A 106,868-nucleotide genomic window follows, 5' to 3' on the forward strand; every position below is an offset into this window, starting at 1 on the left:
TAATTCTATATATAAAAAAAGTTTTAAGTTTACCAATATTTTCAAAGGATCATGTGGCACTGAAGACTGGAGTAATGGCTTCTGAAAATGTAAAATATATACAATTTTAAATATATTAAAATAGAAAATATTTGTAATAATATTCTAAATACACTCAAAAAAATAACTCTTTGAATGAACATAAAAAAATCATGGAAAGGATTTCCACATGATTAACTTGCTTTATTTCAGCATTATGCAATTCTGTTATTCCAATTTAATGTACTTACGTTGGGTCAACTTAATTTATTAAGGTTGATTCAACTTATTTACTATGGTTGGACACAGCTTAATTTAATAGTGTCAGCCCAACTAATTTACTTAATTTGCAACTTATGTGTTTGTTATTTTCATTCATCCATTAATATTTCATTTATTTTAGTGACACATAATTAAATTGATAGACTATAGCTAGCTATTTGCTAGCAGTAGCACATATTAGCATCTTAAATGCTAAGACTTACATGCTCCTTCAACCAAAGTAGTTAAAAGTAACCAAATCAGTCCACAGCTAAACAAAATGCTCCACACTTCTCCACAATGGTAACCCACTGTAATTTAAATGGTTCTAATGATTCCAATAATTGAACATTAAACACAATTACACACTATCAAGTCTTCCCCTTTTCTCATTTTCTCAAAAAAACATAAAATAACACTTAATTTTAACATTTATTCTCTCTTAATTCAACCATATGCAAAGCATGCTGGGAACTAACAAGCACCACCCAGTTTCAGTTAATGCAACACAAATCATTAATGTCATCCAACACAAACGGATTAAGTAAACTTAAATTTTACATATTAAGCAGATTGAACACAATCAAATTAAGTAAGGGCAAAATGGCAGTTGGCGTCGCACTATACTGCCACCCTCTGGATGTAAGAATTTTTTACTTAACATAAATGGTTTGTGTTTAGACAACACGTTAGGATTTTGTACTGTTAAGTTGAGACATAATTACGTGGACCTTAATAGAAAAAAACATTTCAAGTCAACAAACACAATTATTATAAGTAAACTAAATATAAATATATTATGTAAAGTGCACAACCTTCCTAGTTCATTTTTTTGAGTGTATGTAATAATCGAGGGGTGTATGTGCATGCAGCTTCATCTCTACTTAGAAAATTCGATTCTGTGTATCACGCAGCTTTACGCTTTGTTTCTGGTGCAGAGTCACGGAAGCATCATTGCATTTTATATGATTCTTTAGCTTGGTTATCTTTACATCAAAGGAGAAAGCTACATTTGTACTTATTTAATGCAAAAGCTCTTTTAGGTAAATTACCCTCATATATATCAAATCTTTTAATTTATTACACAAATAGTTATCGCACTAGCACTGGTTCTCATATTCGGCTAAAAGTCCCAAGGGTATTGTCCAGAATCTGGTAAAGGTGCTTTTTCTTTTTATGCTCCTTGGACTTGGAATGAATTGCAAAATGCACTTAATCTAGATGCACTTCCAACCCTGAGCACTTTTAAACGTCTCTTGCACAATGTTTTAAAGACACTTGTAATTGTTTTTCTTGATTTGCTACTATACATTTCGTTTTTGAATGTGTCAATTGTGATATTGTCATTTTGTGATTCTCGTGTGAAACTTTATGTGCTGCCGTCTTGATCAGGTCTCTCTGGAAGAAGAGATAGTAATATCTCAATGTGATTCTCCTGGTTAAAATAAAGGAAATAATAATAAACTTTTGGAATTGGATGACTGGGGGTAAATTGCACTTATTTTGGCTTCAGGGAAATGTAAATATCTCTCAGCTTCTAAAGGGCATCTTTAAACGAATTAAGAAAATGTACAACTTTAAATTTGCATCTTGAGCTTCAAGTGAATATTTTCAGCTTCACCTAATAGTTGTGAATGAGTCCCTCAATGTGAGAAGATGGATCTCAAAATCATACAGTCACTGTTGAAAAGGGTTTAAATACGCAGTAGATGCTAGAAACCCAAAGAATGTGAGGAACCTCCGGAGGATTTTTCTGAAGTGCTCGGTTTAACTACTCAGGACAAACAAGGGACTGTAATTTTAATGTTTCTTGTTTTGAAGGCAGGGTAGGCGATTTGTTCCAGAAACATTTTGTTATGCTGGTTGAAAGTCTCTTTACATCCTGATAGCAATCACTAAGTTAAGCTAAGTGGTCTAAATGTATTTATATGTATATATATCATCTGTGGAAGTCGTAGGACAAATAAAATGTTCGTCCTATCATTGCATTCGGTCCGGTACAATGTCCTACCTGCCTGTCAACCTATGTATTTTCATACCTCTGCGCACCCTGCTCACACAGACATCACACGTCATCAGAGCGCTTCATGCTATGCAGTTAAGCCGTGGTCACACTAGATTCACTAGCTGCATCTTTTTATAAACATGAATTCAAAAGAAGGGAAGGTGGGATCTCATGCTTTCAAAGCTAGCCAAAACCTTCCAAAAATTGCCTACCATACCTTTAAGTTCGGTTTGTAGTTTTTTGTCATTCACAATTACATGTACGCTATTGCATTAATATGAATTGCAGAAGTCTTTTTCCTAACATAGGTAAAAAGCTTTGTTACGTACAGTATGCACTGGAAATGCACCATTACATCCTCATCAACCTAACTGATCTGAGCACGTCTTTACTTTGTCCTGTGACGGCAAAGTCCTTCCCTGTGGGACGATAGTGCAGGAACGATCTGCACAACTGACAGTACTTACAGTAAAGGCTTGGCTGAGGAACATACACTGTACACACGTCCCTACAGACCCAATTAACATTGTATTGTTACTCTGGTTACAGTTGCTGGGATCTCATCATCACAGCCTGGACAGTGTCAGGATCTCAAGAGGCTGCTTATACACAAGTGTCTGACTAACACACGCCATCTTCAACACTCATACTCTCCACCAAAGATATAGACGCACACGGAAAGACTACATCTGACTCGCTCGTTATATCACAGCCCCATTTAAACCCTGAAACATTGTCAATAAACAACGCCAGCAAACGTGCACCCAGGTTAGTTTGGTTAATGAGTCACGGAGACTAGCTCATCTCCTGCTGGTGACTGTTGTGCCTCACTGCTTTCGTGATTGCTCTGTCATTTCTGATTTTCGTAGTCAGTGTTTCTTGTTACTAATGGTGACAATGGACAGATTTAGCTAGAAGCTGCATTAAATGAACCATCTGTGCAACCAATGTAATCCAGCACAGCATCATGTTCAAAGGTTCTCCTATTGAGTAGGAACAAGCCTTGTTTTGGAAACATTTCATATAAACCATCCACATTGTAAAAACTATGGTGATAAAGGGGGGAAATAATGTAATAAACTAGAGGATATAGGTCACCACCTATTTAATCGATGGGTTCATTATCAATGTAACATCTGTATCCATAAACACCAAAGAACAAATAAAACAAATGATTAAAAACCAATACAAATGATTACATTTAGGATAAATTAATTGTGGAAACTGGATGTTCTCAGTCAGGGTTATACTGGACACAGGACTTGTGAAGCTTAAAAAAACAACCTACCCCCAGTTTTACAGACAAGGCTTAAGCCTAGTCCCAGACTAAAATGCATGTTTAAGATGTTTTAACTGATCATATCTTAAAATGTCAGTGCCATTGTTTTGTCTCAAGATGCACACCAGTAATGTTTTTTCTAAGGCATGTTTATAAAAGCTACTTAAATGTCCTTATTATTAAACTAAGGCTTAATCCTGGCTTAATCTAAGCCCTGTCTGTGAAACCAGAACCTAATGTGACAATATATTTGTCTGACAGATGCCCTGATGCCATTTCTGTTTATGTTATTAATCTATCAGCAGGTTCCCTAAATGGACACAAACACACTTGCTTGTGCAGACAATCGAAAAACAAGAACAATGTAGAAAGATTTATTAAAAGGAAAATTTTTATTGTTCAAACATACAGGAGTATTTACACAGCGTGAGGAAGCTTCTACGGGTTAGCTCCCTACGGGTTTGTATATAATTGTCTTTGGGAAGAGGAAGAGTTTAGACTGTTTGGGATTTAGAAGTGGTGCTTTGAAAGGCATATGTGATGTGGTTACGGGCATGATTTAGGTAAACATCATTATATGATTGAACAGCTCCAGAAAAATGCCTCCATTGCATGAGCTCGGACATGCTGACTCGTTGCGGTAATGACACTGTGCTGTCGGCATGGCGACCCAGCTGACATGCCCTTCCAGTCTCCTCGTTTATCTCCTTCACAAAACCTGGCACAAATATATGCAAATTAATTATATATATATATATATATATATATATGATATATGTGACTGATTGCGCATTAATTAGTATATCAGAATTAATGCTAATTTTTTTTTATTGATTGACAGCCCTAATGGAGAATCATCTAGTTCCTACTTTATTTAATTCTGTTTAATTTAATTGATTTGTTTATTCATTTACCTGCTGTATTTCCATCTCCAGAGCACTGGCAGTCCAGTAGGTCATGTGTGAGGCAGGTTGTATTAGGGTCAAAACTGAAAAGGTCTCGTAGCTCCTCAGAAGAAAAGCTAATATGATCCGCTTTTTTGGTCAGGTCCACCACTGTCCCAGAAAGCCCCTGTTTACTCACCTGCCTCTGATAGATCTTCTCTTCTATGGAACCTACAAGAGACACATGCACACTACTGAGGCCAAAATCATGTGCAAACCCATATACAAATACAATCATTTTTTTGTGTGCGTTATGATTGATGAAAGCCTGTGAGATGTTTCAGGTCAAGTACTTCTTGATATTGCACAGTCATAACAAACAGCTTAATTTATCAATCAACAGACTCGATACTGAGATGATACTCATTTTCTGGGTAATTTACAAATGTTTTGGTTACCTGTTGTCAGAAATCTGTAGATGTGAACTGTTTTCTTCTGTCCATCACGCCACACACGTGCCATGGCCTGACAGATGAATATCAATAATAATTAGATGATTGAGTCTTATAAAACGAGAGTTATCACTCAAAGCTCACAGAAAGCATTCGTCATGGCAGTAAAACAAAATAATCGTGACACGCATTTACACATAAATACTTGAGAGAGAATGTGATGATTTACAAAATAGGCTGAAAGGATTTTTGTTGTATTCACTGCCACCTTGTGGTCTTCATTAAAGGTGTAACTAAGACAAGCATGTGGATTTACAACAAAAGTTTCTAACTGCTTTCAAAACAATGAATTGCATTATATCTGCTTTTGTGTAATACTGTATTATATATAGTGATTCATTGTTGCTTTGCAGTGTTGCATGGTGTTGCAAGTGTAATGTGGAAGTCCACTGACCTGTATATCATTGGCAGGGTTCCAGTCCATATCATATAAAACAAGATGAGAGGCACCAATGAGATTTAGTCCCACTCCTCCAGCCTTGGAGCTGAGTAGCATCAGGAAGTTGGGGGAGTGCGGGCTGTTGAAGGAATCAACAATTCGTTGTCTCTGGGCAACAGGCGTCTGTCCATCGAGCCGACACCATTTATAGCCTATTTGATCACAGACATCCTGCAGCAAGTCAAGAGTCTGTGTGTAGTTGGACACCAAAACAGCCCTAAGTAGAGAAAGACAGCATGACAAAAATGCACATGAGCCTCACACTACTACACACATCAATATAATGGGCACTTTTTTGGACTTAGTCACAACAAAGATCGCACGTTTTGGTGGTCAAACTGGGTTTTCTTACATAATATATTATAAAATAATAAATTATAATATAATATTTGTAATTAATAATAATTGTTTTGATTTGCTTTAATGTTTTTTATAAAGTGCTTAAGCACTCAAAACTATAATATAATATATTTGTTTAGATGTACTCTTATGTTTTTTTAATTTGTAAAGTGCTTGAGCACTCAAAATACATTATACTATATTTCATGGTTATCGTATTCAATTCTATCTTTTCCACACGTTTTTTTTCCTGACTATATTGTATGTTCTTGAGTGTATATTGCTACTGTGACATGGAAAAGATTAAAAAGTATTTTATCTTCAAAACTGTTAAATAAAGTAAACTTTTAATGTAATGTTAATGTAACCTGAAATTGGTGGTGCCAAAATATAATTCTTACAAAGCCACTGATATGACTGATAAGAAGTTTATGTTGAGTGTACATAATTTAAACATAAACATCAGATTTGTTGTTTTAGTCATTTCTTGATATGAAAACCTAGGAGTAAACCTTTAAAATGAAATGATGTTTAATGAAGAACTCTATGTGGTACCTGTCTGTTCGATTGACATTCTGTATCGCCGACAGTAGGTCTGTTAACACTAGAAGTTTCCCAGAGTCTGCAGTGCTGAAGGCACCAGTGGAATATCCCTCAGGAAAGAGTTCCATAATTCCGTCCTCATTCATATCATCTGATTTTGCCTGAAGCAAATACCACACAACATAATTAAAAAGCAGCAATATTTAGATAAAGAACATGACAGAAAAATATCAGCACCTATTGTACCTGTAGAGTGTTGTAGAGCAGCCCGGGGTGGTTGCAGAGTTTCTTGAGGGCGTTGATGCATGCGAGGTGTGGGCTGTGTGTGTAAGTGTGTGTGCTGGCACCAGAGAGACAGGCTCTGATGGGCCGTGTGGCCAGAAGGACTCCATACAGACGCAGCTGGAGCTCAGTGGGTTTGCAGAATACGGTCCACTCAATCCGTTCGGATAAATACTGATTAATGATCTCCTGAGTGCGCCGTAACGTAAACACACCTATTAGACGAAAGAGCTCAGCGGCACGTTCCTCTCCAATACATCGCTCTTCCTAAAACACAGTTCAATGCACAACATACCACGCCAGCTGATGAATACAGACACACAGTTGGGGGTACATTTTAAGGAGATTTGCTTAATGTTGAAGAGTCTTTTTTATCTATTAGTAACAGATAGTCAGTATTAGATATTTAATTGTAAATGCTCATTTTCTTTATTTTTACGTTAACATTATCACCTTGTAACACGTTAAAGTAAATCTTTAAAAATACTAATCATTTAATAACACTGTTAAATGTAATATTTAGCAAATATTCCAAACGAATATACATTTTCATACTGTATATTATAATGTTGTGATGCCTTAATTCCAAATCATTCTTTTTTGTTTAATTACTGAAATTCCGTCAGCCGAAAGTTATTGGCCAAAAATATGCTGCCCCGCCCCTTCATATTCAGCGCTCAGGTAAGTCTGAACAGGTGTTGTGCCAAATTTTGACTGCCTGCCAAATTATTACCCCCCTTGTTGAAGTTGCTAACTGATTGCCTAATACTAAAGCCACCTCTAATCCTAACCCCTCCCCCACAACTCATATGTATCATAAACTCAATCATAAACCTATCAATACTAGGGGGGGTAATAATTTGGCAGGGGTCAGAATTCGGCATAACACTAGCACTCAGTGTGCTCTGCTCAATGGCTGCGTTTCAACTCAATTTTCCACTGTTGCCACAATACCTTGGTCCAAATCGGGCCAGCTCGGGCTTGAGGAGAGGTTACGAACAAAGGCGGATTATTGTAGATGATAACATCAGCATTACAGACTTTTAAAATCATTTTAGCTCAAAACTCACTTTCAGACAGCAATGAGTGTTTGCAATAACTTGTTTGTGATCCAATGTGGATTCTGATCACCATATAAGGCAGAAATATTTATATGCGATGCAAAAGATTATGCACACTAACCATTACCATAGTAAACATGGTAAATACGACCGCTTAAAGAAATTAGACAATTCATATAGGCACAATCATCATAATCGTATATTTATTTTATCTGTCAGTCTCTTTATACCGGTCTGTCTGATATTTATATTTAGGTTGTTATAAAATAAAGCAACTCCGGTTTTTCGGGTGCTTCCTCGGTTCCTCTGACTGAATATATAACTGTATTGGGACTGTCACTGGATATCGCTAGTTTACAGTGACTTCTTTCTGATTAGTTTTCTGATAAAACTTCCATTTGTTGGTGACATTATGGGTTTTGTGTGATGCTGTTCCAGACAGGCGTGTTTTAGGCAGGTTTTAGCAGTGTGCTGCGGAGCTTCTGGCCTAACGGTGGAAATGCAGCATGGTTTTGGGCTTGGTGCTACAGGCCCATTTAAAGGCTTGCACTGGCTCGCACTGGCTCGACAGTGGAAAAATTGTGGCTAATGGTCCACTCCGTGAGTGCGCTCTCTGTTCAGTCGCTCACGGCCCAAGCGAACATCCTGCACATGCTCTGATGATAAGAGTTTTGTAGGACTATGCATTATTTGGTTATATGCATTTATTAGTTAAATCTGATTCTGTTGCATAGAATATATTTAATATTTTAATATATTTTGGTGTTACTTTATTTTGTGTTACAAAATAAAAGTGTGGTTATTTAATTTTATTGGCTTTTATTTTTTAAATTCAGATTCAATTCAATTCAATTACTGAATTTAATTAAAAAGTTTACTATGAATACAATAATACTTTAACACATAATTTAAAATAAGAAATTAATAAAAAAGTCATTTTCAGTTTCGGTTTTTGGGCAAGTGCATCCAGAGTTTTCGGTTTGCATCCCTAATAGTACCTGTCAAAAGTTTGCAAACATTAAAACATTTTTATGTTTTATGTATTTTTATGCTCATCAAGGTAGCATTCATCACAGTAGTATTGTGAAATATTATTACAATTTAAAATAATTATTTTTTGTTTTAATAAATGTATTCCTCTGATGAAAACATGAATTTTCAGCATCATTACGCCAGTCTTCAGTGTCACATGATCCTTAAGAAGTAATTCTAATATAATTTCTTAAGGATCTAATTCTAATGATTTGGAGCTCAGGTATCAATGTTGAAAACAGTTGTGCTGCATTATATTTATATGGAAATTGTGATATTTTTGTCAGGATTCTTTGATGAAAAAGTTCAATGAACAGCATTTACCACAAATGCACTGTAGTTAATAGTATATATATATATATATATATATATATATATATATATATATATATATCTTACATAACATGAAAAAAATGATCTTTTAACCTCGGTGCAGGTGGGCTGGCGAGATCTGAGAATGGGCTCTTCATAAATCTTCCTGTAGGCCGCAGATGTTCCCAGAATTCCTGGATTTACAAACTCTACGATGGAATAAAACTCCTGCAGGTCATTCTGCACTGGAGTTCCTGTTAAATAAATAATTACAGCTGTTCTTTTGTACAATTACATAATGTTATACTACTACACTAATAAAAGTTTGTTTGTTTTAAATAGAAAACCTGTTAAGATAAGACGGCGGTCACATGAGAGCGCTGTGAGTGCGCTGGCCGTTTTGATGTTGCTGTTTTTAAGGCGATGACCCTCGTCACAGATGAGCACTCCAAAATCCAGCTCTTTCAATCGGTCCACAGAGCGCAGCAACATCTCATAACTGATCACCATGACGGAGCAAAGAGGAGAAGAGGTAAAGTCCTCCACGCGGTGATCCTACAGAGACAACATACACTGTTAATCCTCTTATAGTCATCCGTCTAAATGACACAAACAGCCACACATACACACCTGGTCCACAGTGTAAACACTAATCCTCTCCCTGCCCAGCCACTTATTGAACTCAGCAGCCCAGTTCTTGACCAAACTTCCTGGACAAACCACAAGTGCCCTCTTCAGTACAGGCCGCCCACCGTAGGGACCTTGTCTCAGTAGTGTCCACAGAACACAAATACACTGCAGTGTTTTCCCCAGTCCCATCTCATCTGCCAGAATAGCCCCACAGCGGCCAGCAAGTCTGCAACACACAAACATACATGTGCAAAAAAGAGCATATGTAAGAACACTGCAACTATAGATAAATTCTTATTTACCTCATTCCCATTAAGCATTCATAAAGGAAGACCACGCCCTCTCTCTGATGTGGCCGAAGATGATTGGTCAAGTGGGGGTCGATGACCACATCCACCAGTGGAGAACCAGATTTATTATACAGCCACTGGTGATCAGTTGTCGGTCGTGGCATCACCAGGGCGCCTATAGGGACAAAGCAGGACAAATATAGATATTTTTTTAATCTAAGACTTTAGATTAAAATGTAATAGTAAAAATGTATATGCAGACAACGCTTAAGCCTAGTCCCAGACTAAAAAGCATATTTGAGCTGTTTTAACTGAAAGCAACTTGCACTGACATATCTTAAAATATGTCAGAGCCATTGTTTTGTCTCAAGATGTACATCAGTAATGTTTTTTTCTAAGGCATGTTTATAAAAGCTACTTAAATGTCCTTATTGAACTAAGGCCTAATCCTAGCTTAATCTAAGCCCTGTCTATGAAACCAGGCCATAATCTTCAAGGGCAAATGTATATGTAACTGGAAGTTTTAAACATTTTTAATCACATTTTTGTCTTCATTAATTTATTTGATTTTAAATGGACTTGCAGTGTCACAGATTTTTTTTTTTTTAAATATTAATATTCAATTTATCAATTACTATAAGGACATAAAAGAATAATTGACATGAATAATTATAAAACAGACAAATGCTGTATTAGTTGAGCATGTGCTGTACCTGGTGTGTTAGGGTTATGTCTGGGTTTACAGATCGGTTTGTCAGGTTCAGAATCTGTAAGTGCACCTCCCTTGAGCGCTGGTTTGGTAAAGGATTTGGACACTGGGTGATATACAGGAGCCTTCAAGACCGTTTCTGTAGAAGTCTCAACAACAGCATCTTGGAAACAGCGGCCTTTGGCATAGTCCTCATTGGATATTACCCCCATGACCTCGATTTGTTTCCCTCCCACCATAAGAGTCTGACCCTCACACAAGCTCTCCAGCTCTGACGCCTTGTAGCCTGAACCTAACAGAAAAACACTGATTCAAAACACATATCTACACAGGCTAAATAATCATTATCATGATATGACCAATATCCAATAAATGGCCAATAGTATATATATTTTTTCATTTACAAAAAAACAACAAAACAAAACAAAAAAACACTTAAATCAATCGTTTTAATGCTTTAAAAGTGAATTTAGGTATCACAAAATTATAATGCACAATGAGACAAATGGATATTAAGAGATTTGCTAAAACATTACATTTAAGAGTGTTATTAAATTAGTATTAAAAAAAACTTAAAAGCATTAAATGACAAAAAAGAAGAGGGGAAATGAGCTTTTGTAAAAAATCAAATCCAAAAGTATTGCTAGAATGTGCTGTGATAGGCTAACCTCGTCCAATGTCCCGCCCCTCCATGTCTTTGAGGACAACAGTCCTCCCTCTGGCAACTAGCACAGCATCGCCTTCCCAGCGCTTATGCTTCCTTGATGACGCCTTGCACCACATTACACTATAGTAGCGTGCTTTAAAATAAACAAATAAAGGATCAGCAATAAAACCACAACATAGAAATAGCCTACATCATTGAGTAGACAATGTTCTACTGATTACAAAGACTCAATAAATAAGAAATGTGCTTTTATACAGCAGCCAGGCATATGCAGAACTGTTGATATTGTGCTTTTGTCTTGTCAGACTATATAATTACAGGTCAGGTGACAAACAGTGGCATAAAAATAATTGACATGTTCATTTGCAAGAATTTCACATCAGCCTAAAGTCAGCATGAAATCAAAATTGACTATTCTCATTTTTGTATGTAATATAACAGGTTTATTATACATGATATCTCTGTGCACATCTTTTTCTTAAAATTCACGTGCCCTCATTATCTACAAAAAACATTAACTTTCTCTACTCCTCACAATGACATCTCTTCTCTGATGATGTGTGCATCTTTCCATTTCACGCTGACTTTAATATAATTGCATTATACTGTAAATAAACACCCAAATGAAGTCCAAACAAACACCTCGACTGAGAAGATTCTCATTCATAGCTGTTGCTATGTAACACTTCCTGTGTGACAAAGGAAATATAAAAGGACAGGCTTAAACAGAGATTAAAGCAATTATGAATTTATTAGCAAATACATACAAAATAAAAACTTATTTTCTTCTTCAATCTGGGCATTCACACATTAAAAACTTTAATTCCTACAACAAACATCAGAAACAATCCTTGTACAAATGTCGATTGAATACAAAAACTGTACAAACAAGAAATAACTACACAATCAAGTCTGCTCATTTCGACTTCATATTAACAAGTTCCCTTTGTGATACACTTTCCGATCCGACACCGTACGCGTCACACCAATGGCAATCCTTGGCGTAGTCTGGCCGCCCTCAATTTCTCCACTTTGACCCTTGACCGGAGAAGCTCCTCCTCCAGCTGTTGCTTTCTCTTAAGCCCCTCCCTCTTCTCCTCTAGATATAGTCCAAGCTTTCTGTGATTAGCCAGTAACAGCTCATGCTCCTCTCTCATCATTTGCAAAGCTTCTGCCTCAAAAATGGGATTTTTGAACGCCGCCCTCCCCCTAAGATACGCGCTCCTCCTGGTGCCGAGGGCCGACGGTGAGGGCGGCAGGTGTACGGAGGAGGGGCACGGAGAGAGAGAGGCCGCGTACACGTGGGAGGCTAATTCCTCCTCGTCTTCCTCCTCTTCCACTACTTCACTGTCCCTCTCGTTCTGTCCGTGGTGGGCCTGACTGCTCGGGGTGGCGATGGTGACAGGTGAACCATGGGATGTAATCAAGTGGATATCAGGAGGCGGTTTCACATCCTCCGTCTCCACCCTCACAACTGAAACATGCGGATAGTCCGACAACGCTGGGAGGGACAGGCTGCTTCCCGGTTGCTCTACTGGAGAATTCCTCTTGAACTGAAGCCTAGCACAGACACATACACATGATTCATAAAAAAAAAATCATAAATTTGAATTTTGATCATGATTCATAAAAATGTGCTGACAAGAGCTTTGATGAATTTCGGGAAAGATTCTCAGTTTTAAACCAATTGCATATCAATCATCTGATTCAGCTAGCGGATTTAAAATAATCAGATCATATTCAACCACAGCTCTCAGCTGGATTGGACTTGTGGTCTCAAAAGAAAGACAGACCTGTTGTTTTGTCAACACAACAGAAAGCCTAAGATAGAGGAGACATGGAGATGCCAGTGCAAAGTAACTGCTCTGCACACTGTGGCAAACCTGGCATTAACACAGCATCGGAAATACGGTTAATGACATCCAAATCCCCTCAGTGCTGCAGCTTACCTCTGGCACAGGACAGAGTGAAAGGACAGCGAGTGTGTGACTGCAATGTGTGCTTTGATCCGTTAAGACAAAATAAAACTAGCAAAGATGTTTACATGTATCAAAATGAGTCTAACAATATTGCTAAACTCTAATTGGCTGAGTGTGACGATTAACAGCAGCCAAAGTAAAAAATCTGAGGAAAATGTGAAGATTTCCAAAGAAGCTGTAATCAACATTTAATAGCCAATTTCATCTTCTCAGAGAAGCCAATTAGAATCCTATAGGTAGGCTATCTTAAGAGTATGCTTTTATGCATTTACTTGCACAAAATTGTAATTGGTTTAAATTTTCCATTGGGTGATAATAATGTTTTTGAAATCTAGATGCACCTGATAATGTGCGAGTTCCATTTTTGTGTGTGCATGTGCATATCTGTATGCTCAATCTTACCTGTGGAGTGCGCTCGGCTCTTTGTCCCCTACGTGAAACAGTTGTGGTATCATTTCCATGATGCGCTTGGTTGGCTCCGAGATGCGGCCCCGGTACTCAGGCTGGGCGTGGCTTCGATGCAGAACTTCCTGCTTGGCACTTTCTTTAAGACGCTTATAGAGGGTCCGAAGACCCTGTGCCGTTCTGGGGGGTCTCTCGCCACCTAAACTATTATAGCGTTCTGCTATGCTGTCCCAGCATCGGTTTTTATCCACAATCACGGCATGTTTGTTAGTGTGCTCCTCCAGAATGCGTATGTGAGGCTGAACCAGCCGCAGAAGATCCAGTTTCTCAGATAGGGTGAAGTTGGAGGAGCGGGCTTTGCCGACCATGCTGTTTGTCATGAATAAGGTAGACATCCTGCTTTTAGGCTGGTCTCAATGCTTTAGGTTTGATCTCCTTCTCCTCTTTTCCCTGTGCAGTGTGTGTCTGTCTTTCTCTACTCACTTGTGTGAGCAGGCTGCTGTACTGCTTGTCTCAGTTAAACAACACACACATGCACAAACTGGCTCGTAAGAAAAAGAATCAGGCTTAACTAGGCCAGCCTCGATTAGGCCCACGCCTACCCGGGGAGGGCTTTGCTGGAATTCCTTTTAGCTTAAGCTGACGCAGGTTCAGTAAAGCTGCTTAAGCCTGGCCTGACCTACATAACACACCCGACTACATTAGACTAGAAACACAGCGGGGCTCTCTTATGCCGCTGAAAACAGCGACATGTGTTTCATTATTAGAGGGAAACAACTGAAGGCGGGTTTTAGAGCGTGTTATTATATTTTAACCGCGTCAAGTCGGTGTTTTGACAGAAGAGCCAGTCCGCGCGACTGTTAAAACGGCAAAGAGAAACATTAAACTGCCGTCTAATGAGCTCGCGCCACAACTCGCGCATTATGTGCAGACTGTTTGTGTGAGAGAGAACTGCTTTTAAGACACCAGTTGCTATATTTCCCAAGCTGACACACAAATGTACTGCAGCTTACAGAGTGCAGGAAAGCTCTGCCTTTAATCTGTGCGCGGCACGATTACTATCACACGCACGCACACGCCTGTCAATCAAGCGGATCGTGTGCACGGATTGGTTAGTTTCACTCAAAGCCTAAGTTAAAGGAGGGGAATAGAGAAGCCGTGCTGTACTAGTTTTGGTTTAAGCTTTAAAAAGTGACCAAGTGCATTTCCTCTTTCTGAATTGGAGTTTTATAGTGTTCGACTACTATGATTCAAGCAACTTGTGTGACATTTTAAAATATCAACGTGATAAAGGTTCGCAAGATAACACGAAACAGACGCATATAAAGTATTTGCTATCATTACGATCGCCCATGAAACGCTGTATTTAAGAGCGCTCATCAAAATATTTTTAATTTTTGTCTATTTAATCTATTTAAAAAAGAGTTTTGTTCTTGGAGTCCAAGTTTAAAATATAATAACAAGTAATGCATTACACGTTGTTATAGTTATATTACCAAACGAAAAAGCCTTTTATTAAACTCTAACTAGACTGAAAAATCTGTTTGACATTTATTGAACAATAGATATTTGTTCATGATAGATATTCAATCCTTTCAATCTCTCTCTCTTTCTCAAACACACACACACACAATATGAATGTGACAGTAATGTATCTTACCAGCAGTTGTGCAGTTTGCAAGAGTGTTTGGCTGTACTGAGCAGCTGTCTTTATCTGCTGCTGATTGTTTAAGTTCAAGACACTCAGGTGAAGACCCGAGGCTGTTTTCCTTACATTCCCCCTGAGGAACAGCATTCAGGACTCTGGCCAAAGCCTTACTGCCCAATGGAGCATTAGACACAGCTGGAGAATCTTTACTACTCAAACACCTCTGGATCTGCAGGGAGAAATAACTTTTAAAACACACTGCAAAGGAAAACAAACCCTAACAATGAAGCAAAATGCACATACTGCACCTTTTCAATCACAATGTTATACATAACTGCATTATTGTCATGATACAGATGAAAAAACTTGTTGCAATAACATACACAATTAACCTGAATTGACAATATGAATAGCAGCACATTAAGATATTATCAATCACATATAAATGATGTACATAATCAGACACATTGCATTAAAAAGTCATCATGACCATTTTTGAATCATTCTCTTGTTTTGACTTATTCATTCAACCTTATTGAGCAGCACATTTCCCAAAGCAGGTGTGGGTGGTGGTGACGGTAGTGATGGTTCTGGTTGGGGACCCGATAAAGGTGGTCCATCGTTCCTCGCTGGCCCCGGTGCCATAAACCTGGGTTTCTTAGCAGCATTGCCACTGATCTGACTCGGAGCTCCAGATCTACGCATTCTATCAATGAAGACATGCATACCACTTTAGCTAAAGCACCACGCAGTAATAAAACCATGAAACCTCAAAGGTCAGATTAAAGGGATAGTTTACTTTCTTCTGTAATTTAATCATAATTCTTTAAGTACTTTTGAGGAAGAAATATTTTTGGGGAAAAAAGACTACCTTCACTACCCCAGCAGTTTATTCTCATTGATTATTAGATCATTTCAGATTTAAACAGAGCAGAGATAACACCAAAAATTATTTAAATACATTTATTCATTGTGCGTTAACACAGACATTTTCGGGGTGGCATAAATGCAATTCAATAACTATAGATGAAATAACACAAAAACAAAAAAAAAGTGTTAACATTTCATCCTTTAATTTTTATAACCATTGCAACTAATCTTATAATGTGTATCTTTATCTACTCTTTGTTGTCATAAACAACCAGACAGTGTCAACACTATTTAAGTCTTGCGAACCTTAAATATAACATACAGTAACGGTTTAGTTCATTCATACAGTCCGTGAGGAAAGTAAATAAATCGCAGTTCAGCGTTTTTGATTCACAAAAAATAACAGGTGTTGTGCTGAAATCGGTGAACTAGCGAAAACTGTGTCCAGGGGGCGCTGTTCAGCAATTGTTCAGAGCCAAGCAGTGCTGTAAAAAATGTTTCATGTCATTAGACAAGCTAGATATTGTCATGACAATTGTCTGCTAATATGTTACTACTATGCGGGGTTTCGTTACGAGTAGATGTTTTACAGTAGTGCTTGTTGTTTTGTATAACCTATTCTGATTGTCTGATACATAGGCTTATCTTTATTCTTATTTCTTTTTACTGTAATTACCCAATAATGTTGCAGATCTTACAGTTTGTTCCTTACAAATGTATTTTACTCTGAGATATGATACAGTAAGCTATAGGGTCAATGAATCTGACAAATCAAAATTCATAGCTATCGAAATATGTTACTCCTCTTTATTTCATAATAACTGACTATAATGTTTAATAAAGTGACTCATGTGATGTGTCAGCTCCTATTCTTTCTATTTTTCTCATTTACACAAAAGTTGTCTGACATGTACCTACCATTAATTGGCTTAATTATTTTCAAAAAGCTATAAGAACTAAACATTTTATATAAGCTTTTTGTTATTCATATCAGAATCTGCACTTCATAAAAAATATAAAATTAGGGATACTAGGTAATCAGTGAAGGTGCTTTATGGCATCAAAAGAAAAAGCAGAACTGAAATTAAAACATACGGGCCCGGTTTCAAAGACAGGGCTCAGATTAAACCAAGATTAGGCTTTAGTTCAATTGAATTAGGGCATTTAACTATTTGTTAATAAACATGCCCTAGAAAAAAACATTCCTAGTGTGCATCTTGAGACAAAACAATGGTACTGACATATTTTAACACAGGACTGTGTTGGGATTGAGAAGGAGTTCCTTTGCCCAACATGCATTTAAATTTAACCTCTTAACTTTAAAATTCTTAGTGAGGTCATTCCATATCAACTCAACCAGAGGTCTCCAGCTACAAAAAATTAACACAGAAAAAATTCTGGTGAAAGAAATACATAAATGAAGAAGAAAGAAAATATAAAATGTCACGGATGTATATTGACTAAGTAATCCACTAGTATTTTGTAGAGGGAGGGTCAAAATGACCATTTTCACGAACATTTGCTGAACAGCGCCCCCTGGAAACAGTTTTATGCACAACACCTGGTCATTAGAGTCATTCGTTCAAGAATCGGACTACGCTGGTCGGGCTGTAACAGTATAATCTAAAATGAACAGTTTTAGAAGGGAAAGAATGTCATAGAGGTTTGTGATGACAGGAATGTAATAAACAATGACAAAATTGAATGAATGAAATAATTTGGTGAACTACCCCTCAGGATATGGAGCGAGCATCTGTTGCTGTCGTTAGCGAAACCAAGTAAACACTAAACAGCGTTGTGTGCCTCAAACCTCCAATAACTTGTCATACGTACTTCGGTTTAGTATACTAATAGTAGACAGTTAGTACAGTCAACGCTTACCTATTGTGTTTCTTCCTCGTCTGTCAACTGTCAACCACTTTTCTTATTTTCAAAAATTCCCTCGAAAACTATCAAGCTCGAGACGATTCTTCCGCGGAAGTGACGTATATTTACCGTGATTGGTCGAAACGTAACGTCACATAAAGAGGGTGGAGTGCAGGAGCTTATGAGGAGCAAAAATCAACAGTAAAGAGAGAGTGTCAAAGAAACCTGACAGTAAATATTGCCTGCAAAAATTTGATCTAATCAAGCAGAGGTAAATGAGGCAAATTAAGGAGACGTCTGAGAAATTTGATCCCTGTCAAGCATCACTTACCAACCAGGCAAGTAGTGCAACCTACACTATATTTACCCTTACTTGTTTTATTTATATTCTTGTGCATTATACTAGCTTGACCATGCAGCTTTTGTACACAGTTATATCTCTGACATTTATTTACTGTTTTGTATTTTAATCAGTCCAATTTTCCAAAATCAGATCCTTACTGTCTTACATTAATGTGTTGTCATTCATGCTTTAGATTCATATTAACTGTAGAGATGGGTTATTGACGAACATATTCTACTTACAAGAAGTACTTCACAGGGGTTTCCACAGTCGAGGATATGTCAGGCAATTATTATTTCCAGTCCTGAAAATGATATGGAATAAAATACTAAATAAAAAAAGTCAAGGATATAGTAGTCTATGTCTATAGTCAAGCATTTAATGAAAAATAAAATATAATAATAATAATAATTATATATATATATATATATATATATATAATTATTATTATTATATTTTATTGTTATGCTCAGTCAGCTCTAGAATAATTAGTTAACGTTAGTTGTTCTTTGTGAGTACAATTGATATAAAGTATTAAAATAAAAACATTTGAAGTTATAAATGAATGGAGAAATCATGGAAAAGTTATGCCAATTCATTGGTCAAAATGTGAAGGAATACTGACTTTTTTATATATGGTGACTGTGATATGGTGACTTTATTTCATTTTTTATTTCAACTGTTTTAACTGATGCATGTGCACGGATGCACATCTGCTTGTGCCAATGTTTTATATACCGCTGCATGTCTGAAAGTGAGGCTACAATGTAGCCATGTAGAAAATAATCCAATCAGAGTGTGGGAAAGCGTAATCCGGTGTAATCCCAGCACAGCCATGAAGAACAGAGTGAGGGTGCCTAGACATAAACACAGCAGCACAGACAAACATCCTCTTCTTCATAAAAGAATTCATGATTATACAGTATTACCTCAACTGTGAATCTGTAATGGATTATTAATTTGACTGGAGCTCCACATTTTACAAAAGCAATCATTTATCATTAAATGCTCGAGCCACAAGCTGACACCCTGGATGTGATCAGTTGTGTTTCCCCTCACGTGGCTAGACAGGTGCAGGAACACTTGCACAGGTCACCTGTTAGTTTTAAGCTGTTGTTTTTGAGGAATGTGTACAGGATGAATTTTTTAAGTGTACTATTAGAAACATCAGAAATTTCCCATTGGATGTGTAGGATATTTGTGTAATCAAATATGTTTTTTTTTTGTTTTTGTTTTTTTTTATGTGGTCCCGGTGTGCCTCTCTCTGTGTATTTGTGTGTGGGGTTGCCAGGTGCTTCAGTCTCATTTGATCACAGCATGAACAAGAGTTTCCCAGAGGGTTTCCCCTCAGGATCTGGAAAGGTGTGTTGTTGTGTTCTTGCACATTAGATGAGCTGTACAGGTGAGAGTTGCTTAGCAAAGGTGCCTCATAAATTGCATTCCACACAATTTTATGCGCATTAAAGGGTCTATTTCCTAGTATTTAGCACAAATAAAGATGTCACACTGACCTCAGATCCCTAGTGAATTTCTGCACTCATAACCCCACCCACTCATGTTTCAGTCCAACAGCTGCCACCTGGCTGTTTCTACGACAACTGACCAGACCACCTTCAACAACCACACCTGAGAGAAGGAGAGAGGGGAACAGAAGATACCACAGACTCTGACAGGTAATGTCGTATAAATATATATATATATATATACATACATATTACAAGATGTTCATTTGCTAAATGTCTGTTTTTTAATATTATGACATTTATTTTAAAATTATAAATGTGCAAAATATGTAATCTTTGTATTTTCTGTATTTAATTGTTGGATCCATCCATCCATCGGTCCATTCTCCAAACTGCTTATCCTCTGTAGGGTCGCGAGTGTTTTGTTAGATTTTAAAATTAGGCATTTTTCCCATTATATCAATGTAACATCTTAACCATGAGGCATCTTTTTAGTTATTATAAGTATTTTACTGTGTGTGTGTCCTCTAGGATGGGCTACGATCTGGAACGTTTTGTAGGCTATGTAAACGAGGGTCTGCTGTGCTGTGTATGTCGGGATGTGTTAGAAGATCCTCTGCAGGCTCCGTGTGAACATGCCTTCTGCAGCTCCTGCATTCATGGATGGCTCATCCACCATAACAGCTGTCCCGAGGACCGCTTGCCTTTAGACATCACACATCTACGCCCACTATTCAGGTACCACAGATGTATTAAGCACCTGTATTTGAACAGAATCACTTCAGATAACTAATGTAAATGGCATTCATTTTATTTAATCATGCCTCTTACCTATTCAAATGACATACATGCGTATTGTGTGTTACAGATACATGAGGAATGACTTAGCAAGGCTGCAGTTGAGGTGTGTGTTCCGGCCACAAGGTTGTGAGGTCATATGTGCTCTGGAGTCTATTCATCGGCATGAGCAACAGTGTGATTACGCTTTGCTGAACTGCAGTAATGCAGGTACACATAAAAAAACATATATATATATATATATATATATATATATATATATATATATATATATACATACATATATATTAATATATAACTATATCTTAGTACCCGTACCCCCACTTTTTTGGCAGGGGGCAGGTGGCTACTGCCTCATTCAGACATACAATACAAAGCGCAGTTGTAACAGCAGATTAATGAATGTTGTACCCTCAAGATAGATCGCCTACTGCTGAGTAATCACGTTTTTAATTATTAATGAGGGACCCCCTCAGGCAGCCAATGAGGTGAAACGTTTATCTCAGGGTTAATACAATTGAGCTGTTCAGTTAATGAGCTAACAATGTCAGATTCTTGCACATAATAGATATGTATTAGTTTCAGTAAACCTAGTGCAGCATTCTCTAATCTTGGAAATATTTGTTTGTGTGTATGTATGTATTTAAATATGCAGGTGACGAGTACTTGTGTTACCGTTGTGGTAGGTGTTCTGTGTTTTATGTGTGTTTTGCAAACTCTGTGTGTCTTTTTCCTTGACAAGGTTTTTTCCACTTTATACATTTCAAAATTGTATTAATTTATCATTTTGTATTCAGATTTATAATTTGAAACAAATAATTTTATTATTTCATATTTTAACTTCAGAAAGAAAATTGGCAATAATAGCTGTACATTATACAGTAATTATTTATTATACAGCAAACTCAAAGACAGACATAAATTCATAAACACTTGCTGGAAACTTCGAGCATATATTACCATTCAAAAGTTTGAGGATAGTAAAATTAAACAACAACAAAAAACCTGTGATGTCGGGTTGGATTTTTTATTCATCAAAGATGCATAAAATTGACTAAAAGTTAAAGTAAAAGCAATGTTGAAAAAGATTTAAATTTCAGAGAAATGCTTTTCATCAAAGAATCCTGAAAAAAAAAAATTATCAAAAATTGATAATAATATAAAATGTTTCTTGAGAACCAAATCAGCATATTAGTATGATCGCATTGGTGTCATAACAGGAATACATTTTTAAATATATTAAAAAGGAAACCATTATATAACGTTTCACAATATTACGGTTTGTGCTGTATTTTTGATTAAATAAATGCAGCTTTGGTGAGCATAAGAGACTTCTTTCAAAAACATTCAAAAAATCTTACAGACCCCCAACTTTTGACCAGTAGTGTATATTTAAAATTATGAATTTATCATTTAGATAAAATAATATTTAGATTTATCATTTTAAGAGTTTTTTAATTTAATATTTAAAAAAATATTACTATACATTTCATTTATATCAAATGTTACGTTTCCTTCACAAAGACAATTGGCAGTAACAGCTGGACATACAGTGAAATTAAACAAAACACACAAAGGCAGTCATAAATTCAAACACTTTTGCTGGAAAATGTTGGCATGCATGGGAAAACATTATTGTTTTGTAGTTTTCAACCCATTCTTACTGATGCTAGCAATACTATCAAGTCATTTTTGCAATTTTGACAAATCCTCATTTGTCATCCAGCTAGATCATTTTAACTAGGGCCATCCTTAAAGATCAGCCCTGCTGGTTAGATGCTTTTTCAACTATTTTTCTCTGTGCATGAACATTTGCCTTGTGCCAGATTTTCTTCTTTCTTTGTTGTTTAATGTTTCTCTGCAATCGTTCAGGCTGCCCAGTCCAGGTGTCGCGGCGCTCTCTGGAAGCTCATCTGTGTGTGTGTGAATACAGCAGTAGAGTTTGCGCAAGCGGCTGTGGATACACAATCCTAAACAACGAGGAGGCCCAACACAACTGTGTATCAGAGCTACGAGCTGAGCTGGACATGCTCAGGTAGAAACATTCTGCTGAAGTCATAAAAATTGTGACCATGTAAATGCTGTAAGGTTAGAAAAATGTGTGTGTGTTTTTATTATAGGGCAGAATTAAACTGCAAAGTCGAAGAGGTGAGGCATGAAATGGAATCTCGCTTGGATTCCCAAAGACGACACATGGTGCAGAAGGAGAGTTTGCTGAGGAGTGAAATGGACGAACTTAAGGTACGATACTTTTCACGTCAACAGACTTTTTGTGTGCAGTAAGTCACTGACAGGTGTGTTTGTGCAAAGGGCCAGCTGTCCCGCGTCATGTCAGATGTCCGCATTTTACTGGGTGCAGAGAGAGCTCGCAGACAAGAGCTAGAGAGGGCAGAGCTTGAGAAGGCGGAGCTTCTTGAACTTTTAAAAAGGGAGGGGCTCAGACCAGCCACACCCTCTGAAGCTGTAGCTCCGCCCCCTGCTGAGGTGCCGAGAAAGCCAAGCCCACGAACCCTAGCTTTGGACTGCATCAAAAGGAAGAATAGAGAGGTGACAGTTATCTGAGGCGGCTGATTTTTACAATAGAACAGTAAAGAAGAAGGAACATATGATGCTAATAGAAAACCACTTCCTGGAACTCATCTTCTGAACAAAGCCCCACTATTGGATCTCTTCTGGGTAAACTGAATGAGTGCTATGTGATGAGCTAGGTGCTAAGATTAAACCAAATTGTGTAGTAATTTTTTTTTTTTTTACAATTTTGTATGTTTTTAGAATTTGAGGTTTGTTTTCCCATTTACAAGAACAACTGAGATGCAACAAATTCTGCTACATTTGTTGATATTAAAACAGTTTTGACAAATTACACTGTGGATTTTTATATAAAAATACACTCAAACATATCCTCACAAGAATTTAATCATATTTAACAGTTTTAAAAATGAGAGAGACACAAAACATGACAATGATATACACAATATCAGTCGGTGGTTGCAACAGATACAGCAGATCCACATCCTGATTGGTCCTTTAGAGCCTGACGGCTGAGTCTGCTTTGCTCAAGGCAGAGTTTAACGAGTGAATGAGCGGACATGTCGGCCCCGTCCGCCTCCGCTCCCTCCACTGCTGAACTTCCCTTGACCACGTCCACCGCCACTAACTCCACCTCCTCCCACACCAACTCCACCACTCAACCAGGACAGGCCTGCCCCTCTCCCTCTGTTGGCTCTGTCCCGAGGAGCCAATCGGTATGCACCTGAAGAGTTAGGAGAGAGGAGTCAGTAACTGTTTGATATAGCAGTAGGGTGAGCTAAAGAGCCATTTAAAACATTTAATTCATTACTGAGGTCTTTTTGCAACTTTAATGATTAGAAAGAAGTCACCGCTGAGGGAAACATCCAGAAGGTGCCACTGATGCCCCTTTTCCACCAAGGCAGTGCTGGTGCCGGTTCGGAGCCGGTGCCTACTCGCGAACCAGTTCTTTGTGTTTCGACAGCCAAAGAACCGGCTCTCAGCCAGGAAAATTGGTTCCAAAGCGGCACCAACTCTTTGCTGGACTAGAACCGTTCTTTTACCACGTCATGCTTACGTCAGGGGCTGGGCAGTGTTGTGCCTGAACGCGTTCATTGAACAATAAGTTCATGAACTCGTTCATATTTTGAGTGAACGTGAACTGAACGTACTGTATTACTGCCTGATGAACGTTATTGTGAACTCGTTCATTCTGGTGTCTGTGAACGCCACGCTCTCTGTTTAACTTAGTTCAATAGAGTGCCAGATTTCTATAGAGCCTTCCAGTCGAAAACCCGGCTAAAACACACCGTAAACCGGCCTTAAAGGGACTGTGTGTAGGAATTTCTCCCATCTAGTGGTGAAATTGTATTTTGCATTCAAACGAATAATGCTCTCCAGTGCCTCATTTTTTTAAATGTGCGCTGCATCTACGGTAGCCGTTATGTACCAAAAAGCTATGACAGGATGTCTTATAATAGCACTTCGAGTTTTCCTTCGGGTGAACAGGTTTGTTATTTAAAACAAACTGAAACTTGAAACAACGAAAAAAAGAATGCTACAATATGAATTACTGACTGTGAAAAACATTAACTATGGTAATTAGTAGTAATGCCTTCTTTACTCGTTATATTTTTTGAAGTACGTCGTGCAGTTAGATATCATCATCATCAGAGCCTTCTCTAACGTTACTTTAACGTTACTCAATAGCTGCTATTCATCAAAGAGCCTGTTTAACTTTTAACTATAAATGTTCTACTGTCTATATAATAAAGTACACAACCAAGCAGTGAAAAAAAGCTTGTAATTAAGACCGTAACATTGACTTACCTGTCGAGAAGAAAGCAGGCAACTTCAGGGTCTCTTTTGAAAGCTTTCTCCTGCATTAGCTATCCCTTGTTTTTGTTATCTCCGGTCACGTTTCCTTTTACGGTCTATTTTGGACTTTTTCGACGACAAGGACTCATCCTATGACTCAGCATATGTATGAATGAACGGTGTATAAATAACCGTGCAGTGCATCCTTTTAAACTTGCCGCGGCAGTGACAAGCGCCTCTCACTGCTCTGCTCCACCGCTTCTGCTGGCTTCAGTCACGTGACGCTGGTTCTGAACGAAAACGCGTTGTGGAAATGCATTGGCCTAGTACTTTTTGTCCCTCTCTGCTATTATAGTTTTTCAAGATGGCGGAACTACATGGAAGCCTCCGTGGACCTATGTATATTAAGATAATAAATTCTTCGTTTACGAGGATTAGTCTGATCATTGGCAGAGGTATTTGTACACCATTGAGGGCATATTTATTAATAAAAATATTGATTTTAGATAATAAAATACCTAAAAAGCTACACACAGTCCCTTTAATATTTAGCGGAAAAAACACCCAATCTGGCAACACCAGCCACCAGTGTCTACCGACTCTCTTGTTCGAACAAATCTTTTTTCGAGTCATTTCGTTCAATTAAGGGGCTTTAAATGTTATACTATTAACTGGCAAATTCCCAGAACACATCGACCTACGCAATCTTGATCATATTCTGAATTAGGAAATCATTATAATGCAGTCAAAAATTGTTTACAGGGAACATAAATAATTACTTTACCTTCCGAGTCTTTCGTTCATTTGTCACGTGACAGACGCAATGAATTGATCGTTCATGAACGACTCATCACTTACGTTACAAATCAAAACAAAAAGCAGCAAGGAGGCGTCGTATGATCATTTAAACAAGTTTTATGACAAGGTCGGCGAGGATGTGAAAAATTCTGACGCATAGCTTCAGTGTTAAAAAAACTGAAAATAATTGTCTGTGGTTCTATATGGGCTGTGGTAATCATTTTGAAAAATAATATCTCGCAGCAACATGGAAAAAAAAGAACTATGAACTAGTTCATTTTTGGAACTGTGAACTTAGTTCAAAATTTTGAGTATGAACTATGAACTGAACTTTGAACTAGTTCATGTAGAAAGTGAACTTTCCCAACACTGGGGCTGGGGGCGGGGTTATTGTCGAACTTCTTCTCGAACGTAACCTCCGTCTATAGTAATCCAGACGAGCAGCACAAATGTGTTCGAAACGTCTTCTTCTGACCCCAATATAGGATCGCAAAGCCAGGAGAAACATTTGCAGAAAGACGATGTAGTCCAACATTGTAATTGTTATGCTTGAAGTTGGGAAAGCTAAGACGTATGGCAACGTACACAGTGACGTAACGACGTTGTTCGCTGGGCTCTCTAGTCAGTGGAAAAACAAACAGGTTCTGAGAAGGTTCGCAAGTTGAACCAGCACCAGTTCCGAACCAGTTCTTTTTTGGTGGAAAAGGGGTATTAAATATCACCTAAGTTTAACCCTTTATGGTGTATCGTCAAAATGAGACAGAGAAAATTGCATTTAAAATACAATAACATTCAACCAAAAAAAAGTATATTTTAGTATTATCATGACATCCCCTTCAGCCAATAAATGTGCAACATGCTTGACATTTTGGACAACAAGGAAATGGAGACATTAGCACATTAGGTCACATGCTGTCAAGGCTCCATTGTGAGTTCATTTTAGACTAGGGAAAAACATATCAATTACATTTTTTTTTAAATGTCATTGTACATCCAAATGTGTTTTCTAAAGTTATAATTAAAGTTTCAAAAACTTAAACTTACAATTAATATTGTATACATTTTTATAATGTATCACTTAAGTTTAAAATAGGGTTTGACCAATGTTTTTTTAACAGCCAGTGGCTTAAAATATATATATAATTAATTTACTAATATAACTTTTATATTGTTAATTATTAATTTGTACTTTATTAAATAAATAATAATTAAATGTAATTATAAATTATGATAAAGTAAAAATATTTCAAAACAGAAAATGTGTGTTATCTATTCATTATCTACACAAGGCCTGTCGGTAGATTTTAGAAGTGATGTTTGATGGTTATTAAATGGCTATTTTATATTGTTTCTACATTATTTTTTAAAAAGGATGAAGGCCTACCTGTAGGTGGCTGTCTGGAGGGCAACGGTCGGGTGAAGTTGCTTTGTCCTCCACGTGGTTCACTGTAAGTCCCTCTGTGAGTGACAGCTGTCACCGGAGTGTTCCAAGTGGAGCCGCGACCACCTTCGCGGCGTTGATAGTTTCCTAAAACAAACAAATGATTTTAAATGATGTTTCACGGGTTTAATCAGCCACATATAAAAAGAGTACAGAGTATATATATGTGCTGAATTAAACATATGCGTGTACCAGCAAGCAGAACACTCTTTGGGGCTGGTGGAGTGAAGAAGCGGGTGTGACTCTGGAAGCCTCTCCCTCTGGTTCCTCCAGTGAACAAGCCTCTAGTCGGTGGCTTGGCTCCTCCTCCCTTTGGTGGTCGTTTGGGCAGGGACAGGCCAGTGGGTGGACCAACATCCTTGAACTCTGCGGCAAGGAAATCATCTACATGCATGGAAGGAGGCCGACTGGTGTTCTGCTTGCGCTGGCGGAAAATGTCATGTGGTCGACAGAGCTGGCCAAATGCACCACGACCCCGACCCCGAGGGGCTGCCATGATATGAGCTCGTTTTGCAGGCTCCACATAATCTGACTTCCCACTGCAAACAAAGAAAATGATTTGTAGCTTTACAGAGTTCATACATTCAAGGTAAATGAGTAATCTCAGACTAGAATGGTGTGTACCTGGATGTGATGAAGGTCTCATGTTTGTGCTTGCCCAGTCTGAAGCCTTTGGTTGGTTTGCTGTGTCCTGGGGAAGTGGGTTCACTGAGGAACGATCGTTCTAACTCTGCCTTCAGGTCTAAGTCTGGACAACACTGCTGGGCCAGAGCAACTAGGTCTACTTTCACCTGCGGCACATACATTTACAATGATCACATGAACCAATAAAAATGAAGAGTAATTTAAGATTCAGATTCACAAAAGTTGACTGAAATAATCTTAATTCTAAAACTTCCTCATTTGTTTTACCTTAAAACCTGCTAGCATCTGTTTATGTAGCTCTATTTTAAAAACATAAATATATATATTTTTGTTCCATCAAACACATGTTCCTCACCATGTCTACTTCTGTCTCCATCTCATCTGACTGGAATGGAGAGAACCACAGGGCCTTCAACTGCTCATCCAGGACATCTGAGAGAACATAAACTGTCCTGAAGTACAAGTGAGGGGAAAAAAAGAGAATGTAACATTGGAGACACATTTTCAGGATGCAATGATATGTCTATATAGTGTCTATATTAAAATTAGAAATACTGCATTAGAAACTAGCTGTAATAAAAATAAATTGTAATATTTTATTTTATGTAACAATTACTCTCTCTGTCCATATTACCTGTGATTGAACTGTGTCTGAAGGGGCTCGGGTGCAGGTAAAGTGGGCTCAGTTTCAGGCTCTACATTTGTTGGGGCATCTCCAGAACTTTCTATAATCTGTCGCAGTCCGGCCACATTCTCCAGCAGAGTTTCCAAAGACTCATCCTCCTTACAGAGCTTCTGCACACATGGGGAAATGAGTAGGAGAACGGAGTGGGAGAAGATTAATATGAGCGTCTCCTTTCATGCAGTCTTATAGGTCACAGTTTAATTATGATGTATAACCTAGGCTGCCACATGTACCATGATATGTTTCTCCAGTTCTGATAACGGATGCTCCCCTGAGTCCTCCTTCCACTGCAGCAGCTGCTTCATGTCGCTCACACTAAGCGCCAAAGATCGACTGTCTATGTCTTCATCCTATAGAGCAAAAAGAATATGTAAAAGCATATACATAGATGCATACACACACAAATAAATGCGAACTGATTCTGTTGTCGGCCTACCATAGCTTCACTGTTCAGAATCTGTCTCAAAAAGTCGAACAGGGCTGAAAGAAGCTCAGATAACTCTTTATTAAAGGACGTGGTTTCCCTGCGGATCAGAGAGGAAACGGCCAAGCTGTGTTTCTTCAGAGAGCTGCAACACAAACAGAAAATAATTAACCACAAATATATCACACACAAAAACATTTGTAATTTTCATATTACTGCAAAGTCATCTAGGGATGCTATGATAATTACTTTAATGTTATGGCTGATAACCGATAAACGGACTTAATAAATAAATAAATGAAAAAAATTATTTAAAATTAAATTCTAATATAAACTTTTTATTATTCTAATAAAAAATGTAGGCATCCCAACATTACAATGTACAGTATGAAAAATGGATATTCATTGTAAGAATTGCTAAAGATTACATCTAACTGTGTATAAAAATTCTATTTTAAAAGTAAAAGTAGTGGAAAATGACCATGCACAGTTAAATATCCAATATTTACCATTGAAAAAAAATAATATTAAGTGATAGATAAAAAATAAATAGACATCAAATGCACTGTGACACCTTTTGAGGTGATAGAGACCGTAATCGTGCTCTGTGAGAAACATCATGGTTCGCAGACATGTGAGCTGGAGCGCGTAGCTGCTGTGTGAATTTCCCAACACTTCCAACATCCCGTCACATATGCATGTCATCATGTCTCTGGTCGGCAGCGAGTTGGCCAGCTGCTCAGCCTCGGACACTGACGCTTCACCCGAGCCACTCACAACCAGTGACACGTCCTGGTCACAGAGTGACTGAAAAATGGAAGCTGTCAATTCAGCGTTCTGCTGTGCTGGCAGGCCGGCATCTGCAGGTAGGACAAGCATGGCCAGCAGGGAGGGAAGAAGTTCTGATAGTTTGTCCTCCACTTTCCCATCACTCCGCACCTCAATGCGTGCAGACCCACTCAGGAGAGCCAACATGGCCGTCTTGCAAGCCCGTTGAGATGCCAGCGAGTCGAGAAGGGCTAGTAACCTTAACAAACGTGAGCCAGCTGCCTCCCTAAATACACAACACACAATCCATTTGAGTATATACACACACACACACACACTAATCCATCCACAACCGATCTTATTCAAACAAATCCTCAAACTATGAACAAACTCCTTAATGTGATGAATGTGATCTTACTGCTGCATTTCCTCCTGCAGTTGCTCCAACAATGTCCTCATCACCAAAGTTGCAGTGGGTGCAGCAAGATCGCAGAGTTGTACACAAACACGGCGGAGCAAGGAGAGGAGAGGCGGACAGCTGCTGACACAAACGCACCTCAGTACTTCCTGTAATACTCGAGCCTGGGCATGTAAATGCACACTCCACAGCTTTCGTGTGTTCATTGCCACCCCAATGTCTTGCACTGACAGTGCCTGAGAGAGGAAGAGGGAGATGGCAAGAGATGAAAACAATTAAACTATTTTCTATAGATACTTTAATTAATAAACAAAAGAGTTACAGAAGCATACATTTCCTGCTTTTTTTTTCTTTCTTTTTTAAGACACTAGGCAGCTAACTAGGGTTTGGAACAGAGCTCCTGTAAGTGGGATAATCAGCAGCAAGCAGTGACAGGTGTTTGAAGCCGTATATGTGTGTTCAGTACCTGTGTGGTCTGCATGGGCAGAGGCAGAGGAAGCAGTTCTGACAGCAGACTGAGGCTGCTGTAGATGTTCTCTGGAGCAGCCAGTATAGAGTTCAACACTTCCTTCAACATCAGAGACCAGCTGTTTCCAGCCACGGTCTCCTCTGAACCCGTCTCCTGTTCACTGACCGCATGTGTGAAAGTTAACATTATCTCTGTCACGTCTCCCTGGATACACAGCTCCTCCGCATCTAGGCGACCTGTTGTCGGGGTGGAGCAGAGGATCTTGTGAAGGGCGACACAGACGGAGGGCACACGCACGTCACGGAACTCACAGGTTCCCCCGCAGAGCAGCTCTGTCAGCATGGCTCGGATGAGTCTCAGCGAGCAGGAGGCCACTGACAGCATCATGAGTCGCTGTGCTATTGGACCCATTGGCCCATGTAGTCGCCATGGCAGCAGCAGCAGTGATGTAAGCTTCTGGAGGACTTTAATAAAAGTATCCATGCCCTCTGCACTGAAGAGGGCTATGATTGCCTGGTTCCACTTCAAGTCTTTTTGCTGACCTGCACACACACAATGAGTCATGCCAGGACACGCAAGTTAATATTTTTATTGGTATTTACTAGTGTTGTCACAATATCATTTCAGTAGTCAATCAATACCAGTACCATCTAAACAATTCTCTATAACAACTTAGATATTGCAGCAAAACAAGCAAAGTTAAAGATTAAGGCATACAGTACCTGGCACTTTAGCTGGAGGGCAAGCAATGTGGCACAACACTCTGAGAGCACTTACAAGACCCACTCCATCTACTGTCATCAAGTTCTCCAGATTCTGGCAACGGAAACAGCAAAACTTAGTTTCTACACCATATTTAATAATACATGATATCTTAATTATTGTATGACCCATTCATATAAAAATAGCATTTGTGTATATGAGTAAAGGAGTTACAGTGTTTTATAATGCCTTGATCAATGCCTAGATAAGATGGGTATACATATCTCTATCTTAAAACCCCTAAAATTCCATAAAAGTTTTTATGTGGTTGATAAGCTCACCTGCTTTATGTACTCAATAAGTGTAGGGATGCCACTGATATCAAAATGTAATTTTTCAAGTGGCTCCAACCACTTAGACAGCTCTGAAAAACATATTTAATCATAGAGGTCAGATGTGAAAGCACTTACATTTGCTAAATTTATAAAAATGGCTTTTAAGGCCTTGGAAAAAAAACTTTCTTCTTAATAAAGCATGGGACTGGTGGTTTGGCTGACATTGAAGTGTTTGGTAGGCTGCAAAAGAGAAACAGGCTAACCTTGAAGCTTGGCATTGTTTTCATCAGCTTTGCAAACATTAAGAAGTGGAGTGGCATACTGCTCCATCATACGGAGATCACTTGACGTCTGAATCACCAGCAGTACAAGCATACAGGCATAGTTATATGTTACAGACTTCCTTGCTTTACCTTCCCTGAGAGAGTGAGAGACAGCCAGCAGGTTAGAGAGAACAAGACGTTTAGGAAGAAATATTAATTTTAAATAAAAATGACTATGGAGTGCCTCAGGGCTCTGTATATGGCCTATTTGAGTGTTAACCTCTGTATATGGTGTCAAAAAACATTTATCACATTCTTATTTGTCAAAATATAGATTGCCAAAATATATGCTTGATAAATCAGACATTATTTCAACCACTGTCATATATTCTCACCCTTGGCCCTCTTTTGCATGGAACTCTACCAGGTTGACCAGACAGCTGAGGTTATTATCCAAGCTAAAAGCGTGTGCAACAGCGTTTCGGCCTGTGCTGCTAAAGCCAATGAGATACAGGCTGTGAAGTGTTGCCAAAACATCTGGATTATCGCCATCTTCAAGCTCTGCCCCGTTTAGCTCAGCAACACCCTGTAATGCATGTAGAGCTTGCATAAGCCAGACCCAAAAACCATCATCGATCGACCCCTCTCCACCTGCAGGAGCATCTTCACCCTCAACCTCTGAAAGGGGCGTTAGCGGAGTCAAGTGAGAGGGTGGGGTCAGGTGAGTAAGGGGTGTGAGGAGACGAAGCAGCAAATTGGTGGTTTCGTGCTGGCTAAGGAGGAACAGGAGACCCTGTTGGGACTGGGACAGGAAACGCATCAGCTCTCTGACAGCCTGCAGGACTCCGATGTGGGCACATGTAGCCGAATACGACAGAACAACTGCCAGGGATTCCAGAAGGTGACATGCATGCATATATCTGTAAAAAAAAAAAAAAAAAACATAATTAAAGAGATGCTATATATTTGAACTTAAATGTACACCATGTAACTTTTGGCACTCTAGTGGTAAATAAACAAAACTTTATGTATATGACGAATTACGTCTGTACTGGTAGGGCTGTCGTGGCTGAATCGTTCTGAGCGGCTCAATATCACGATAAAAAAAAAAAAAATTAAATAAATAATAATAAAAAAAAAATTAAAAATTATATATATATATATATATATATATTATTATTATATATTTTTTTTTTTTGCTATACAAATAAGTGTAACAACGCGATCAGCAGGCACAAAGACAAAGGAGATTCAAAAATAAAACAGGCTTTATTAATAATCCAAATGCTCTGAATGAACACGCAGGAGAATAACGCAAACCACAATGCATAACAGACAACTGACCAAGAACAACAAACACGGCTTTATAAACAGTGGTAGAACGTAAAGGAAAGTAAACTAGACATATGTGAAACTAATACACAACTATAAAAACAAACATGGACAAACAAACCAATGAAACCGACACTAAACAGAGAAGGTAAATAGGAACTAAAGGAAGCAGAACAGAATGTCAAAATAAGGGGCCCCATAACAGAACATAAATCTGACAATAAGCTTGTTAGGCTATTGTTATATATATAACAGTTAGTTCTGATTCTCGAATCTGACTGGACCAGAGGCTTTCTAAAACTACTGATATTTCACCAGTATCAGCACTTGTCTCTGTGCGTTATAGAGAGGCTGTTAGTCAGTGCATTTGCGTAGTTACGGCACTAGGTGGCGCCAAGGGACTGTCTTTGAGTGAGTTATTAAACTGTTCATTCAACAAATACTTTCAAAAACGTTGATTTATTCATTAATGAAACAAGGTTTTGGAATTTTCAACTTTGAGCGCTACTTTACAAGGCTCAACCGACCAGCAATGTATCGCCGGGGTAACACTGAAGCTAATGCTTCACTTCATAGAGACCAATGTCATTGATTCAATGCATTGACCAACGCTGACGTCTTTTGAAATGATGCTACGACAGATATTGCATTCCTCTTCGAACATGGCAGCTTGACTTGACCTGAAGAAAGACAGACGCAGGTAACATGCTCAGTCGATATCTCTCTGATATCAGTGTCAGTTTAGGCTTGTTTAGTGCTAATCGGTCCCACTTTATATTATGTGGCTTTAACTACTATGTACTAACATTGAAATTAATAATTTGATACAATGGAATTATTGTGTACATACATATTTTTACATTGTACTTATATTTTAAAAATACCTGCATGTAATTACAGCTGTAATTACATTTGTAATTACACTGTTGACCCTTCCCTTACACCTTAACCCAACCTTAAACCAACCCATACCACCACACCTGTCCCTAACCTAACCTTACCTAAGTGTTTTACAATAAAACATGAACACAATAAGTACATTGTACTTACATTTCGATGTAAGTACATAGTACTTAAAGCCACTTAAAATAAAGTGGGACCAAATTACATTATTCACTCTTATCATTAAAGGCATAGTTCGCCCAAAAATAAAAATTCTGTCATCATTTACTCACCCTCAAGTTGAATTTTCATTTTTGGGTGAACGATCCCTTTAACTTATTCAATATACATGATTAAAGTGTAAAACATGGGCAAAGCAACGTGAACAACAACGTGAACATCAATGTTTCTTGCGTTTCTCTGCAGATGGCTTGTCAGTACCTCGGTATTACAATATTGCAATTATTGCGATTGTCGCCCCCCCTGATCGAAATAGTCAGAATATAAACACATATAGGCATACCGTAGTGATTCAGGATAAGACAAAAACACAGATTGGAAGATGGATTCATGATGTACTCGTTCATTATATACATTTTGAACATAGTTACTAAATAGCGTAGCTTTAATATTAATTATCACAAAAAATAAGATGTATCAGTTTTGTAGCCACATGATACTGACCTATACAGTGTTGGATAGGGATCATCCCGCTCTGGTGGCCCAGTAATCCGGGCATTGGTGGGAAAAGCTTTCCCAGGTGGCTGTACCATACAGTGCGGTGCTGTCTCCAGCAGGTGGAGCAGTTCCTCCAGGAGACCTTGCAGCTTCTCCAGGTCACCTTCTGACAAAGAGGCAGATTCCAGCAAGGTATCGATGTCCATTGGGCTTTCCCGCTCTACCTCTTGCGTTTCCCCCTCTCTCTCCTCTCCTTCCCTCTCAGTGCTTGCTCGGTCTCTCTCCCCTGCTTCTCTCTCGCTCTCCTCTCGCTCACCCACCTCCCCCGTGGCATGCCGTTCGGCCCAAATGCTGGCTGTCCTCTGCAGGTCAGTCAAAACCTCATAAAAATGTCCCTTATGTAAAATAGCTGCACCTGCCGTTGCGACACGTACGGTCTGGTCCAACAAAAACAGATCCAGCAGACGCTGGTACCCACTTGTTCCATCATTGTCATGGTGGTGGTCTCTGAGCAGGGCCTCAATGGCCTTCGGCTCACTGATGATACTGTCGAGAGAGCGCAGCACGTAGAGTTTCAGAGTGGATGAAACGTGCTCTGCAAAAAGCAACCCCAGGAGGCTGCCAACAATCCCTTTCTCCAGCAGATCCTGCACCACCAGTGCACCACAGTCGGCCAGGGCAGAGGCTAGTTTGGTTCCTGCTTTGAGCTGGCGCAGGTTCAAAGCTATGGGTTGTGCCAGGGCAGAGTCCAAATTAAGAGCTTCACAGCTCCAGTCGACCAACCGCTTCAACTTTTCGCTCAGCACATTAGGGTCCTTTAGAGAGAGGAAGCTCAATCCTTTTACTAGAAAGGCAGGGATTTCCTCTAATGCAGTTACCCAGCCTGCCCCTCGCTCTGCCCCCTGCCCCTCCCCCCAGGCCTCTAACAGCTCTGAGAGTTTAGCTGCAGACTCCGCCCACGAGGAGCTTGAGTCCTGGACATCAACCGTTTTGAGGCGTTTTAGCTCCGCCTCATATCGCGTGATATGCGGAGGGTTGAAGTGCTGGAGGGGTCGGAGGTCACGCTCGTACGGATCGTACTGAACAGTCGGGAGTGAGGCGAGGTCCTCAGGTGTGTAGTCTAGGTCAAAGGCAGGCAGCTTGAAAGCCCCACTCTCCAAATCCTCCTCATCACTGGATATCTGCTCATATCCATCATCACCTGTAGACAAAAAAACAAAACACGTCACACACGAGTTGCCTTTCCAAAGCACAAATGGAAAACCTGTTACACTGTCACTGGCTGAGCAAATCTAGCAAATAACAATTTCAATTAGAGAGGATTATTTGTCCACACACGTGAAATATCTGGGTAATTTTTCCCCTGAACACCTGGTTTACTCACCTTCTGCATCTTCATCTGTCACCTCATCACCCACTTCATCTTCCTCATCTTCATCCCCCTCGCTTCCCTCAGACGGCACATCTTCATCCACCTCATCATCAGCCGGTCCCTCTTCGTCGTCCTGCTCTGCGTCCGAGTAGGTCTCCTCAGCAGGAAGAGAACCTCGCTCAGGTGAGACAGGCTCCAGGTAATCATCACCCTGTTCTGTGTTCTCCACCTTCACTGGACCTAAAGCACAGACAACACAGCCAAGTTCAGTGCTCAGCACTACTTTTTTTCAGTTTAAGGGTCAGAATATAACAAAAATGCAATAATAAAACAATGCTAAATAATATATAGTAAAGTTCACATTGAATTTGTTTTTCCATTTAAACCAGGTTTAAATATTGAGCAAAGAAATATTGATACAAAATGAAGAAATAATAAGATTATATGAAAAATAAAAACTTTTAATTCCAGTTTTCACTCAAATTGTTATGGCTATAACATATTATTTGACATGCATTATCAAAAATGTATGAAATTAGGAAAACTCAAAACAGAAGCACTCTGACTACCACTGTATATATACATCTTTTCCACATGGACATACATTGACCAGGTGCAGGTAGCGCCTCCTCCTCATCGTCGTCTGGAGGAGGTGGTCCCGGTGGGGTCCGCGGCCCTCTGGGTTGTGGTCTGGGTGGGCTGCCGTTAAACTGCTCTTCATTCTCCCACTCTGCTAGAAATTCACAAACACTCACGTTTAATTTTTCACATGAAGCAATGACATTACATATCTGTGTATAAAATGTTTGTGCTGACCAAGTTTAATGTTCCTCTTGGATCCCAGCTGCTGCTGAGGTGGAGGGGGTGGAGGAGGTGGTGGAGAGTCCCGCTCGTGGCTGTGAGGTCGCTCTGCCGTACCATACACTGCCACCGTCAGGCATGTGTACCATCCACGCAGGACCAACCCATCTGTGTTTATCTTTAATAACACAAAGAAAACATTTAAATTTGGGCATGGTGTGAGAATCTAGAGGGGTGGAGCAAAAAGACTCGCTCAGTCTAAAACACAAATGAAGGCTGATTTGCATACAAGCCATGTGAGAGCAGGAGCTGAGAGCTTTAGTCATTACAGAGGCATGTGCAAATATATTGTGGATTCGGGAAAATGCTTTTGAAGTATTTATTGAGCAGAGGAAAGCTGCCGTCAGCAGTTTTGGAGAAACCACAAACATATTGGTCCATGCATGTTTTTACATGGAAATACGATGCTGGGCTGTAATGAGGGGGTCTCTTACCTTTCCATTAGGCCTGAAGATGATTGATTTGTTCTCATCATACTCGAGGCTAGTGTGAAACAAACACCGACATCAATGATTTGAACAATCAAAGAGTACATGCATCTATTCAGCTATAGATTTGTGAGATGGAATACTATATTTCTCACTGAGCTTGTCCTACACAGGTGTGTATGTGTGAGTTTATTTAGTACCTGCCCAGCCTGTCAAACACTGGAGCGTTGGGTTTGGACACATTGTTGAAGAACAGGTCCAACTGGAATGCGTGAGGGGCTGTTTCCCTGAAAATACACAGGAAGGGGGCATTGTAACCGTCAAAAACCAAACCTGAAACCCCTATTTGCCATCAGCAGCCACCTTCTGTCTAATCAAACTTCCTGTAAATCAGTTAGCCAGCAGGAATCATTTTAGAAATCCCTCTTTTTCAGTACAGATTTATTGTTACATATTTAACATGATCATTTAAAAGGAATAGAATAAGAAATCATTTTTTGTTTGTCCTATCAAAACAAACTTTTCTTTTCTCTCATTGTTCTCGAGATCAGGGATGAGATCATGGGAAAAGCTGAGAGTGGTCGGAGAATAAGGGGTGTGGTGGATTTGTTTTTAAAGAAAGAACAATAGCGACCACAGAAACCTTTTCCAATTTCCTCAACTGTCCTCCAGCCATTCCACTTGTGAGGATACCACAGTATAACTCATGTCCTATTGTGCACTACAGAAGCACTGGGACAGTTTGTACACACTGTAAACATGGCAGAAGCGCTGTTAACTGTCATAATATATGTAGTGAAAATTAGGGATGTTAAAAATGGCATATTTACAATATTGTCTAATCGGTGGATTGTCTGAATGTGATTTTTTTTTCAGCAAGGATGCATTAAATTGACATTAAAAACATTTATAATGTTACAAAAAGATTCAAAATACAAAAGATGACTTAAACTTAGTAATTATATTTACATTTTACTGATGTCATTCATTGGTTCTTTAAAGGGAATAAGACATCACATAACTTCTCTGAGATTTATAGCTTTTAGAATGCCAGCATGAAAAAAAATGCTATTTCTTGAAATTCATCATATTGTGTTTGAAAATATGAATAGCTAAAAAATAAAAAGTTGCCCTTATTAACCAACTAGTTGGTGGTTGGACGACCAGTCAACCATCCTAAACCTTCCTTAATGTTAGAACACTTTCATGCAGTGTGGATGGCACATATGATAAAAAATAAGCAGTGAATATGTAGAGAGATTCAATAGTAGTAGCTTGATTCTTTATAGACATGATTGTTTGCTGTCGTTTTAGATAAGACACTCTTTGAGTGTGTGTGAGTTTTTGTTTTCTCACCCAAATGCTCTGCTGTCAGGCAGGTTGCTGTGTGCTTTGATGCCAGGGGGAATGACTCTTACTTCTGTGATCAGGACACCGTAAGGAAACCGCACAACATCCACATTTGTCAACTTGTAAGAGAACAGACACAGAAAAATGTTAAGAAGCTTATCAAGACAAGGATGAATGTAATCACAGATAGACTGATGCAAAGGCTAGATCTCTCATAAACACACCCAGACTGAGCAGCCGAGCAGAAAAACAATCAGGCTTATTCAACCGTTAAAGTCTTGGAATTAAGATTCCTATGGTTCAAGGTATTCAGAAATGCAAAAGCATTCTCCGAAAACAAGTTCTTTTTGAAAATGGCAGAACCTCAACAAACTGTCATGGGGCAACAGGCCTGTCCAACCTGTTTCTAAAGAGCTGTTGGAATACACCGGTTGGGTGGCAGATCACTGCAACAATACTAAAGCACTAACCACAAGCATACATATACACACCCAAACAAGACCAAATTCCAGGACAAGAGACCTGTTTCCAGCCTTTACTAACAGGATACCACGTAAAACACTGGAGCGAGGAGAAATGTAAGCAGCATGTAAAGAAACTTAAGATACAGGATTAAAATCCATCCATGCCATGTAATCAGTTAAGAGGAACTATAATTGATCTTTATAGTTAACCAATTATATTATGCTGAAAGCATATGAGGTCTGTTCTCGTTAGGTGAGGACATTATTTTAGAGAGGTGAATGTAACGAATGCATGTTTTGTCAACATCAAGTCACGTTTTCACTCTTGGGTTAAATTTCTGGATATGATGATTGAAAAAAACAGAAGCGACTGATCATGAAAAACACAATAGAAATAACCAGGCTGACTAAGAAAAGACTACATTGAATGAGAGTCCTTAAAGGGATACTGCACCTCAAACTCCTCCTCATGCTGTGCCAGTTGTGCACGTCTTATTTTCTTCATATACAACCCCAAATCAGAAAAAGTTGGGACACTGTACAAATTATGAGTAAAAAAGGAATGGAATAATTTACAAATCTCATAAACTTATATTTTATTCACATTAGAATATAGATAACATATAAAATGTTGAAAGTGAGAAAATGTATCATTTTAAGGGAAAAATAAGTTGATTTTAAATTTCATGGCATCAACACATCTCAAAAAAGTTGGGACAAGGCCATGTTTACCACTGTGTGGCATCCCCTCTTCTTTTTATAACAGTCTGCAAACGTCTGGGGACTGAGGAGACAAGTTGCTCAAGTTTAGGAATAGGAATGTTGTCCCATTCTTGTCTAATACAGGCTTCTAGTTGCTCAACTGTCTTAGGTCTTCTTTGCCGCATCTTCCTCTTTATGATGCACCAAATGTTTCTATGGGTGAAAGATCTGGACTGTAGGCTGGCCATTTCAGTACCCGGATCCTTCTTCTACGCAGCCATGATATTGTAATTGATGCAGTATGTGGTCTGGCATTGTCATGTTGGAAAATGCAAGGTCTTCTCTGAAAGAAACGACGTCTGGATGGGAGCATATGTTGTTCTAGAACTTGGATATACCTTTCAGCATTGATGGTGCCTTTCCAGATGTGTAAGCTGCCCATGCCACACGCACTCATGCAACCCCATACCATCAGAGATGCAGGCTTCTGAACTGAGCGCTGATAACAACTTGGGTTGTCCTTGTCCTCTTTAGTCCGGATGACATGGTGTCCCAGTTTTCCAAAAAGAACTTCAAATTTTGATTTGTCTGACCACAGAACAGTTTTCCACTTTTAAATGAGCCTTGGCCCAGAGAAAATGCCTGCGCTTCTGATCCTGTTTAGATATGGCTTCTTTTTTGACCCATAGAGTTTTAGCTGGCAACGGCGAATGGCACAGTGGATTGTGTTCACCGACAATGTTTTCTGGAAGTATTCCTGAGCCCATGTTGTGATTTCCATTACAGTAGCATTCCTGTATGTGATGCAGTGCCGTCTAAGGGCCCGAAGATCACGGGCATCCAGTATGGTTTTCCGGCCTTGACCCTTACGCACAGAGATTGTTCCAGATTCTCTGAATCTTTGGATGATATTATGCACTGTAGATGATGATAACTTCAAACTCTTTGCAATTTTTCTCTGAGAAACTCCTTTCTGATATTGCTCCACTATTTTTCGCCGCAGCATTGGGGGAATTGGTGATCCTCTGCCCATCTTGACTTCTGAGAGACACTGCCACTCTGAGAGGCTCTTTTTATACCCAATCATGTTGCCAGTTGACCTAATAAGTTGCAAATTGGTCCTCCAGCTGTTCCTTATATATACATTTAACTTTTCTGGCCTCTTATTGCTACCTGTCCAAACTTTTTTGGAATGTGTAGCTCTCATGAAATCCAAAATGAGCCAATATTTGGCATGACATTTCAAAATGTCTCACTTTCAACATTTGATATGTTATCTATATTCTATTGTGAATAAAATATAAGTTTATGAGATTTGTAAATTATTCCATTCCTTTTTTACTCACAATTTGTACAGTGTCCCAACTTTTTCTGATTTGGGGTTGTAAAATAATCCATCTCTGTGGGTCAATATAACGGAAATGTACGGGACCTCCAGAGCTGACACTTTGAAAACCATGCGAAATGAGCCCCATGGTAATCCACAGAACCTCAGTTAATGAAACAATACATTCTGAAGCAAAACGATAGGTGTGTCTAGGATAAATACTAATATTGAAAACTTTAACTATAAACCATCGCTTCCTGACAACTGTCATATGAGTTCAAGCTTGACATAGGCTAAACATCAGAATGTTATGATGCGTGGGAAGTGAAATCCTCTACTTTTTTGCGCTTACATTGCACTTCCCAATGTGCTGATATTTAATTCAACGTAAACTTGCGTTATATGGACTCTCAGAGATTTTTTTTTTTTTTTTTATCTCTGCTTGTGTTCCACAAAAGAAAGTAATGTACATAAGGGACAGCATGAGGGTGAGTAAATTAAGAGAGGATTATATAACAGTACATTATATACAGTATACAGAATCACAAGATCCACAGAACAAAACATTCAAGCAACCATGGTCAAATCTCAAAGTCGCATGAAACAGAAGTTGCGAAAGGTCTTTTCTTTCCTATTGTGATGTATATCCGGGTGAAACGGCTTCTCAAACAAGAAAAATTTAGGGCAGGACTTGATTTTGTCCATCTGGAATTGATTGGATGGTTGTGGTTCGCTATTGCAGTGATGTCATGTGAGTGACAGGTTGTCCTGCCCTCATGCCAGTAAACACGTCATCAGAGATGTCGTTGCAAGTGGACGTCATTTTGTTTAAAGATTATGAGGGCACATGCATTAAAAAATAATAATGATATGCAAAGATAAATCATTGCTAATAAATACTGCAATATTACATAAAAAAGAAAAGAAAAAAGAATTACCCATTTTGATTACATGGTGACTTGACTTTACAAAAAGGCGGGGACTAAGTTAAATAAATCAAAACTGAAATATTAATCTCAAGCTAAATGATACATTAAATACAGAGGGTCCAAGTCCCTCACACATTTTCACCCCCGGCTACCTCAGTAAAGTTCTAAACATTACAGACAATCTCCTTGTTTACATGCACATGCGGTGCTGTCACATAAACATGTCCGTGCAGAGGCGTTACTGCACAAACAACGGCTTCTACTTAAAACAAAATATGAGCATGTTATTGTCAAATAAATCTAATCGTTGATTTATCACAGTATATGCTACTTGTTAATAGAAACTACACATATTCTGCTGCCAACAACAACAATAGCCACAAGTTTGTTTGCTGCGTGGAAGAACTTACACCTAATACAGGTTTGCTCTGCCATACAACATCTATAGTCTGATAACGTAATTGTTTTAAATTAAGAATAACATGTGTTACTATGAAAATGTGAGTTCTATCTTGAATGAATTGAATATGTATGAATTACTATGCTAATTAGCAAGCTAACTGTTTACAGCGCACAACGCGTTATTACAATGGAAACTTTAAGAACGCGCAAAAGAAATGAATGTCTGTTAGACTTTACAGTCTCTGCAACATGCTGTTAAAAGACACGGGTAAATATGGAAAACTCCGCAAGTTTACCTCTGCACTTTGATGCTTAAACGTGTCTAGAAAGAGCAGCTCCATTGCAGAATCCCCCGCCATCTTTCTTGGTCACATTAGGACTTCCGGTAAAGAAAATACTTCCGGAGTTGAAGGCATACATCACTGTCGGTTGTGTTGTTGCTATCAATAGATTTGAGTGAATGCGCTAAAACATTTCAGTAAAGTCATATATATGAACAAAAATATTGAATAATATAATAATATAGTGGAATAATTGAGTGATTCTCGCAAATAAATGAAAGAAGTCCAGTGCTGTTGGAAATAGGCAGATAATAAATTGGGGTATTTTTAACTCATAAGGAATGAGACCCTTTTTTATGGAAGCATCAGGCAAGTTAAACAAGAAGATAATCCTTTGGTGAATTATATAAAGTCATATGAGTCACTTTCCATCTAAGATTTTGTACATGCTTCATTTTTTCCTCTTTGCAACCCCCTTAAATGTCTGAAGATTATGCTTTTGTTTATTGTACTGAATATGCTTGAATTTTGAATGGTTTATTTTATAAGCATAAACCTGTTTAAGCCGACACAAAATTTAGAAAGGCCTATATGACTAGAGATTTAATTAGGCTACATGTCATTTGTGTATATTTTCATATGCATATTATTGTTCCCTAATTGAGTTTGTAAATTTATATTGTTCAATAAATATTATTAATAATAAATAAAAACAAGTTAAACAAGAGAGTAATTTCACTGTAGCCAATATAGCATTTACAGAAGATTATAACATATAAAAAACATATAATTATGGGTTTCCATACACAAATTTATGTCAAAGACTTTAATCGTTTTGCTTTACCATTTTTACATCTCATAATAACATAAGGAAGCTTCTTTACAAATTATGCATCGTCATTCTCCTAAGGACCTGAAAGAGTCTGATAACAGGTGCTAACAAAGAAAACATTGCTAAAGGGTAGGCTAATAAAAGCACTCAAACTTTGAATTAAGAAAAATGTTGAAATCCTTCAGTGATTTTCACACCTAACACTTGTCGCACACACAGCACTGCTGGAGGCGCAAGAGGTTGGGCAAGAGTTGTGTACATACTCTCTGTTTATGACATAAAGCACTGAGGTTTGTTAAACTATCAACTGAAGTCATTAAATGCAACAGTTTTGCTTCTGTTGCATTTAATGACTAACAAACATGACTTTCACTGTTGAACAATTGTGGCCACTTAATAAAGTGAGGGCAAAACCATGTGTGTTGGTAAAGTTTTGTTGCATGGAGGGGTTTGTGCATGCTTTGTTTCCATCTTTCATTCACTCATTACAAGGACTGCAATGCATAATAAAGGATGTATAGCCTATAGCCTGTTACTTTTCAGACATATTTTAAGCATATGGATTTTGTCAGGCAAATATTTATTTAGTAGAACAATTGTAAAATTGATTGTGCCTTGCTGCATTTTTACACATAGGCTACGCCCTGTTCGTGTTTGATGGCAGGTGAGCAGGTGTTAATGCTGGGTTATTTTATTAGTCAACGTGTAATAAACAGATCCTGAATTCCCTCACATCATGTAGCACTAGCGCTTTTTCTGCGTGCCATGCCACGTCCTTGTTTCTCAGCAGCAGTAGGAGGGCTTTCTCTTGGGCAGGTATCTATTACCTGTGTCACGTGGGCGGTGGCCAGGTAGGGCGCACACAAAACCAGCGCGATCCAAGCAGCCATTGCGGAGCAGAGCCAGGGGTTTCGGACTGGTTTGCATCGATTCTCGAGTAATTAAAAGGCCATCAAGGGCGAGTCCGAACCCGGCACTGATCTGTCCGTAGGTGTGGGGTCACTGGGCTCTTCTCTTCTCTGTCACCTGGAGTTGATCTCTAGGGTTTTGCTTTTGCTATCGGGGTGGTGACAATAGTTTTTTCTTCTTTTTAAAAATGACGGTTAATCCCGATTATCTGGTGGTTTTATTCACCACCACATCTGGCGCAAGTGGGGACCAATTGGGAACAGATGAGAAGGAAATTGTACAGTTGGTATGGCAAGTTGTGGATTTGGCGACTAAAAAGGTAGGCTAATTTCATATTTCCCGTGATGGTGTGTGTGTGTGTGTGCGCGCGCGCGCGTCAATAGTTAGAGAGATAATTATAAATATTTTACATTTAGCCTATATGTCATATTTTATAAATTATGAAATCTAAGGCCAAATAAATGTAGGCCTATTTATTTATTTATTTCCCCCCTTCCCATATCTATCTGTCTGTATGCGTGTGTAGCATGTGCCTTTAGCCCGATTGTGGTGGCGGTGAAAGATCGAGAGTTAAAAACTATTTTATTTTATATATGTCAGATTTATTTAAATTACGGAGACAAAATATTCTATCTATCTATCTATCTATCTATCTATCTATCTATCTATCTATCTATCTATCTATCTATCTATCTATCTATCTACTTTTTACATCTATTTATTTGCCTATGGAAATGTAGGCTATATGTTGGAAGTGAGCATTTCTCTCCTTTCTGCTTTTAGACTGGTCAGGTAAATGAACTGCTAGTCAAACCAGATCACGTTGAGCTTTCTGAGGAGTGTCAGGAGGTGAGTGGACTCAGTGAGGATGCCTTGACAACTGCTGATTCGCTTGAGGAGGCCATCGAACAGGTGATCATTCTCACATTCTCATATAATCTGTCCTGACAGGTTGCCATTTATCTTTAAAAGGGTCAGTTCAAATACATAAGGATGTTTGCATTTGAGAGTGGATCATTTCAAAGGACACTTGAACTTTCTATTCAAACTCCTCTTGAGGGAGGGTCTGCCTATAGACCATTTAAACTCCAATGAATGATTGCATATCTATACACACTATTAAACACATTATTTAACAGCTTGTGGATTGATATTGGCTCAAGCAGCGTCATGGGTATGTATTAAATGCCACACAAAAGTGCCGTTTACTTAAAAGGTGTCTGTGTGTGCAGTTAAATCAGAAGTTATGTGCAGAAGTGGACGCAGGTGCAGGGAATTCCTTCTGCCTCTGTACGGATGGACAGCTGCACGTGCGTCAAGTCCTGCATCCCGAGGCTTCCAGCAAGGTATCAAACTCTAAATACTGCAAGTGTGTGGGTGATATTTGTAAAAAAAAGTTTAGCTAATAATTTATGAGCGCAAATGTGTTTTCTTGACTGCTTTCTTTTGTGCTTTTCAGAATATTTTGTTGCCTGAGTGTTTCTTTTCGTTCTTTGACCTGCGGAAAGAGTTCAAGAAAAAATTCCCATCAGAAGGGGAACTGAAAGACTTGGATCTTCAGGTCATGGCTGAGTGTATCCTTAAAAACATGTTAAATTCTATATTTTTATGTAAGTCTTAAAGGGATGAGAGTATATTAATATACACAATAGTTCATAATTATCTGACAGCTAGGTTGAGGAAGTTGCATTTGAGTGTTTATGTGAGAGAAAGGTAGGCAACAGGGTGTTGGCTGCAGGATCCCAAGGTTTTGAAATGCAAATAGACTCACAATAGTGTGGGTTCAATTGAGCCAGCAAGAGAAAGCCAAGAGTGTTTAGCCAACAAGCTTAACCTGCCACACCTACGCTGTAATGTATTAATGCCTACACGCACACACACACACAAACAGAATCAAACACAATGCAATGGCACAGCCTTCTGCCATAATAATTTTATGGTTAATCGAGAGTCATTCTCTCCTTCTATGTTTCTTTATGGAAGACTGCAGTGTTTCAACGGTCCTTTTGCAGTTATAACCCCTGCTCTAGTTGTTCCTTGCATCTTTACTGTGTCATTAACTGGTAATTAAGGTGTAACACTAAACACAGACGCTGTATTCCTTGACTGCGGTTGCGATCAGACTTGAATGTGGTTGTAGATTCTTCTCTTCATGCTTTCACTGCTTACAAAGTTCAACAGATGGCAGATATTGTTTTAGCACTAATCTCGGATTCTGTCTGTAAGTCCTTACAATTTACATATTATTTGTCTGCACACATAGAGTTAATATTCGTAAGTGTTTCTGTTATGAACCTGCTTTATTCTTCTTCATAGGCCACAAATTCTCCTTACCTGAAAAAGTGAATGACAAGTTTGAGACAGGCACCTGGTAAGAACCGTTTTATTAACACTTTAGATTAGGGTCCAGTTCTCACTAATAACTATTAACTACGACTTTTGCCTCAATAAACTCTTAATTACTGCTTATTAATAGTTAGTAGGGTAGTTGTTAAGTTTAGGTATTGTGTAGGATTGTAGGGATGTAGGGATGTAGAATTCGGTCATGCAGAATAAGACATTAAAATGTGCTTTATAAGTACTGATAAACAGCTAATATCCTAGTAATATGCATGCTAATAAGCAACTAGTTAATAGTGAGAATTGGACCCTAAACTAAAGTGTTACCACAGTTTCTCATTTAAAATAAAATATATTTTTTAACTGTACTGTACAAAACAATAACAAAATATTACAGTAAAGTCTTGGGATTTTCTATAATGAATATCAATTTTTCTTATTAGAACTATAAAATATTAAGATTACTGTTTGTGATTGCAATTTCTATCAAATTAATCAAATGACTATAGAATGGAGATCGGAAATTCATGTTGTGTGTTTGGATAAAAATTTTATATGGCAAAATTGCTGCTGCTGCACTTATAATAGTGATTGATATAGTTCATAGAGGACATTAGTATTATAAAAGATGTTATTATTATGTATATAATGTTTCTGTTTATACTGTATGTATGGTTGTGTATAGCAGTAAGATGGAGAGGGTGGATGATAACACAGTGATCAGAGCTCGGGGTCTTCCATGGCAGTCCTCAGACCAGGACATCGCCCGGTTCTTCAGGGGTCTCAACATCGCCAAGTATGCAAACAACCCGCACGGGCTACTCTGGTTTAATCAATTATCATTATTCAGTGTGTGCACAATACCAATCTGTCTGATGACTGACTGTGTGTGTGTGTGTGTAGAGGAGGTGCTGCATTGTGTCTGAATGCTCAGGGCAGGAGGAATGGAGAAGCACTAGTGCGGTTTGAGAGTGAGGAGCACAGGGATTTGGCCCTGCAGAGACATAAGCATCACATGGGCACCAGATACATTGAGGTACACACTAATTCATAAAGCTATTTGTACTAAAATATATTTTAACTCGTGTTTCTGTAAATGAAGTTACATTAAGTGCCATGATGAACAAAATGCCTGTTACATCCACCTTTTGCATTGCAGGTTTACAAGGCAACAGGTGAAGACTTTCTAAAGATAGCAGGAGGTAAAAAGACTTTTTTTTTTTTTTTTTGGCTTGTCTGTGGATAGGGTTGGGAACTGAGAACCAGTTCTTATTCTTATTCAGAACTGGTTCCATAACTGATTATATTTCATGAGTAATCTATCCTTATTCAGAACCGGTTCCAATAAAAAAGAAAAAACAGAGCAGTGTGACCAGTGTAGTCTGATTCCCAAACGAATGACTTCTATGAGTTGGTTCTTTTTAGTGAATCAAAAACATACAGTGCAAACAGTGTAGTATGGCAGCAGGGTAAATGACAAATGAGGTGAATCATAAACATACAGTGCTCATTAAAAGTGTAAACACAACTTTGGTGAGAACTGATTTACATGTTTTATTATTGATTGATTTTCTCATCAATTGTCAGTGAAATTGCATTTCTTTTTCCAAATATTTCTTCCTTAAAAAGTTAAGGAACTTCACCGGAATTGGAACAGGAACTGGCTTTCCTTTCCCATCCCTTTATGTGGAAAATCTTGGACATTCTAGTTCTACTAGTTAGTCTATGAGTGCAGTTGTAACAAACTGTGTATATCATCTGATTTAATCTGAGTTTGAGATCTCTCTGCGTTATTTGCATTGGTTTCAGTTTGTTTTGTAATTTTAGCTTCACGTTGAGAGGCTGATGAATATGTGTGAATGTGTGATTGACAGGTACCTCTAATGAAGTGGTCAATTTTCTGTCGAGGGAGAATCAGGTTATCATACGCATGCGTGGACTTCCGTTCACTGCCACCGCAGAGCAGGTGCTGCAGTTCTTCTCCCCGGCGTGTCCCGTGACCGACGGCACCGAAGGCATTCTGTTTGTACGTTTTCCCGATGGCAGGCCCACTGGGGATGCGTTCGTCCTGTTCTCCTGCGAGGAGCACGCTCAGAACGCGCTGAAAAAACACAAGGACATCCTGGGCAAGAGATACATAGAGCTGTTCAAGAGCACTGCGGCTGAGGTGCAACAGGTGAGGGCGGCACTTCCTGTTTATTTTAAAGTCATCAGTTGTGTGGAGTATTTTTTTAGTTGGTTTGGATTGTTGGACAGACTCAGAGGGGTAAGTAAAACGTGAGGTCTTTGGGTGTGTGAGTGTGTGAGTGTGTGTACAAGTGTGTACTATATCTGAACGGCCCTGCTCGCTGAACAAACACTCAGCTCAGTAATCTGTAAAAGATTAGCTTTTCAAAGCTGTCATAAAAACTCTCTCTCAGTCCTCCCGTTCTTCAATGTAAAAATTTCATTGTTACTATTTTTGTAGAATTACTTGGAATTCCTTCTTGTTACTTTTTAGCTGTCGTCATCAAACCAAGGCTACTCAACCAATAGCAGGCGGTTTAGCTCAATTTAACCTGTGTTTTAGCAGACACTGTGTGTTTGACTATCTCACCTGTGTCCATCACAAGTAAGGGGTTTTTGATGCTCAAGGGTGTGTCGGTTAGAACACAGGAAAAGAGAATCCCATCATGACTTATATTAATAGTTGGCTGTTGTTAGGTTATTTAATAAGCAGCATATTTACAATTGAATCACCAAATTATACCAAAAGACTGATAAACCTATTCAAATTTAAAAAGCAGATGTGCCTAATCCGTTACACAACAAATGCAAACTGGTCCTGCTCGTGTACCTGCTACAACTGTAAAATATTTTTTTTACAACCAATACTTTTGTTTCTTTTGTCTAAAACCAATATTTTTAATCGTTCAACAGCTACTTTTTGACACAGTAAGTACATAATCATTAGACCACAGCAATGAACATAACATGGATAATAAATATATTTTGTTTTATAAAGATTCTTTTTTATGCCTTTTTTAAAGTTTTTTTTCTATCAAAATGATTGCAGATTTATTTTCTACTTTGTTTTGGGCTATCTAACTTTTACCATGGTACCATGTGATTTTCATCTAAGAATGAATGTATGGAAATTGAAAAAGTATTGAATATTGGTAAAATATATGGGTTTAAATTGATTATAAGTTTATCTACCAAAGTACAGATGGTTTCGACTGGTCAGATGATTGAATTAAAAGCAGAACAGGTAAAACATTAAACGTTTAAATGTAAAGCAAGAAGCCTAAGAAACCAAAGTGATGGTTTGGGTTGCTCAAACAGAAAGTCCTACAAATGTAAAACTGACCAAACATACGGTGGTCAAGTTGTCTTCATATATTATGGCATTTGAGGATATAGACACACCAATCTTGTGTGTGTGCATGGTTTCAAGTTTATTTGTATAGCGCTTTTCACATAACAGCTTAACAGAAAATAATTGTTTCAGTGTTACAATTTAAGAAGAGTTCTATTATCAGCCAGAGATGAGTGTATATATATGTCCATATGGCAGTCATATACAGCTGTAATATAATGCATGTTATGTGGTTAGTTAACGTCATGTATTCAGTTAAGCAGATACAACAAATGTGTTAGGCTACAATCACAAATTGTGCATGCTATTATTGCAAGATAAGGATACTATTACAATAGTAGGAGAATCTTCTTAGGAGAATGGCAAACAGTATCAGTACCTCCAGTTAAAACTCAGTTCATCCATCATCTCCACACCAGGAGCTATAAACAGGCAAAGTCTTCTTGATAATATGCATTACCAGTCATATACTCTAACTCCAGCATTTGTGTGTCAGGTACTGAACAGATACTCATCAGCGCCGTTGATTCCGATAGCCCCATCCCCCATCCTGTCTGTGTTGCCACAGCCCACATTCGTGCCCCAAACGGCAGCAGTGACAGGTGTTCGGGACTGCGTGAGATTGAGGGGTCTGCCGTACGATGCCAGCATCCAGGACATTTTGGTTTTCCTGGGGGAATACACTGCTGACATCAAACCACATGGAGTACATATGGTGCTTAACCAGCAGGTAAGGCGCTCAGACCCATTTATGTCCTTATGAACTGTAGTCTACTACTAACCGTTGTTACTGACTTTGAATTCATGTGGGAATAATCCAATATAATAAACACACCTATGTAGTTCAGAATGTGTTATGTCAGAGAGGTTCCTCCCTTTGGCTCAACCAATCCATAAACATGGGTGGTTAATCAATCAGTGCAGCAGCTTCTGTCAGGACTTGCGTTTCTTCATTCCTTTGTAATGTGTTGCTGTCATGCCTTGGTTCACACAATATATTTTAAAGCACGCTGAAGAGAACTAAACATAAGCACAGGATTTAAGATTCAATATTTACACCCAAACCAGGTTTCAAAGATAGAAACATAAAAAGCTGGCTTGCATATTTTCAGCTAGACACAAAGATTTGAATGATTCCGATTCCTCTATTTCCTTTACAGTTCAATTAACGATTCTTTTACAGTACCTTCCAAACGTCTGGGGTCAGTAAGATTTTTGAAAAAAAATGTTTTTGAAAGATGACGTTTATGCTCACCAAGGCTGCATTTACAGTAGATACAGTAAAAACAGCAATCGTGTGAAATATTATTACAATTTAAAAATAACTGTTTTATATTTTAATAGATTTTAAAATGTAATTTATTCCTGTGATGGCAAAGCTGAATTGTCAGCAGTCATTAATCCAGTCTTGAGTATCACATGATCCTTGAAATCATTCAAATATCCTGATTTGCTTCTCAAGAATCATAATTAATTATTATTAGTAGTAGTAATTGTGAAAATAGTTGAGCTGCTTAATATTTTTGTGGAAACCATGATTACATTTTTCAGTATTCTTTAAAAGAACAGCATTTATTTGATCATTTTTTATAACAATATTTAACTTCACTTTTGGTGGCGTAATGCATCCTTGCTGAATAAAGGTATTAATTTCAAACAAACAAAAATTATATTTTTGAATGGAATATTTCATTGCCACATGATAAGATGATTTAAAACAATAGTTTTTTTGTTTTTGTTTTTTAAATCTTTTTAAAATGCTATCCAATTATATTGGATTAACTTTATATTAAACAACAATAATAAACAAATGAAAATGTGATAATATATTTTATTATTTTATTACTGAAAACTACGTTTAACTACACATTGTCATATTTCTGTTGGTTCATCAAAATAGCCATAAATCATTAGTGTATTGGACTGTAGGACAAATCAAATCAAAGAACCAATTAGAGTAATTTGTTTTCGGGAGATGAAATACTCTGTTTTTTGATTAATTAAAAAGAATTGGCTCAAAAGAGTCTTTAATTGTTTTGTAAATGAACTACACTGTTCACACTGTCTATTTAGTGCTGAAGATTCAGTAGCATTTTGAATAACAAGTGCAGGAATCTAGTACAGTGAATATTCTAGAACAGTGTTTCAGAATATTTTTTCAAAATGAGTTTATAATAAGATTAAGTTTTCTGTTCCCAACCCTACTTTTAACTTGACACGGCACCTTAAAAAACAGCCACTCCTGACAAAAGATGCTGAAAAGCAACAGCATTGAGACATATTTAGTACAGTGACCAACAATTAAAAACAGAAACACTGTTCTGTGCACTTGTTTCATTCTTTTTAAAGGGGTCATATAATGTCATTTTTGTACAAGCTAATATGATTCTTTAGGGTCTAAATTAAAAGTTTGTAATATACTTTAATTAAAAATTCTCATTAGTATTGTAAGAAAACAGCTCTGTTTTCAGCACGCCGTTTCAGTGCATACGTCTTTAAATGATAATGAGCTTTGCTCACCCCGCCCCTCTGTTCTGTGCGTACACCGTTTGTAATACAATAACGCTTCGTTCATTATAAATGTGGGATTATGAATTATATTGAAAACGTCGTACATAGAAAACATGCCATAATGTACCCTGAGTGTAAAAATAGCTGCATTCATCGAGAAGCGTGCAAGCTATTTGCAAAGATTAATATAAAGATTAATATAAAGGTCAATAAAACGTTACACTCACTTGTTCTTCTGGAGGTTCAGCAGGAACACGAATAGTTGGTACTGATCCTTTTTTCAGGAGCAGCTTCTTAGCAAAACCAGCTTTATACTGACCCTCGTTTGTAAAGCAGTCTGGTGAAATGATTCGCGCAGACATGACAGCATTGACGTTGATCGTGGGGAATATTCCCTTTGAAAACAAACTCAGCCACTGCGTCTTCAGCTGTACGGATTTAGAAACATCATCAATATGACTGCTGTGTTCGTTATTACACCCAAGAACAGAACACCACAATCGTTAGACGCCATTCTACTCAGCACTCCAGCTATCAACAATGAACGCGCGTCGGCGCGTGCTATGATTGACAGCTCGCTCACGAGGGCGCGAGGGCGGGTCTGTGTTGAAACGCTGCTGTCAATCAACCATCGTGGGAGGGGCGTCGATATTGTGACGTCACAATATCGAACAGCTTGATTTGAGACAGGAGGAAACATATAAGAAGATTATAAAAAAACACTGGATGGATTTTTATCATTTTATGATGGTTGTGTACAGGCACTGCCAACACACATTTCAGTACAATCAACTTGTAAAAGTGCATGTACCATTATATGACCCCTTTAAAAATAGAGTTTATGCATATGTTTGTGTGTTTGGTCAGGGTCGTCCTTCGGGTGATGCTTTTATCCAGATGCGTTCAGCTGACCGGGCGTTCCTGGCGGCCCAGCGCTGCCACAAGCGCAGCATGAAGGAGCGTTACGTGGAGGTGTTTGCGTGCTCCGCTCAGGAGATGAACATCGTGCTGATGGGGGGGACGCTCAACAGGAGCGGCCTCTCGCCGCCACCATGTAAGTTACGACGTAAGTGCCGCTGGGCTCTGGGTCTGCTTCTCTCAGCTGTGTGTGCGGGTAGGTGGCGCTTCACGCCTTCCTGTTTTTTCCCCTTTCTCTCATTCATTCATTCACTTATTCATGCATTCATTTGGTGGGTGTCCTGTCCATATTTCCTGTCCAGACAGGAATGGGCATCAGGAGCAGTTGGAATCTGGTTGGGTGAATGTTTTTTTTTTTTATTCAATTTAAATCTGAGGAGTTTGTCAGGTGCTTTTCCACAGCGTGGGAATGGAGGGCTTTGATTTTGGGGTGATTAAGTGCAATCTTTCTAAATCTAAATGTGCACAGAGTTTCAATACACATCATAATGCCACCAATTGCACTTTCAAACGCATGGTGTGTCATGGAAAGGCACTTTCTGTTTGATTTAGTTTAGATTTCTTTCTTTCTTCGGTTCTTGTTCTGGATAGATTGTCAGCTCGGTAACTTTCCTACCCTAACAACCAACAGCAGCAAAATCCTCTGCATGCCACAGGTTGAGTCTGGTTAAGGTGCCTGAACGCCTGTGGCTATGTGCTGCTGTGTGTTGAAGGGTGGAGGGAACATACCTGACTTGTAGCTGAATAATAATGGCAGATGTTGACAGTTTTGGGTTAAGGTTTGCTGCATGCTTTGTGTGAGATATTTGAATTAATAGAAATACTTTTCTTGCACTAAACTGGTATTTTTCAGATTCAGTGAGCAAAATATTTTGGCACATTTAATATTACAAAAAAAGAAACATAACCTTCACATGATAGATGGGATTTGTAATTGTACCTGCCGCAGTAACTAAGAGACATGCTTAAATTGGATTGGATTTAGAGGCTGGTTCACAGTGTAACAGGTTGAATTTAGGGTGGGATTTTGAAGTGGCTACTGCTGGTGGCAACACCGTTGATTTGCACTGCTTTGTTCATTGTTCGTATGATGAAATTACTACATGAACCTCTGATGACAAACAATGAACAGGACTGGAAAGCAGTTTAAAGGTGTAAAGCCCTCATTGTAACTGGCTTAGGGGCTTAGGTTCAGTCAGGACCACACCCTTTAATTGGTTGGCAAAAATACCTTAAATAATCACTAGGCAGTTTGCTTTTTTAGTCATAGTCATTGTCTTTTAATTCTTTAATTTTATATTATATTTTATTATTAGTATTATTTAGTAATTAGTTAAATTCATTCATTTTAGTCCTCTTTATTCTCACTAAAATGGCATACAAATTTGCCAACAAAAATAACATTTTGTTTGGCATTTTAGTGTGAAAAAAGACTAAAATAATATAACAAAGTGACAATGTATTTTTAAATATTATTTAAGTTCATTTTATTCTCACTAATATAGCATAAAGCTGTGGTTTTCAAACTTTTTGACTCAAATAAAAATAAAGGCTACAATATTTCCGGTATTTTTCGAGCTTTTTTATTAACAAAAACTGTTAGTATTAATATATTTAATTAAATAACCATGATTTATTTTGTGATCCCTGAAGTTTCAAGATCTGTATGTTCTTCAGTAAAAACAATAGTTATTAGAGAAAAAAAAAAAATTATTTCAGTTTACACCTAGATTTTTGTGTGTTTTTTGCATTTTAAATTTAGATTAGAGTTAGATTATTTTCAATATATTACTACTAATTTATTAATTAACCTACTTTTAAGTCATCCTGTGGGCCCCCTGGTTGAGAACCACTGGCATAAAGGTTGCGTTTGAGTGAGCAAAAGCAAATTAGTTCGGTTATCTGTGTTCAGCTTACTTTTAAGAATTGGATTATTTTAACTATTTTCAATTTCAATTATTTCTAAAATCATTGGAAGCGCATTGTTAACAGAGTGATGCAGGGATGACGTCAAAACCCAGAAGACTAATTTGCCACTGGTGCCTTCGAGATTTTCCTATGGGCTTTTATGATGTTTTTTTTTTTTACATTTATGAGTAAAATAAGGTCTGTGGTAAACATAACATGACGACACTTGAATGTTTTGTACATTCAACAGCGTAAACTGCACACACTCACAACCTAAACGTTCTTATCTAGTTACTTATTAGAAACATTTGTTTTTTAAATGAAAATAATAGCTACAAAATGTACATTTTCGATTATGAGTGTGTGTTATTTACACCGTAGAACAAAAGGCCTCATTATAAATCCCCATAGGAAAATCTCAAGGGAACCAGTGGCAGATTAGTCTTCCGGGTTTTGACGTCATCCCTGCACCAATCTATATCTTGCAGTGTTACCTAGTCTAGTCATATTGTCATCAAGCATATATCTTATTAAAACGTTTAATTATCACTGTGGTGCAATCAAAAAACTTTTTTGTCTTCAATTTCGTTGACCAAATTAACACACTACAATCCGTCTGATGGCCATAACTGGAAGCTTCAAGGTTGTTTTTTTCTCTCAATAATTCCTCAAATATCCCACCCTCCCCCATTTCAGGTTTGTCTCCTCCATCGTACACGTTTCCTCACGGGACGGCTGTCCTTCCTGCCGGAACTGTTCTTCCTTCAGGAGCAGTGCTACCTGTAGAGCAAGCTGCGATCTACCCGTCCCAGTTCCTGCTGAGTCCCCGGCCACTGGCACCAACAACGGCCTTCTACCCTGCCAGTAACCAGCTGTACATGAACTACACCACCTATTATCCCAGGTAAGAGTTATATCTGTTAGTGTGGTTTTTCATTATAAGATAAGCCATGCACATATACATATGCAGTGTATGAGCAATAGTTCACTGCAGTTTCATTCACATAAAATTATTAATGGGGGATTGAATACCAGTTATCTTTAAGTTAATGATGCGTCTAATACTCTAGTCAAAGTGTACCTATTAATCCAAAACTTAGGTACTTTATTGAGGAATAAAGGCATCATAGATGCATAGATATATCCAAGGTTTAAATATTTGCTTAGATATATCTAGAATTCACTTGAATTGCCTTGGAAACCTGTCTGAACCAGTTTTTTTTGGGAGGAATCTTCATACAGAAACGGGACTTCCTTACCTTTTAAACACAGTCAGCATATGTCAGAATACTCACCAGTAGCTGTCTCATGTTTACTGAGTGGTTTCACAAAGTGTGAATATTTACATACAACCATTGTGTAAGTGTGTATGTTTGTGTTTGAGGGTAAAATAATGTGTTTGGGCATGTACCTCAGGATTTTTTTTTGATGAGCTGCTCAAAAGAATCTCTAACAGCTGGACATAATGATGACTTTGTCTTTAAGAAGTGCACAACCAGGACTGGAGAGGCGGTATTAACATTAAGTGACATGATAGATTTATTTCGTGTCTTTCCTAGAATGGGCAGTTTGTGACTTTGCGAGATAAACAACATAAAGTAGCACTGGTATTACAAAACATTCAGTGGCACATACCAATCAAATACAGACGTGACACAAATAACACATTTGAAGAAAAAAATATTACTGACTTTAATGCGTTTAATTGATATTTAAAATATCACAAAATTAGGCTATTTATTGAGGATTTTGTGTCCCAATTACGTCAGTATAGATGCTCGATTAATCTGTCAGTCACTACTGGAGGTGTCGCAACATACGGTGACATGTTCTGCGACTCTGTGTGGTTAGGTGTCATGTCAGTGTCAGTGTGTCGCGATAATGTCAGTGACACATGCCACTATCCACTGGCACATGCCAATGAAGACCGGATGTGCCACCGGATGTGCCAATACGCATAGTGTCATGTGCCATTGGCTTCTGTGATGCCATGTCACTTAATGTTAATACTGCTACTGGAGGACTGGGTGTGTTTACAAGGCTAACATGCTACAAAGTGAGTGTGTCACGCCCAGGTCCATTAACATAGCTATAATGTGCATTTTAGTTCACTCCATAGTGGAATAACTGGTTCAGGAACTGTTTGTGTATGTGAGATTTAAGGAAAGAAATATGTTTATCTAGCTTGAGGAAGGCTACAAAAAAGTAAAGTGGAGATCCACAGAGTTAACTATCAATCTAACACAGCAGCATTGCCTCGACCAATGACGTGTGATTGGGGCGGGACTATTTGATCGACCAATGGAAGAAGGGAATTTTTAAAAATAAAATATATAAATCATATTTAATTTATATGAAAGTTTAATAATATTTTAATATAATATATATATATATATATATATATATATATAGACAAATACATATTTAAAAAAAATATATATATATATATTTTTTTATTTTTATGTTTTGCTTATTTGGCTATCTTTGTCTGTTTTCAACAGCCCACCTGGCTCCCCCCCTAACATCAGCTACTTCCCTACTGGCCACAACCCTTCAGCAGGCTCCGTCATCTCGGCCCCGCACACAGCACTGATACGAATGCAAGGCCACGTCCCTTCCCATGCTTATAATCCTGGGTTTAAAGAGATCCTCAGCATGGTACATGGGTATCAGGTGAGTTTAAAATATTCCCACAACTCTACTATAATACCAATGCGAGTTCAGGAAGAGACAGGAATTTCTTTCATGCCATTTCTCTGATTATTTCAGTTAAATTCCTGCAAAAAAAGCAAGAATCTAAATTATTTACAGTTCACTGATGACGTCTAAAGAATTTAAATGTATTAGCGAGCAGCTTCAAATGGGCTTTCATAATGTTAATGAGCGCCACTGATCCAAATACAAGTCCTAGTTTGTTCCACATCAGAAACTTGTGTGTGTGTTTATAAGAAGGGCAGGGCTGGATTGTAGGGAACATTAAGGTGTGTCCTTTGCCCTGCAGTGCTCAGCATTGAAGATTTAGATGCTTTAGTGGGTTTGAGTAACAGGATCGCATAGTTGCATTGTCACACCCCCTCAATGAGCTAAACAGGTTCCTCTGGTCTAAATTCCCTCAGACACAAACACACACACGCACGCAGTTAAGGTGCGGTGCATTGGCCTGCTCAATCTTGACTCCAACTTGACTGCTGTCTCTCTGTTCTATTGCTTTGGGATGCCAGTGTTATTATTCTGCCATTCGTGATCAGCTAAACGAAAACATATATAAACAATGCACCAAATGAAAACATAATGAACAAATATATATATATATATATATATATATATATATATATATATATATATATATATACACACACACACACACACACACACACACACACACACACATACACATATGACATCTTTAGCAATTATTATTTTAATATAACAATAGTATATACTGAGTAGTACTGTGAATTAAACAGAATATTTATCTGGAAGCGGACACCATATATTTGACACCACAGGAGTGAATCCTTCTGTTAGTTTGCCTAATGGGATAATGAACCCATTCTAAAAACAGCTGTGACTCCTGCCATGCACACCCACAATGTGCGTCTTTCCCATGCAGGCTGTACATTCGCCTCAGGCGGTTTGCTAGTTAGTCAGTAGGAGGGCTGTCACTCATTTGAGGTGGGGCTTATTACAAATAATGAGGCATAAGCATGTGTCTCTCGAGTAAATGTAATTTCTTCCTGTCTCCTTCAGCCCGGCAACACAGACGCTTTGGTAACTCTCCCTTCTATGCTGTCAGCCAAGCATCCTATTGGGGACCAGTCTGTAGGAGGCGGAGCCTATCTTGACTTGCAGTTGCTTTAAGCCAATCTATTGATGAGGCCACACCCCTTTGATGGATTCAACAAACCCCTCAAAACAAAGCAGTTTATGCCATTTATGCTATTTATATGAGAATTTTTAAAATAGTTATATGTATTTTGACATTAATGTATATTGTACATTGTTTTTTATGCATTAGAGCTAATATTCTGCTCATAAGGTTTTTGCTGAAGACGTGTGAGTGTGAGTTTGTATGTTCGTGTACATGCACATGCAGTGATGTTCACTCAGGAAATAGCTTCTTAAACCAGGGTCTAAACATAGATGCCGAATCAAAGGCAGACTTTCACTGAAACCATAAATTTAAGCCAAAGGACCAGAAAAAAAGTGTGTTAGTGCCTCCCTGTTGATGTGACTCTACCGTGAGAATGTGTGAATGTGTAGAGACCTTCTCAAGACTCTTTTTTTTTTTTTCTTTGAAGGTTTAAATTTGCATGAAGTTAATAGAGCTAGCTGTTATAACATGTTTACAAGATTCGCCAAATCCTTACACCACGCACAACGCAGTTCGTGGATGTCTGAAACATGTAGTTCTGCAAGTAATTTCGCCAAAATAGCTCAGAATCAGGAACAACTTACTTTTTTGTGCTTTATACCTGTGTCGTGCATCAGAAAAATATGTATTGTCCGTACCAATCAATGTACAAAATCTATAGATAAATGTGCTTGTTGATGTGTGTATGTGTAGTACATGTAACCCAATTGATGAATGTGTGTGTGTGTTTGTGTGTGTGTGTGTGTGTGGGTGTATGCACCATAACCAAAAGTCAATGCATGTGTGTTTATTTACTGCACTCAGAGAGTGTTTTCGGGCCTGCTGTAAAGCACACTGGTGTATTTTCACCCATTGTCTGTGTATTAAGGAGAGTGTTTGTGTGCATCTGCTGGAATGTGAACAGGTTTATTTTTGACCTGCAGCTGTATCCCATCTGTACCCTCCCGTTTGTTTATGCCAATGTGCCTCATTTATTATACTCTGTGCTTTTTTTAAATACTAAGAGTAATTTGCATGTTTAGGCTTTTATGAGCAGTAGGAGTAAAGCGTATGACAGTGAAATAATCAGTGTGATTTATTTGTACTAGTACCCACACATGCCAACAGGCAGTAGTTAAGCAGAAGCACAACTCACTCATGTTACCGATCTGTTACCATCATATTTGTAATTCTTAACATAGCTAGAAATGAGAAATCAAGAATTTGGCTGTTTGGAGAAAGTATTATTTTATTTTGACATTTTTAATAACTTAAAATAAAGTAAATTTAACAATATTTCTGAGGGATTGAGTGACTTGACTCATTATGTTTGTATTTACATTTCCACACCTAAAAAAGTGATCGAGCTACATTAAATAGATTTTATTTTTATTTTTTTACAGTGTGGTCATATCAAAATATTAACACTGGAGCTCCACTCCCTTATGAGAATCAAGTTGTATACAAGAAAATAAAAAGTTTACATTTCATTTTGTTGCTCCTAAACTACTTCTCAAAGGCAAACCTGAAATGTGTATTTAATGCCCTCTAGTGGGCAATGTGATCATCAAAGCTTGATCTCTCCTCAATGTACTTCCGGAAATATCTTCCTTGTTTTTATATTACAAGAGAGAAAGGAGGTTATTGTATAAAACGGCAGTTTCATATGAAACGTATATTAGGGATAGCAGTACAATTTTTCACAAAATATAAATTAGAAACCTTTAACTTTGCATGACATTAAAGCACATGTTCAGAATAGAATAGCCTACTAACTATATACACTGTCTAAAAATAGTATCTGATGCAGTACAATATATAAGGGCACGTTTTAAACCGTAATATAGTTGCATGACCTCATTATGCTTTCAGGTTAAGTGTCTCTAATTATATCGGAAATAAAATGTTATTTTGATCCAATTGTAATTTCTTTTTTTTATTTTATTAAATTTTCCATGTAAAATGTATTCAAAATTATATGTAAAAAAGTATTTTGGGCTGGTTAATTAAATAATGATTTAAAAAAGATGTTAAAAATTGCAGCTGATATTCAAGTTCACAAGTCACATTTAAATGCATTGAATTGTGGGATATAGTGACCCAGGCACTGTGCTCTGCTGTACACTGTGTGGAAGGTCATCCAGGTATACTGCATACAGTATGCATACTGCATACTATAGAAATAGTATATGTAGTATAGTAGTATACTATTCAGAACATAGCCAAATACAGTAGGCCTATACACAGCTTTAAGCGAAGCCTGCGACATTTAAATAAACTCTGCCCTTCAGGAAACCATTGACAGATTATAAAACATTGAGAAAAACAAGTGATACGAATGATTAAAAGTTAACCAGTCATTGTTGTCAGTTTATACAGCGCCAATGCCATGCTATGAACAGAACAAGCAAACAAATGTTTCTGTTACCGTTTTTAAAAACTGCTGTGTGGTATTAGCAAAATGCTAAAATAGCTCTTATAACATGGAGGTTTGTTTAGGTCCATATACTGTGTAACAGTGAAATAAATTAGTGCATTGGGTTAAGGGCTCCTTTTTCTGTGTAGTATTTGTTGTCTGTAAGCAGAAGTGTTGTGTGCGTTGTCTCAGAGTTCTGTCATTAACAGAGCCCTCAGCAGTTTCTCTCTCTCCATCCGCAGATCTTCAGAGCTTCATGCATACAAAGACAGACGGATAAACAGAAAGAAGGATGGGAACAATCAGTGAAAAAAAACCCCCATTAATACCCACATCAACAGATGGAAGGAAAAATGGAGAAACATGCATAACAAAAGAAAGATATGAATAATCACTGAGAGACAGCAGATATATAGTAGGAAAATATCCATCTTAGTGGAATTATTCAAGATTTTGGAAAGAGCCTGAATGTTGTGTGTTTATGTTACCTTCCTGTATGTGTCGTGTATGGTAGCAGGTGAGGTACTGGACTTGGAAAGAACAGCGGAGAGTTGTCACGCTCCAAATGTGGAGTCTCCTTCTGCTATGGAGAGAAAAAAACAATGTCTTTGTATTGTCAAATACAGTATGTCCAGGGGTTAAATTGGGATGTAGATTGTGATAGAACTCATTTGCACAAACGTTTAAGAAACCAAACAAAACTTTTACTGCATATCACTGGATGTATATCAGAAACAGTGGTTGCATTTTATTTTGTGACTAATAAAATCACATGGTGTGACTAAAACATGCAGTATCCATCTTTTTTTTCAATGCAAAGTAAACTATTTCCTGTCAATGTGCAAGACTTCTAATTCATTAACCGCTATAGGTGAGTGATTTCATTTAAGTAAGTATGAGTAAGTTGATTTTATTAAAGATTACAAGGGAACATGGATTAAACAGATCAATCATTTATAATAAGCACAGCAAAAAACTACTTAAAATAATAAGAATTGTCCATTTTGATTTCATGGTGACTTTTAGTTGAAAATGGCCGTGCCTGCTCTTGTTCTTGGGTAGCTAAGGAGTAGGAGCATGCATCCATTTGAACAGTGCTGGGGCTCGGGGCGAATATGCGTCATCGTAACCAGGGTACATCTGACTAAAGATGGAAGCATACTGCAATACAGTTGTGGTCAGAATTAATGGCACCCCTGGTAAATATAATCAAAAATGGCTGTAAAAAATAAATCTGCATTGTTTATCCTTTTGATCTTTCTTTCAAAAAATTCGCAAAAATCTGAGTTTGGAGAACAACTGACAAGAGATCAGAGACCTTCCTCCATACAGAATCTCTCCAGATCCTTCAGATTCACAAGTTCATGTTGGTGCTTCTCTTCAGTTCACCCCACTCATTTTCTATAGGGTTCAGTTTAGGGGACTGGGATGGTCATGGCAGAAGCTTCATTTTGTGCTCAGTTATCCATTTTTGTGTTGATTTTGATGTGTTTTGGACCGTTGTCCTGATGGAAGATCCAACCACGGTCCACGGCCCATTATAAGATTTCTAGCAGAGGCAGACAGGTTTAGATTTTTTATCTGTTGGTATTTGCTAGAATCCATAATACCATGTATCTGAACAAGATGTCCAGGACCTCCAGCAAAAACATATGCCCACAACATATAAGATCCAGCAGTATATTTAACCGTAGGCATGGGGTACTTCCCTTTTAAAGTTCCAGTCATGTCTGACAACTGAATATGCTGGAGTTTATTTTTGGAGGAGCGAGGAGGATTTTTCTTGAAACCCTCCCAAACAACATGTGGTGATGTAAGGGTTGTTTGATATATTTCTTTAGGCTTTCTGACCCCTAAGACTCAAGTAATCTCCGCAATTCTCCATCTGTGATCCTTGGAGAGTCTTTGGCCACTCAAACTCTCCTCCTCACCGTGCATTAAGACAATATAGACACACGTCCTCTTCCTGGCAGAATCGTAACATCTTTAGTTGATTGGAACTTCTTAATTATTGCCCTGATGGTCAAAATGGGGATTTTCAATTCTTACAGCCACTTTCTATTTTGTGATGCTCAACAATCTTCTGACGCACATCAGAACTATATTCTTTGTTTTTACTCATTGTGATGGATGATTAAGGGAATTTGGCCTTTGTGTTTCCTCATATTTAAACTCCCATGAAACAAGTCATAGCTAGACAATTTCATGTTCTTAGTCACCCTGGTGTGCAAAAAAAAAGGTAAATATTAATGGGAATATACTTCAGAGATATTTTATTCATAAAAAATTCTAGGGGTGCCAACAATTGTGGCCAACGTGTTTTGGAGAAAAACATTTATTTCATAATGTCATAAAGGCATAGGAGCATAAAATGTTGGTTCAATCATTGCATTTGGTCCAAATGAAATGATGTTTGCATACCACTGTGCTGCCTGTTCACTCAAACATCATATGTCATCACCGCGATCACGTATGCTGTGCAGACAGAGTGAGATTGGCAGGCAAACAGTTGTTTATGTTCTTTATTGTAGTACTGTTACTCACTGTACTGTAAAGTTTTCTCACAGGTGAATGACATATTATGTAATCCAATAATGTTGTCTCTGGTAATCTCGCTTCTGGTCTGTGCTTTGGTGGAGGCATGGCTTTGGATGGTGATTTGCAAGAAGGGTGGGATCGTATGCTTTCAATGCTAGCAGGCTAAAGTTAGCATTTCCCAGATCACCTATTGCACCTTTAAGGTAACTGACTTTAATAGTTTTTTTTTTTTTTTTGCTGAATTCACTCGCTAAATAAAGACGGATTGTGTCAACTGAACTGGAACATACATTGATGTATGTGTGACAATATGAAGTGACAATGTTTTCCCATTTTCCAGCATATTTCCTATATATTTCAGAATTTAACAAAACACATACATGTAGGCTATACAAACATGTACAACACTAATCGCGTGTGAAATTAGATCTTTTTTTAAGAATAGTAGGCCTACTGTCATTAACTTAAAGGGACAGTTCACCCAGTTATCTCTCCCAGTGTACACACACACACACACACACACACACAAACACAGGAGAAAGAAAAAGTCTTACCGGTGGGTATATGGGTGGCTGGACCTGTTTGTCCAAGGAGCTGTTTGATGAGGATTTTACCATACTGCACTGGGAGGAGATGGCTGCAAGTGCCTCAGGGAGGTCATCTTCATCACTATGGTTACTATAGGACAAATACAATATTTCAAGAGAGTCCTCATTGTCAAATCTAAAATGCCTCTAATGCCTAGTGACTCACAAGCTGAACTGTCTGACGAGGCGTTTGCGCCGGTCCACTCTTGGCTTCTCTATGTTCAGACTGCTTGATCCTGAATCCTGTGAGGAGCTGGGATACCTGAGATCAGAAGCCGAAGTCAGTGAATATAACACATAGAGACAAAGACGCTTGATGGTCTCAGGTGTTTGAAAATCATCTGTGACATTTACCAGCTTCCAGAGTACCTCACCTGTCAGTTTGGTCTCCACTTGAGGAGTTCCCTTTTGAGGTTCCACTATCACTTTGGGTAGCTCGCTACAGTAGAGAGAGTAGAGCACAGGCTATGCATCATCTCACTGCTACTGTCACAGGCCCTCATTGTGTAACCTCAGTATTTGTGCTTTATAAACTGTTATAGGCACCCTGCGTATAGTTGTAGTTATCCATACTGACATTTATCAAAAATCCAGCTAAAAACAGCATTTAATTCATTGAAGTATGAGTTTCATTTTTATTTTATTTTTTAAGTCATAATGTCATAATTAATTAATGTCATAACTCGATCTTCATGTGGAAACAACGTAATAGTTTAGTTCACTTAAAGTCCGCGTGAACCGGAAGTTGCAAACGACTTTTCTCCAGTGTTGTGACGTATTTCCCAGTGAAAAGGAATATTGAACAGAGGGCAGGGTTTTACTCTAGCGCTCCTCCTCTCCATCTCTCGCTCATAACAGACTAACGGTTTGAGGGGAGTGGTTAAGCGTTTCCCAACCCAAGTCCTCAAACCTACGTCATCAGGGAAGGTCCTCCAATGCAGAGGGGAGGGGCATTTTCAGATTTTGATTAAAGATTACGAAGCCAAAAAATTTTTTTGTGTGGATTGACTTGCATGGATGAATTGTTCACCACAAAACGATCAATTTAGGCAAACAAAGTAAATATGGTCAATTTTGATTTCATGTGGACTTTAAACTCTGCCCCTTTCTTACAATCGTCCACAAGCTCACATTCTGATCTGCCTCCATCCAATCAACAAACGATGGATATAACCAAGTTCCCGCCCTACATTTTTCTTTTTCTACAACCTCATTTCCAGAAAATTTGGGACATTTTGTAAAATGCAGTCAATTCAGGAATCTGTGATTTGTTCATTCTCTTGAACCTTTATTTAACTGACAAAAGATTTACAGTGTTTTCACTGACCGACTTAATTGTACTTTATACATATAAACACATTTTGAGTTTGATGGCACATTCCAAAAAAGTTGGAACAGAGGCATATTTACCACTGCATCACATCACCTTTCATTTTAATTCACTTTTTAATCATTTGGGAATTGAGAATACTAATTGCGGCAGTTTTGCAAGTGGAATTTTTGCCTAATCTCGCCCGATAAGATAGCTACTCAACAGTGCAAGGTTGTCTTTGTTCGATTCTCCTTTTCATGAAGGGCCATACATTTTCAATAGTAGACAGATCTGGACTGCAGGCAGGCCAGTCAAGCATATCCTCTCTATGATGCAGAGTGTCTATGAAACCACTTTGTTGTAGCACATGCAGAAAGAGGCCTGGCATTTGTCTTGATTTCCAAGAAAGATGTCTTTGTACAATCCCAATATATGCCTCCACGTCAATGGTACCTTCACACATATGCAAGTCAAGCTTACTGATGCACCCCCATACCATGACAGATGTTTGCTTTTGCACTTGTCGCAGATGAAATTACCTTTCATCTTTGGGACTGAGAACTCAATGACCATTTTTCCCCAAAATACGCTGAAATGTGCTGAAGCGGCAGACTGTGTTAATAGTCCAGTCATTTTAAGCCAAAATGGGGGTCAACCTTGAACAAATTGCAACAGAAGCAAACTCAACTGATTTTGTATCCTCAATATGTCCTGAGTAAGGAAAAAAAAAGCCCCAAAGAATCCCATTAGGGGAAAGTTTAGAAAAAGACCCAAATATAGCCTATTCATACGCTATCTGTTAAGGTCTGAATGGAACCCATTTAGGCTACCCATGATCATTAATACATAGAGGCAGGAAGAAGTACTTTAGAAACCAGCCTTTATTAATTATTATTGCAGAGATGGGGTTTGGGGCTGGGTCCGTGGGACTGTTTCTGGGGATTCACTTTTTATTTTGCCTACCTTTTGTCTTCTGCATTCTCCTTACCATTGTCTCCTGTTCTTCCCTCAGACTCGTCCCCCTGAAACAGTCCCACGGACCCAGCCCCAAACCCAATCTCTTAAAAATGAATAAAGGCTGGTTTCTAAAGTACTTATTCCTGCCTCTATATTAATGCTCATGGGTAGCCTAAATGGGTTCCATTCAGACCTTAATATTAAGTCTTTTACTGTTATGTGTCAACAAGATTCAACAAGACATTTTCACCTGGCTAGACCCAATGTTTAGATCTGTTGTGGTATTTATGCAAATGAGCACACGTAATTAGATTATGCACCGTTTGACCGTTTAACAAACAATTAAAAAAAACTTGTAATACATTTTTTGTTTGTCTTGATGTTAAGTAATCAACTCAGTAATTTTCATGGTGATATCTAAAGGTTAAAATTTTTACCCTATTCACGTAAGAAAAAGAATGACTAGGCATATGAATAGGCTATATTTGGGTCTTTTTCTAAACTTTCCCCTAATGGGATTCTTCAGGGCTTTTTTTTCCTTACTCAGGACATATTGAGGATACAAAATCAGTTGAGTTTGCTTCTGTTGCAATTTGTTCAACCTTTTTTCACTATAAAGGGTTAGTTCACCCAGAAATGGAAATTCTGTCATCATTTACTCACCCTATTGTCATTCCAAACCTGTAAGACTTTTAATAATCTTCGAAACAAAAATGACAATATTTTTACTAAAATCTGAGCGATTTCAGTCCCTTCATTGACAGCTACGCAACTACCAATTTGATGCTTCAAAAAGTTCATAAAGAGATCGTAACACTAATCCATATGAATGGAGTGGTTTAGTCTAAATTTTCTGAAGAGACATGATCGCTTTATATGCTGAACAGATTTAGGCTTTTATTCGCATATAAGCATTCATCAACGCACAAATCAGTTATGATATATGGAAGCTCATGCATGTTTACTTGATGTTTGAGAACCAATGAGGTTCATTCTTGTGTCACTTTTATTTTGCCTCCAAACTTTTTTGGAGTCTGTTGCTTTTGTTTATATTTACAAAATACAATTAAGTTGGTCAGTGAAAAAATTGGAAATCTTTTCTTTGTACTTTTGTCAGTTAAATTAAGGTTCAAGAGATTGAACAAATCACAGATTCTTGATTTTATTGCATTTTAAAGTAACATTATTTTCTGGAAATAGGGGTTGTATTATCAGTTAGGCTCTGATACGTCACAATACAGAAGAAAAGATAATTGCAACTTCCGTTTCATTGCAACTTTAAACTTGACCACCTTTAGCTTGAATCACCTGTTTTTACAGGTACCTTGCATAAAGATATATAGATAAATCAATTGTCTCTCAGTAGTTACTTTAGAGATGTTGCTCTTTAGCTGTTCCTGTAAAACCGCAGGGGAGGAAGGAAGACTTTTCTCTGAAAGTGTTTTTTCCTCTGCCTATAGTTACAGAGAGAATGAAATACTTATTCATATGACATAAGACAGCGTTAAAAAAATTTCTGTGTTCCAAGAGGCAGAAATCTTCTTACTTACCATGTCTATGTTGATGTGAAGGGCTGGCCATGCTGCAGGTTCTGTTTCTAGCTGGTTCTGCAGAGCTCGATCCAACTCATCAGAGAGCCCAGGAGACATAACCCAAGCTTCTGAAGTAAACAATCACATCTCAGCATAGCCTACATGTTCTGATTTTTTTTTTTTTTTTTTTTCGGGCTAAAGGGATAGTTCACCCAAAAAAGAAAATTCTGTCATTATTTACTCACCCTCAAGTTGTTCCAAGCCTGTATGAATTTCTTTCTTCTGCGAATACCCCGTTGACTTCCATAGTATAGAAAAATATATATATATAAAAAAATACTATGGATGTCAATGGGGCCCATCAACTGTTTGGTTGCAGTTACAGTTCTTCAAAATATCTTCTTTTATGTTCAGCAGAAAAAAATAAATTCATACAGGTTTGGAACTTGAGGGGGAGTAAATGATGAAAGGATTTTCATTTTTGGGTGAACTATCACTTTAAGTCTGTCTCTCACAGCCACTTAAAATTCAATATTCAACTATAAAGATCACTATAACAATTAATTACAATATTATCATCCACACCAACGGACGAAAAGATTCTGTTAAACGTGTAATCTGCCGCTTTAAATGCTCAAACTCAAAGTCGGGTGGATTCTGATTGTTTCCTTCAGTGTCATTATCATAGCTGTGGTGTGGAGTGGTGGACATACCTGGCTATTCCTATAAAATTGGGACAATAAGACCTATTATAAATGTATGGTCATTGTTGTCAGTGTCAGTGCAATAGTGGAATTTTTCATTGACCTCGTCTGCAGGTTAAATCAACTAGGCAACCACCATTAGTCACTGAATCATTTACTTAACAGACTCGTTCAAACACTCATTTATTTAAGAACGAATCACAGTTCGAATCAGTTGTGACCACGCGCAACCATTCTGCGTTGGGGGAGAGAAAACATCTAACGAAATGTCTATAATGTAAGTTACTCAATATAGCTTATTGTTTATTTAACTGTTGTGAACAACAGAACTCTTAGAAAGTTCGAGTAGATTTGGACTCACTTGGTTTAGCTGTCGTGAGGCACAGCGCTTCCTGTTTTTCATATCCATGGCGATGGTTGTAGCGATGGATCTTTCCAGAATGAGGAGCTTCGTTCTCTTCCACACTAAACCTCCGGGTGTCTGCAGTGCTCAAAGGGAAACTATAAAACAACGCACAGCAATGACGCAGAGTACAATGGTATATGACAGCTCCACATTATTTTTGGTCGTATGACGGAGAGAGTCAGAGAACAATAGGGGCCTTCAAGTTCATTCATATATAACGTTATCTATACATCCACCCACACATGCAGCAGAATGGCATATGTCATCTTTATTGATCTATACATTCACAACACAATTAACCAACCAGCTTATAACCAATGCAAACCTGGTACTGGTACTTATTGATTTATTTTCAAGTAACATGTTATGAAGAACCACAGTAAAATGACATGCAGAAACATGCACACGCAGCTTTCTAATGTAATAACAGAGTGCTTATTAAAGTAATTTCAATGGATGGACACACAACAACAACGTGTTTAAGCAAATGGTGTTATTAAACAGAAAATGGAACAGTGCAAATGTTAATACAAAATTGAGAAGCAAATGTCAAGGGTTTACATAATCAATAAAATTGAGTCGATTAGCGTAAACAACACGTTTATTAAGGCAGGTCTCATTGCAGCAGACTGTAATCATTAAAAGCCCCCCCCATCCCTAGCTGATTGAACGTATTTCGATGGCCAAACACAAAGATTTCTAACTTAACACTTCAGCAAATACGTAATGATCATTAGCACATATAGAACAGATGTCACAAGTACTTTCGAGGTGATTTTAAATTAAGTAAATCAGGGTTTGTAAACAGGTAGGTGCTCGTCTTGGAATGATATATAAGCGATCTGCACTTAATAGTAAACTTTCAGACATAATATGCACAAATCTATTAGTTAAAATGCTAAAATATGCTATAATCTAGAAGAAGGGCAATCAGTCTGGCTTCTGGATGTTCTTGCATTCCTCTCTGTAATTTCAAAGCTGTTTTGAGCAACCCTGCTATCGAATAGTAAGCCACAACAGCAGCAGTTTCATATCCTGGCATTGTCTTTCAGGTAATTTGCTAGTTCTAGATTTTATCGTAAATCATGCAAAACTCTAAAAAGCTATTAACATGCAGATTGTCGGACGTCAAGGTCCGCATACGCTGAATATGTTTTTGCCATCTCAGGGTGCATTTGATCGGATGAGACCTGATGGATGATCACAAGCAATGAATGAGACTCCTGCAGGTGAGATGATGAAGAGGGATGACAGGCTGACTGTGGTTGGATGCGAGCGTTCAACAGTCTCTTTTACTAAGGTGAGCGGCTCATCCAAACACCCTTTCACATGCTCAGAGCGCAGTCATAACTTTGTCTCTGTGCACGATAGACACACTCCTGCCACTGCACTCAATCAAACCGCTCTCACCAAACCCACCACTGCTCGCAGGGGGTGTGTCCACATAGGAGGGTCTAAATCAGACACATATGCACATGCAGGTGAAACACAGATGATATCAGCCTACATTTTGTGACAGAAACTGAAAAACTGGCAGAGGTTTTTATCTTGGTAGATCAAATGTATACCTGTGTGGTGGCGGAGCATATCCCAGTTCCATGGGCTGTACGTATAGTGGAGAGGTCAGACTAGGTGGATGTGATCTTTGCCAGGGTTCCTGTGCAATCGGAATGTTGTGCTTATACTGGAGGGAAACAGAAAAACTATGATTCACATGAGTGAAGTCTCTTGCCAATTACTTAAGCATTAAAAACTCAGTCTGCTAAATCTCAGTCAATGTAAAAACCAATATCATCATGCTGAATTATTTGCTCATAATAATTTTTTTGAGTATGTTAGATACTCGAGATTAAAATTAGTCACAAGGCTCAGGGGTTTTCTACAGAATCCCTAAAGGGACATGATTTCTTTTTTTCCAAACAATTATACTTTAATGATTTTGCGTTATTTTACTGAAGTATTGCACTCCCCTGAGAAACTGCATTTGCTTGCTAGATTTGTGTCATGGAAATAATATGAGGTGGGAGGAAAAACTATGCTGCTTTTGTGAGAGAAAACAAAGTTTCTTGGGGGAAGGAAATACTGAAGCGCTGAAATATAATTTTCATCCCATCTCATATTTTTTTCTCCATCACCATGTCCCCGTAGGGGCTCTGTAGCTTTCAAACTTTTTGCAGAGGACCTCCAAATATGATGTTCACTTTGCAAAGGACCCTAAAAACTTCCATAAAATATAATATTATTGAACCTTTTACAATAAATACAAAGAACAGTGCTTTTCAACCCACTTTTCTTACGGTTACAAAAACTAGCACTGTCAATAAAGTAAAACAATCATGATTTCCAGCCTCTTTTAAAAACAGAATGAAACTGTAGATATATAATTTTACAAAAATATATTTAATTAATATGTTGAGTTAATGTTAAATTTGGCAGCCTTAAAACAATTCACATAATAAATAAATACCTTAGGATATCAGTCTAAAAGCCCCTGATGTAGCTAAAAAATGCCCATTTGTATTTCTTCCTAAAATAATCATATAAAGTAAGAAGGATATTGAAAGAGTACCGGTTTTAAGCTTGGCTCAGGGCTGGTCTGTGCACTACAGAACAGAGAGAGGATTTTTCAGTACATAATTACATCCAGTAGAAATAGAAAAACCTTTCATTACACAACTGCAAAATATTTATTTTTAAAAAAAGCATTTTTAAATCTGAGTGCTCATGATTGTGTTTGTGTGGCTTTACCTTAGATGGGGATGTTTTGCTGGAGTCATGGCTGTGGAAGACAAAAGCAGTCAAATATACATGACGTGTGATGTGGTATTTGCATTAAAGCACCATTCACAGGCTTTAGGGCAGATGCAGGGCAGACACAGAGATTAAGCATGTCAGAAATGCATTAGGTTGATTATTGACAGGCGAAACTGCATATGTCACACAGACCTACCTTTGGCCTTGACCATAGATTGGGCTCGTGATGGGTATCTTTTACTTGGTCTTCTCTCAAAAGTGCTTGCTCTCCTGACTTTACCACTATGTGTGGCCTGATATTCGGTCCTTCCACTGTAAGCACAAACAACATCATACTTAAAGGCAAAAGGATTTTTTTGTGCCCCGATGCAATCAGAGTCATGTAATATTGAGTATCTACCAATACCGAGTCTTGTATTTTCCGAGTTATTGGTGCACACTTTAAGTACATTCAAGTTATTAAAATCAATCCAAGCTCAAATGTAAAAAAAATGTACATCTATCACCACGGAGTAATTTCAATATAGCAATTAGTATTGTAATTATATTGGTAGATGTAAACATCTGTTACAATGTTAGACATTGTAAACTAGACTGTGTGGTCACAATTATGAATACTTCTTGTATTTTATATGCACAATAAGCAGAATAATTGCAAAAAGGTTAGAAAGCACCCGCTATCACACACACACATTTGAGCTTCTTTTCCTTTTAGGAAAATAGTTGGATTAGACAGCTGATGTAAAATAAAGGATCGTGCTTAGGACAGCCAATACCGATCAGTTAAAAGAAAATGCTTAATCAGCCCCGATACAGATCTTAGGGATCGGCTCGAGACATCCCTACATGTGTGTGTATGTACCTGAATCTGAACCGTGAGCCGAGGCGTGTGAAGTCACTGCGGTTGCTCGTGTTGTGGGTTGGCTGTCTGAGCCGGAAGAAGGCGTGGCTCTCGACTGCACACTTCCATAAGTGCTTACACTCGTGAGAACTCGACAGCTGAAACACAAACGTGTGCTCCTGCTCTCGGCCCTGCACACACAAAAGCACATAACATTATAGAACAGGGTTTTTTATAATTATTATAAATTAATAATTTAAGATTTTAAGATTATATTTTTAAATTATTTTTTATTTAATTTTAATTTATTATTATTATATCATAATTATTTTTAAAAAAATGTGTGAAAAAAAAGAAAAGTAACTACGAAGTTAGCATGAATAGAGTTGAAATTCTGCTAAATATTTAGTTGGTCCTCTGACATTAAAAATATTAAGCAAAATTAAAATGTAGTTTACAAACATGTGATTCCACAGCAATATTGATTATTTTAACGGCAAATATAAACATCATAGCCACCAAGGTATAGAGGAATTTTTGCATGTATAATTTTGGTATCCTACAGTGTGAGCACAGATAAGTGAGTGCATGTTTTGTAAAACTCACCTGTTCATCATCCTCCACCACTACTAATGTCAATCTGTTCTTCTTGAAGTCAAGACGGGTTATTTTAGGCCTAATTGGAAACATTTATGACCAGCATGTTGAGAAAGAAAGTAATGATCCAGCCACTAGTCAGAACAACAGGAGTGTGCATTTGTGAATCTCACCAAAAAAAGAGGCCAATTTTGCTGGATCCCTCGAAAACAAGGATTCCGGTCGGTGTGAGTCCCAGAGCATATTCTCCTCCATCCCGTCCCTGCACAAAAGTCAGTATACAGTGTTAATTTCAAAAGTGTTATACAAACCACTGATCAAAAGTTTGGGGTCAGTAAGACTTTTTTATTGTTTTTGAAACAAGCCTCTTATGCTCACCAAGACAGTGAATACAGTAATACAGTGAAGACAGTAATATTTGTGATATAATATTAAAATTTAAAATAACTTTTCTATTTTAAAATGTAATTTATTCTTGTGATGGCAAAGCTAAGTTTTCAGCTCATGTCCCATGATCCTTCAGAAATCATTCTAATATGCTGATGAATTTCTATTTGATGAAAGAGTAAAAAAGAACAGCATTTATTTGTAATAGAAATCTTTTCTAACATTATTAATATATTTACTGACACCATTTTTTTAATCAATTTAATGCATCCTTGTTGGGTAGAAATGTTTATTTTTTATTTTTAAAGCTTTTGAACTGCAGTTTTCGTCCTGATATGAGTTCATTTTAAGAGCATATGTGTGGATGAATGGGAGCATGATAGTACTTCTAGAACTGCTATTATAAAGATTAATTCCTCTCCTGTAGTGTCATATTATTGCTGTTGTGAAGGTATAATGCAGCTTTTAATTTGTTTTAATACTGATATAGAAAGATTATTATTGTTATTATTCAGTTAGAAGATTGTTTTTGTAAAATACATCATTATTATAGAGCTATTATAGATAACTCTGCTGTTGTGAAAGTATAAGAGGGTGAAGATAATAAAATATGAAGCCAAGAATTTGAATATGCTCTTAGAACTGTAATCCTTGAAATTCGAGGACTGAAAGCATGTAAATTAACTAAAGTAAAGCCCTATTCGGACGGGACTAGTTTTTTACCACTCGACCTATTTAAGTAAACTTCATGAGTTTATAGAAGTGACTTTATAAACCCACATAAGTGAGCAGCATCTACCTCTTACCTGACACTGATATTAAAATGGGTATTCTTTGCAGTTTTTTTGCGATTTGGCTCTATTTATTAACTGTATAATTACATTTTTTCGTTGGATATTATCCATGTTGAAATTAAATGAAACTGCACATTCAAACGGGACTAAAATCACTGAGAAACTCTGGTAATAATTACTTTACCCCACCTCTCCATGTAAAAATCCTGTACGAATAGGGCTTAAGTGATCTCACCTTCACAAAGTGCATGTCCACTCCATACATCTCCAGCCACTTGCACTTATTCAGGAAATTTAGCTCAGCTTGAGAAGGACTTGTTCCCCTGTGGAGAGATGTAACATTCAAACTCATGAGCCATAATGAATACCATAACTCATCATTGTCCAATACCCCATCAATTTATGGCTAGACTACAGCAACTCCCTCTTGCACAGCCTGACAGCATCTGCCATATGTCCCATTGAGTACATCCAAACATTCTGCTGTACTTGTTTTTAACCTGCGGAAATCCTCTCACATTAAACTTCTGCTCTGCTCAAATCTCTACACTGGCTGACATTATCTGTAAGAATTCAATTCAAGCCATTGTTTCGGTCTTACATTTACGCTCTCTATTTTCAACCCCAAAGTCTGTAGGTCAAGGTCTAGAAATATCTAATTTCCAAGAACAACAAACAATCCAGACACATTTAAACAAATGCAACAACTCATCCTTAGGGACTGATCAGCAGTTGAGCACATACTTGTACAGTAGCACGCGCTGACTGATGATTGATCTTAAAACAGGATCAAATGCAGAGCTGAGGATTTAATTAAAACCACAGGGAGACAGTGTTTGGAGTCTGTGTGAAATGCATGTAAACATTTCAAGTGTGATTATCATGAGCAAATATAACTGACACTTCAATCGGTAATTTAATTCAAAACACACTCAATCTTACACCGTGTTCTAACCAGGTGTGACGTGACAAAGCGTCAAGCGATAAATCTGTTAACCAGACCGGTAACCTCTGTTTGTTGTTTGCTAAACATCAAATGTGTTCTGATTGGCTATTGGCTTAGTCAACTTGCATAGTACTTTCACTTTCAGTCTTTTAACCTGTATGTTAGGACACAGCGTTAGCTGTAGTATGGTGGGGATACGAAATAGTCATTCATACTCATTACCTGCATTCAGCCCATTTGCGGTAGATGTCTGCCTCCATAATCTCCGTCTGTTTGGGTGAAAAGCGAAACTCTGATACCAACACAATAGAGTGTTCTAATGGATCACAATCCCCAAGTTCACCTATTAACACAAAAAAATAGAAAGAAATGGAAATGAAAAGGCAAAAATCTGCTGTAAATATGCAAATACATGAAAAAAAAGAAAGAAAGTCCAAACTGGCCATTAAAAACACAGAACTCACTCTGTAAGCAATAAGCCCCGAGCTCCACGTACACATCATACGGACATTTTAACCTGCTCACAGAAGAAAGAGAGACTTAATGACCCTTAAAACAGCCTGTAAATGTTTTTGCAGCATATAAAAAGTGGCTTCCAAAACATGCAACTGACAGTTTTCAAACAGTGATCAAAATCCACTTCCGTAAAATGTGAGATGACGAGTATTTATGTAATAAAGTATGCGCACCCTGTGTGGGAAAGTGTGTCGGATCGTATCTGTGCTCTTAAATTAGAAGCCGTGTGTTGGTTCTCATTGGAGTTTCTTTTATTAAAAAGGAGCAGAGCAGCACCCAGGAGACCAGACCCAGATTATACACACTGAAAAAGAGCTTTTATTGGACCCCGGTAGAAACCCTGCCTCACTGTATGTGCGCGTGTGACAGAGGGAGGGTCAGAGGCGTGACAGCGGGCAAAAAGGAGAAAATGAAAGGCCCTCTCTTTTTCCACTGAGTGTGCATGTTTGTGTGTATCTCACTGTGAGGTAAGCGTAATTTCTTACTTGCCGGACAGTATGTCTTGTCTAAGCTGCAGTACGAAGAGATACCTGCAAAAGAAGTGGTTACACAGTCAAAAATAGTTGTCAAATATTACAGTTCAGATAGGTTAACCATACATATTAGTGATGAACTGACATTATACCACTTTATAATAAGGTCTCATTTTTTAACATTAGTCAAAGGTAGGGTAGGCAATTTGTTATACTGGTTGAAACTCTCTTCACATTCTGATAGCAATCAATAATAGACGTGGTCTAAATATTAAAGCATGTACATATATTTTCTGTGGAAGTCTCAGGACCAAAAAACGTTCGTCCAATCACGCAATGTCCTTCCTGCCTGTCAACATATTTATTTCCATCTGCAGCAGTCAGGTGGTACAAGTCAGATTTCTGTAAGTTGTTTACATTCATTATTATTGTAATGTTATGTGCTTTGAGACATGAGGTTATTTAACACCGTCTCTCGTGACGCTTTGCAGAATCTGTTGTGTGCGTTCACGTGTTTTGAAGGAGGCGTGGCTTTGGAGACGCTCTGAAGGGAAGGTGGGCTCTCATGCTTTCAAAGCTAACTTGCAGTTGCTAGCCCCTCCACAATGGCCTACCCTACCTGTAATGCACGAACAATGAGCAATATATTCTTACAGCATGTATTAACATTTATTAATATTAGTTAATAAAAATGTTCATGTCAATTCACAGTGCATGAACTAATGTTAACAAATACAACTTTTTTTATAATGTATTAGCAAATGTTGAGATTGACATTAACTAAGATTAATAAATGCTGTAGAAGTATTTTTCATTGTCAGTTCACGTTAACAAAGGAACCTTATTGTCAAGTGTTACCAGTTATTTTCATGTTATGATCGATATCCGATAAATGAGTGATATAAAAATTGTACGCTAATATTTCAAAATAAATTACAAATAAAACCAACCAAAAAATAAATTAAAAAAATATACCCAAATCATTTTAAATGCTACAAGTGAATTATGCAGCATAAAATGATAAATGCACAGTGTGAAAAATTTATATTTATTTTTAAATTTGCTAAAGATTACATTTATAATGTTGTTAAATTATTAGTGTTTTTAAAGATTAACTTTCAGCAAAGGAAATTACCATGCACAATTTAATATTGACAGACACAGATATATTTAAAAATCTCTAATATCAGCTGATAACTGATTTAGTATGCATCGCTAATACATAAAAATATAAAATAAATAATTCACCCAAATTCAAAAATGTTATGTACTCTCTCTCAAGAGTGTTTCAAGTCTTCTGAAGCTATTTGATAAATTTGTGTAACTTTAAGTCACTTCAGAAGACTGGCGCACTAACCCTATATGACCTTTTTATGATATTTGTATAGTGCCTTAGAAGACAGTTAGACACAAGGTAAAATCATATATGCCTGCTGTTGTTTACCTGGTGAACTCTTCGTGAAGGTTATTGGGCTCCGACGAATAGAATTTAACCCTGAAAAACAGTCTGTATGGAGGTCCATCTACGACAAAGAGATTTTATTAGTAAGAGTATGTGTATGCTGGAATGAAACAGACACAATGTCAATTACAATAAAATTTGTACATAAACTTTAAAGGGAACAAAAAAGACAAGAAGCTCTCCCTGAAGGTTATGGAAGATTGTTGTCATAGAGACAGGCATAAGTCAGCTAATGTTGATTCAGTGTGACTCAACGGCTCTTAAAAGTGTTGCAAAGCATATACAATTCTGAAGGGTAGTACTATTGCGGTTATGCTATAATAAAGAGAAGACACTACAGGGACTCAATCAATGGCCTCTTTTCACTGACAACATAGTCTTTTTTGAATTGCACACAGGTTGCATGGCCGGAAAGCTTTTAAATCTGTGTTGAAATCAAATTATACTGATACTGTTTCCATCTCCCACTTTCTCCATGGTGATCTGCGTGGGGTGTGTCTTGCACAGCATACTCTGGGATTGGCTCTAATCACGCCCATTGACTGTATACACTCATAGACATTTGTCACTACTAGTCACTACGGCAACAGTAGATTATGAACCCAAGGTCATCAGGCATCTGCGACCAGCCAACTAAACAACTAGGCAAGAACTAATTGTGTGTGTGTGTGTGTGTGTGTGTGTGTGTGTGTGTGTGTGTGAGATGTCTTATGACTACTCACATCTAATCTGCTTCTTTATGGGTTTGGCTGCATCTAGCCAGTGCTGAAAACATAAGGAAATGTGAAAAACAGCATGGGAGGATTGGGGGTGACAGTGGGAGGGAGGGGGAACAAGACAAAGAGTTTGTTATTACTCTGAGTGCTGAGGAAAAGAAAATCCTGTTGTTCTGATTGATGTTGAGTAGCTGTTTCACACTGACACACTCCATTTCTCATTTCTGGTCTAAGAGCTGCAGCTTATAGAAAAACAGGTCACTGCCGCACGCACGCACACACGCATGCGAACGCTTATTGAGTGCCACTCACCGCAACCTGCTCTGGGTCCATGAACTGCAGACCAAAGTAATCAGCCTCCACCAGATCCAAATGATACATAATCTGATCAAACAGATCCTGTCCCTTGGAATGTTTCTGAAACACACACATTTAACACACAGATAAATCACTAAGTGCGGAAAGCTTGGGGCTTCACACTGATCTTGTGACAGTTTAAGGGGACACCTGTGGAGCATGTCGCCGGCAGGAAGTTGCTCCAGTGCGCCCGCAGGGCTCGATGGCCCTGAAATAGGCACAGCGACGTACATGCTGCATTGATTTTCATATGCACTCATCACGGCGAGTGATATAGCTTAAAATATCTTAGCATTCATCTCAGTGTTAGTCTTGATTTTTGTTGTCAGAAGAACCACAATTTTGTTTCTAATTAAACAAGTTACATACAATAAAAATCTAGTTAAGAATAAATGAATAAAATAAATTCAATTTTCAATTTTTCATTTTAAATGAACACAAAGACGAATATATAGTAAATTTAATTTTAATTTTCTAATGTTAATCTACACAACTGTTCAAACTCTTGGGGTCAGTAAGATTTTTTTTCAATAAATTAAAACTTTTTATTCAGCAAAGGATGCATTAAATTAATCAAGTGACCATAAAGACATTTATAATATAACCATCAATGTCTATTTCTTTTTATTAAAGAATCCTGAAATTTTACCGACCCCACTTTTGAATGGAAGTGTCTTTACTATATCTTTACTAAAATGCTTTAATATATTAAAAATGTAACACGGGGACATCCATGAGAATTTCAGAGTGATGATGGAAAGTAAATCGGTGAATAAGAGCTCTGAATTAATGAAATTGACAGTTTGAAAATTCACAGACGTGAACTGAACTTATCAACAGGATTTATTTTCAGCTGAATTTAAATTAAAATGCTATTAAAAGATCTGTCTTAATGCTCTTATACTCACAAGACAAGAAAATATTTTTCTTAGCCAAATAAAAGTGCATCAGAATTGTCGCAATATTCATATTAAAGTCTCAGTGAACTGGAAGTTGCGTATTTATTGTGACGTATTTCCAAGTGAAATTGAATATTGAATAGAGGCCGGGGTTTAACTTCAGCTCACCTCCTCTCCATCCCTCGCTCATAGCAGACTGACGGTTGGAGGGGAGTGGTTAAGGATATTCTACCAAAGCCACCAAACTGACATCATCGGAGAAAGAACGCCATTCCAGAGCGGAAGAAAATGTTCAGATTTTGATTACGTGGAGCTATTTTGATTCAATTAAGATTACCAAGACAGAATTTTTTTTAACTTTCACAGATTAATTGTTCACCACAAGACTAGTAATGTGTAAATAAGTGAATAAGGTCAATTTTGATTTCATGTCGACTTTAATTTTAAATCGCCAGCAAAATCATGGCAAATATATTGTGAATATTCCAAATCCAAACCTTTCTCCCAAACCTAGTCTTATTACAAAGTAATTTGACAGATGATGACAAACACTTTGAAGAGCCAAAGAGAGATAAAAAAAAAATGGAAAAGGAAAACTCCACAAAGAAGAGATTATCTCCAGAATAGCTCATGATGGTCCGTTTATTTTCAAGGCCAGCATCCACTGAGATCAAAAACTTTCCAACGAATGCAGATAATTTGGAATTTCGCCATTTAACGGAGCATGATTGATTTCTTTTGTTGGTTCGGGGATGTTGTGAGGCGAAGGATTGAGCACATGATCAGAATAGGTCATGGAAATGCTTCCATGTTATCATGAGAATGAGAAGTATTTCCTGAGTGGAACTCATCTTGGAATCCTGAATCAGCATCTCTACAGGGTATAAGAAATTAGTCAATAATGACATTACTTGGAAATGGAACATTCTTTTGGAGTTTGCCAAAGACAAATTTTAGAGAAGCTAATATAAGATGTGGCCCCCAATTTTCTAAGCCATTTTTGCAATTACCATTTAAATGTTTGTGGTCAAAAATGTAAATTGATCAAAAGTGACAGTAAAAACATTTATAATGTGACAAAAGATTTATATTTTCAATAATAAATGCTGTTCTTCTGAACTTTATATTTATCAAACAATCCTGAAAATAATATCATGGTTTTCACAAAAATACTGAGCAACAGCACAACACTTTTCACTCATAAGTAATATTTCTAGAGCACCAAATCAGCATATTAGAACAATTTTTGAAGGATCATCTGACACTGAAAACTGGACTGTGTGGCTTTGCCACTTCTCTTAGTTTGATATTTTCTTATGTAATGCAGTGACATTGCTAAAAGTGTGACTTGAGTGTCCAAATAGTTTTTGGAGCCACTTTATAAGCTTGATATGCTGAGAAACTTCTAAAGCTCACTGAATAATATAACACAATGACCTGAAGGATTAGAGACATTGACATTATTGTTTTTCAATTGAAAGTGCTGGTCTATTGTGATAACATTTAGTCTTGATAAAGGCTCGGAACCTTGATATTTAGACAAGCTCCACAAGGCACACAGACACAATCTAAGACAGAGGAAAATACACACACATACTGTATGTAAGGTGCACACAAACCAAGGCCAGAGCAAAAATAGCTTGAAGTGTCAGAGGAGAGTGGCTGGATTTGGGACACACCCTGAGGGGGGCAGGGGTGGCTATTATTCTCTTTGATACTTGCTGCTGTTCAGGTTGACCTACAACCCTTAACATACATAAATCGACATGCATTTTTAGAGCTGTTCTCTGTTCTCAATACACACAAAGTAGTACAAACTAGTCCTGCATCAAATTAAAATGATTCACTTTTGAAACTAAACAGATTATCAGGTTTGATGTTTTGGTTTCAGATGGTCAAATCAAAAGGAATTTATGATTTGTTAAAGCTAAAGCTGACACACAAAAGGTATTTTATAAATTCTTTGACATGTTCAGACTTGTATGGCTTAACATTGCCTGACTATGACAGTCATGTTTATAAACCAGTGATCAGCAACACTGTCATTGAAATATAAAACGATTATATGATGAGAACTGTGAACTTCAGTATTGAGAAGAATTCAGTATTGAGAAGAAGGAAATAGTTTCAATTAAGTCTAATTATATAATAGTTCTAGTCCTCTAATTTGTTTGGCCCCGTGATGTTCCAAGAGTGCTGTTATTCTTTATGACACACTTATGTATCATTTTCATTTGTCTATGTTCACGTGTTCTAGACTAGAGCATTTGAGTGGTGTGGAAGCAGATTTTGCCTGAAGAATGGGTTTTTGACAGTAGATGTACACTTGCAACGCACTGGTAACATGCTCTATTGTGTTAGTCTGGTGGTTATAAATCTCAAGGGGACTATGGGGAATATTTCTCTTTAAACCAGATGTGTTATGGTCACATGACAATGACAACATGATGGATTTTATTAGGTTCTGATTACATTCAACACACATTTACCATTAATGTCCGCCTTAGTTAGCTTACATAATGGCATAGCATACAGATACCCTACATAATCTTTAATGTAGTTCCATAAGTGTTAAAAGTCCATATTTTAAAATAATGATTTAATAATGTTCAATTATTCTATAAATATTTGTATTATTGTTTATAAACAGTTAATTAGTGAAAAATTCCATTATACACATTGTTTTATTATGCACTATATAGAAAGCAAGTATATTACAAATCGATGTCGTTTGTATGTAGTATAACTAGCCTAACTTGACGGAGATCCTCACGACACCGCTTCCTGTGTCAGGTAAAGCCTAATGTTTTGGTTTCTTTTTGGAGTATTTTCACTGGCTGAGAAGAAATATACAAACAAACTGACACTTTCTCAGAGATACGCAAGTTAATGGATATTACTTGTTTTTTGAGCTGTACTGTAGTACTACCGTGCTGATAACGATCGTTAAAAAGCTACAGTACAAACTCAAATTCACAACAAAATTACACTCAAAGTAGGAGGTACAGTGTTAAAAAAAGAGATATTCAATGGTGAATTGACAAGACACAGTTACAAACAGATAAACTGTCAGTCAGTAATCGACCCATTTCACGGCGCGACTTGCAAAAGAGGGACCAAAGGTTAAGCGCCTAACTGGTTCGTCAACCTCAGTGAACAAATGGGGAAATCATTTCTGGAAAACACTTTGACAGAAGAGGAGGGAGAGAAAATCAGCTGGGGAATTCCGTGTGTGGTTTTTTTCTCTCTTGTTTCATTTTCAGTGAAAGCTCCCAGTGCTCGAGGGAATCTGCAGGTTTGTGTGTGACAGGTTGAGCGGTCGCTATAGGTGGGAAGTAAACAGGAGGACGGGATCACGAGCACCATCTGTTTGCCTTTCAACTACCGGGACAGGACCCAACACCGGGGAAATCCGTCCGGCCACACACACAAACAACATAACTTTGCCATTAAATACTACATTCAAAACAATCAAGGTGACTTTTCTCTCACGAAAAGCTAACGAAGTCCTACACTCACTCACCGGTAACTCCACACTGACATCCGATCCGTCCAGCAGCAGGACTCTGCATGTGATGGCGTCTTTGCTGTTGCCCGCAGCGGGGATGTGGACTACGGCTCCCCCGGTCACTACGGTCGGCGCGTGAATCACCTGCTGCTGGTGAGCCTGCAGCACTGCGTTTCCGCCTCTGCCGGTCCCGTCCAGCTCGTCTGATGTCCGAAAGCGTCGCTTTGACCGACGGCTAAACGTCCTGCGCAGAAAGCCCATCATCTTACCCCCGCGATACAGCGCTTTAATCAACCAGGGAAAACGGCACCGATACCGGACTTCTCAAGAAGAAGGCATCCAGCTGTTTCACAGGCTTTCCACGACGAAGAAAGGCGGCGTCTACCGGACTGAGGCGTGCAATGCAGAAGGGACAAGTCGGGATACGGCGACCTGTCACGAGCTCCGTTCCTCGTGGCGTACGGGCGAGAAAACACGAGCGCACCTGCCAAAAGCCACGGGAAGATACTCCGGTCCTTTCGTTCGTTTGATCTTTCTTTCAATAAAAAGTAATTGCGCTTAAATTAAACTTATCCTCACCGGAGTCCAGGTTCTGCTGAACGATTTCGCGTTAGTTCCTTTCTGTTATTGATCGAAACTGATGTACCTCTCAGGTAAGTCAACCAGAGGAACTGGCCAGGCAACCTGTTCTGCGCAAGCGTTAAATCTCAGAGCAACACTCAAACTTTTTTTCCTCTTCGGTTCGGTGTGCGCGAGGCAGCGCTACCTGCTGGTAAAAGCCAAACCAGTGATCAGGGTGAGGTTTACCTTCACGCGAGCCACCGTCACTGAATTCCCCAGCAACTACAAATCAAGCAGCCTTCTGCTATCAGGAAACATTATGCGCCAATCGTCAGCATTTCACGCACGCTCATTCGAGCTCCCCACAAGCCATCATGAATAAGAGAAGAGGCACAACGTGATAAGAATGAGACATTTTATTTATTTATTAACAGAGGCGAATTTAATCATTCTAGTAGTGGATTTGTTGATGTACTAGTCGATCTCACAAAGTAGTGTCCAGGTTACATTTTACCACCAAAATCAACAGGAAAACGGAAAAATTAAAAGGCCCTTCCAGCTTTAATTATTTTCATATTGTGGTATACACATCATTTCTTATTTTCAGGGCAATTAAGCTCCCCCATTTCTCATAAAGTCTCATTCGTATTACTGTAACATAAAAAAAATTGTAGCCTATATACATTTTAAAGTATTCATTCATCATGGTAGCGTCATGGTAACCTCTAATTAATATGGGTTGATTTTAATTAAATACTTGCAAAAAACACTACTAGTTAGAAAAAATACAATATCAGATTAATTAATGTAGAAATTAGAGGGGGGGGGGGGGGGGGGGGGATTCCTTTGGTTTGGTGTAAAATGTGACCTGAACATTTCTTGACAGATTTCGTGAGATTCACCCAAATAGCAATTGGTGTGTATGTGGGACAGAGAAAGAGAAAGAGAGAGCATGTGCGCTGTGGGGTCCTATAAGCTTATACATGTCAAAGTGCTTTGTGTTCTTCCTTGATCCGCACAGCTGTCAGGAGAGCCACAGCAAGAGAAGAGATTGTCCATCCATCTTTATCCAGACACACCCCCTACTCCCTGCCCTGTTTTCATCCATCTTTATTGACAGTCGGATCACAGCAGCGGAGCTTCTTCCTTCACTTCTCTTTTTAAAAACTCCTCTACTGTCCCTCTCTTCTCATCAACTATTAGGTGTTGAGCTCTGTTTGAATCTCTCTCTGTACACCCTCAGAATGGCCTCACACACAAAGGTGAACTGGCACTGGAAAACAAACATGCACACACAGCATAAGTAATGACAGCATATCCAATAAAATCAGTTTAAGATATTCAAACTTCTGATCCAGTAGACAGATCCAAAAGTTCTTTTAGCCATTCAGGGTATGATGTTACCACTAAACCACCATGAGTGATCACTATTTCCCATAATTCTAAATGACCTTCCTCTTTATATGTCATTGGCTGCATCCAAATATCATGTAGTCTCTAAGTAGGTACTTCTTAGTATAAGAATAAGAACTTTGCGACTGTTAAAGTATGTTGTACATAGTATGAACGTATGTTGAGTGAAAGTAATCCGAACGTACTACATCTGTCACTGTCATCTTGTCATTGTCGTGTGACTTAGAGCGTCAATTGTGTCGCTTCACTGGCATGCACAACTCATCTCCTATCACATCTCCTCCACAAAAATTCACCTATCATATGGTAGGGAAGTATGGATATTATATATTTATTTGGATAATGGATATTATATATATATTTGTACCGATGTCTGAACCAGCATGGCCCTCTGTTCTCTCATGAATGTAATGATCTCTAGGGGATACACTGGCTTTTCCTTCTCCATCAGTGTCATTGCGGTCTCCATGGTGATCAAAACTCCCGTCCGCCCGATTCCAGCACTGCAGAAAAACATTCTCTCAGTAAGATGAGCACCTGATAACATCTGTGTGTCTGTGTGCTGGAAGTCCCCTCACCTGCAGTGGACCATAAGAGGCACCGACTCCCCTCTCATACTTCTCATTGACTGGACAAAATCCAGGAAGTCTGAGGAATCTTCTGGTACCCCATGATCTGGCCAGGCAACATACTGCAAATGAGTGATCGAGCGCTGCTGTCCCGACTGTTAAAAAAAAGAGAGAGAGAGAGAGAGAGAGAGAGAGAGAGGGCGAGGCTGAGTGCAAGAGAATGCTTGAACGAGTTTGCAAAAAAGCAGACAAGTCTAAACATGCCTGTTTTTTGCCTTGTGCAGAAGGATATTTATATGAAATATTCCTAGAATGAGAGCATTAAGGCTTTTTGCAATAAATATAAATCAATCTAATTAAGAAATTTTAGTGAAGTAATTACCATAAAATAGTATTAATGCATATGGTGATTGCCTATTTACTTTACATTTTCATAAGCGATTAATATTAAATACTGTCATAAGCGCAAAAACTTCGTACACATATGGCATATACGATCATTTTCACATCAGTTTCTGCCTTTATAAATCCCATTTTGTTCCTCACTTTTGATGTAGGATGAAATCCATTGAATTTAGGGTCTAATCAGATTGATGATACATTTTATAAATGAGGCCCCAGTATCCTGTCATTCTTTAAAACACCATTTCTGCTCAGAATTACCTAAATACATTTTAATTTCCCCTTCAGCTCTATCATGATCTTACAAGTGGGTGAAAGAGAAGAAGTGATCTTTAAGTTCTTGAATATGAGTCACAGTCTGAAGGCCAAAGTGGAAAAAAATAATTCAGTTGTGGTGACAAATCGGGCAGAAAGGAATAATTGGTTTGCAATCTGTGTGGTACGAAAAATCACTCACTGGCATTTTTCCTGTACCCCCCAATCATCTCTTTCCTCTCTCCTTTTCTTTATTTTTTTCATCTCAGACACACACACATACCCTATATGGACGAAAAATGTGTGATGTAACCTCCGTCTGCTGTCCGTGCTGAGATTAACTCCCACCAACAGAGACAACAGATGGGTCTCCGTTCTCCAGCAATGATAGATTGTTTGTGAAAGTGTGAGCATGTATGTGAATGTACATGTACGCGCACGGTCCCATGCTCTGGAACAGAGCGGTACGTGACCTGCTTGCCATCGCAAATAAACACTCTCACATGTTGACACTCTCTCTCTCACACACATCAAGCTTTCACATAAAGAAGCTTAAAGCCAAATATCTGTTTTAAATGAAACATTAAACAAACTTCAGCGTGATAGGACTGACAGAATTTTGCCAAAAATAAGACTAGGATTAAAAACAGAGAAAACACACACACACACACACAGCAAACCATGGACAAACACACCTGGAGCAGTGGGCAGACATTTTTTTGCTGTGGCGCCCGGGGAGCAATAGGGGGGTTCAAAACCTCAGTCGTTTTCCAGTATTGAGAATCGAACAACAAAACAACTGTGTAATATGTGTAATAACGGTGTAATACCATGAAATTGCTTGACAAGTGAGGTTTTCTCTGTTGAAGCAGGAATTTTGGAAGGGGCATATCACCACTTTGAACTGTGAATGAATGTCATACTACTTTTGCTATTTCTTTCTATAAAGATAAAGATATGGCAGAAACAGTAAGAGTATTATAGTATACTATTCCAAATTCAAACATCCCAAACATTCTAGCCTTACAATTTCTGACATATACAGGATAGAATGGTATGTCCTCTCACTATTTACTCATATACATGTATACAAGTATATACTCTTACTCATACTCCTCCTACTTCTGTCATATATAGTATAAGAATAGTATTGGTATGCTAATATGTTATTCTGAACTCATCCATGTTTTGTGACTAACATACTAGTATACTATTATTTTTCTCTTATAAAGATATAGTATAAGAAAAAGAGCATGCTAGTGTGTTATTTGGAATATTGTCATGGTTTTTGTCTATTGTTCAAGCATGCTACTCTTACTATTTCTGCCATATATTCTATAAGAATATTAAAAGCAGCAAGCTAGTAATATTCAGAATTTTGCCATGGTTTATGGCTAGCTCATACAATGTTTCCCTTATAAAGATAAAGTCTAAGAATAATAGTATGCAAGTAGAAGTAGTTTTAGAAGTGTGCTACTTTGAATTCAGTCTATGATTTACCACCTGCTAGTTGTGGCAGGTGGTATTAGGGGGAGGGACATTCTCAATTTACAGAGCATTTGATTGGATAAATATAATTGGTGTAGGATGATGTTTTCTGAAGGATAAAGATTGTTAAGTTTAAAAGCGTACATATGCTAAAAGTGCTTTTTCTCAACTTTTAAAAGGACACTGGCATATAGATGGCCTAAAATAAGCAACAAACTCTCATTTTGAATGCAAGTGGTCTTTAACAGTGTATATTCAGTGAGCGTTGTATGCTATATGATTTTTCTTACTGCCCCTCACAGGGGTGGTGTCCGTTTAAAACCATGTACGCTGTTGCTGTTACCTGAGTATTTGTGAGTGTTAGTTCTCGGATAACGTATGCCAGGTTACACTCCTCTGAGTGACAGCACACCTGAAGATACTCATAATCCCTCGCTTCAGGGGGATGCGGCCAGTATTGGTGGCACTTGGTCTGTGGAAATGGAAGAGAGATTATTGAGCACAACACAGCATAAAATAAAAAAATAAAAAAAAACACACAATTGTGCTCCCTCTCTCCCTCCTTCACACACAGAGTTTATTAAATCATCCCTTTGGAAAAGAATGCAGAGTGCTTGGTTACCAAGCAACAGTCAAGCCGAGCCGAAGAATACGGAACTCACAATAAGCTGTCCTTGGGGGACTGGAGGTGTGTGATGGGTATCGTCTGATTAGGTGTTATGTGTGTGTGCGCCTGCTATGTTAGTGTCTTTTTGTCGTAAAAGTGAGTGTGTGTGTGAGAAATGTTAATGTTTATTAATATTGCAGTACATTGTAACTCTCATTGTGTAGTATTTAACCATTTTCGTTTCATGTGTATGAGAACACGTGTGTGCAAATGCGTTGAAGTACCCGTCCTCTCTCAGTCAGTGTGGTTAGCATGATGATGACACTGACGTCCTGCTCCCACACACTCCTCCAGAAGTGTGTACAGGTGTGCGGCAGTGGACCCTGAGCTGCTATGTACCTCAAAATACAACCTGCTGGCTCAGTCTGACACACACACACACACACACACACACACACAAGTCTTCAATATGTCATCGAGAGTCAGAACTTTTCTATTCACAACTAAATAAAAAAAAACAATGAAAAATTAAATATTAAATAGAAATAAAATGAGGTAGACCGATAGTGATCCATACCTTCACATGACTGGCATTGATGTAATCATCCCCCTCCTCCTGCAGCACCACCCTGGTGATGTCATCTGAAAGAAAAGAATGAATGAGCAGAGAATGAGGAAGAGGGCTTTGCGGATTATGTGAAAACATCTCCTCCCACTAGTTTTAAAGAGCATTATGCCTCATTCGAAAATCGAAAGCTTATACACAAATGAATAAAATGATACGTTTGACCTTCGCCCTAATCTAATCCAGTGTGGTAGCTTTGTTCAATCTCATCGTGGTCGTCCAGTAGCCACTCTCTTGTTGTAAAATACAACTTTGCTGAAAATTCTTTGAATTTTCAAATGTTCTTTTGAAAGCTCTTTTTGAACTTTCAAATGTTTCTTTGAACTTTAGATTGTTCTTTTGAACGTTCAACCCCCCCAAAAACGTAATTATCAATTATAAATGGAAAGTTACAGTCCTGGATGCTGTTCAATACTGTGTTCAAGCCATGCTAAAATACAAGATAGTGTAACAGCTATGGCGCAAAGCATATGCTCACCTAGCTTACATTACATTCATGCACTTGCTTTTATCTAAAGTGACTTACATTGCGTTTGTAAGTCAGGTTGCATGACTTACTTAGCTTGAAGTTTTAATGTATTTAAAATAACTAGGGTTGGGTATTGAAACAGATTTCACAAATCAATTTTTCAGTATAGATACATTTGGATAATTTTTTCTTAAGGAAAAACTCTCAACCAATGCTGTAAATCATACAGGTTTACATAAACTATTAATTAATTCACTATTTATTTTTAGATGAAATAAATCACCAAAAAAAATTAGTTGTACACAAACATTTAAACTGCACATAAAACAGTTTTTATATAAACTTTCTTTATATTTTAGTTTCTACTCCAATTTGATGTTGAAATATAAACTATGGCTGCTACAGAGATCTGCCATGCCACATTAAAGAGCGTCAAAATGACATTTAATTTTCAGCACAAGATCGATCTTGTGATTTAAGAATCGATATTGGTTCATCAAAATGAAGATCGATTATAATCTAGAAATCAATATTGTTAACTCAGCCATAAAAGTACTCATTTTGTAGAAGAAATAACACTCATTACTTAGCTATATTGTGAACATAGGAGTTACAGGCCGCTATTATTAATTTTAGCATGTGGTAAATGTTCTTGTTTGGCAAAAAAAGCAATACAACTTACATGGTAATACATCTTTGTACCGATTCTTGTCCATATTCTCAGACTGCTTTGCACAAGACATTAACATTCCCTCTTTCTTCCTGTACAACTTCTGAGAGTAGCAAAACACACATACATGCACGGATGACAATTATCAGCAATGCACACACACGCCAACCTGAGACATGCTGTAAAATGTTTCCATGCCCCAACCTCAAAGTGCAGAAGCAGCGTGCCAGTGACCAACCCCCTCTCCAGACGAGTCATGGACTCCTCTAGTGTCTCTCCAGACTGCTGGGTGGACAGTGGGGATATTTCACCCGGAAGAGTGAGACCCTCACCTAACTGTAGGGTGGGTTCGGCTCGCAAAGAGATACCTGTAAACAAACGCTATTTGCCGTTTCTGATTGGATGTCAAAGATAAAAGTTGAAACAATGAATCCCCCTCAAAACGCATTTGTCTTGCCCAGATATAAAGACACACGTGCACACCTTTGCGGCGCACCAGCAATGCAAGTTCCTTGCTGTGTGACTCTCGGCTCGCTTTGATGAACATGACCACCTGCTGATGTGTGTGTTCTGAAATGTCCCGCCCATTTATCAACAACACCTGATCTCCCTCCATCAGTGGAGGCACACAGCGACCAGCCTGCAACATAGCCAATATTTGTACAAATGTAAAAACCAATAACCCACTCATATTCACAAGCAGCCGGGATTTTTATGGCTTACCGGAGATGCGGGGTTAACATGAGAGATGACCAGCGGCATCTTCTGATCCACGCCTCCCTAAATATTAGCCAAACAATATTCTGATGCATGATCTCCCAGACAAAACTCTATTGTAAAACAATTTGAGCAACGATGATAAATACGCAAACTATATCATGTACCACTACCAACTCACTTTGACATTGAAGCCAAACTTCCCATCTTGGTCTGGGCCGATCCTCATTAGCAGCAGATCTCCATCAGCGGTCACACTCTGTACACATAGGACAGGAAAAGGTTCTGAATATGCTAGCTACAAAATAGTGAAATACTAGCATATATTCAGACATTGTTCACAACATTCTAACAGCAAATAATACAAACAACAATCAAGGGTTTTAAACGTGACCTCAGAATATTCTTCTTCTTTTGTTGGTAGACCACCTCATTCTAAGCAGTTTTGCACACAAACTGATAGCCTGACAAAGTTGTCCAAAAGTCTGAGACAACTATTGAAAATGCTTCTATTTAATACAAAATTATACTATCGGCATGTCATTTTGAGTGAAAAGAAATGAACAGAATGTCTTAGTATTTTGTCTGTCCTCAATTTTCTTTCATTTTTTTTTTCAGTTGAGCTGCTTGATCTCTTAAAAAAAAAAATGTCATTGTCTTCTCAGACTTTCATTCACAAAAATTCATAAGATTTTCAGTGACTCATCAACATGACTGTAGTATCAGTGTAGTGTGGGTGCTGTGGTTTAGGTCCTGAGCCTTTTGTTGCATTCAGCAACGTTTTGATTGCTTGTCTGAAATCCAATCAAGCGGTGCTCCTGACCACATCACAGATTATTATAGATTTATATTAGATTTATTTAGATAAATCTGTTCCAGGGTGAATCTCATGACACCTGTCAAGAAAATGTCTGATATTGTTCAGTTTACATATAAAAAATTAAGCCAATTTTTAGGACCAAAATTATTCTCTCTCAAAATTACAAATGTATTTATTTTTGCAATATACACATGCAAAATCACATGCATGGCCATTTTCCATCCTCAATATGACTTAAAATGGTCACATTTTGCTGCCTTGTCCTGAAGAAATGTCTACTGGAATAAATTACAGCACTTTTCTGCATTTCTGTATAACCTGCAGACCTTAAATAGTTTTTAACTGCCCTATCCATCAATCACAACAATCCACACTCCACAGTGAAATGTGCCACAGGGACCTTCTTCATTTCAACCACTTATTTTAATGCAATGATCCTTTGGAAATATACACGGAGAAGCTTTGAAGTTAGACCCTGTTGTGAACCACATTTCCCTTGATCTTGCATCATTGGTTATCATGTACAATAACACTCACCTTATCCCAAACGTGCAACTCATCTTCTTCGGTGATGACGTCATCACTATGAGACCAACTCCCACTCGTCCTCCCCTCCTCCTGAGTTTTCCTTCAGTGTAATCAGTTTTAATAATTTACTATGAGCATAAGTACAATTGAATACATATGTATGGTTGGTTGCAAGACTGTGTGCATTTGCATATGTAAAGTAAATTTGCCTGTAAGTATAGAACACGTCTTCACTCTCAGTCACATAGGTAATTTCATTGGTCAGGTTGTCCACAGATGATGGACGTGGCTTACGGAAGTCATGGCGCAAACGTGGACTCCGCCTAGAATAAAATATATATTCAATAAAGACACTAAACCTCGTATTAACCTTATGAGACCTAGACCTTAATATTGCAAACTACTATCTATACTATCTATCTATCTATCTATCTATCTATCTATAAAAGATCTTTTGGAACATTATAAATGTCTTTACTGTCTCTTCTGTTTAATGTAATGCATCTTGTTGAATAAAAGTATAATTTTTTTTTTTAAAGCATTAATAAAAAATAAAAAAATCTTACTGACTAAAAAATACCTTAAATAGCTTTCATTAATTGCTATAAAGATGAAATACATTTGAGTGTATCTGAGCATTGTTACCAGTTAGGCGTGTTGGGTGGTGACCGTGAGGGTAGACTCTTGGTCTCTAGGTGTTCCATTGAGCTGGACCTCACTGCAGGGTTCAACATTTTCTCACCAATCAGTTTTCGGTACAGTGGGATAGAGCTTGAACAAAAATAAATGCCATTAAACTCACACTCTCATTTGGTGGAGGCAGCAATGAACTCTAATTAACTCCAGCAATAAAGAACACTGTCATTTTTTAGAATGGCTCCGTCGTGACTCTGCCTGTGTACCTAAGTTTTGAAGTCGAGTGAGAGGGTTTCCTATTGTAGAACGTATGGTGGTCCACACAGGATTTCCACACGTTCTTACAGGCACGTGAAGTTGGCATTAAGAGAGAGACCACGTGGTTGCCTAGCTCACCCTGTATAAAATATAAACACACATAAAATGAGGAAAAGCACAAAATAAAACACAACCAAGATGTTGGTTTTGCAGTATTAAACATCTTTGAGGCATTAAGTATCTGGCTTTAATATGGTAATTCCTGTATTTTGCTTTTGTTTCAAAGTATGAGAATGATTAAGCATGGATATCTTACATGTTTCCGGCGTAGGTGGACAAAGAACCTTTTTCTTTTGAATGAAATTTTGATGATGTTAATCCTGAAAAAAGGCAGTCGTTCAAAAAGCATGCTCCTCATTAAAAACAAAGTACACCAGAATCAAAATACGGGGTACAGTTTCCAAGACTCTTAATTACACAAATAACAGTAATTCTACTTTTTCTGCAGTGTTTGTGCCTTATCCATTGTAATGATAATCACAGTACAGATTCAAACAGAGTTGTAGCTCTGTCAAACAATTTATAATAGCTATAAACATCCATTTAAGATGCTTAAAAAGGGCTTCTATAAAGAACATAAATCAAGCATATACGTAATTAAAACATTCGAGAAAGGATCTGATTGGTCAAAACTCACCATGGGAAAAAACTGGAGCAAATTAAGTGGCAAAACAAGGCCACGCCCCCTGATGTAATCCCCACCCAGAGGGCAGGGTTGCTAACATCCTATAGACAGGGATTTAAGAAATTATATTCAATAGCTTATCAACACTGCCCATTATTTCTTGCCATTTTGGAAGTATGAAAAATGCAGGATTTTTAACCCAAATGGTACCTGAGTGTGATGTAGCTCCACTCCATACAGGTCTAATGTTCTCGCTGTATTCAAATAGCACAGCTCAGCTTCACTCTGAGACAGACCTCTGAAACACAGTTAGACATTTATTAACTGTGTGTGTGTGTGTGTGTGTGTGTGTGTGTGTGTGTGTGTGTGTGTGTGTGTGTGTGTGTGTGTTGACATACTTGTGCTGTGGATGCAGCGACTCCACTTTCAGAAGGAACTCCTGGTCTTGGTCAGGGAGAAAATGGGTCTGACTGAGGTATCCGGCAGGGGTTTCAGAAACATAGTCTCCAAGCTCAGCTGTCAATCAGACAAGAGTATTAAAATGCTATGTTTGAGAAACAGTTATTATATGTGCTTTGATCAGTAATCTTATTTTTTGACAGTGCCATTAACCCCAGCTTTTTCCTGTTGAAGACACATGCCTCTTCCAAGCACAGACACATACTCTGCAATATCAATGATGTTTCTATGGCAGAGCTGCCAATCACAAAGTGAGGTGGTGTCATTTTCTCAACTTACACTGAACAGAGTAAGAAGCCAGTACCACAGCTGAGCTTAAAGGACACTTTAATCTGCAATAAAAAAAACACCATGATATTTTGGGATACAAAATATATTGTTGTGACATCAGTGATTTTTTATAAGTATTTGTCAACATTATATATTTATATTGTCAGTCAATATTTGGTATTTAAATGTCCATAGCTGTGTATTATAATTCTTATTTATACACAATACTGTGTGAGCTTAACTCTGTAACCAGAATCACCTGTTTTTCAAGGATGATGCAACCAGCATCCCGCATCTATATAATGATGTGGGTTGCTGGTATTTTTGATCATTCAATTCATTTGATCATTCAATTCATAAAAAAAAAAAAAAAAAAAAAAAAAAAAAATTAGATATATAATTCCTCTGAAAAATATTTGGTATTCTTATAATTTAAACAAAATACTTTTTCCAAAGCAGATTTCAAAAGATTCCATCTTTTATAATGTAAATTATTATGATACCTAAATTCAGTTGTAGCATATCATAATCATATACATTTATAACATCTGCCATTTATGCCGTTTATCAGCCATAACATGAAAACCTTTATAAACTCATCTGCAATTAGAATTTGATATTACTTTCTCATTTCCATTACTCATTCAGTAATAAGGAATGGCACAAAGTGAGTAATTTACAGTAGTATGAAAGTACAAGAACTACAATACACTACTGTTCAAAGTAAAAAAAAGAAAAAAGAAATTAGTACTTTTTTAGCAAATAACAGTAAGCCATTTATAATATTACAAAATATTTCTTTTTAAAATAAATTGTTTTCTATTCATCAAAGAATCCTGAAAAAATTAAGGTATTTTTAACATTGTTAATAAGAAAAAAAAGTTTTTGAGCACCAAATCAGCATATTAGAATGATTTCTAAATAATCATGTGACACTGAAGACTAGAGTAATGATGCTGAAAATTCAGCTTTGCCATCACAGGAATCGATTACATTTTAAAATGTACTAAAATAGAAAGCAGTTATTTTAAGTTGTAATAACATTTCTCAACATTAATGTTCTTACTGTATTTTTGATCCAATAAATGAAGCTTTGATAAGCATTAGAGACTTTGAATCTAAAATTGTACAGTAGTATAGATGCAAAAGCAAATCAACATTTACCTGCCCTCACAAATGTCCTTCTTAATCTGCAAGAAATAAAAATGCCTGGAAAACAAAATAAGGGTCAGACAACCTCTCATTCTATACACATATAAGTAATATATATATACATTTCTGTCTCATTTGCACATAAGCAGGGAGATGTACCTGGTCTGCTCATGCTGGAGGGAGTTTGGATCAGAGATGAAGAACCTCACTCTAAATATTAAAAAGAATGGAGCAGAACCTGAGGGAATAACAGTGGAAGAGAAAAAGCAGAGGACACGGTAAGAGGAAAAGGACCCAAAACAAAAATAGTGAAGACAACAGATATTCACTGATCAAAGTTCAATGTAAGCAAAGTGTCATACTACCTCTAAAAACGTTTAGGCAATCCCCCAGAAATCTAAGCAAATCCATTAAATCATAATTTGGCGTTTAAAAAGCAGGTGGGCACTGAAGCGTGAGCAGCAAACACCGTCTCTGTCTTAATGCATGCACGTCACGTCTGATGACTCAAGCAAGTTGATTAATTAAATCAGCCACCTCCAATTCTCATGAGGAAAACAAACAGGTGTCTCCTGATGCTCTTTTTAGGGGAAACAAAATTCTTTGTGCTCATATGATTTAACTCATGTTACACACTTATCAAACGTGCAATCTTATTATGGTTATGTCTGTAACTGATATCTAAGCCTGTGAGAAATCTGCTCCCTCAGAACTTCTGCAGAAAAGCCCCGCAGATTTCCACAGAATTCTACATCCGCCAACCCTTTGTCTGTATCATAACTGCATTTCTTTGCAAGAGTTTTAAAGAATGTGGATTAAATGGTAAAATCCACAATATATAAAAATATGGTCGAGAGTGAAGCTGATAAAAACTTTTATATTATGGCTGATATCTTACCAATATTACATACTATATTATTTGGTCAAAATAAGTGAAAAAGAAAGCTAAATCATCTTTTTATTAACTTTAAATCAACATTAAATGATGGCAAAGACGAATGTAAATGTAAAAATAGGGGAAATGTGCATGCAAAATTAAATATTCTGATTGTCCAACACAATTGTCACTTGAACAAATCCATTGATTCCAGGTTGCCAACTGTATCTGTGTCTAGTTTCTCTCACCTTTCAGCTGTTTCTTAAAGGGTTTGTTGGGGTCTAGCCACCTCTGAAATATAAACATATAATCAGTTATCACTAAAATGTTTCTTAAGACAGGGCATTACATTTCTCTATTTCTGGATCACAGCAAGAAACACTTCTTGCTCATTTGCAAACAATCACACATTCACTTACCGGAGAGCTGGATGTGTCCTCACTGATCTGCAGGCTAAAGTATTGTTTCTCCACTATGTTTAGGTGTTCACAAACCAAGTTGAACAGCAGATGACCAGCATCATGTTTCTGTGAAGCAATAACACATGCTGTCCCATTAGGAAATGTACCAGTTTACCAAACCAATATTTATAAAATGATCATATTCTACATGGTTTAACATAGGCTACAATGACAAATATCAAATTACTGTATGTGTGTAGTGGTCAACCAATATAGGTTTTTCAATACCTAATGCTGATATTAATATCTAGAAAGCAGGGTGGCCCAAATAAGTCTGATACATACACTACTGCAAAAGTTTGGGCCCAATAAGACTTTTTTTTAGTAAGATGATCCTTCAGAAATCATTATAATATGCTGATTTGTTGCTCAAGAAACACTTATTATTATTATTATCGATGTTAAAAACAGTTGTGCTGCTTTATATTTTTGAAATATAAATGTTTTATGATGCAAGTCACTTTATTATCAGCCAATATCAAAAATATCTCAAAATGGCCAAATATCATTCAAATATAACTGCCCTAATCACAAACCAATTAACATGAATCAACGTCTAAAAATCCTTTTTAATTTTAACTCATTGCTCCACAGTTGTCAAGCAGAGCCCTTATTTCTAACATCCAGTCTAAGAACCTATATTCTGTTGACTCCTATATGACTGACCTATATGTTCCTGTCTGAAAAACATGCATGTGTGCACGTAAGTGTGGGTGGGTGGGTGTCCTTCAGAATATGAAGCCAAGGTTGCAGCAATGCAATATGGAACATGAGAAGAGAAGCACCAGTGTAATATCCATCTCCACCCACTAACTGCCAATAAAGGCAAGCTCATACACACATGCACATTACCCCTCTCTCTCTAGAGCTTTGACAGACATATTCCCTCATCCAATGATCCCAACACATCTGTATACACTCTTATACTCACACTGACAGTAAAATTTTGGGTTGTGCCATCAGGGAAGAGCACTACACACAGTAGGCCAGAGCGTGGCATGTGTGTATGTTTGGACAGATCGGCACGTCCAAGAGCAGTGATCTTGTTTCCAAGCATGCACCATGGGGATGTCATCTCCTAACACTCTCACATATACACACCTGCCAAAACAAGGAGTCAGACAGGTTAAACGCAAGAACTTATTCCAAATGTGAAGGTGATGCTGACTCCCTGTAATAAAATAATGTGACGCATGATAGAATTTCTGTACATACCGTTTCAGTGTTATGAAACAGATTTATACAGCGCGTATTATCATACCGTGTGCAACGGACATGTTTAAAAACATGTTGGTCCGATGACGAGACCTCAGCAAATGCCTTATAACTGTAATTATACATCCTGTCAGCACAGTGCCTATGACACACATGCCGCAATAAGACATAAAAAAAACAACAACAAAAAAAACACACTTCAGGAAAAGAAATAGAACATAGATTTAGTGATTTTAGAAACAGTTGGTCTGTCATGCTAAAGTGTGAGAGGCACCTTAGGCATTGATAACATCAGAATGGAACCGCATGATTTGATGTCATCAACTTTCAGAATTAAAACTGACCCTTTTTAAGCATTTGGGTTTCATTAACTCTCACTTAAAGGGATTGTTCACCCAAAAATGAAAATTCTGTCATTAATTACTCACCCTCATGTTGTTCAAAACAGTCTTTCGTTCATCTTCGGAACACAAATGAAGATTTTTTGAAGAGATCTGAGAGCTTTCGGTCCCTCCATTGACAGCTAAGCAACTACCAATTTGATGCTTCAACAAGTTCATAAAGAGATGGTAAAACTTATCCATATGAATTGAGTGGTTTAGTTCAAATTTTCTGAAGAGACGCGATCGCTTTATATGATGAGCAGATTGAATTAAGGCTTTCATTCACATATAAACATTCATCAGCTCACACATCAGTTGTGGTAGAAACAATGAGGTTCATTCTCGAGTGTTGCGCAGCACGTTTGAGCTTCCACAAGAGGTTTGTTCAAGCAGGTTCGGTTGAGCTTATGTCTATATGTGAATAAAATCCTAAATTCAATCTGTTCAAACAACCGTGTCTCTTCAGAAAATTTGGACTAAACCTCTCAATTCATATGGATTAGTTTTACGATCTCTTTATGAACTTTTTGAAACGTCAAAGTGGTAGTTGTGTAGCTGTCAATGAAGGGACAGAAATCACTCAGATTTCATCAAAAAGATCTTCATTTGTGTTCCGAAGAAGAACGGAAGTCTTATGGGTTTGGGATGACATGAGGGTGAGTAATTAATGACATCATTTTAATTTTTGGGTGAACTAACCCTTTAATCATCCTTTTCTCTTCCTCTCACTCACATACACACACACACACACACACTGAGTCAGACTCTCTAGGTCTAAACATGTTCTTGCATTGTTTTTCACACTCTTCTTTTCTCCCAGCATTGTCCAGGAATGTGGACTATTTTACTGCCTGAAGAGGTGAGAAAGAAGAAGAAAGCTGAGGTTGAGAGTGAGACAGAGAAATAATTTCTCTGCCCACAAATACAATAGTAGTAAAAGAGTGAATTACATTGAAAATCTCATTCCCTATTGTCCTACATTGTAAGAAAGTGATCAAATGCAGATGTTACGGGGAGGACAGTCCTGCATCTGTCACGGCCAAATTGATATTGAAAGTAGCTTTAATCTTCAAACACACCAGTTGATTTCTTGTTAGTAGAACTGACTTAACGTTCATTAATGTCTTGCTAAATGTGTATTTTATTGGATATTATAATATATATTACTTTTTATGTTATTGTTTTGTATGTGTGTATACATACTTCGCAATACTTTGATGATAAATCAGTGTCCCCATTTGTAAAAACAATACATAAAGTAAATAAAGTTTTGGGTTAGCTCAGTATTTTCTCAGAATTGTGTGATATAAACTCACAATTGCGAGTTATACAATCAGAATCGCAAGATATACACTTGCAATTGCGAGTTATAAAGTCAGTTGTAATCTCGCAATCGTGAGAAAAAGTCAGAATTATGAGATAGAAAGACGCAATTACCTTTTACATATTTTTTTATTTTTATTCTGTGGTGGAAACAAGCTTCCATAGTATTTATAATTAGCTGCATGTAAAAACAATACAAGTCTGTCCCCATTTACGGCATTTTACATAGCCAAATTCAGGCTGCTCTGTTCCTGGCCAAATTTAAGAGTACAGACATAATGCTGCATAAAACCCAGACTATGCTCTGACCCACCTCAGCCCTAGCATCAGTGTGTACCGTTGTAAATGTGTTTATGCTACCTCTGAGCATCAATGAAACAGTCTGTGTAACGACAATTATATGCCACTTCAGAAGTGCTTCTTTGCCACCTTTAAAGTGTAAATTTGGCATTAAACAAGTAGTGTGTTGATGCTTTGGCAATACTGTATGCAAAACATTCACATCAATAAAGTACTTTGTAATTTGAAAGGGAAATGGTGGGTGAGAGAGAAGCTAGAGAATTTGATGCAAACATATTATGATGTCCTATGGAAATACTATGTTATTTGATACTATTATGACAATTCATGTTCATGTTTCAACTCATGTTCAAATGAATGAACATAAAATCACTCTTTTATATTCAGACCTTACAGATTCTGTACGCTCTACGGGTCTCTTCAGCAATTGCAGAAGTTATATCTCTGAGACTAGGGAAATTACAGTGACCTAACACTAAACAGGCTTAGAGAGACGTTCACCTGGTTTTGCCAACCTTTCTAACATATCAAACACACTTCAGAGGGCTAAAATATATGTTTTACTTTCACTCACACGTTTGGAAACGGTCTGGGCTGGCGATCATTAAAGGTTAATGTTTAGCAGTAGCTCAGTTGCAAAGCGCTACACGCTCGAGCTCATTTGATAGACGATATTTACGAGGAACGAAGTGTATTTACTTAAGACAATACTTCATAAAACAAAGGGCTTTCCGACCATAAATACCATTATGTTATGTATTTGAAACACGAAAGCAAGACTGGACATTTCAACACGAGAAAACGACTCAAAGTTTCTGTATGAGACACGGGCTTTTCTGGGTGTGACGTCTCGCATTTCTGACTCAAGTTCACGCTGATCTGCGAGGGCTCGGGCATTTCTGAACCGAACTGTCACGAACCCGAAGGAGAGAACAGACAGTCCTGCACCAACATTTTGGCTCGAACGAATAGCCTACATATATCAGATTACGAAACAACAATTATGGGGGCTTTATCGCGATGTTTTTAAAACCCATCCAAGAGTGAACAGATTTGTTGTTGTTTTTTTAAAGCCAAATAATCGTAATTTGGCATTGTCCTACTTCAGCCCACAAGAGTCCAAATAGAGCAGTGCTATAGCACAGAAAAGCGTCAGAAAGTTACCTGTTTGAGGTGTTCCCAATGTCTCTGCGATGCTAGTGGTGCTTAGTCCCCGTGAAGAGAGAAAAGTTTCCATGTTAAGGCGGTCATAGTTGCAGGTGTCGGTAAACTTCCGGAATATGTTATTTTTTCTCCGGGTTCCTTCGGGAGGGCAATCACGTCGTCACTGTGCTGACCACGAGCGCAAGATCTATCTTAAACATGTAGCAAATGTATTGTTATTATGTTTCCCTTCTCACTGATAGTGTGATTACAACACACCTTTCACAAATTTCCTTATGTACATGTGATTGTCAACCCACACATGGAGAGACTTCCGAGTTCACACGAGCCTTGCTTTCTAGGCGTGATTCGTGTTATGCGTGAACTCTCAGGAATGTCCCGGGTGCGCGCAATCTCAGGTGCGTGTGCACTACGTTAGGGCGCTGCCTGCCTCCCGAGTCAATAAAGCACACCTGAGCCCAAAAAAAAAAAAAAAAAACCTGCTCATGCTTTATGATAAAAATAAATAAAAAAATAAGTCGACAGCCCAGCTAAACATTCACAAACAATTTATTAATTGCTCTTTTCTTCTTGCTTTCTTTACTTCTTACGGATGTTATCTTTTTTCTTAAGATTGTTCTTAAGACAAACTTAAGAAGAAATCAAATTCTGATTCTTCTTAAAATCATGGTAAATAACTTATTAAAGTTAAGATAATATCTAGCTTGTCTTAAATCCCCAAAGATATGCACTACAACCTTTTAGCAGGGTTCCTCAAATCTGGCCCTAGAGGGCCACTGCCCTGTTTAGCTCCAACCCAAATCACCTGAACAAGCTAATCAAAGTCTTCAGAGTTACAAGTATAGGCCTATGTGATTTTCATTAGGGTCTGAGCTAAACTGCAGGGCAGGGCCCATCCAGGGCCAGATTTGAGAAACCCTGATATAGCATCACTAGGGATGTGCTTGAGTACTCTGAAGTGACAATGTCATTATTATGCAAGGCTAAATTTGATATTCAGTAACAACCAAAACGGATAAAGAAATGAGCGCAAACATGCAACAGACCACTCTGTTTTGAGACAGACTCTTTACAAATAGCCTATCTATTTAAAATAAAAAATGTGTTAAAAAAGAGTGATAAAGCGCTAAACTCCCAACAAGTCTTATGAATGTCCTAACTTCTTTCAGAAGAAGAATTTGGTGAATCCGGACCCAGCTTGGTTATGCTGGGAGACCAGCTGGACCAGTTTAAGGTCAAACCTCAGGGTTATAATGGTGGTATAGCCAAATGACTTATGGGAATTCATGGAGCTTTTACTCATGATGAGTGAGTTATGTACAAGATAAACCATATAGAAACTTATGGCTACATATAGAAATTTTAAGGAAATTGAACCATCTTGTTTGCACTATAAAGCCATGTTTTGTTTTTGTTTTTTTGCAATTTGTTTCTCTTGTGCCCAAGAGATTTTAAGTAATTAAAGATTAACATTTAGCCACAATGTTTCTGGTCTTACAACAACACAAGCAGCTTAGATAAAAAAAAGTGAGGGTCTTGTGCAAATGTATTAGACTAGCACAAGTTTTTGACATTTGACAACATCTGTTTTAATTGGTTTCCATGTTTAAAACCACTGAAATGAGGCACCTCATGTGATTAGTCTTGTTGTGATCAGGCAGCATTTAGTTAAATTGGGATGCACAACAGCTACAATGTGATATCTTATTGTTCTGAGAAATGTGGGTACATGGCCACCAGATCACTCACACTTTGTTTCTACAGTAGATTGTTAATTGTGTCTCCCAGTGAGAATCCTTGAGGTAATTTGACAAATATACGTGGATCTGTGCATGGGTGGAGAGTATTTGTGTGTCCTGGTGTCATCTCTCTGATTCAGAAACTAATCAGGGCTGACTGTCCCTTAACCTTCTGCTTGCCAAATATAGATTTCTCTATACTCCACACCCCCACCCCTCTATGACATCAGAGAGATCAGTGGATTTCTTGGAAAGTATAGCCTTAATAAATAATTGGGAATTGTATGACAACAGTCTTGTCACTCATCTTTTCTCTGATTTTCACTCCCGCCACCCCTTCTTTGTCAAGCATTAATCTAATATAGGAATCTATCACTTAATCTATGTCTAATTAATCTTCATGTCATATACAGTATAAACCGTTCTTCAACGTATACCTCAGTACAAACACGTGTTTTTCTTCAACTGTTGTTGATCTGCACATATAGGCTATTAAGAGACACTTTACCTGTTCAGAATGTTCCCTAGACTAATTTTTTCAGCATCAATGTCTAATGAATGTGCTTTTATGTCTCTCATGTGTGTTTGCGTATGTGTATATGGCTGTGGTAACAAGTAGGCATCTGTTATGTAACCTGTAAAGTTGGCTGATTGAGAGTTTTAACATGCCAACATGCAATTAGAGAACTCTTAAATTATTAAGAGCCAGACAGGTTGATGAGGGATCCCCCTTATTGGAAGGTAATAGTCAGAGCTATCCAAGAAGAGTTGAAAACCCCTCCAACCACAAGCCCACTGAAATTCTCTAAATATACACATTTAAAGGCACACTGTGAAGGAATTGTGTTTTTGTCAAACAGCGACCCCTAGAGTCGCTATGGAATACTTGCACTGTCGTAAATACCCCTCCACCCCCCCACCTCCCACCCTGTACACCGGTACCTGCATCGGGCATGGAATAGGCACAGATAGACTCCGAAGACATGATTATTGCAATTTATCATAATAGTTTGCAAATTGTACTTGTTTACACTATTTACAACCTCTACGTTAGGCTTATTTATGTCCTGATAATTATGTGAGATATTAAAAACTGTTCTCATGATAATCGCAAGAATCAACGTCAACAGCGTCGTCTGATATCCCTCAGGACTACGTGATAAATACACCTCACAACACCTGAGTTCAGCTGGCAAACTAGTTCGTGAGGCAAGCTATAAAACATAATGCAAAAAACACGTAAGCAGGGCTGCCAACTCTCACGCATTGAGCATGAGACTCACGCAATTGACACTTTTCACACACTCTCACGCCACACATCCATTTTCTCACGCACAGAAAAATTGCGGAGCAAAGAGGTACCTACTTTTAATATTAAACTAATTCTCAGCTCTTAGATTTCGTCAATTTTATTACGAAATTCAGACAAAAATACGTTTGGCGCTTGTAAATGTGACGTGACAGATCGCTGAGCGCCTCAGTTCAAGTGCACGTGAACCGATCATCTGTTACTTTTTTATTTAAAGATGCAGTACAACTTACCGAAAGTATACATAATATCGACCATTTAGTGTTTTTCAACCACGGAAAGAGGTCAATATAACAGCAGGAGAAAAATTATGTCACATAACGTTACATTTACCTCAGGAAAGCCATTTAATGACCATATCATGTTAACTGAATAGAAAAAAATAGCTAGAGGAGATTTTGCTGAGCACTATATTACATATTTATTATATTTTTACTTATGTCATTAAATAATTGTTATTATAACAAAAACTGCATTATATTTAATTTCATTTATTTTTAACCTTTAATAATACCAGCAGATTGGGCCCTCTATGTTTACAGCATTAGGTGAGATTATGTTTCAAAATCAAAGACCGCAATAAGAGAGAGCAGTAACAGCCCTGGTAAAATCATTTCATTTCTTTACTTTTAATGATGATGATTGTGTGTTAAGCGTCTGCGACTTACTTTCACTTTGATTTGCGATAGTTTGCACGTTCTCTTGATGACTATGCTCAGTTGCTCATCTGCGGTGATGTGTGTTCCAGTAGCGTCGTCATATCTGTCTATAACATATAGCCTATAACACGCTCTCACACGTTTTTATTTTTAGCATTTTTGAGAGGAGTACAATTTACATGTGGTTTCAACAACCAGATGCATTTACACTTGTCCAGTTTCGTCTGGAATGCGGCACAGACCTCCTCCTGAAGTGGTTTGAGCGATCGGATTCAAATCCGTCTTGAATGCGTTTCGGAGGGCATTTACACCTGGTCTTTTCACGATCAGATAGCTATCCCATCTGAGAAAACGCATGAAGTGGCCAGGTGTAAACAGCCCCATGACAAAAACATATGCACGAAAGCCGAAAACAAACGCTGGTTGGCCTCTCACGTCCAAATTTGACGAAGTGGTGGGGGAAGTGACGTATGCCGTAAAGCAGTCGAATTTTGTAGTTCTTTTTGTACTTGGGTTACTACCCGAACCCCGAAGTTACATAGTGCCAGTAAAAGCCCCCGTCAGGCTATGGCAGACGTGTCATTCAACCTATTGTAAGTCGATGTA

At 37.9% G+C, this 106,868-nt stretch overlaps 7 protein-coding genes across 13 annotated transcripts; 2 read left to right on the forward strand and 5 right to left on the reverse strand.

Moving 5' to 3' along the window:
* Positions 1-1,579: 1,579 nt before the first annotated feature.
* rad54b (RAD54 homolog B) lies at positions 1,580-18,154 on the reverse strand. Its single transcript, XM_084088420.1, has 15 exons — positions 18,047-18,154; positions 15,827-16,001; positions 15,308-15,524; positions 11,265-11,396; positions 10,601-10,888; positions 9,900-10,062; positions 9,598-9,823; positions 9,315-9,522; positions 9,082-9,221; positions 6,527-6,829; positions 6,293-6,441; positions 5,354-5,615; positions 4,906-4,972; positions 4,478-4,678; positions 1,580-4,281 (listed from the first exon to the last, which is right to left on the reverse strand). The coding sequence occupies exons 2-15, from the start codon at positions 15,998-16,000 to the stop codon at positions 4,058-4,060; spliced, it is 2,754 nt and encodes a 917-aa protein (XP_083944546.1). The 5' UTR covers position 16,001; positions 18,047-18,154; the 3' UTR covers positions 1,580-4,057.
* On the reverse strand, positions 11,615-15,272 carry LOC311066940 (fibrinogen silencer-binding protein-like). Its single transcript, XM_084088425.1, has 2 exons — positions 13,645-15,272; positions 11,615-12,823 (listed from the first exon to the last, which is right to left on the reverse strand). The coding sequence occupies exons 1-2, from the start codon at positions 14,040-14,042 to the stop codon at positions 12,244-12,246; spliced, it is 978 nt and encodes a 325-aa protein (XP_083944551.1). The 5' UTR covers positions 14,043-15,272; the 3' UTR covers positions 11,615-12,243.
* Positions 18,155-18,231: 77 nt separating the features above from the next.
* On the forward strand, positions 18,232-23,498 carry rnf41l (ring finger protein 41, like). 3 transcript variants are annotated; one of them, XM_084088797.1, is made up of 9 exons: positions 18,232-18,369; positions 19,666-19,776; positions 19,939-20,047; positions 20,369-20,575; positions 20,706-20,845; positions 21,291-21,317; positions 22,508-22,670; positions 22,756-22,876; positions 22,946-23,498. In XM_084088797.1, exons 4-9 carry the CDS (start codon positions 20,370-20,372, stop codon positions 23,195-23,197), a joined length of 909 nt encoding a protein of 302 aa, XP_083944923.1. In that variant the 5' UTR covers positions 18,232-18,369; positions 19,666-19,776; positions 19,939-20,047; position 20,369; the 3' UTR covers positions 23,198-23,498. The 3 variants fall into 3 exon arrangements, with proteins under 3 accessions (XP_083944923.1, XP_083944924.1, XP_083944925.1); XM_084088798.1 differs by lacking the exon at positions 21,291-21,317 and having other exon boundaries at positions 18,233-18,369; XM_084088799.1 differs by lacking the exon at positions 21,291-21,317 and having other exon boundaries at positions 18,240-18,369; positions 19,666-19,736.
* Positions 23,499-23,533: 35 nt separating this feature from the next.
* Positions 23,534-43,017, reverse strand: virma (vir like m6A methyltransferase associated). 3 transcript variants are annotated; one of them, XM_084088795.1, is made up of 23 exons: positions 42,933-43,017; positions 38,819-38,931; positions 37,663-37,749; positions 37,469-37,517; positions 36,990-37,152; positions 36,778-36,903; positions 36,186-36,413; positions 34,808-36,002; positions 32,305-32,829; positions 31,910-32,064; positions 31,653-31,735; positions 31,332-31,425; positions 30,607-31,151; positions 30,141-30,376; positions 29,529-30,008; positions 28,967-29,099; positions 28,764-28,880; positions 28,480-28,640; positions 28,201-28,297; positions 27,825-27,991; positions 27,393-27,739; positions 27,144-27,287; positions 23,534-23,888 (listed from the first exon to the last, which is right to left on the reverse strand). In XM_084088795.1, exons 1-23 carry the CDS (start codon positions 42,993-42,995, stop codon positions 23,704-23,706), a joined length of 5,493 nt encoding a protein of 1,830 aa, XP_083944921.1. In that variant the 5' UTR covers positions 42,996-43,017; the 3' UTR covers positions 23,534-23,703. The 3 variants fall into 3 exon arrangements, with proteins under 3 accessions (XP_083944921.1, XP_083944922.1, XP_083944920.1); XM_084088796.1 differs by having other exon boundaries at positions 28,480-28,637; positions 36,778-36,906; XM_084088794.1 differs by having other exon boundaries at positions 36,778-36,906.
* Positions 43,018-44,454: 1,437 nt separating this feature from the next.
* esrp1 (epithelial splicing regulatory protein 1) lies at positions 44,455-60,632 on the forward strand. 2 transcript variants are annotated; one of them, XM_084089714.1, is made up of 15 exons: positions 44,455-44,977; positions 45,442-45,570; positions 45,891-46,004; positions 46,118-46,232; positions 46,781-46,879; positions 46,975-47,029; positions 47,684-47,794; positions 47,902-48,034; positions 48,158-48,200; positions 48,873-49,174; positions 50,853-51,086; positions 53,735-53,921; positions 56,390-56,597; positions 58,195-58,366; positions 59,444-60,632. In XM_084089714.1, the coding sequence occupies exons 1-15, from the start codon at positions 44,846-44,848 to the stop codon at positions 59,552-59,554; spliced, it is 2,145 nt and encodes a 714-aa protein (XP_083945840.1). In that variant the 5' UTR covers positions 44,455-44,845; the 3' UTR covers positions 59,555-60,632. The 2 variants fall into 2 exon arrangements, with proteins under 2 accessions (XP_083945840.1, XP_083945839.1); XM_084089713.1 differs by having other exon boundaries at positions 44,608-44,977; positions 53,735-53,933.
* Positions 60,633-60,780: 148 nt separating this feature from the next.
* On the reverse strand, positions 60,781-84,943 carry epb41l4b (erythrocyte membrane protein band 4.1 like 4B). Of its 2 annotated transcripts, none has more exons than XM_084089712.1 (23): positions 84,264-84,943; positions 79,797-79,901; positions 79,491-79,533; positions 78,751-78,829; positions 77,319-77,363; positions 76,782-76,834; positions 76,540-76,660; positions 75,607-75,694; positions 74,364-74,452; positions 74,200-74,269; positions 73,615-73,784; positions 72,949-73,064; positions 72,747-72,777; positions 72,568-72,601; positions 71,567-71,682; positions 69,954-70,093; positions 68,907-69,016; positions 68,727-68,810; positions 65,462-65,526; positions 65,254-65,349; positions 65,055-65,178; positions 62,451-62,542; positions 60,781-62,214 (listed from the first exon to the last, which is right to left on the reverse strand). In XM_084089712.1, the coding sequence occupies exons 1-23, from the start codon at positions 84,510-84,512 to the stop codon at positions 62,151-62,153; spliced, it is 2,184 nt and encodes a 727-aa protein (XP_083945838.1). In that variant the 5' UTR covers positions 84,513-84,943; the 3' UTR covers positions 60,781-62,150. The 2 variants fall into 2 exon arrangements, with proteins under 2 accessions (XP_083945838.1, XP_083945837.1); XM_084089711.1 differs by having other exon boundaries at positions 62,451-62,545.
* Positions 84,944-85,208: 265 nt separating this feature from the next.
* On the reverse strand, positions 85,209-102,900 carry ptpn3 (protein tyrosine phosphatase non-receptor type 3). The gene is made up of 26 exons (XM_084089710.1): positions 102,556-102,900; positions 99,102-99,271; positions 98,129-98,236; positions 97,958-98,000; positions 96,992-97,070; positions 96,845-96,889; positions 95,690-95,742; positions 95,350-95,467; positions 95,162-95,249; positions 94,964-95,052; positions 94,583-94,646; positions 94,275-94,405; positions 94,018-94,143; positions 93,582-93,695; positions 93,382-93,472; positions 92,206-92,283; positions 92,031-92,087; positions 91,791-91,947; positions 91,512-91,675; positions 91,320-91,410; positions 90,121-90,185; positions 89,828-89,968; positions 89,280-89,408; positions 86,801-86,946; positions 86,590-86,725; positions 85,209-86,082 (listed from the first exon to the last, which is right to left on the reverse strand). The coding sequence occupies exons 2-26, from the start codon at positions 99,243-99,245 to the stop codon at positions 86,002-86,004; spliced, it is 2,538 nt and encodes an 845-aa protein (XP_083945836.1). The 5' UTR covers positions 99,246-99,271; positions 102,556-102,900; the 3' UTR covers positions 85,209-86,001.
* Between the last annotated feature and the right edge of the window lie 3,968 nt (positions 102,901-106,868).

The sequence above is a fragment of the Abramis brama genome (genome assembly GCF_963993115.1).
Source record: "Abramis brama genome assembly, chromosome: 17".
NCBI classification, from domain to species: domain Eukaryota; kingdom Metazoa; phylum Chordata; class Actinopteri; order Cypriniformes; family Leuciscidae; genus Abramis; species Abramis brama.

Coding starts and splice junctions, on each gene's coding strand:
- LOC311066940 (XM_084088425.1), bottom strand. CDS start 14,042: ATGTCTACCTTATTCATGACAAACAGCATGGTCGGCAAAGCCCGCTCC. Junction 12,824..13,644: donor GAGCCGAGCGCACTCCACAG/GTAAGATTGAGC, acceptor TGTCTGTGCTAG/GCTTCAGTTCAAGAGGAATT.
- epb41l4b (XM_084089711.1), bottom strand. CDS start 84,512: ATGATGGGCTTTCTGCGCAGGACGTTTAGCCGTCGGTCAAAGCGACGC. Junction 65,350..65,461: donor AGTGGAGACCAAACTGACAG/GTGAGGTACTCT, acceptor TTCTGATCTCAG/GTATCCCAGCTCCTCACAGG. Junction 62,546..65,054: donor AGCCACCCATATACCCACCG/GTAAGACTTTTT, acceptor TTCTCTCCATAG/CAGAAGGAGACTCCACATTT.
- rad54b (XM_084088420.1), bottom strand. CDS start 16,000: ATGCGTAGATCTGGAGCTCCGAGTCAGATCAGTGGCAATGCTGCTAAG. Junction 10,063..10,600: donor ACATAACCCTAACACACCAG/GTACAGCACATG, acceptor TTGTCCCTATAG/GCGCCCTGGTGATGCCACGA. Junction 4,679..4,905: donor CTACAGATTTCTGACAACAG/GTAACCAAAACA, acceptor TGTCTCTTGTAG/GTTCCATAGAAGAGAAGATC.
- rnf41l (XM_084088797.1), top strand. CDS start 20,370: ATGGGCTACGATCTGGAACGTTTTGTAGGCTATGTAAACGAGGGTCTG. Junction 20,576..20,705: donor CATCTACGCCCACTATTCAG/GTACCACAGATG, acceptor TGTGTGTTACAG/ATACATGAGGAATGACTTAG. Junction 22,671..22,755: donor GCTGAGCTGGACATGCTCAG/GTAGAAACATTC, acceptor TTTTTATTATAG/GGCAGAATTAAACTGCAAAG.
- esrp1 (XM_084089713.1), top strand. CDS start 44,846: ATGACGGTTAATCCCGATTATCTGGTGGTTTTATTCACCACCACATCT. Junction 45,571..45,890: donor TTGAGGAGGCCATCGAACAG/GTGATCATTCTC, acceptor CTGTGTGTGCAG/TTAAATCAGAAGTTATGTGC. Junction 48,201..48,872: donor CTTTCTAAAGATAGCAGGAG/GTAAAAAGACTT, acceptor TGTGATTGACAG/GTACCTCTAATGAAGTGGTC.
- virma (XM_084088794.1), bottom strand. CDS start 42,995: ATGGCGGGGGATTCTGCAATGGAGCTGCTCTTTCTAGACACGTTTAAG. Junction 36,414..36,777: donor GCTACCTGCACCTGGTCAAT/GTATGTCCATGT, acceptor TCTGTGCTTTAG/GTCCAGTGAAGGTGGAGAAC. Junction 29,100..29,528: donor GGTCTCTATCACCTCAAAAG/GTGTCACAGTGC, acceptor TTTGTGTTGCAG/CTCTCTGAAGAAACACAGCT.
- ptpn3 (XM_084089710.1), bottom strand. CDS start 99,245: ATGACATCCCCATGGTGCATGCTTGGAAACAAGATCACTGCTCTTGGA. Junction 98,001..98,128: donor AGGACACATCCAGCTCTCCG/GTAAGTGAATGT, acceptor TTTATATTTCAG/AGGTGGCTAGACCCCAACAA. Junction 93,473..93,581: donor GACGTGTTCTATACTTACAG/GCAAATTTACTT, acceptor ATTACACTGAAG/GAAAACTCAGGAGGAGGGGA.